The 124412-nt window shown below is 41.4% G+C and overlaps 2 protein-coding genes across 2 annotated transcripts; both read left to right on the plus strand.

Moving 5' to 3' along the window:
• Positions 1–18981: 18981 nt before the first annotated feature.
• Positions 18982–48114, plus strand: Ccdc112 (coiled-coil domain containing 112). Its single transcript, XM_041660165.1, has 10 exons — positions 18982–19212; positions 30971–31092; positions 36240–36361; positions 37597–37686; positions 40203–40278; positions 40645–41035; positions 43181–43594; positions 45240–45335; positions 46465–46583; positions 47016–48114. Exons 1-10 carry the CDS (start codon positions 19096–19098, stop codon positions 47044–47046), a joined length of 1578 nt encoding a protein of 525 aa, XP_041516099.1. The 5' UTR covers positions 18982–19095; the 3' UTR covers positions 47047–48114.
• A 2350-nt stretch (positions 48115–50464) lies between these two features.
• Pggt1b (protein geranylgeranyltransferase type I subunit beta) lies at positions 50465–87191 on the plus strand. The gene is made up of 9 exons (XM_041659991.1): positions 50465–50620; positions 54459–54577; positions 62486–62553; positions 65775–65926; positions 67522–67654; positions 73267–73312; positions 75589–75773; positions 76367–76475; positions 81390–87191. Exons 1-9 carry the CDS (start codon positions 50484–50486, stop codon positions 81569–81571), a joined length of 1131 nt encoding a protein of 376 aa, XP_041515925.1. The 5' UTR covers positions 50465–50483; the 3' UTR covers positions 81572–87191.
• Positions 87192–124412: the final 37221 nt, after the last annotated feature.

A 124412-nucleotide genomic window follows, 5' to 3' on the forward strand; every position in this document is an offset into this window, starting at 1 on the left:
GAAAAGTTAGTAACATACAAAAGCTCAATAAGGAAACTAGCCCTGTACCTGAGAGCCGCTCACCCGCCCACAGCCTCAGAGACATCAGCTGCCCTCAGAATAACCTAGACCAGAAGTCCTTGGGTTGGAGATACAGCTCAGCGAGAAAGTGCTTGCCTGGTATGGGTGAAGTCCTGTGTTTAATTCTCTACAGAGCAATTCATTTTTTAAAAGTTAAATTAAAATTTTCTTTTGCACTAGGGATGAAGTAAATATCCCACAATAAAATAGTCTAAACAGCCCTGAGTTAACTACAGAGGTGAGGGCAACCCCAACAGAAGACCTGTGAGTCTTTAAGAGTCTTGTCTAGGACATAACATGTCTATTTATTGGGTAACCACATATATCTATTATACTTGAAATACAGTTCTCTTTAGACAAAGCATATACACTCTGTACTTGTGAAAGGTGTTAGATTGATGAAAGAGGACTTATTGAGTTTTGAGGAAAGCCGCATTTGATACACAAGGCAGTTCCATGAAAGCCTTGTGTTGCCAACTGCTTGTTGGGCTCTGCCAGGTGCAACTGCCTCATTTAAACCTTGCAAATGACCCAACCAGACAAGTGAGAAAAACAACCTGTTGACACTCCCACATCAGCAACCAAAAAGCAAGTAAAGACACTTACCAAAGGCTCAACCAGTTAGCAGGCCAATGCAGGAGACGTGGGCACTCACCCACTTCACGAAGGTCTCTTCCCGTTGAAAAATGTCTTTTAAGCTTGAATGTGACTCAGGAGGGTGTTATGGTCCATTCGGCTCTTTCCCTAAGTGGGTACACTCCAGAGCACGGGAAGTGTTCATTGTGACCATACACAGCAAAGATACGCAGCCTTCGTGATGTCACTTTCACAGCGAGTCTCGGGGAAATGGAGCCCTGCCACCGAAGAATGCTTTCCTCCCCGGAGTGAAAAGCATCTTTAGGAAATAATTGAATTCAATGATGAATTAAAAATGAAGTTAAAACAGTCAAAACATGATTAAAAATTATTTTATAATTAAAGTTTCCACCAATTACATCCTCACGTCATTTTCTTTTTCCTTTCTTCCTAGTGGTAACCGGTGCTCAAATATCATTCTTATAGATAGTTTGGCAATCTTGCCATGTGGCTATGTGTCTATAAAATATTTTGTTTCAAGTATTTGAATTTTTCAAATCCTGTACACATTCTTTTATGATCCTTTTGTTATACTCTGTTCTAAGGATATGTCCACATTAATACATATAGTTTTCAACTACTGCGTAGTATATCATTACATGAGTAATACATTCCAGTTTTTCCTTAGAATGAACAAAGCGGTAATTGATTTTCTTGTGCATGTTCCTTTATGTTAGATTTTTTTCCTGTGGTAGCTTTCTGCGAGTTAATAGATGCTGATCGATATAACAGAAAACCCCTGAAATTTCAGTAGTTTGATAAAAGCCATTACTTACTTATGTAAAGTCCTAGTAGATGTTGGGTAGGAAAGACACATCTGTCCTGTAGTCATCAGAGAGCCAGGCCGAAGAACAGTCTGCTCCTTCTTAAGATCAGCCCGTGTGCCAGTACCCAGCCAGAAAACCAGCCTTCTAATCTCTCTAGATCAGAGGTTATTTCTCCTCATGTACACTGACAAAACTCAGGACACCAAACTGCAAGCCAAGAAAGAATATTGACCCTCACTCACCTCATATACAGAACCCCTCTACCGGTGGAAGGGGAGCATAATTTTTAATGGACAACTATCCCTGCCACTCCCCTGAAACTGGCATTGCCAGTTCTCTCAAAGAAGAGTTATTTGCTGTTGAGAATTTTGTTCTCAGGGCACTTTCCCCATGCTATGGATGGTGATATGTGTGAGAGGGGCTTGGTAGCAGCAGAAGTATTAGACTCACTCCTAGCTTCTGCTTGTCATCGTATCTGTGCTCCATGAAAGAACCATGATGGGATGTTCACTGCTGGTGAATGGGGCTGAGCTGGGGGGCACCCAGAGACTTCCACTCACTGTCATTTCCCAGACTCTGAGAGAGACCTCAGTGACCACAACTAGGTACCAGATAACCTTGCTAGTGCCAACTTCAAAGAAATGGAACAGAAGAACAGGCTCATTCAGCCATACATTATGCCAACAGAAATGCCAAGAGCAGGTTTTATAAGGCTACCATCTTCCAGATATAAAATGGGCCTCTACTCTATCCTTCTAAAAACTAGACTACTTTCAGACACTTAGGTCACCTGGTTGCTTAACCCTGTCTGAAAATGAGGAAGGATGTAAAATAAAACAAACTGATATGGGATTCCCCTCTGTACGCTGTGAATATGTTTTATTGCCATTGGTTAATAAAGAAGCTGCTTTAGCTTATGGCAGGGCAGAACAGAGGTAGGTGAGAAAACTAAACTGAATTTTGGGAGAAAGAAGGTAGAGTCAGAGAGATACCAGTGCTAGAGTTAAAGGCATGTGTTTCCACATCTGGCTTGGTTGTTTTTAAAATGTTTATTTTGATGTGTTCTATTAGGACAAGATTCTTGGGGTTACCTAGAGTTATGTTGCCAACTAAAGCATTTCACATTAAACTGTTTCTGCTATCTCACTTAAACTCAGTAAATACATAAGGGAAATCTCTCTCTCTCTCAGACACACACCACACACACACACACACACACACACACATGAATATATTCATTCATGGACTCAGCGGTTGCTGTGGGATGATGGTTTTATCCTGTAAAGATTTGTTTCTTTTTTTTATATTTATTTATTTATTTATTATGTATACAGTATTCTATCTGTGTGTATGCCTGCAGCCCAGAAGAGGGCACCAGACCTCATTACAGATGGTTGTAAGCCACCATGTGGTTGCTGGGAATTGAACTCAGGACCTTTGGAAGAGCAGGCAATGCTCTTAACCACTGAGCCATCTTTCCAGCGCCAAGATTTAGTTCTTGTATTTGATTAATAAAATGTTGATTGGCCAGTAGCCAGGCAGGAAGTATAGGTGGGGCAATCTGGCAGGAAGTAGAGGCATGGTGATGAGAACAGGAGAATTCTGGGAAGAGGAAAGAGTCAGTCTGCAGTTGTCACCCAGATGCAGAGAAAGCAACATGAGAACAACATGATAAAGGTACCAAGCCATATGGCTAACATAGACAAGAATTATGAGCTAATTTAAAATGTAAGAATTAATTAATAAGAAGCCTGAGCTAATAGGTCAATCAGTTTATAATTAATATAGACCTCTGTGTATTTTGTTGGGACTGAATGACTGTGGGACCAGGTGGGACAGAAACCTCAGTCAACAAGCGGTTAAGATCAATGGTTGCTCTTCCAGAGGACCTAGGTTCAATTTCCAGCATCCACAAGGTGGCTCACAGCTGTTTGTAACTCCAGTTTCAGGAGATCTGACACCTTTCCTCCAATGCACATAAAATAAATTTAAACAAATTATAACAAAGAATATATTCATCCATGAAGAGGATTACAATTGCCATTTACAAGAAAATGGATGTCATCAAATTAAGCTAGTCTCAAGAGAAAAATATAACAAAACCAAAGAAGCCAAACCAAACCAAAACAAAACAACTCCAGTTTGTCTCATATGAGGAACCTATCAAAAGAAAGAGAGAGAGAGAGAGAGAGAGAGAGAGAGGAAAGAAAGAAAGAAAGAAAGAAAGAAAGAAAGAAAGGACAGTTGAGTGAAAAATAGGGGCCATTTTGGAGGGAAGTACAAGAGATCACGGAAGTGGGAATATGACTGAAATACATCATTTACGTGTATGACAATGTCACAGTGCTATTATTTTGTACAATGCATACATAATAGTAACATTTTTTTTTAAAACTGCAGAGCTCTGTTTTTTTCGCCACCCCCGCCTGGTAGCAGCCTTAGAGACTCTTCCGAAGGGGGAGCAGTATCACTGTCCCTGCTGATCGCAAATGTCACTCACTGTTAGCATTCAGTGACGCACAGGCTGTTCGTTTAGCGTCCCTTAGAGAGTCCGAGATCAAACTGGTGGCTGGGCAGTGGGCCACTGTGACCATCCATCCTAGCAGGAGGGAAATTGTTCCAATTCAAACACTATCTTCATCTCATTCTATTTTTAAAGAATGATAAGGAAAGAAAGAAAACCATTAAATTGTGATCTTAGTAAAATACACCTGGACATGCTAGGCGCGCGTTAAGTGGGCCCTTTCAGAGTGATGCCTTCCAAACAATGCCTCTGCCTTATGACTAAGTTTCTATTTTTTTCTACAGATTCGCCAATCAGCCTTGTCAAAAGGAAATTTGTGACATAGTTTGGGGCTAAGAGATCAGGGAACAAAACAGGGCTAGAAATAGTGACCTGGTTTCCCTGGAAACCAAAGAAAGTACAGGTTTATAGGTCACCGTTGTTTTGTATCCGAAGCCTCTGATTAAAGTAGATTATAGCCTGCAGGTCCTTCACTTGTCTTTCACATAAATAAAATTTCCCAAGAGCGCCCTTTCAGCCCTGCTCACCAAATGAGTAATTGACAGAAGTCATTTCGGCCCATTTTTTTTTTTCTGCTTTCAGTAGGAACTTGGATTTCACAAATGTTGCAATATAAAAATTTGCTCAAAGACAAAAGCAAACAATAAAGGGGCTCTGAGATTCTAGAACTCCAGGATTCTAAAATATAATATAGGAATTAGTGAGCTTGTCTCACATCAACAACTTTAGGCTTATGTTATAATTTGACGATAACTCAAGATTTATTTTTATGTCACATAAATCAGGTTTTGTTTTGTTTTGTTTTTTGTTTTTTGTTTTTTTTTTTAGATTTCAGAAAATAAACCTTCTCTGTCTACTTTAGGAACCCAGTTTCGGGAAAGATTTTGAACAACAGTGCGACTATAGGGAAATCTGGGAGCGGCTGTCCCTGGACACAGGCAGCCCCGCTGCCAGCTGTGTGCACCAGGGACTCCTGCTGGAATCTCTGACCACAATGTCCAGAAGGCTGAGTCTCCATCTACCTGCCATGATGGATGCTGACAAGAGCCTCATTTACCTCCTCCTGAGGCTCTAACTGGATGACAGAGACTGACAGGGCTTGGCCCCTGCATCCTAAAGTCTAAGATGTTAAGAAATTTGGTTACTTTGGACCACAAACTCTGAGAAATTAGAACATTCTCCAAATATGAAATGGACTCGAAGGTGATGAGCGATGGTTTTCATGGCTTTCTGTTGCTGTGATAAAACATGGAGACCAAGAGTAACTTATAGAAGGTTTTATTAGGGCTATGGCTCTAGAAGCAGAGTCCCTAATGTCAGGGGATGGAGTGTTGGCGTAGCAGCAGGAAGCTCAGTCAGGAAGCTGAGAAATTGTATCTTCAACCACATGCAGAAAACAGAGAGTGAACTAGGAATACGATGAAGCTATAAGAACCTCCAAGTCTGTCTGTCTTGATGTATTTCCTCCAGCAAGGCCACACCAACCCCCAAGGTGCTATAAACTTCCCAAAGAGTGGGTTACATATGTGAGCCTGTGGGGTACAGTTCTCATTCAAACCACATACGTTCTAAAAAAAAAAAAAAACAACAACAACAAAAACCAATGACTTCAGGGGAATGACCTCAGTACCACTAGATGCCATGGAAAGTCCGAGTCACATCCATTCAATGGCTTTTATCACGCAGTCATGACATCCCGCCCTTAATGCCAAGGCAAGGACTGTTGAGGAAGCCTCCTGCCATGCCGGAGAAAGCAGGCCAACAGTCCCGACAGCTGGAGGCCAATGCAACTCATGTAAATATGCTGTACAATGTAGTTACAGGAGTATTGGTGGAATAGCTGATTGAACCATTTTTGTCTTGGTCCTTGAGCAATGTGAAGATGATACGTGGAAGAATCCTCTATTCATTGCTTCCCCAGGTGTGTGGTGTGTGATAGAAAAGCCCTAGGATATCCTGTACTTTATAGCAAGACACTGATCTAAGGGAATTGTCATAATGGCTTTCAAAAATAATAATTTACATATTCAACATAGAATTTTGGAAACTGGATTTGTTTTGGAGACTAGACCTAGTCAGCTGGCTCCATTTGAGAGTCTGAATACGAGTGTGTTTGCTTGCCTGCCAGAGCTCTAACTAGAACGCTTCCTCCTCTTGCCACGGACAGATGACAACAAGAACACCTCAGTTTTCATGCATGAAAGATGAAAAATGGTTTCTCATGTGCAAAGAATCAAAGGCAGACTGTTCTTTCAAAAACTGTCTCGCAGCTGACATCTGGTGGTTAAAACCGGAAATGCAGTTTTATAAATGAAAGTTGGGTTCCCCAATGCCACAGACAGAAAACGTTTAAAGACTTACAGCCAAATTGACTGAAGGCTAGCTAATTTTGCTTATATTGCTGGCATGAGTTATTCCTAAACAGACATGATGGAGTGAGACTTAATGGAGAGAACTCTCCAGTGCTGCAATACATCTGGGCAGCTGTAAATCCTGCTCAAACCTGTAACAACGGTTAGAAGACATAGTTAAATTTAATTCTTTAAAGAGCTTCCGAAGTGAAGAGGCACATTAGCTTTTCAGGGTAAAAATGAATTCCTATTGGACTTCTTGGTGGCAATACAATACAGACAAAACAAAGAACACCTCCGGTGTTTCCTATGTGAAATTTTGAGGAGTGGGGTAAGGGTGACTGTGTTTGAAAACGTTTGGGGTTTTGTCATCTTAACACAAACCTGAGTCACGGGAATTTCAATTGAGAAAATGCTTCTGTCGGATTGGCCTACAGAAGAGTCCATGAGGACATTTTCTTGATTGACTGATGTGTGAGCGTCCAGCCCATTGTGGGCAGTGCCATCCCTGGCCAGGTGGTCCTGGGGTATGGAAAAGAGCAAACTGAGGAGCCAGGAAGAGCCAAGAGGAGCCAGTAAGTAGTAAGTAGTGTTCCTTTATGATCTTGGCTTCAGGTTCCACCTCCAGGTTCCTGCCTTGAGTTCCTGCCTTGGCTTCCCTTCATGACCGACTGTGAGCTCTAAGATGTAAAAACCCCTTTCCTCCTCAAGTTGCTTTTGGCCATGGTGTTTATCAAAGCAATTTTAAAAACCTAACTAAATCAGGTGGTTATTAGGGAAGATGAATGGAGTTGTGAGAACATGAGAAGTGAGGGTAATGGGAGGGCGAATATAATCACAGAACATTGTGTGTATGGGTGAAAATGTGTGCGACATAGTGAAACCCACCATGTCATACAATTGATGCAGACTAACAATATGTTCAGTGTTCTGAGCACAGCATTATTTCAGCCTATTTACTCTTTCTACTGAGAAACCTTTCCTTCTAGTCTGAGTAAAGTAAACATATTTTCAGACTTGCGTGTGCATGGATGTTAACCTTGCACTATTCTCTACAGCAGTAGCTAAGTTAAACACCATCTTTATTCAACTCTATTCTATCACATTCCTCTTTAGAGAATGTGTATATATTCCAAAAACTATTTGCTAGAGACACTCAAAATTACTGCATTGTATCCCGGTGTAGTAGTGCATGCCTTTAACCCTAGCACTCTGGAGGGAGAGGCAGGAGGAGCTCTGTGAGTTCCAGGTCAACCTGTTCTGCATAATGAATACCAGGACAGCCAAAGCTAAGTAGAGAGGACCTGTCTCAAAAAGGAAGGAAGGAAGGAAGGAAGGAAGGAAGGAAGGAAAGAAGGAAAGAAGGAAGGAAGAAAAATATCCTTTAATGATACTGCATTATTTTACTGGGAATTGTTGAAGATTTTTGTTTGAATATGTTTTCTTATAAGCTGTAGACCAACTTGTCTATTTCATTTTCATCTCTGTTTGGGGCTGGGACCATAGCTTCGTGGCACAGAACTTGCACAGTATGTGTGAAACCCTGGGTTTGATCCCCAACACTACAAAATATAAATAAATATAAATAAACATATTCTGCTTTTATAGCTTCAATGTATTCTTTTACTACATATTTATTACCAGAAAATATAATGGTGAACACGTAGACACTGTCCTTTCTTGAATGGAGATTCTTACTTCATTTTACTCTTAGGTATCTTCGTCTTAGATATATCAAACCGGATCTTTACTCCAATTATGTCTTATAACTGTGGCAATTGATTTTTTTCTTGTTCTTTCTCTCTCTTTTTTCCTTTGAGATGAAGGTCTCAGCATATTACCCAGGATGGTTTCAAACTCATGATCCTCCTGTCTCAGCCTCCTGAGCAGCTGGAATTGCAGACACATACCTGGCTTCAAGGCAATTGACCTCCACAGGCAAATTTTGTTTCCCTTGATCCCATATGTTCTTGAGCTGTTTCCATAGGTTTACACGGACATTACTGGAATTTCCAGGTATACAACAATTTATAGATAGTGATCACTGTACCGACTTTCAGCGTTCAATGTTTTTTCTTACCTAATTCCATTGCTTGAGTTTTGAGAAGTTTGCTAAATGAAAGTGCATGCTGTAGAAGCAGATGTCTTGCTGTTGATGTTAGAGTTTCTTCACTGAGCAGAACGATGGCCTTTGACAAATACTGGTCTTTCCTACTTTGTCAAGATTGTTATAGAATTGAGTATGACCAAATTTGTTGATTGCCTATTTGTTGGCATATTTGGAGAAAATCACCCCCACCACTCAGTTTTACCAGGCAGGTTCAGTTGCAGAAAACTGAAAGGGATTTACAGACTTAAGGAGTTAAAATTTTAAGCAGGGATTCAATTGCTTCTGAATTAAAAGTGAGCAGAAGTGGGCTGGCTACACTGTAGAATGGGCCCACCAGGGCCATATGTTCCTGTCAGAATAAGAAAGTTGTGTTCCTAACCAATACTGGCTGAGTGTACCATCTTTGTATCATCTAAAAATGAGAACCTGGAAAAAATATTCTTAATACATCATAATCAAAACACTAAAAGTACAGAACAAGGAAAAATATTAAAAACTTCAAGAGAAATGACTAAGTAACATAAAGGTATACCTACTACAATTATACCTGATTTCTCAATGGAGACTCTAGAAACTAGAAGGGCCTGGACCTTTGTTCTGTAGTCTATCAGAGACCACAGATGCCAGCCCAGACTACTATAATCAGAAAAATTTTCAGTCACAATAGATGGAGAAAATAAGACATTTCATGATAAAGCCAAATTTAAGCAGTATATATATCTATCAATCCATCTCTAAAGAAGGTGCTAAAAGAAAAACTCCAACCTGAAGAGATTAACCATACTGAAGAAACCACAAAGAATAAATAATTGCAGACCAGTAAATCAAAAAAGTGGAAACACACACACACCACTACAACAAAACAACAGGAACCAACAAACACCTCATGGATATCTCCCAACATCAATGGTTTCAATTCCCAACCAAAAAAGATGCAGACTAAGAGAATGGATGCAATAATAGGATCCACCCTTGTGCTGCATCCAAGAAATATACCTTAGCATAAACGATAGACATCATCTCAGGATAAAAGGATGAAGAAAGGTATTCCCCAGCAAATGCATTTGCAAATGTAAAGAAGCAAGCTGGTGTGGCCATTTTAATATATGACAAAATAGACTTTAAACCAAAAGTAATTAGAAGAGATAGGGAAGAACATTACATACTCATCAAAGGAAAAAATCCACCAAGAGGACATTACAATTCTTAACATCTATGTACTAAACTTAACAGTAACTGTGTTTGTAAAAGACATACTGCTACAGCTTAAACTACATATTCACCCTCTCATACTGACTGCGAGAGACTTAAATACCCCCACTCTTGCCAATGTGTCATCCAGACAAAAACTAAACAGAGAATGCTGGAACTAACTGACATAAACCAAATTGCCCTAACGTATTTACAGAACACTTCACCCAAACACAAAAGACCTTCACAGAACTTGGTCCTAAACTGACTACATTCTCAGAAACAAAGCAAGTCTCAATAGATACAGGAAAATTGAAATAACACCCTACACCCTACTTGACTATCATGGATTAAAGTTATATAGCATCAACAATAGGAACAACAGAAAACTTATAAGCCCATGGACACTCAACAACTCACTACTGAATGAAAAAAGGGTCAAGACAGAAATTAATAAAGAAACTAAAAACTTTGTAGAGTTGAATGAAAATGAAAACACAACATACCCAAACTTATGGGACACAATGAAGGCCAAAGCACTAGTGCCTACATAAAAAAATTTGGAAAGATCTCATACTAGTGACTTAGCAGGACATGGGAAATCTCTAGAACAGAAAGAAGAGATCACAACCAAAAGGAGTAGATGGCAAGAAATAATCTAATTCACAGCTGAAATCAATAAAAAAAGAAAAAGAATAATAAAAATAATACAAAGAATCAATGAAACAAAGAGTTGGTTCTTTGAGGAAAATGAATAAAAATTGACAAATCCTTATCCAAACTAACTGAAAGGTAGAGGGAGACTCTCCAAATTAGCAGAATTGAGCATGAAAAGGGGGTAGGTATATATGACAATGGATACTGAGGAAATCCAGAGAATCGTAAGGACATACTTTAAAAACCTGTATTCCACCAAATTGGAATATCTAAAAGAAACATAATTTTCTTGATATAAACCACTTATCAAACTTAAATCAAGATCAGATAGGCAATTTAAACAGATATAAACGTTAGTGAAACAGAAGCAGTCATTAAAGGTCTCACCAAAAAAGTCAAGCCAGATGGTTTTAGCACAGAATTCTACCAGACTTTCAAAGAAGTTAATGCTAACTCCTCCAATTATTTCACAAAATAGAAACCAAGGGAACATTTCCCACTGTATTTTATGAGGCCACATTACCCTGATATCCAAGTCACATAAAGACCCAAAGAAAGAAAATTACAGACTACTTTCCCTTATAAACATAGATGCAAAAATTATCAATAAAAATACTTGCAAACTGAATCCAAGAACACATCAAAAAGATCATCCTTCATGACCAAGTAGATATTTATCCCAGAGATGCAGGGATGGTTCAGCATTCATAAATTTGTAAATGTAATCTACCATATACTAACTGAGAGACAAAAACCACGTGTTAAATTAAATGCAGAAAAGGCCTTTGACAAAATTCAACACCCTGATACTTTCAGGTCCTAGAGAGATTAGGGATACAAGGGACATTTATCGGCATAATAAAGACAGTTTACAGCAAGCTAGCACACAGAATCAATTTAAATAGAGAGAAACTCAAAGCAATTCCATTAAAATCAGGAACAAGACAAGGTTGTCCACTCTCTCTATACCTATTCAATATAATATCTGAAGACTTAGCTAGAAAAATAAGAAAACAGAATGATATCAAGGGGATACAAATTGGAAAGGAAGAAGTCAAAGTATCTTTATTTGCAGATGATATGATAGGATATATAAGTGGCTAGAAAAATTCCACGGAAAACTCCTACAGCTGATAAACACTTTCAGCAAAATAGCTGGACACAAAATTAACTCATATAAATAAGTAGCTCTTCTATATACAAATGGCAAAGGGACCAGGGAAATTCTAATCAAGCAAATGAAAGACTTGCATAATAAAAACTTTCAGATATCAAAGAAAGAAATTAAAGAATATATCAGAAGATGGAAAGCTCTTCTGTGCTTTTGGATCAGTAGAACTAATAAAGTAAAAATGACCACCCTACCAAAAACAATCTACGGATTCAATGCCAATCCCAATCAAAATTCCAACACATTTTTTTTTCACAGATCTTGAAAGGACAGTTCTCAACTTCATCTGGAAATACAAGAAATACAGGACACATTAAACAATCCTGGATGATAAAAGAACTGTAGGTGTTGGGGAATATTATTTTAAGGTGTGTTGCTGTTGTTTATGCTGCATTTGTTTAACTCTGTGAAGCTGTGATTCTTTGCCTGTCTAAAACACCTGGTGGTCTGATAAATAGCTGAATGGCCAGTAGTGAGATGGAAGCAAGGATAGGCTGGGCTTACAGGCAGAGAGGACAAAGAGAAGGAGAGATCTGAGAGAGAGAGAGAGAGAGAGAGAGAGAGAGAGAGAGAGAGGGGAAGGAGGAGCAATGAGAGAACAAGGGGAGGAGGACATAGGGGCCAGCCACCCAGTCACGCAGCCATAGAGTAAGAGTGGAAGAAAAGGAAAAAAGCCCAGAGACAAAAGGGATAATTTAGGAAAAGCTGGCAAGAACCAAGCGAAGCGAAGGTCAGGCATTCCTAAGAATAAGGCTCCATGTGTCATTTATTTGGGAACTGGGTGGTAGGTCCCCCAAAAGAGCCAAAAAAGTAAAACATAGTACAATAGTTTGGCAAACCATTGTGGGCCCATATTTCCATGTAGGGCCTGAGAAAGTTGGAAAAAAAAAAAAGGTTGATAGCTCCTTTAAGAATTTATGCCTGCTGGTGAGCCCTTGAGTAGTGGAGGAAGGGAAGGGAGCAGAGAAAAATGTGTAACTCAATAAAAACCACACACACACAAAAGAATTTATGCCTGCTGGTGGACCCTTGAGCGGCCAGTACATTAACAAAAAATAAAGTAAAAATTCCAGCCACAGCACAAGCACTGGCATTCTACAGCTCTTGGAAGGTTGCATGCTGTCCCTAATGCCGTACCTCCGACTTGGCTGTAAGCTTTAGGCCTGACTTTCACCACCCGACCCAAGAATGGATAGAGTTAGCCTATCGAGCACGTGGAGGCGGTCCAGACAGAAAACCTCTAAATAGGTTCCAGTGTGCTTTTCAATGTGGGGAGGCTTACGAAAGAAAGAAAATGGCTATAGGAAGTTATATAAAGAGATAAATCATTTTTTTAAAAAATAAAATCTTTAAAGAGACAGTAAGAGTAAAAGAAAAAAAAGCCATATAAAATGGGAAACACACATGGGATCTGTAATATTGTGTTGATTTTGAACTTTTTGATTGCTAAAAAGCAAAGTGTAGGAGCCAGCCATGATAAGCTCAATATGAACAGAATACCCAAAGGAAGTTCTTTACTTCCAACCATTATCACCTACCAGTGTAGGACTTAGCCATCTATAAGTTTAACAGAGGCCTGAGTCTCAGTAGTTTACCCTGAAGCAATATTTGGTTGCAGGAAGGATGATAAACTAAGATTACCTGAGCACCACCCAAGAACAGACTATCCAAAGGAAATGACTAACATTCCAACCTCTGTAGATAGGATCCTCTGCCAGCACACACTCACCAGGACACCCCAAACAAATGTCAGCCAATTAGGGGTCCTGAACCTCAGAAATCCCTCACCCCCACCTTTACTACTATAAAAACCCAACTCTGAGCTCGGGGTTCTCCATTTATTTCAATATGTTGGACATGCGGAGAGACGGTGTTTGCAAACTTGCATAAAATAAAGGCTCTTGCTTTGACATACGAGACTCGGTCTCCTTGTTGGCCTTTGGGGGACTTTGTGCATTTGGGCATAACACAAAGGGCAGCTGCTAAGAAACCTGGAATTGGAAGAGGGACTTTAAATAAACCAACATATATACTTTAGGAATGCCTTAACTTTAAAAATGTCAAAAAATGTATTTGTCAAGTGGAAATCAAAAATGCTTTGGAGAAGCAGTTCTACTTTGGTTTCCATAGGAAACAAGAGGCTGTTGTTTTGTTCTAGGTTGATTTGGATCTGGTTTGATCCCGGGAGATGTGGGAGGAACCCCACCTGGTCTGGCTCCAGATTCCCGATCCATCTTTTGTTTAGCTGATACCTTCTAATTTCTCTTGGTACCCTATGAGAATCTTGTCTGAGTTTCCCAAGGATACAAAGACTATGAAAAACTGCTTTCTAGAAGAAACTGCCAGACATTCTGCAGGACACAGAAGAAAGTGACTGACAAACTGCCAGTACAGGCAGGACAGACTTTCTAATATCCTGCTTCATTGAAAAGTCTGCCAGATACTATGGGCCCATAGACTGAAGATGGATGCTTCAATGTTGCAAAGGAACTTCGGGGAACTGTCCAGGCAGTCAGATGTCTCTGTCATTTCTAGAGATTTTGGAAGTCGTTTGCAATGCACATTTGTTTACTTCAATAATATATCCTTCTAGTACCTTTGGTGGAGTTGAAGACTAGATAGTTATAGTTGCAGTTTTCCTTAGATATGATAAAAAGTAAGTTAGGTATAAAATTTGGATTTACTAAGATAAGATAGATTATAGAGTATTTTCTTTAAATTTACCAAACACAAATGAATTGGAATTCAGTACATCGTGAATGTAATCTTTACTGGATATTTAATGTATTTTATATTTATTTTATTTTATTGTATTGTATATTTATAGTCTTGCTATGTTAAAGTTAAAACTTTTCAGTTTTGTTTAGAAATTAAAAAAAAGAAAATGCTGGGGAGCGTTATTTTAAGATGTGTTACTTTTGTTTGTTTAACTCTGTGAAGCTGTGATTCTTTGCCTATCTCAAACACCTAATAATGGTCTAATAAAGAGTTGAATGGCCAATAGCAAGGTGGAAGCGAGGGTAGGCTGGGCTGGCAGGCAGAGAGCATAAATAGGAGAGATCTGGGAGAGAGAAGAAGGAGGTGCAATGAGAGAACCAAGGGAGGAGGATGTTAGGGGCCAGCCGCCCAGCTGCCCAGCCGCCCAGCCGCCCAGCTATGAAGTAAGAGTGAAAGTAAGATACACAGAAGTAAGAGAAGGAAAAAGCCCAGAGGCAAAAGGTAGTTGGAATAATTTAAGTTAAAAAAGCTGGCCAGAAAAAAGCCAAGCTAAGGCCGAGCATTTCTAACGAAGAATAAAGCTCCTTGTGTGATTTATTTGGGAGCTGGGTGGTGGGCCCTCCAAAAGAGCAACATATCACAGAACATGTAGGAAGCTCCTCTGCTGATGGCTGTCTAAGGCACTGCTCTAGGAATATAGCCGCATGCTGTGGAAGATTAGTTGAAGATGTGTTACATTTGTTTCTACTGTGGAACATGTGTTTAATGATGCAAAGATGTGTTGCACTCTTTCATGCTGCATTTCTTTAACTCTGTGAAGCTGTGTTACTGTGCCTCATTGATCTGATAAAGAGTTGAAAGGCTAATAGCTAAGGCAGGAGAGTGATTGGCGGGGCTGCCAGGCAGAGAGAATAAATAGAATGAAAGAACAAAAAGGAGGAGGAGTGAAAAAAGAAGGAGAGGAGGATGCCAGGGCCAGCTACTTAGCCACACAGCCAGACACAGAATAAGAAGGAAAAAAAAGATAAACAGAAATAGAGAACGGTAAAAACCCAGAGGAGCTTCCTCCTGCAGGAGATGGAAACAAATACAGAGACCACAACCAGACATTATGCAGAGAATGAGAGACCTTGGAACACTCCGCCCTAAAGGGGATTTCTCCATCAAATCTCTCTCTTCAGAGCTCAGGGAACCCTGTGGATGAGGAGGCAGAAAGAGTGTAAGAGCCAGAGGGAATAAAAGACACCAAGAAAGCAAGGCCTTCTAAGCCAACCTGATCAAAGCACATATGAACTCACAGAGACTGAGGCAGCACACACAGGGTCTGCATGGGTCTGCACCGGGTCCTTTGCACATACATTATGGCTTCCAGTTTGGTGTTTTTATGGGGTTTCTGAGTATGCAATTAAGTGGGTCTCTGTCTCTTCTGCCTTCTCTTGGGCTCTTTTCCTTTTGTTTGTTTTGTTCAATTCCAATGTGTAAGTTTTTGTTTTATCTTATTATATTTTATTACCATCCCTAAGAAGCCTATTTGTTTTCTAGTGAGAATGGACATGGGTGAGAGGGGAGGTGGGGAGGAACTGAGAGCTGAGGAGGGAAGAGAAATTGTAATCAGGACATATTATGTGAGGGGAAATCTATTTTCAATAAAAGGAACAAAAAATGAGAACCTGCTGCCACACCTTTCAGAAGGAACACACCTTCTTATCTGTTACCTCTGGATCAGTAAGACGTTACAGCACCTGTCAGTCCCAGAGTCTCGCTCTGCATAACTAGAATGGATGCTTCAGGTATTACCTCTTACCTTACTTAGGTGTTCTGAAATCACAGTTTGCACAGTTTACATTTATCCAATCTGAAAACAATCTATTTTAAGAACCCCAGCTGCAAAGAATCCTTGGAGGTAAACATTCTAAACATTCTACCTCTGTGGTAATATTTGGCACACTAAGAAAGACTAAAATAGGCACTGAGTGAGGAGCTATCTCTACCTTCTGTTCATCGACATAGTGAATACTACTAGATTCATATCCAAAGAAAACAGTCTTTTTTTAACAACAGATACTTGCACCCGCGGCAGCATCCACATTAGCCAGAACCAATCTAGATGCCCTTCAGTGGATGGATGGAGAAACAAAGGAAGGTATATTTATAGAATGGGATTATTACTCCTCATCATATAAAAGAATGAAATCCTGTAATTTGGACCAACATGGATGGAACTGGGAAACAATATGCTGAGTGAAACATGCCAGACACAGAAAGACAAATGACGTATGTTCTCACTTATGTAATAGAAACCCGTGAGTCAATCTTGTAGAAGTAGGAGATGGAACAACAGACACAGGAAACAAGGAAAGGAGAGAAAGGGAGTAGAGAAAGAAATTAAGATGACTTTCAGAAAGAGGAAGGGAAGGAGAAAGGAGAGGAGGGGAGATAAGCCATAGCTGCTCAGAGGATAGCCTGTCCAGTTTTTTACATTACTATATTACACTTGAAAACTTTCCAACATTGCTGGTCTTTCCTAACACCTTGCCCTTTCTGTTTTTGCTTTTTCTTTAAACAAGTCTTGGTATATTAGCCCAAGTTGTCTTGGAATTCATAATCCATCTGCCTCAGTATGTTAACTAGAGTGATTACTGGCTTCCACCACCAAACATGGATATCATTTTCTCAGTGTGCAAATTCTTGTGCATTTATAAAGAGGATGTGGCTTCGATTTAAAATTCTCAGACAAGAATATTTTAGTGGAAAGGAGTTTTCTTTTGTTTTACCTAGGAGCTGACATCTCTGAGCAGTTTTCTGTATATTTAATTATGTAGATGGTATTTGGGCTTATTGTTCTAGCTAACTGTAAAATCAATAACTCTCAGATTACTGTCCGAAACTCCTTTGGAAGCAATGGACTCATGTTTATAATCTAGGATGGAATTATTAAGTGGTATGGTCACAGAATTACAATACATGCCAAAGATGTGTCCTTGGTAGCTTTGTCAACTTGATACAGCCTAGGGTCATCTGAGAGAGGAAGTGTCCACATCAGACTGGTCTGTGGGCACGTCTGAGGGGAATTCTTGACTTTTAATTAATGTAGGAGACCCCAGTTACTGTGGGCAGTACTATTCCCTGGGCAGGTGGTCCTGGGTTATACGTAGAAACTAGCCAAGCATGGGTCTATGAGCAAACCTTGCGTGTTCCTGGGCTCCATTCTTTCCCATGGTGTGGGTTGCTGTTCTTTTCTGCAGCATCAAATTTCTGCTCTTTATTGGGTCATTTACAGCAGTATGTAAATGCTCTCTACTAGTTCTGACTAAAACAAACAAACAACAAAGTCTCTCTTATGGCTACCACCTCAACACTGAGATCACCTGTCCTCCTAAATCTTCAACTGACTCAAGCAGGCTTTGTTCTCCACCACCCATTGGCTCTGCTTTCATCATGATGGCCCACAACCTCCTTTTTGACAAACTGAACTGTTATGTCCCTCTCGTTACTAGACTGCCAGGCAGCAGCTCTAAGGGCTGATATACACCTCCTTCTATAAACGCCCCAAACGAAACAATTTCCTTTGTCCCTAGGCTTAGTTTTCTGTCTGCAGCTGCTGACTTAGAAGGTTCTAGACCCAGTCATCAGCAATGTCCTTCGCAGAAATTTTGTCAAACCTTATTCAAAATAATCTTTGTATGTAATAATCTTCTTTGCAATATAGATGAAGGCCAAATCCACACCTTTGGAGATGCACAGGCGTCTTACCTGTTATAGGTTCCTCCTATATTTTCTGGAGTCAGGAGCCCGAGTTTGTATCCTGGTCTCTTCCTAGGCTGACTAATCTTCCTTAACTTCATCCTTGAAATGGAGACGAAACTTGCACTCTATAGCTAAACCTAGCTATTTGTGGCGATGAAACAGAAATGCATAGGAAAGCACCCCCACTAGGGTTGCCAAGGTGCTTATACTTAAATGCAGCGCTTGTTTACTTGTTTATATTCCCTCCGAGAAAGACGTGAGAGGAAGACTCTTGCCAGTGGAACTCAACGAAGAATTCCCCAGATCTAGAATTTCTCCTGGGAGGAGCTACAGCAGGAGCTAGAACGGCGAATGCATTCACTTAAATGAGGAGCAGAAGAATGTATAGACATTAGGTCCATTGCCACTGGTTGCTTCTGAGAAGATCCATTTTTCTCAACTTTCTACACAAAGTCTTAGGAATCTTTTATCTTAGAAATAAGTCCTAGGAAGCAGTTATGGTGTTCCTGGCTCTGATACCTGCTTCTGCGCAGAATGGTCTTTCTATGAAAATATAGAATAACATGTATCCCTAGAATTCAAAGATATGCTTTATCCTTCAGTAAGTTTCACCGGCACTTACGGACATAGAAAACAGTACTATCGTATGAAAAACACATATGTTCGTATAACACGAATACAATTTAAAGGAAGATGATACATTTCTCAACAGCTATGGGTGTGGGCGAACAGAATAGGCACCAGTGCTAATAAAGCTCATATAATACAAAACTGAATAGAGGCGCTCTGCGCCACACCATGCCAAGTCCACCATGCCCCCCTAAATCGGGTCCAGCATCCTCATCTTCAACCCACGACCGGCGTTGGCCCCGCCCCTTCCGAGCTCCGCCTTTAAGCCTGTCCTGCCCGCCCCATACACAGCCACGCCCCGCTAAGCTACGCCCTCGTTGCCCGCCCCACAAAGCCACGCCCTAACAAGCCACGCCCTCGAGCTGCCCTCCCCGTCAAGCCACGCCCCCGACAAGCCACACCCCTCCGGCTAGGCGGGGTCGGCTCCGCGCTCCGCCCTAGTGGTCCAGCGGTTCGGAGCCGTCCGCGGAGCGTGGGTGAGCGCCCACTGGAGCCGAACCCGCGCACAGGCGCGGGAGTCTCGGCGAGCAAACATGGCGGCCCTGACGACCGTGGTGGTGGCGGCGGCGGCCACGGCGGTTGCCGGGGCGGTGGCGGGGGCGGGCGCGCCTGCGGGGACCGGCGTGGGAGCGGCGCCGACGCCGCAACAGGTAACGGCGGAGGCTCGGGCCTTGCTCGGGCGAGCCTGGCGTTTGATGGCACTTAGAGCCCGGACCGTGCGGCGCTGGGGTCGGGCCTCAGTGGAAGCTCGGGCCGCCGCTTCCTCGCGCCGTGTGATAGGACTCCCTTTCTTCAAAAATGGGAGCTGGTGATGGGAGCTCTGGGTATTTAAGTCGGCAGTGACCCAGGGCTCCAAGCTAGCTTGGAGAGAGTCTGAGCACCAAGAAATTGGATCCGTTGACTGCATCGGTGCAAGAAAGGTGTTTACCAAGATGGGGGGTCCTAAGGATCCCATCTCTGCTGGGTGGAATGGGAGTCTTTCGTTCAGACGATCAGACCCCTTTTTCTGCTTCAGTTTTTCTCTGTATATAGCACTTAACACCACAGGCTCTGTTCCATATTTTATACCTGTTTTTATATTATATTTCTGCCTCCATGAAAATGTAAGTGCCAGGAGGGTAGACATTTTCAGAAGCTTTAGTCACTGTTGTATTCCTAGCACCAAGGACTGCGCCTGTTGTGTGTCCAAGACGGTGCCTTCGAGATAGTAGGCACTTACTAATAACGTGGTTCAGTCCAGACGTGAAGGAAAGCTACTGTGTGCCGAGGTCTGGCTCCACCTTCCTTTTCTGTGGGAATACGGTGTTCTTTCTAGCATCAAGTTAAGGAAATTCCATTTAGGAAAGATTTTCTCACACATCCTTTGCTTTTCTCCCCGTTCTCTCTATCTATATAGCTCCCAAAATAACTTATATTTTAAGGGGAATAGAAAATAAAAATTTAAAATAGATTATGTAAAATTTTCTTAAGTATATTTTTTAAATGCCTGACCATTTGATTGTGGTGCATTCCTGTAATTTCAGCATTCAGGAGGCAGAGGTGAGAATGTCAAGAGTTAGAGGGCAGTATGGGCTGCACAATGAGAACTTTTCTTAAAAACAAAACAAACAAAATACCAAAAATAAAAAAAAATGGTCTGATTCCAGTGGTTTAATCATGTTGAACGTCTTTTCCATGAAAACTTTCTGCCATATTGTAGTTGAGTATGATTTCCTCACCTACATCTGTATGCCATGTTTTACATGCTGGTGTACCCAGCTTCCTTATACTCCTACTGGCGTGCACTATCCTGATTCCGCCCTGGTCATTTGCAGTGGTTGTATTTGCTTTACAGGGCTTGGAGCAGAAAGTCCTGTGCGACTATTTCACTCTATGATGTTTAGCAATCCCTGGAGACATCTTTGGTTGTCACAACGGGCAGGATGTGGTACTACTACAAACCCCTATTACTGCTAGCACCTAGTAGAGAGTAGAGACCGGAAGACAGTTCCCCACTGAAAAATGACCTGTTCGACAATGTCAGTGTACTGAGATTGAAAAACTCTAAAATATATGCCTCACAGCAATGATGAAGTAGAATTTCTCAAGAATAGTAAGTTTTTTTTTTTTTTCTTAAGTTAAAGTAGGGACTGGGAAGATGGCTCCCTTGGTGAAGTGCTGGCTACATAACTTTGAAGACCTGAGTTCATGGTTGGGTGCTACAACATGCACCTGCAATCGTGGTGCTGGAGACCTGGGGCTTTTTGGCCAGCCAGCCTAGCCAAACCAGTGAGCTCCGTTATCCATCAAAATAAATAAATCAATATAATAAGGTGAAGAGCAATTAAGAAAGGCAGCTGATGTCAACCACCAACTTCCTCATGTATGTGTACCAACACATCCAGCATACACATGTGAAAAAGTTATGTTGTGATATTTCGGACAAGTTCATGTGTTGTCAGTTCTTCATACCCCTCCTAATATCTACACACACACACACACACACACACACACACACATACACACACACACACACACACACACACACACAGAGACACGCTGGCACATACAAACCCCGCCCCCCTAACGCTGAGCTTCAATATTTGTCAGATGATTGACGAGTATCCGTCCTAACCCTAAAACCACACATGTTTTCTGGAGAAGAGATCATTTTTATCATAGTCTCATGATATTAGAAATCTCTACCTAAAGACCTAAAGTTCCTGTCGGCCGAGTTCCCCTAGCAAAAACCACAGATGGGGTGACTTAAACAACAGGAATGAAGGTCCTCACTCTGACAGAGGCTTGATGTCCAAATCTAGCTGCTGTGAGGTTCCTCTTCTCGCTGGTTCATATGGTCTCTGTCCTGTGTTCATGCAGGGAGAGTGTGATCTCTGGTGTCACATAGAGTACTGTGTGCACAGTCGTTAGGCTAGGGAATGTTACTCATTTCTCACCTATTATGAAAAGTAAAATTATCTGTGCTTTTTAGTATTTCTGTATTATATGTTCCTATTTCCTCAATAGCTTTTTAAGTGTATTGTAGTTTCCTCTAAAATACAACACTCCCTCCTTGAGGGAAACTCATTAAGCCTCACAATATTCTAAAGGAAGGTAAAACATTGCATCCTGCTTGGAAGATTTTTAAAATTCCAGAGATGGGCTGCAAAGATAGTTCAAAGGTTAAGAGCACTTGTTTTTCAAGAGGACATGGGTTTGATTTTCAGCACCCCTATGCTGACACAACCATCTGTGCCTCCAGTACCATGAGATCCATGATCTCTCCCTCTCCCCCCCCCACATAATTTTAAAAATGTTTAAAAATTAAAGCAGAATGTACATTTCAGAATTCTCTGACCTCTGCAGACAGCAGAGGCAGTCATATACGTGGTGCACAGACATATATGCAATCAGAATACCCATACATGTAAAATAAAAGTAAATCTTAAAAAAAAAAAAAAGAGAGACCCCAGATGTTCTAAAGAAAGGCTACTTAAGAAGCAGGAAGTAGACAACCCAAAAGCTTCAAGAAGTACCTGAAGTTGACGAAATGCACTAGGGCCCTCCCTCCCTAAGCTTATATAAGCAGGAAGGGCTGCTGAGAGACACTCTGAGGCTAGCCCAGGTTCCTAGAGGAGGTAGGTGGGAGAAGTACCCTGGAAGAAGCAGAGACCAGCTGCACTGCCTGGAAAAGTCACTGTCCCACTGAGCTGCCTGCCTGCATGTTGTGCAGTGGGCTTCAGGTCTCCAACTTTGGTGAACTGTCACCCGTGCTGGGTGGTCTTTGGTGATGCAGCGGTCCTTGAGTCATTTCTTATGTAAGTCACCCCTCACCCATACTTTTCTAAGTAACCCCAGTAAACCCATCAGTTCACCAAGGTGGACGTCAGCAGTTGTCCTTGCTTTGGGCTATTAGACTTACCAGGCTTCTGCTCACATCTCTTTAGGAATAGCGTCCCCAGCACCTTTCAAGGCTTGCTACTTTTCTCAGATTTCCTGTTTGTTCCTAGCAACTGTTCTTTTAGCCATTTAAATTACTGAATTATGCCTTTAAAATATTGCAGAACTTTATTATTGTGTGTGTGTGTGTGTGTGTGTGTGTGAGAGAGAGAGAGAGAGAGAGAGAGAGAGAGAGAGAGAGAGAGAAAGCGCGTGAGTACCACAAGGAGCGCATGCAGCATAGCAAGAACTTCACCTGCTGACTGCCACCTTGACAGTCCCCCCTTTTGAAGAATCTAACAGTGTCATACTAGTGGTTTTGAACCAAGTGTTACCCAGAGACAGGGCTCTAGGCCTTTTGTTTTGGTTCCAGTGGACTTCTCTCTAACGACCTGAATTTTACGTCTTTCAACTGACTGAGATAGTCCCTCAATAATAACTTCACTCTATGGGACCTAGGCAATGGCTCAGTGGGGCAGAGCTAGTTTTCTGGAGGACCAGAATTTGGCTCCTGGCACCTATGTTGGTGGTATGCAACCACCTCTAACTCCAACTCCAGGGGAACTGATGCCCTCTTCTGGCCTCTGAGGGCACCTACATACAAATTCATTCATTCATTCATTCATTCATTCTCTCTCCCTCCCTCCCTCTCTCCCTCTCCCCCCACACACATAATTTTAAAAATGTTTAAAAATTAAAACAGAATGTACATTTCAGAATTCTCTGATTTTAAATGATTTTCAAAATGAATTTCCCATAAAAAGTCCTGCACATGTACAGAGCTATGTGTGTGGCCAGCTATGTAAAGCTGAATAATGTTCTTCAAGGCTCTGCGCATCTTAATTTCCAGTACCTGTGAGTGTATAACTGCATCATAGGAGACTTGGCAGATGTGATATAATACCATAAAACGGGAAGATTATCCTGGGTTCTCTGAGTGGACCCAGTGTGACCCCAAGGGTCCCTTTACAATAGGCAGGGAAACCAGAGCTAGTGGCAGGAAGTGTGATGACGTAAGCAAGAGAGCAGTTGTGTGAGGAAAGGGTCATGAACTGAGGAGGGAAGGCAACCTCTCAAAGCTGCAAAATGGAAGTGGGCTCTCCCCGGAAGCTTCCAGAAGGAACAAACCCTGCAGATACCTTCAGTTCATACAATAGTGAACAAATTACATACTTATGTGGCTCAACTGATAAATGAATATAGTATAGAATTATTAAATCATGTAGCCATTCCATCATTTTGTTTTGGTAGTCAGATATTTGGAAATTTTCTTTTAACTTGAATCAACTTATTGAACAAAACTCAAAGTTTCCTCATGTAGTAGGTGGCTCTCATTGCTTTGACAAAACACCTGGCCAGAAGTGGAGGGGATGTTTATTTGGGTTTCATAATTGAAGGGAGAAGATTTACTGAGGAGGGGAAATGCCAGTGGGGATGTGAGGCAGCTAGTCACATTGTGTCCCTGGTCAGGAAGCAGGGAAGGAGGAATTCTGGGATTTGGCCCCAGACACCAGCCCGTAGAATGATGCTGCTGCCCACATATGGAGCAGTACAGCTGACCAGCAGCTACTCATTCCCTTCCTCTCCTTCCTCCAGTCTCTGTCACCATTGTTCTATTATCTTTTTCTATGAAATCAACTTTGCTGAAGAATCTCCATTTAATAAGACCATGTGGTATTTGTCCCTCTGTTTGGTGTGTTATACTTAGTGTGATATTCTCTAGGTTCACAGCTTGGCTGAGACCTGATTTACAGAACTGTAAGAGATGAAGTTTGTTGTGTTTTAGTCACTAGTGTGTGCGTTTCTGATTTGTTTGTTGTAGTAGTGACAGGAAGCAGAAAGAAGGACCCGAGAAGGTTTTCATCTTCATCTGACTGGAGTTCCATGCTGGCAGAGGGAAAGGCTGAGACGGAGTGCAAACTGCTGGTTGAGTGTTGATCACATGCTGCTGCAGGAGACTGATCCTCCTTTTCCCAAAAGGACAAAAGAACTCCTTGGCTCTCAGTATCCCCGAGAGTCTCTACTCAGCTGTTCGCTGACGGCTAAGCTAGCTGAGCAGAGGTTATGGTGCCACATGAGACAAAGATAAAAGCTTCACAAAATTAGTTCATAATTGGCTAAACACAAAACAAACCACAGAAGCCTCAATTTTGGATTTGCCACATTATATTGTGTCCATTTCTTAACATAAAATTATGAACTGTAAAGAAATAAATTCACATGTGATAAAATAATAAAATAAAGAAAGAAATTTACATCTAGGAAGGAATAAAGCATTAAACAGGAAGACCAGATATAGAGTGTGCTGTACAGGCTTTATAGAAATTATGCCGGGTCTTTGTTTGTTTGTTTACTTTGAGATGGAGATGTGCTGTATTGCCCAAGCTGATTTAAAACTGAATTCAAGTATCCTGCTCTGGCCTCCAGAGCAGCTAGGAGCTGGGACTACAGATGTACTGCATGCACAGCCTTAATCACTTCTACTCAAAGAACTAAAGAAAAACATGCCTAAAGAAGTAAAAAGAAAAAAGTATGAGATTGATATCTCACTAAATGGAGCACACACATACACACACACACACACACACACAGAAAGAGAGAGAGTGAGAGAGAGAGATATTTAAAAAATTAAACCAAATTTGGGGATTTAAAAAGTGCAAGAACTAAAAGCTTCACCAGCACCAGAGAGGCCCACCCCACCCCAGGTTTAGTTGGAAGAAAAAAAAATTAGTAAACTTGAATCTAGGTCAACACAGATTACACTGTCTGGAAAACACAGAGATGATGATGACAATAAATACAACACCATTGAGTGGGTCAGTTCATAATGATGAAACTATGATAGAAATCATTCCCACTATGAAAGACCAAGAAGCCCAGTGTGAAGTAGCAGCTAGAGTCCAGGCCATGATCTTCAGATACCTGCCCTAGTGACCCACTTCACCAGCTCCTGCCTCCTAAATACGCCACAGCTTCTCCAAATAGTGTCACCGTCTAGTGAACAAGCATTCAAAACATGAGCCTATTGGAGCCATTTCAGATTCAAACTGTCCCATTCCTCTTCTCCTGGCCCTCAAAATGCTCATCCATCTTATAATGCAAAATGCGTTTAGTCCAGCCTCAGGAGTTTCAATATTGTTCAAAAGTTGAACTCCATGGTCTGTTGAGACTTGGGACAATCTGTTAGCTGTGAGCCTATTTAGTAAAAAAAAATTGCTTTAACCATACAGTGGAACAGAATGGCCATTCCCATTCCAAAGGGGAATAATGGGGGAATGGAGTGAGGAACAGGACCGAAGCTAGACTGAAAGCCAGAAGGCTAAACATTAACTGTCATCTGTGCAGCATCCTTGAGTCTTTCTTATAGCCTAGGCTTCAACATCAAAGCTTCATACCTTCCTCTCCATGGACTCAAGGAAGGGAATCAGTCTCTGTTACATCTTGCCTGTCCTCCTAGGCTTTTCCCTGTAATCTCATTGACCCTGTAACTCTTGTAGTCTCTATGCCTGCCGACAGCATTGTGTGGCTGATGCCAGGTTCTGCTTCTAATTCAAGCATTAGGCAGATCCCACTGGACATCTGACACAAACCTCGACATATCCCAGAAGATGGAAGCTCAGTCAAAGAATTGCTTTCATCAGATTGGCCTTTGGGCTTGTCTGTGAGGGCATTTTCTTGATTGTTAATTGATGAAGAAGGGTCCAGACCACTGTTGGCAGTGCCATACTTAGGCAAATACAAGAAAGATAACTGACCCTGAGTCTTGAGTAAGCCAGTAAGCAGCGTTCCTCCATGGTCTCTACTTCAGTTTCTGGTTTGGCTTTCCACCAGAAAAACATGAGAACTCCTGAGCATGTTTCAGTCTTCTTGCTGCTGCTGGAACTAGGGCCTTGAGGCTAAGAAGAGATGGCTGCATCTGTTCAACATTTCATGAAGGCTAGAGCTTTATAACAACTTGATTAATGGTGGCGTGTGTGGGAGGAGAGCATTTAGTCACATGGCAGATAACTATATAATGATGAATGATAAACATTAATTCTGGGAAAGCTCTACGGTGGCTGGGGAGATGGCTCAGTTGGTCAGAGTGTTGCTGCACAAGCATGAGGATCTGAGTTCAAGTCTCCAGCACTCCTATAAAAAGCTGGGTGTGTGAGACAAACACTCCGTTACACATACACAGCCCCCCTCAGAGCGGCGTTGATTAGTCTGAGATGACCAGCGATGTATACTTATAACCTAGCACTATGGAGGACAGAGACAGAGCTTCTGGGGTTTGCTAGTCACCAATCTAGATCCAGACTCAGTGAGAGATCCGGTCACACACCAGATAAACAGACAACCCTAGTTAACTAAAAACAACATTGAAAATTCATGTGGAAGAATGCAAGGTATCTAAAATAGTAAAAAAAAAAATTAAGAATACTGTTCAATTGCTCATAAGTCTCAATTTCAAATTGCTTCAGGCTACTGTAAACATACCATTACCATAACCAAAGGTGATACTGGCTTCAGGCTGAACAGAAGGTTCACTGAGAGCTGAAAACCAGATCTGTTTGTGGGCAGTGGAGTCTCAGCAGAAGCACTATAAGGAAAGGTCTTTCAACTGTTGGATGATCACACAGCAGTTCAGTTTCTACCCGTGCTGTGTACGTGAATTAACGAAGACTAGATCAGAGACTTTGGTGTTAGAAGCTCGACCAGGCGCAAGTCTTTCTGACCTTCAATTGGGTGACCGTTCGTTCTGTGTGACACACGAAGGAAAAGCAGCTGGAGCGCTAGGAAGAGCAGATGGACTCCATCAGAGTTAACTCTTGTTCCTCTTTTCAAGAAAGTGAAGGGGCTGAGGGCTAGCTCAGTGGTTAAGAATGTGCTTAGCGTGTTAGCACCAGAAGTGTGTGTGTTTTGTGTGTGAAAAGAATGACAAGTCAGAGAATGGGAGGAAAATACTGGAAATGATGTGTTGATCAAGGTTCTATGTCTAAAATATATGTTAAAGAGCAAAAATTTAGCTTAGCTGTTGAATTGGCTTTTATTTACAATTCATGAATGGAGTGTGCATCCTGTCAAATAAAAGTAGAACAGTAGGAAAACACATTGTTTAACAGGTTACTTTTCTTATATGGCCTCTTCCATTGCTTACAACTTAATTAGAAAATCCTGCATTTTCTGCCAAAAACTAAAACAAAGAGAATAGTGGTGAATAGACTTCCCTTAAAAGGTGACGAAGAGATGCCCAACATCCCCGGTCATCACAGACTAATCAAAGTCGCTCCGAGGGGGGCTGTGTATGTGTAACTCTGTCCTGGAGTGTTTGTCCCTCACACACAAGGCCCTGAGTTTGATCCCCAGGACCCCAGATAAAAAGCATTGTGAGGTACTGCTATATGCCAATTAAGATGGCTGCAGTGGAAAGGACAAGCAACAGTAAGTGTTGGTGAGGATGCAGAGAAATTAGAAGCAACACATATTGCTGGTGGGAATGTAAAATGAAGCAGTTACTGTGAAAATACCTCACAATGTTTTGAATCATTGGCATTATAAAGGAAGCGAATAGAGGACTCGGAGTGGAGACAGCTGTCAGTCACATATGAATATGAAGTAAGGGAAGAATGCATAAAGAATGATTCCAAATCAACAATAAAGAGGCAATTTGTTTTAAAATGAGAAGGGTAAAAAATTACCTTATGACACCAAAATTCTATAGCTAAATGTGTAACAAAATTTAAAATGTTTTTACATTAAAGCTTACATAGAGCTGGGCAGTGGTGGTGCATGTCTTTAATCCCAACACTTGGGAGGCAGAGGCAGGAGGATCTCTGTGAGTTCAAGGCCAGCCTAGTCCACAAGAGCTAGTTTCAGGACAGGCTCCAAAGCTACAGAGAAACCCTGTCTAGAAAAACAAAAACAAAACAAAACAACAACAACAAAAACCCCCAACCAAACAAAAAAAAAACCCAACTTGTATAGAATATCTATAGTAACGATTCATATTGGCAAGAGAGTAGTAATAACCCAGTTGTTCATCAGGTGATGGGTGATGAGTAGGAAAATGGAAGATAAGTCCATATAATACAAAATTAATTCAGCTGTTAAAGTATAAGGTGGGCTAGGCAGATGGCTCAGTAGGAAAGTGCTTCTAGCATAAGCATGAGAACCTGAGTTTGGATTCTCCAGCTCCCGTGTGGAAGCCAGGCATGGCAGTGCATGACTAGCTGTAGGGCTGCTAGAGCAAAGCCAGGAGGATCCCGGGGGCCAGGCGGCCAGTGAGCTAAATTCAACGAGTGACCTTGTCTCAGAAATTAACATGGAGACCAGTAGAAAACACCAGTCACTGACCTCTGACCTCCACACACATATGAATGCATTCAGACATGAGACCATGTATATACTGCACACATACCCACGCAAAACAGATGAGATATAGATCCATAGAATAATTTGAGCAAATCTTAAAGCATTATGCTAAGTGAAAGAAGCCTTACAACAAAGACTATATGTTATATAAGCCCATTGATGGAAATAATCAAACTCCTAGAGTTAGAAGACCAGGAGCTGAGAGAAGCCATGAGGGAGAGACTGCTATAGCTCTGCATTTATTTTGACATGACAAAAATATTCTAGAGCAAGACAGTGGTGGCGTTGCATAACTTCATAAATATCTAGAAAGATTACTGAATTGTCAACACTTAATAAGTAATGTCTTATGGTATATGAACTCTGATTTTAAATCTCCGTTCTTGCTCCTAGAAATGTCAAGCCTTGTTTGCTTCCCCTCTTCTCTCACCCCGTTTCTCGGCAGCTCCTCTTGGTCATAACTACCTTCCAGATACACTTTACCTTTCCTGTGTCCTTCTCCTGGCCCAGGCTGTTGTTACCCTCTCACACCCGGCCTGCACGCCTTCACCAGCTTCCTCATGACTCTCCCTGCTTCTTGTGCCTCGCTCCATCAACACACTCCCTGCCAGTTCATTATGTCCAAAAAACAGCCCGACACAGGCTCTTTAAGAACTACGCACGGCAGGACTCCCCAGGCATTTTCTTCGCATCTATCCCACTACCTGAGAAGTTTCTTGTCAAGATTTATTTTATTTTTAAGTATGTGTATGTGGAGGTGGGGTAGGGATGTGGGCACATACACATGAGGCCAGAGGCCTGGGACCTCCTCGAGCTGGAGTTACAGGCTGTTGTGAGCCTCCCTTTGTGGATGCTGGGAACTGAATTTAGGTCTTCTGCCTGAGCAGCATGCGCTCTTAAAATCTCCCTCATCCCTGAGTGAGAAGGTGGGTAGGTTTATAAAACAGGCCGGCAAATCATTTACTGATAAATCATTAAGAAATTTGTTTTTAAACAATTATTTGGTCTACACATAATTTTACCATTTATTAATGATGAAAGCACATTTGCATTCTAATAAGGCTGAAAAAAGCTGGATTTCTCCTTTGTTTTGGAGATAGGGTTCTCTCCCTTTGAGACCCTGTCTGTGTAATCTCCCTATGTGTCAGCTTCCTTTCCTGACTGATGCCCTGCAGTTGCCATCTCTTACATTGAACAGCACAGATACACTTCAGTAACAGCCCCCGTGACTAAAACATCTATGTATCTGGTGCATGCTTGCCTGTCTACTCTCATCTCTAACCACCTTTACTAATCTTTTGCCTAAATTGTCTTTTCTCTGCTAGCCAGTCTTTCTGGCCCTCAGAATTTGCATAGCTAATCCCTTGACCTAACACCCTCCCATCTGATTGTGCAATGGCTGTCTCCCTTTTTCCTTTGATGTGAGTCTTTCAAATAGACCCTTGGGGGTGTTCTAACAGAAAATACAAGCCTCTCCACCTCAGCCCCTTTATTTCTTTTCTATTTATCCCAGTTTCTGGGTTTTTATTTTTTGTTGTTGTTGTTGTTTGTTTTTTGGTTTTGCCTGCTTTTTATGGTTTATTCTTTTCTCTTTAAATCTGTTTTCCTCAAGATTTGACGATGCTGTGCCATGCTAGTAGAGCGTCATCCTTCCCTGCTGCCACCTGTCAATCACAGTGTTCAGTTTATAGATGAGAAGTGACTTGTGAATAGATTACATCCTTTTTGTAAATAATCCCTTAATACACTATTTCACACTCAATTTAGCATTTTAGGATAGAATTTCTTTTGTCTCTAGAGTATATTTTTATTTTATCTGTATGAATATTTGCCTGCAAGTCTGGATGTAAACCATGTGTATGTCTGGTCCCTGCAGAGGCCAGAAGAGGGTATCGGAACTGGAATTAGAGTTACAGACAGTTACAAGATGTCAAGTGGGTGCTGGGAACTGAACCTAGGTACTCCGTAAGAGCGCTAAGTGCTCTTAGCCACTGAGCCATCTCTCCAGCTCACAAAGTATGTTTGTAAAGAATCTAGATTGACCATACGATTAGCCCCAGAAAACTGTTGATGCTTTATTTCTCTCGACATCTCTTGACACTTTTATCACTGGTGATTCTTTTCTTCTTTATGCAGAATGATGGCAGCTTTAGTACTTCCGGTGGAATTCGTCCTTCTCAGCTTCCGAACTGGAAGCAGAAAGTTAGTCGGATGAAGAAAGCAGAATTCATACGCACAGCAGAAAAATTAAAGAATCAGTGAGTATGAGAATATTGTCTTCAAATAATATCACTAGCCATTTTATTATGAACAATGTAAAATCAATATAACTCCACAGTCCCCAGCCTCACATTGTTAGGAAACTTCTTGACAAACAACAAAAAGAAGGAGGGAGGTGTGAGATGCACAGGCAGTCTATGTAACAGAAATTAATTATAACTGAAAGTTTTCACTTATAATTAATTGTTTTATTTTTATCATTTATATTAGTGTATTTTAAGAAAACAAAATAATGTCTATATTTTATATATCAAATAACAGATTGAATATATTTTATTCTATAGTTTAGGTAGGTACTTTATGAACTTTTTTTTTTTTTTTTTTTGGTTTTTCGAGACAGTGTTTCTCTGTGGTTTTGGAGCCTGTCCTGGAACTAACTCTTGTAGACCAGGTTTGGTCTCCAACTCACAGAGATCCGCCTGCCTCTGCCTCCCGAGTGCTGGGATTAAAGGTGTGCGCCACCGCCGCCCGGCCTTTATGAACATTTTTAAGTGAAGATTATAGAGAATAAGTCTCTAAGTATCTTCTCACAGGTTATGAAGTTGGTAAATGATTGATGTAGGGCTAACCCTTCCCTTTAGTTCCTGCCTCCCCACTATTTTCCCCGCCCTACAACATGTGATTTCTTGCGCTCTCTCTTTTTCAACATACTGAGTTCACATAGTGTTGCTCTGTATGCATGGGTATAGGATCATCTATTGAAGCATGGGTAACTTTCCAGGACCTACATCCTGGGAAAAACTTCACCCGCCTCCTCCAGGAGCCACAAGTTGCCAATGGTTTTTCAGCTAGAGGTGGGACATCATTCATGACAGGCGGGGATGTTGAGTGGCTTGATATTATACATGTGTCGTATAAGCAGTCAGTGTTCTGAGTTCATATGTGCAATGTCCATGTCATGTCAGCAGTTAATGTTTCACTGAAGACATCTTCTACTTCTAGCATTTATAATATCTCCCCTACTTCTTCCTCAGAGATCCCCAAGCCTTGGGGGGAAAGGTTGATGTTCCATTTACATCTGAGCACTTGTGGGTCTCTGTATCAGTATCTCCTTACTGAAAATAAAAAAAGCTTCTTGGTCAGGGTTGATAGACTGACTTATGAGTAGGAAGGTAAGAACTTGGCCTGGGCAGTGCAATACTATGTCCATTTAGAATAATAGCATCAGGTTCTCCTATAGGGCCTGTGATATAGCCAATCACGGGCTTTGGCCTAGTGAGCAGTACCAGGCATGAGTTCTGTCTTATGGAGAGGGCTTTAAGTACAATCATAAAGTAGTCGGTTACTACTTTATGATCCCACTACTGTATCAGTGGTCATGTCTCCCAGGCTAATTCTTACTGCAGATCACAGGGTCCATAGCTGGGTTAGATTACTGAATCCTTTGTTTCTCTCCGAGTAAATAGTATGTTGTCTGTCCTAGTTAGGGTTAGTATTGCTGTAATGAAACACCATGACCAAAGTAACTTGGGGAGGAGAGGTTTTATCTGGCTTATACTTCCACATCACTGTTCACCATCAAATGGAGAAGAAACTCAAGCAGCTAGAACCTGGAGGTGGGAACTGCTACAGAGACCAAAGAGGAGCGCTGCTTCCTGGTTTGTTCCCTCTGACTTGTTTATCCTGCTTTCTTATCAAATCCAGGACCACTAGCTCAGGCCACGATGGATTGGGCCTTCTCACACTAATTACTTAGAAAATGTCCTGCAGCACAGTCTCATGGAGGCATTTTCTCAATTGAGATTCCCTTTTCTCAGATGATTAGCTTGTGTCAAATTGACCTAAAACTAGTCAGCACAGTGTCTTAGTTAGTTTTATTGCTTTGATAAGACACCATGACCAAGGCTACTTACGGTTTGAGAGGGTCATAGGCTGTGATCATCATCGCAAGGAAGATAGCAACAGCAAGGCAGGCAGAGAACTCATATCTTGTAGGAAGCAGAGAGAGAGAGAGAGAGAGAGAGAGAGAGAGAGAGAGAGAGCACTCTTAGAAAGGCACAAATTCTATGAAGCCACAAAGCCTTCCCCTAGTGACACACCACTTCCAATGACATTACACCTCCTGATCCTTCTCAGATTGTTCCACTAACTGAATCGAATATCCAAATACATGAGCTTGGGTCCATTCTTATTCAGATCACTACTTTTACTCCATGGTCCCCATGGGCTTGTGGTCATATAATGCAAAATACATTTAGTCTAATTTCAAAAGTCTCAGGGTCTTTCACAGTATCAATACTGTTTAAAAGTCCAAAGTCTCTTCTGAAACTCAAAACAATTTCTTTTTTTTTTTTTTTTTTTTTTTTTTTTTTTTTTTTTTTTTTTTTTTTTTTTTTTGGTTTTTCGAGACAGGGTTTCTCTGTGGTTTTGGAGCCTGTCCTGGAACTAGCTCTTGTAGACCAGGCTGGTCTCGAACTCACAGAGATCCGCCTGCCTCTGCCTCCCGAGTGCTGGGATTAAAGGCGTGCGCCACCACCGCCCGGCACAAAACAATTTCTTAATTGTAACAACCTGGCTTTGAAGTTTCTGTTAAAGATCAGCTATTATTCTAATAGGTCTACCTTTATAAGTGACTTGACCTTTTCATGTTGCAGCTTTTATACCTTTTAATTGTTTTGTGATTTTTAATTATAATATGAACAAGGAATTTTTTTTCTAGTTTCTTCTGAGTTTTTATAGTCTCTTGTATATAGATGGGCTTCTCTTTCTCCAGGTTTGGGAAATTTTCTCCTATAAATTTATTGAAAATATTCTCTATGCCTTCTTCTTTTTCTATGCCCATGATCCAAAGGTTGGGTATTTTGATGGTGTCTCAGAGCGCCCCCCCCCCATTTTATTCATTTTTTTTTAATTGATCATTCACCTTCATTGAGTAATCCAATTTCTGCATGTTATCTTCTAGCCCCAATTTTCTGTTTTCTCCATGATCTATTCTGGCTGGGATTTCCACTGAGTTGTTTTTTTTTTTTTATATAAGATTGTTATTTAAAGCATTTTTATTTTCAGTTTGTGTTTTCTTCAGCAATTCTCTTTGTTGAATTACATTTTCATGTCTTGGAATGACGTTCAGCTCTGTTTTTGCCCTTTTAGAGCACAGTCGTGTCTTCTCTGAGTTGTTTGAGCATCCTCATTCTTTAGGATACTTTGTCTGAATGTTCTTTCAGGATATTTGCAGTAGGTGCCATTCTTAGGAGACCAGTGATTTCTGGAGGGACTCACAGTTTTTGTGTTGTTTCTCTACTGGGACCTGTGCATCTGGTGTTAGTTTGTTGGTTGATTCTTTCCTTGTCTCTCTCTTCTTCTTTCCTTCCTTCCTTCCTTCCTTCCTTCCTTCCTTCGTTTCTTCCTTTTAGAACTTTTTTCTTTTTAAAATTCCACTCCCCTTTTTTCTTTCAATGGTGGCATTTGCATTGTTCAGTGGAGAGAAACTAAGCCATAAAAGGGTTGAAGTGTCATTTCCCTCTGTGGGACTGGTATTTGGGGCTGGTGGCTCTATCTCAAGTCCTTTTCTGAGAGTCAGGTATTGTCCTGTGTCTGCATGTGCCTCTTGCCTGAGAGTCAGGTATTGTCCTGTGTCTGCATGTGCCTCTTGCCTGAGAGTCAGGTATTGTCCTGTGTCTGCATGTGCCTCTTGCCTGAGAGTCAGGTATTGTCCTGTGTCTGCATGTGCCTCTTGCCTGAGAGTCAGGTATTGTCCTGTGTCTGCATGTGACTCTTGCCTGGACCTGTAGCTTTTGCTATGGGGTGTGCAACTCTACATGCCTGTGTCTGGTCCTGACCTCTACATGCCTGTGTCTGGTCCTGACCTCTACATGCCTGTGTCTGGTCCTGACCCTGGTCCGTAGCTTCTGCTAGGAGATGTGGAGCTTCCTGAGTGAGCGCCTGTGGGTCTAACCTGGAGTCAGATCAGTTTTCCACACCAAATCCACAGTTTGCGCTGAAGCTGCTGGGAAATATGCAGGGCTCTTCTCTGCTGTCTTCAGCACCTGGAAGCTGTGTTTCTCCTGAGCAGTGATGTTCTGGAGTAGAGCCCACTGCATCACATGATTGGTCCCACTGAAGACAGGGAATGGTTTGCAATACTGTGTCCTTGAGCTGTTTTTTTCAATGATCTTTTAATTAATTGTCTCCTGGTTTGTGTTCCTCTCAGATCCATTCTGTATATTATAAGATTTCCACTTATTTCAATTTTTTATATCATACAGTCCATGTTTTTTCTCTTAAACAGTGTTTACTGAACATTCACTGTTGTCTACAGTATCACAATATTAGTACATTTGAAAATCTTTGTTAATGTTTCTAGTCCATGAGTAGCAAAATGTAACTAACTATCATCACATATCCTGTATCCACAGCAGACATTTCTGTTTGGGTCACAGTGATGTCTCTGGTACCCAATAAGACCTTGCTAGGATTCTCAGCCTTAACAGGGCTTTGGTAGCCATTCTCTGTCTGTTAGAGTTGTTATGTAGATGAAATCCTTGCAATTCTCCGTTACCTTACGTCTTCTCACACATGCACGGAGACAGCCTGCAGCCCGCAGGGCCTGCTCCATCTCACCCATTTCTCCCAATGTGGCTGTCAGTATAAACCTTTCTCTGTGCTGCAAGGCGGAACGCACTGGGAAACTATGGAGAGCATTGCCTCTCAGGTTCTGTGCGATGACGCCATGGGCTAGAGACAATCCTGCTGCTTTAGATTCAAGATTAGAGGGTAACTATTAAATACTTAGGTGTTCTTAATATTTAGGGTAAATAACTTGTGGGAGAAGGAAAACAAACATTGAGAAAATTGATTTCTCTGCCAACTTAAAAAAAAAAGCCTCCTTAGTAGGATATTTGGATTTTTCTTGAGGACAGTAACTAACAACCTCATAGCCAAAGGTTTCTGTATTTTCAAAGGAAATATGTAATAGTTTAAATTATAATTGGTTAAAATTGGACTTAAGGCCAATTTTAGCTAAAGTTAGATAATGTTTTGACCCCTTAACCTTATTAGTCTAAGTAATTATATTCCTTTTTAAATGAATTGAATATAAAATACTAATTATTTTGAATATCTTCATTTTTTAAACAACTAAAATATACTGAATTCATATTTCTACCATCTGTTTCTTTTTTCAAAGAGTTATTGTTATAGAAAAAGATAAACACAGTCATTTCTACAACCAAAGAGGGGACTTCAGAACTGAGCAGAGCATGCTGGAAGAATTGGAGAACAAACTGATAAACAGCAGGAAGATAGAGAGTAAGTTGGGTTCGCGGTGAATTACAAACTTTTGAGTGACCTGAAGACTAGTGGTGATCTGTGTTGTACTTGTGCATTGACTGTTGTTCAGTGGAGATACATGACTGATGATAAGTTTGTCTCTTAAGGACATGTATTTATTTTATTTTGAAGTTCATTCTAACTGAATTGTTTTCTTCCATATTGATAGGTTAGACTTGATTCTGAATTAATTAAGTCAGCAAAAGCTGTTAATATTTAAAAAATTAAAATACTTCATTCCCTGTGCTATCTGGGTCTAACTCATCAATAACCCTGGCATTGCTGACTGCTAGTACTAGACCCAGTAAACAACAGTAGAGTCAGAGCTAACACCACTGGCCATACAAAGGGGTAAGAACAGGCCATGCCCAAGCCCAAGTTTCCTTGTCAACCTTCTAAAGCCTACATACAGTTGCTACCTCCCTCCAGAGAACTGCATCTGATACTGAGATGAAATACAGGAGAATTCCTTACAGCTTGTACAGTGAAGGTGCTGTTGTTTGTTATGTAGATTAATCATTATCATAGGGGCTGAGAATACCTTGTAGAGTAGAGTCTGTACTTTGCAAAAATCCTTATAATACAAAAGCTACTTATTGCTTATGGAAAAAAATAATGGCCGTTACTAAGCTTTAAAATATTGATTTGCAAAAAGAAAGAAAAACATTGATTTGCTAGGTAGAGATTAAACTGCTCCTGATACTGTCTTATCACACTTAAAATAATTCTAGTGATTTTTTCTTTCTAAATATAGGGTCACACCTCTAATCCCAGCACTCAGGAGGCAGAGGCAGGAGGATCTCTGTGAGTTTGAGGCCAGCCTGGTCTACAGAACTAGTTCCAGGACAGCCAGGAATCCACAGATAAACCCTGTATAAAAAACCAAAACCAAACAAACAAACAAACAAAAAGTACCCCAACCAAACAAAACCAAAACAGAGAATAAAACGTGTTAAGCTAAGTTACTTGGCATGCTTTTAAAATGATCGTCCCTAAGTCCGTCTCCATAGAAGGAAAGACAGATGCATCTCCATGACACGGGTTTACAGTGTCATGCTTTATTGAGAGCAGCAACACCTGACGTCCAGATGTTCTGACATAAATGGCTGCTGTTTAGTTGGCTGTCTTTCACTAAGGACTGTATGGGTTCATCTGCAGAAGCCTAAGTGTAGCTACACTTGTCACAGAATTAAAGTATGGACTTTTCCTTACAGGAGCAAAGATCCAGCAACAGTTGGCCAAAATACATAACAATGTGAAGAAACTTCAGCACCAGCTGAAAGACGTGAAGCCCACGCCTGATTGTAAGAAAAGTTAATATAAGATTCTCTTTTCTATATTGCTGTTTCCTGCTGGTGCATGAGAACATGCATGCTTTTCTCTAAGTGTGTCTTTCATTTGGCAATCGTGGAGCCAGCCCTACTTCATTAGTTAGGAATTAGTAAGTGTAGAGTGGAAAAGTGGATTTTCAGCCTTTAAACTGCCATTCAGTCCTTAACGTTATAAATTAGGGAAGAGACACCATGAGGTGGGAACACTGGCATAGGAAGGTTCAGATTTAGGCATCTAAGTAGAAAAAAGACTTCTCAATTCATAGCCCTTACCCTGCTTATCCTGTCATTGGCTTTTTTAAAAAATATCTTTCAAAAGTATTTAAAATATGTAAAGAATGGCTTGACTGTACTGGGACAAATGCTAATTTGTGAGAGGGGAAAATTCACACCCTCACCTTCTGTTTCAAAATTCACTCCTGACTGGTACTCAGAATATACTGGATCAAAGTCGTGGCCTGCCATTTATTGGTTAGGACATTTTAGGGAAATGACTAGATCTCCGAGCTTTCGTTCTGCGCAGTGGCGCTCACAGACCTTCTGGTGGGTCTGGGGCAGGATGGAATGAACAGTGCTCTAGAGGACAGGTGCAGTGCTTGGAGTACGGCAAGTATAAAACTGGAAAGGGGGAAAGAACGGGTAGTATTCATTACATTCAGTGAGGCCATAACGTGCTGGAGGGAACATGTAACAACTATTTGGTAATATTCAGTTGTATAAGAAAAGAACAAGGGTGCTGGAGAGATGGCTCAGTCAGTGGTTAAGAGCACTGCCTGCTCTTCTGAAGGTCCTGAGTTCAATTCCCAGCAATCACATGGTGGTTTGCCACCACTTGTAATGAGAAATGGCGCCCTCTTCTGGCCTGCAAGCATGCATGCAGATAGAGCACTGTGTACTTAACAAATAAATAAATCTTTAAAAAAAAGAACAAAATCTAAATAAATAAATAAAATCTTAATACATAAATAAATCTTTAAAAAAAGAACAAAATCTAAAGAAAAAAGGACCATAATTGACTACTTTAAAAACACTCAAACCTATAAGTATTGGTGAAAGACATTAGAAAAGTATATCTACTTATGTAATTTAATAATTGAATATTTATAAGCTATATAAAATGTCTACAAATTAGGGCAACCAAGAGAAACAGTGATAGGAAAATGGACAGAGATTATAAGGCACAAGGGTATCAAAAGAAATACAAAACTCAGGTGAAACAAATGTCCATGCTTGTTAATAACCACAAAAATATCAGCTAGAGTGACAGTTCTTGCCTTCCTTTGGAAGTGATCTAAAGTATACAGAGGAAGGCAGTGAGAACGGGTCAGCAGCTATGCAGAGAATGAGTCTGCACTGCAGAGGGGTGAGCCTAACATACTGTACAGAGACTTTCCTTAGTCAGAAATTACTTCAAGTTTTATTAGTCATATTTTCAAAATACTTACTTGGACATGCTTAAATACATACATACATGCATAAATACATACATACATACATACATACACACATGTTGATGAACTCTGCAGTAGTGGGAGCGGTGGGCTACGTTCCTGGCACCCGGCCGCCCACACGGCTAGTTTGTAGGAGCAGCGGGGCTGTGTCCTGCCACCCGGCTAGCTTTACACCCGAAACAATTACACGGAAACTGTATTCTTTTAAACACTGGTTGGCCCATTAGTTCCAGCCTCTTATTGGCTAGCTCTTATATATTGATCTAACCCATTTCTAATAATCTGTGTAGCCCACGAGGTGGCTTACCAGGAAAGATCTTAACCTGCGTCTGTCTGGAGTGGGAGAATCATGGAGACTCCTGACTCGACTTCTTTCTCCCAGCATTCTGTTCTGTTTACTCCGCCTACCTAAATTCTACCCTATCAGAGGGCCAAGCAGTTTCTTTATTAATTAACCAATGAAAGCAACAGATAGATGACCCACCTCCATCACACACACGCAAGGACTTTACTATTGTGCATATTTAAAGGCTCATCAACAGGAAAATTAAACAAATCAGATGGTTTTAGATAATCAAATACCACATATGGCCACAGAAAAAGAGCAGCAATAGTACATATATGCAAAGTTAAGCATAACTGGTTTTTGGGTTTTTGTTTTTTTGGGTCTCAATATGTAGCTCTGACTGCCTTCCAACTCAGAGATTGATCTGCTTCCATGTCCCAAGTGCTGGGATTAAAGGTGTGCACCGCTGTGCCTGGCTGTCCACATTTTTGTAACCAAAACATTGCAAAAAATTTGCAAGTCAAACAATAGTATGTGTAGTATGAAATAATTCTTATAAAAGTAATACTGATTATAGGGTTTAATAATGGGTGTATAGGATAATACCTTTAATAAGAAATTGTAATCACAAAAATATACTTGTGAGCAGTTTTCTTAATTTCTTAGGTTAAGAAATGATTTTATATTAGGGACAGTCTGTATTTTCTCCTAATTATTAACCAGCTATATTGAAGTATGACTTTTTTTTGCAGTTGTTGAAAAGCTCAGAGAAATGATGGAAGAAATTGAAAATGCAATCAACACTTTTAAAGAAGAACAGAGACTGATGTATGTTTTAAACTCATTTAATCTAAAGTTTTGACCTTGGTTTTCTAATAACTCACTTTTAGGTTGTCACCTATTAATGTACTACAAGTCTTACAGTCTATCTTCTGTCCTAGAGTTTAGACAGCCTTCCATTCTTAAAACAAATTTTCATTCATGTTGTGCACTAGAAGATCTCGAAAGTTTGAAAGACTGTTCATGTTTGAGGAAACACTTCTTTTAAGACTCAGATATGAATATTATTATTAATATTGGAAATGTCAACAGGGGAGAGGAAGCAGAGTCAGGGATAATTAAATTTTTAGGGGAGTGAAGGGCTAATATGGATTGGTTGCTATGTTATTCACACTTCATTTTTCTTAATTTTAGATATGAAGAGCTTATTCAAGAAGAGAAAACAACTAATAATGAGCTGAATGCCATCTCCAGGAGAATTGACTCCTGGGCTTTGGGAAATTCAGAAACAGAGAAAGCTTTCAGAGCGCTCTCGAGCAAAGTCCCCGTAGACAGAGTGGCACCAAGTACTCTGCCAGAAGAAGTTGTGGAGTTTGAAAAATTCCTTCAGCAAACAGGAGGGCGACAGGGGGGCTGGGACGACTTTGACCACCAGAACTTTGTGAAAGTGAGGAGCAAACATAAGGGGAAGCCGGCGTTCATCAAGGAGGCTGTGGAGCACCTTCCGGGAAGAACGCTGCGTGAAGTGGAGCAGCACGAGAAGTGGTATCAGAAGTTCCTGGCTCTAGAGGAGAGGAAAAAAGAGGTAATAGTAGCTACAACAGCTCTTGTGCACCGTGGGTGTGCCAGGCACTGCAGAACTCTCAACTGAGTCATCAGTGTTCCACAACAGCATACAGTCAGCCCAGGAGCTGGTAGAGCAGATGAAGACAAGATGTTGAATAGATAGGGACTTGTACTCAATGGTAGAACCGCAGCTGCAGCACCACAAACAATCACAGTGTCCCATCAGACTGTGTCTGCACTCCCAGGATGGCACGGATTCAGAGCTATGCAGACAGCAGGAAGAGGCTTCCTCAGTTTCTAGGGGAAAACACTTTTACTGTAGCCCGTCTTTTGGATAAATAATGATAATCAGACATGCTCTGGAGTACTGTAACACCCGATTTTGTGTTACACCCTTGGTACAGTTCCCGCGCCACTGTACCGAATGCTAGTCAAGCAAGGGCCTGGAGATTGAAAGAACACACAGAGAGACCAGGGTCATTGGAAAGGAGACTAGCCGAATGCCCTTTATTCAGACTTGGGGAAATCCTTCTGTACCTAACTGCTGCATAAGGATCTCCGCCCATACAGGTGGAAAATTACCATATTAACAATGGAGTAAATGCCCTGCAGCTAACCACCAGGCGGGGCAGGGAGAGCACAGAAACAGACAGGAAGCTTAGTTAGCTGATCATAAACTGTCCCCGTGATGCACCCCAGAAATAAGCGAGACCAGGGCCCTACAGAGTACCTTTGAATACCTTCTCTTTTTATGTATATCTCCTTTTCCCATCCCTTTTGTGACTTACAGAATATTCCTAGATTAAAGGCTACCTCTTCTTGCCAACCCCCAAATAAGTGGTCCCCTGGGGCCTTCACTAACAACATTCCTAGGATGCCCTGTATAGTGTCTATGCTGCATCTCACCCAGAACTGTGCCACTCAAAGCTGACCCATGGACTGGATTCCAGTCTGTAAACCCTGACCACCCTAGCATGAGATAAGGTGATCGTCTGACAGTCAGTTGCCCTGTAAGGAAGAAGTTCATTCTGTCACAAATTCCTGCGATGTTTGAGGTCTGGCATATTGATGGCACTGTCTAGATGGTACTGCTAATCATCTCTTAATCCTATAGCTTTGCTTTTCATATTATTTCTCTGTGTAGGATGTATTGAATGGATGAATGAATGAATGATACACTGTAAGGAAAGATGAGGAAATAGTTTCCTGACCAGGATGGGGACTGAAAAATTAGTAGGTACCATATTATATGTAAAGGTTGCTAGAATTTTAAATAGTCTTTACATATTCATATTGGAGATAGAACTTTTAAATTTTTTTCCTGAAATCTTGAAGCATCATATATCAGGCACCAACCCATTTAATTGTCACAATAACCCTGTATAAGAATTACTTCCTACCATTTTATGGATGTCTTAGTTACTTTTTTATTGCCATGGCAAAATACCATGACTAAGGCAACTTATGAAAGAAAGCATTTGATTTGTAGCTTATGGTTCCAGGAGTTAGAGTCCATGCATCAGGGCAAGGAGCATGGCAGGAGACAGGCATGGTGCTGGAACAGTAGCTGAGAGTTTACATCTTTTTTTTTCACACGCATTAGGTGGACAGAGAGAGCTAAGCTAGGAATGGTGTGTGCACTTGAAACCTCAGCCCATGATCAGTAATGCATGTTTTATAACAAGATTACACCTTCCAATCCTTCCCAAACAGTTCACCAACTGACGACTAAGCATTCAAATATATGAGCCTCTGGGGGGCAGTCTCATTCAGACACCACAGGAGATGAGCAGAGCTTACACTAGAGACTCATCCAGACTCACGCCTGATAAATGGCAAGGCCAGGATCGATTCCCAAATAGTACAGCTTCAAGTGAGGTGATTAGAGGCAAGTGGCAGTACCCAAGAATGATGGCAGAGATGGAGGAGGGTTCCTGCTTGAAGGGGAAGGCCAAGGAATAGCCCAGGGTCCGGAGATTTACAGGATACAGTAATATTTTAAAATGTGAGTAGAAAAAAGTTGCACAGATTTAAAACAAAACCAAAAACCTAAACATCAGGATATACAAATCAACATGTTTTCTGGAAGCTAGAACTGAGGCTGTATTAAATGTCATGGACTAATCAAAAGCATGCTTGTTTTTTTGTTTTGGTTTAACTTTAGTCTATTCAAAACTGGAAAACCAAAAAGCAGCAAAAGAAAGAGGAAATACTCAAGCTAAAAGAAAAGGCAGACAGCACACCTATGCCTTCTCATAGCAAACCAGAAGATAACCAAAAGCAGAAAGAGGAACAGAGAAAGAAGCAGAAACTGGCAATTGAAGCTTGGAAAAAGCAGAAAAGTATAGAGATGTCAATGAAGCATGCTTCCCAGCTCAGAGAAGAAGAGGAGAAAGAGAGGAAGCAGCAGAAAGAGCGCCAGCGGCAGTTTAAGTTAAAACTGCTCCTAGAAAGTTACACCCAGCAAAAGAAAGAGCAGGAGGAGTTCCTGAGACTTGAGAAGGAGATAAAGGAAAAGGCAGAAAAGGCAGAAAAAAGGAAAACTGCTGCTGATGAGATTTCCAGGTTCCAAGAAAGAGTGAGTAAAGATCCTGCCTGAGTAATCTACAGGTGTGGGTCATGAAAGCATCATTTCCGGGCTTGGTTACACAGACACTGAGTTCATCGTATCATCTTATACACACACCTGCGCTGACCTCTTATAACTGAGCACACTTCACTCCCAATTTCTAGTAAATTATACTTAAGAGGAAAGATATATGCCAGTAAAGTGATAGTGTCCTAGTTAGATTTCTTGTCAAGTTGACACAAGCAGGGGAAGAGGGAACTTCACTTGAAAACATGCTTCTATTAGATTGGCCTATAGGCATATCTGTGGGGCATCTTCTTTTTCTTAACTAAACCCTGCCTACCGTGAACTGTGCTGCCTCTGCACAGGTGGCCCTGGGTTGTGTAAGAAGCTGAGCAAACCAGGGGGAAGCACCCAGTAAGCAGAGGTCTTCCATGGCCTCTGCTTCAGTTCCTGCTCTAGGATCCTACACTAATTCTCCTCAGTGATAAACTACAACTGTGAGCTGAAATAAACCTTTTCCCCCTAAAGTTTCTTTGGGCTATGGTGTTAATCACACCACTAATTAGAACAAATGCTGTTGTAATTAAGGTATAGACAGGAAATACAGAGGAACTCACCAGAGATAGCTCTGGTACCTATGACTGTTAGAGAGAAGACTGTTAGAGTCTTGAAGGAGCAGGGAAGGAGAGCTGTTCTCCAACAGAAGGGAAAGCAATGACTAGGGGCATGGAGGAGTGTCAACTGTGTGTCTGCGGGGAAGCTATGAACACTTCAGTGTACTGCGGGGCATGCAGTTCAGTGGAAGATCGCTTGCCTAACATGTTGGAGGCTCTAGGTTCAATTCCTACACACACACAGAGTATTATACTTGAATATCTTTAAAACACATGCGAACCAAGAGGCGAGGAGGCTATGAGCCAGGTTGAATGTGTTGTCTAAGCAAGACAGGGAAGGTTATTCTAAGATACACAACACATAAACAGAGTAACTGTCATTGAGTAAAATGTTATGAATTGCTAATGTGCATCGTAATGCATAGCAGCAACATTCATAAAGGGAAGCACGGAGGAAAACATAAAAATAGATGAGTGGTGTGAACTTCAGTTCATTTCTCTTAGTTTCTACATAAAAATGTTACTGAGTAACAAAAGATCTCCTGCTTACTCATCCCCCAACACACATAGTAAGCAGGCTCCATTAAAAAAAGAAAAGAAACTTGAAAATATGAAATTATATGAGAGACCCCAGCCGAGACCTCCCTTTATGGATACGTAAATGGGTTTAGTTTGCTTATTAAGAGGTTTAGGCTGAACCTGTGAGTAAAGCAAATGAGATCCGAAATGAAGGTAATGCAGAAAGTGTCTGCATGGCTGCACTCAGGGAAATGCAGCCTTTGTTTGGAAACAGCACCTTCAGTTGACTTCCCAAGGGAGGCCTTACCCTCTCTGAGGAGCTGATGGGGGTCGGGGTGGGGGAGAGCAGGAGGAGAGGAGGGAGGGGGAACTGGGATTGGTATGTAGGAAGGAAGGAAAGAAAACACCTTTGAAGGAGTGTTGGCAGCTGAGGTAATTTAAATTGCAAACACTTAAGAACAAAAGTTTTAGTTAATTTTGTTTTCTTAATGTCATCTTTTTTGTTGGTACTTTTTTAGGATTTGCATAAACTTGAATTGAAAATTCTAGATAGACAATCAAAAGAAGAGGAAAAGGTAGAAAAGCAAAGGCGACTGGCCAAATTAAAAGAAAAGGTACTCCGTCTATTTTGTTTTTTTCTAAGACAGATGTTGCTATGCAGCCCAGGCTAGCTTTGAATGCACAAGTGTGTGCCGTTGTGCCCTGCTTTAATTTACCTTTACTTTTTTTAAAAAAATATTTATTATATATACAATATTCTGTCTGTGTGTATGCCTGCAGGCCAGAAGAGGGCACCAGACCTCATTATAGATGGTTGTGAGCCTCCATGTGGTTGCTGGGAATTGAACTCAGGACCTTTGGAAGAGCAGGCAATGCTCTTACCCTCTGAGCCATCTCTCCAGCCCTTACCTTTACTTTTTAAACTTACTTTCTCAAGCAATATATAAGCATAATTTTTTCACATTAATAAAGTACATATTTCCTCACTTATATAACGTGTAATTATGTGATATTCAGGCATAGTCATCTCTTCAGATATTTATCATTTCTTTATGACAAAAGCAGTCCAAATGGTTTCTCGTAGCTCTTTGCAGTCTACAGTCGAGAATCTCTAATCACACCAGCAGCATAGCACACTTTTCCCGGGCTCCTTCCTTACTGTCCTGATCCCTTGACTTTATGGAGACGGGCAGATCTACTCCACTTATATCTCATTATCTCTCTGCTTTATATTTCATACTTACATACCACAGAGCACAACTTAATACATTGTTAGCAATTATTATTCGAGCTCTGCCATTTACTTTAGAAGCACTCTTTTCTGTCACCCTGAATTTTCTGTCTTGTCCCCGTCTTTCTTTCTGAACCTCCATTCTGCATCTGTGTAGCTGTGGGCGCTGCTTAGTTTCATAGGTAACAGCTCGGGATCAATGAAGTATCTCACTGACTTAACTGATGTTATCTAGTCTACATTTATTTATTGCTCTCACACTAAGCTGTAGTCTATTTCTTTAATTAACACAGAAATGAAATAATAGAGAACTAGGGAAGGATAAATTAGCAGTTTATTAATTGATGTTAGGGGTATAAGCACAATTGGAGCTCATTTGGGCACATTAGTTAGTTCACGTTTGGGTAATAGCCAAGTATAGTTTTTAACACTGCTTTGCATCACTAAAGATTTCTCTTAGCATGAATGTAGGTCATATAAGTTAACTGATATTATTTTACTTCTGATCACAGGTTGAAAATAATGTCAGTAGAGATCCCTCTAGGCTTTATAAACCTACCAAAGGCTGGGAAGAACGAACCAAAAAGATAGGCCCATCAGGCTCCGGGCCACTTCTCCATATCCCACACAGGTGAGAAGACAGTAGAAAGGGGTCATTTCTAAAAATTTATAAATGATTTATCTTATGCAGTTTTATGCATATTTATATTTTATGCAGTTTCTGAATATATATTTTCATTAACAGATTGATAAAGCATATCTATATTTTTAACTTATTATATATATATTGTATGTTGTGTTGTATGGTCATGTGAGTGCTGTGGTTACTGTGGTGTACATGTGACTGTCAGGGCATAACTGGGGTTTGTGTCCCTTTTTCCACCATGTGGGTCTCAGGAATCCATCCACCTTGGGTTGTCAGGTTTGGTTGGAAGTGCCTTTATCCACAGAGCCATCTCACCAACTCTGTGTATATGTTAAGTTGTCATTTAATGAGTAGTTTTGTTGTTGTTGTTTTGATCTTCCTGCATATTTATAATGGCTTTCCTCATTTTCTCTTTAGGGCCATTCCAAGCTGGCGACAAGGAATCTAGAGGGACTATGGGATAATGCAATTGCTGTTCACTTGATGAGAATGCTAGTATTGCTGTTTCTGGAGATGGTGATTCACTTTGCTGTTTAAATGTTAGTAGCGTAGTCAGGTTGGTTACTGTGCTGTGTATGAACTTAGAGGTTTGAAGTGTCACGTAGCACTGGCAGTATTTCGTTTCTACAGAGAGGGTATGTTGGCCTAGTGTTAATATGAATGTTATTTAAATAGGTTTATGTTACAAACATTATTCTATTTAAATACGTTTTCTCATGGCTTAGGAAATAATTTGGGAGACTCAGTCTTTTTTAAGCCAAAATTTTGTAACTTTTATAACTTGGAAGTAACTAAGCTTGAGTAACAAAAACATAAAGTGTCTTTTTTTAAAGAGTTGTTCAATAACTTAGTACTTTTTCTAAGTTTAACAAAATGGTAATTTGTCAGTTGTTTCGTTTTTGTGTAATGAATATTTTGTATTTGATTAAAGCATGCTTTGTTTTATATGGAGACTATTTTAAATAACCTCCCTTGCTACATGGACCTTACTCATATAGTATGGTGTCATCCTCCAGGTTTCCTACAACTGTGTCAAATTTCCTTTCAGGCTTTCTGGATCCACAGATTTATAAATTTTGTGTCTCTGTATCCTACTGGCTGGTACAGTTTTCTTCTGCTTGCCCCACAGTAGGACCCCTCTTTCTTCTCAAATAAGCTAGTTTAAACAGTACACTGAAATTCTAGAAAATTCTGTAACATAATTCACTTCAATTTTCCATATTAAAACATTTTATGTTATCCTAACTTTGTAGGAGGGCCTGGGGCTGCTTGTTTGTCCCTACCACCCAGAACCGAAATAACCACACAGAAACTATATTGAGTAAAACACTGCTTGTCCCATTAGCTCTAGCTTGTTACTGGCTAACTCTTATATTAATTTAACCCATTTCTATTAGTTTGTATATCGCCATGTGTCAGTGGTTTATCAGCAAAGATTCTAACGGTGTCTGTCTCAGGCAGAGGATCCATGGTGTCTCTCCGACTCTGTCCTTCTTTCTCCTAGCACTCAATTCTGTCTTTCCTGCCTACCTAAGTACTGCCCTATCAACAGTCCAAGGCAGTTTCTTTATTCATTAACTAAGAAAAGCAACACACAGAAGGACCTCCCACACCATAACTTTAATTAGGTTTCAACTTACAACTTTATTTATACATAAAATATAGGAAATTTACTTCTTATAAATTTTATCTTCAAATGGCTCTAATTATAATTTGAGACATAAAGACTGAATGACCCAGAAATTACTAGGATTAATGATCTAAATCTTTCCTTACGTAAAGTTAATAGTTATATAAGTATATGGATTCAAAGTATTTGGATTCCAAATTTTAGAAAGAGATTCTAATTGTAGAGTTATTGGTGCACAATAAGTATCCTTAACTGGAAGTGCCCATTTTATTTCCTTGTTTTCCATACTCTTTTAAATAATCTGGAACAACTGAGGAATATACACGACGAGGGAATTCAAGAGAAATGAACTGCTACCTAAGATAGAGGAAAGCAAACCTTTCTTCTGTCGCCCTGTACTGCACACAAACGCACCTTTCAGCTGCCTGCATCAAAGCCAAGCACACTCACTGGTGGATGCAATTCTTACTGTTCCAGTCTTCAGTATCTTTGGTGTCGGTGTTTTGGATCAAACCTATGGCCCCAAGCATGTCAACTCCAGGCTCCACGGGCTTTACTTCCAGCCTTGGTTTTTTTTTTTTTTTTTTTTTTTTTTTTGGTTTTTCGAGACAGGGTTTCTCTGTGGCTTGTTTTTAATTGTGTGTGTGTGTAAGCATGATGTGTTTGGGGGCAGACCCACATGTGCCACAATTCGCTGGGCTATATCAAAGGACAACTTGGTGGAGTTGGTTTTCTCTTCCCACTTTTCTGTTGATCCCTAGGTTTGAACTCAGGTTTCTAAGCTTGTGCAACTGCTGAGTACCAAAAATTACCCAGGGTGCTTTGGGGTTGAGTGTTAAATAAGTATATGTAACACTAACCCACAGATCACGTTTTCAAGGAAATTCATTTTCTACAATTAAAAGTACACCCAAATTTCTCCTTACTTTATTGGTTCTTAAAGGATCTTGTTTGGGCCTAATCTTTTGTGGACTTCTTCGTCATGAATGCCTTCCAAGGCAACTTTAATTCTACTTTTTATGAATAAGGTTTTACTGAACCAGCCTTGCCCATTGGTTATACATTGTCTGTGGCTAATTATGAATTATAGTGAAATTGCAACTGAAGGCCTGAATAGTTGTGACAGACTAGCTGATCCATAAAGCCTAAAATTCTTATGGTCTTGTCCTCTGGGAAAAAACAACCCATGAATAAATGTCTGTGCAAGCAAAAATCAACTTCACTATTTTGTTATACTTCATTTTTAAGAGGAAACCTATATCAGTATTTCTAAATTATCAACAATGTGGAAATAAAGCATAAACAGAAATAACTATTACATTGTTGAGTTCCCTTTTATATAATCAATGTTTAATATTTAAGCAAAGCTCAAACCTTATTAAGCAAATACTTTTTTATATACTGCCTCCTTATCTTTGTATCTTCTGTTGTTCTTGTTTGATTTTCATAAATTCTGCTTGGATAGCTTTATCTTCTGTCCCTTTATTGCCTTAGCTCTCTTAAAATGAGCCAATGCTTTATCATATTCTTTTAATCGTAACTGTTTTTGAGTTCTGCCAGTGTCCATTGGTGGGTCCATTTCAGGGACCTTCAATTAAGTGAACTGCTCTCTGCCAATTTGATATCTTCACTGTCAAAGCACCCGTACTCAATACACAGCATAGGTCCAAACGTTGTAAGATGAGAACCATGTGTGCATGCATTTTAAAATAATTCCAGATACTATAAGGAGGATTAGAAAAAGTGTCTGAATTTTCATAGTGTTGATAATTCTCTGGTAAAACGTCTGTCTCTAGTTCCCACCTGTAAATTTAGTTTGCCAATTCGTTCAGCTTAAAACTGTGGCCCTCCAAAAATGAGTCTTTGCAAAATTAAACTTTCAGATCTCAAACCCTTATGTTGTGTAGGGCCAGGATTTAAATTGGTTTGGTTAGCATACGAAGAAATATGGATTTCAGTCTGTCATATTCTCTCTCTCTCTCTCACAAACACACACACACACACTCACACTCTCTCTCTTATGAAGGTATTTACGAACTGATTTTACGAGACGCGAGAAGGGTTTCTAAAACTTTGAGACTGAGTAGAAAAGACTGCCCAACCTAGGGAGAAGAGCTTTTCGGTAGTGGACAGTATGCGGCTATCGCCATCGCCTCGGTCCCCGGCAGCCTCCTGGTGGGAAGCCGGTTAGTGTTGACGTCGCACTTCCCGCCAACTGCTTCCGGGTCGCGGTGAGTGTCGCTTCACGGAGCAGCATGGCGGCCACAGAGGATGAGAGGCTGGCGAGCGGAGAGGGAGAGCGGCTGGATTTCCTGCGGGACCGGCACGTGCGGTTCTTCCAGCGCTGCCTCCAAGTCTTGCCAGAGCGCTATTCTTCCCTGGAGACCAGCAGGTAACTCGAGGCTGCCGCGGCGGGGCTGGCGATGGCGGCCCTCCGGATGCGCGCTGCGGACCGGCCACACAACCGGGACCCGCGGGGCTGGGCGGCTCTAACTCTGCTGCTGGTCTTGTCCTTTCTGCTCTGGAGCCCGGGGTCCCTGCCACTCTGCACTTCCTAGGCCCCCTCCTGCTATCGCCGCTGGCTGCCCGCACCTACTCTCTGCGCCCTTTGAGATGAGTGGAGCTCCAAGCTCAGGACTTTTGGAATCTCTTGGTTCCGCCTCTTTTCACTTCCCAACCATTTTCTGTGAGCTTTCTTTCCCACTTCCTTAACGTCCTGTGAGTCACTTTTGTTTCTTGACGTTTTCAAAAGCAGAATACAGAGCGTTTGCCCATCATCGTTCCTGTACTGCCCTTCCCCCCTCAATTCTCAATTGACAGGCAGGGCAAACCTCTACTGAGATGTGTTTAGAGTACTATCTCAAGGGATAGGCATGTGGCTCAGTGGTTGAGCAACTTTCTAGCATGCTGCAGTCCATGGGTTAATCCCAGTATAAAAAAGTCCAAAACTTGTTCCCTGACCCGTGGGTAAGTCAACAGAGACCCTAGACGGGGAGTGAGCATGGAAAGGGACAAGAGACACAAGAGATGGAGACAAGACAGAATTCTGATGAAGTCTCGTTTATTCAAGGGAATAAGCAAGCTAAATATAGGGTAAGGGAAAGGAGGAAGTTCTTGTGTAAATGGGTAACTAACTAGGCAACTTACTAGGCAACCTAACCATGGTCTAATGGTCAGGTGGAAAGTCCCTAACTGCAACATGCAGAAGTCAGAGTGTTCAAAGCACAGGAATAATGGAGCAGTGACTCCTTGCAGAGTTAGTATTTGACATATCAGAGCAGCAGAAGAAGCCAAGCGCAACAGGGTGGGCGAAGCTGATCCAGGGAGCTGTAAGTCTCCCACAAACTTGCATCATTGATAAAGAGAAGAGATGTTTGACTTGGCTACCAGTAATGATTTATGATTGCATTTTCAAAATCCCATTGTGTATGATGTGTAACATTAGAGTAGTGCATGCTGGCCCTACACAGTATAATTTCTGCTCATACCCTAACAGCAAAAATTGTCTGAACTCATAATCCACTAAATACCTCTCATATAATCGTAGCATTCCACATCGACCATTATATATTAGAGCATATGTAATGTCTAAGTGTATTTATTGGCTGAGAGATACTGTCTCCACCTCTCTGTCTAGTACATTGCACTTGCACAGAATTTTTGAAGATTTATTACTTATGTGTATATATTTGTGTGTCTATGCTTGTGTTTTCAAGTGCCTGTGGAGGCCAGGAGAGGGTTAGGTCCCCTGGAGGAGAATCGCAGGTGGTTGTGAGCTGCCCAGTGTGAGTACTGGGAACTGAACTCAGGCTCAGTGCAAGAGCAGCAAGTGTGCTTAACTGCTGAGCCATCTCTCCAGCCCTTCCTATAGAACTTTGAAAATAATTTTTAGTTTTCTTGTGGTTCATTAATAACCTTTTTAAAAAGGAAAGATGGCAATGTATTGGGGTGTTTTGTGTCCCCCCCCCCATCTTTATTTCACTTTGGTTTTGAGGTTTTTTTTTTGTGTGTGTGTGTGGTTCATGTTGATTTTAAGTTGCTCATGTTCTTCTTGCTGACAGATACAAAGCAGCCAAGTTTACTTCTTTATTTACAGAAGCAAAGTCTTACTACGTAGTCCATGATGGCCTCAAGCTCGCAGGCTGCTTCTTCCTCTTGAGTACTGGGATTATAGGTGTGTGTAACCACACTGGCCAGAGTACCCACCTCTTGGGCTAATGGTGGATGGTATATTTAGATTAGATACCTATAATGTACTTCATTTCTGTTTCTTATACTGTGATCATTAGGGATTGTGTGGAAACAATCACCCTTCCACTGAAGCTTCTCCAGGGTGGCTAACTTCTGTGCTTGTGCGGAGGCTGGACTGTTGCAGGTCTTGACAATTGGACTATATCTTGGCCTGTCTTCAGTCCCTTAATGGCCATTACATACCACCCCCATATCTGACCTAATGTCCTCATTACCAATAGATAAAAAACATTGGAAATATGTTAGCAGACTTCATCCAACCAAAAGTCTAAAAATGTTGGAAAATAAATGAGAGACCTAAAGGGAGATTTTCCTTAATGTTTAATATTTATCTAATATTTCCACCATATATTGAAAAGGGATTTAATCTATGACTTTCTTTGTTCTGTTGCTTTAAAAACTTCAAACTCTAACTACATTGGAATATGGAATTTAGGGTAACCTGCCTAAATCTGTATTCCTGGGCCATGATTACTCATACTTGGCTCCAGAATAAACTGTCTTAGCCCCTTTAAGGTGAGAGTCATGGTTTTCACGTTCACAGAATAAATGATTTTTCCTTTTTAAAAGCACTGGCATCGTGAAAATAAGTATATTATTTACTGTTTTACCAAAGAGCTGTGTTTTTACTAACAAAAACAGAATTTTCAAAACCTGTTTTTGGCAGTGATCACGAGAATTTGGTTACAGTGAACTGAGACAGGTGTGTATTGCACTTTGAGGGAAGCAGAAACAGTCTGACAGTATTTTGGAACCCCTGCTTTGTGTGAGCCAACCAGGCTCCCAGGCTTTGAAACCCTTGCTTTGCACCTTTCTAGAATAAACCCTTCTGACCTGGACTTCCGAGTGTCTTCAGCAGTGAAGACGTCTGTGTAGATCTTCGGTAGGGCTCTGTATGGAGCAAGTGCCTTCTTAAAAGGGCAGTTCTAGGAAGAAACTAGAGGGCACTGGAGAGATGGACCCACAGTGAAGAGTGTGCTGTGCAGTTTCCAGCATCCACAGTGGTTCACTTAGAGGCTGCCTGCAACCCCACCTTCATGGCATCTGACAAGTTTGGCCTCCCTCCCCAGGCACCTACACTCCTGTGCACAAACCCACATATATGGGTACACACATACCCCTTGTTTACCACTCTAGCTAGTGGTGGTACCTGGGAGAATGGAGCCCATAAAGGAAGTGGACTAAAGTTTCATGCAATAACCAACTTTATTCAGAGCCTCAAACAATTTATACACTGAAGGTTAAGAGGAGTAAAGTGTCCAGTCACAAGAGAAAGCTTCATGTGATGGGCAAGCAGCAACTGGCAGAACTTGGTTTTCCATACAGGCATATAAACAGAAAAAAATAGCCAGTTGTAATGGGTAATCTGAACACTCCTTCCACTACACCTGGGAAGGGCATGAAAACATAATCCAAGAGCAGTTCTGTGTTTTCAAAGAAACTGACAGTCTTGTTTTCTTGGAGTTTTCTCACAAGCATTCAGAATTTTCCTCACATGACTCCATTCTTGGACCCTTAATTAAACATACCCCCCATAATTAAACATCCTTAATTAAGAAAAAGGAAACTAACAGTGAGCATGCACACATGGAGAGACATGAACACACAACAAATACATACATGCTTTTAGCCTTCAAATGGCTCATATACAAGCTTCAGTGCATTTCTGTACCCCATAGTTGAGTAGGGGTCATGATTCCAAAAGTCCCTTTCTTAAAAATTAAAACAAGGGTTTGACTAGTCTATTCAGTTACTAAGAATAAATCGTGGGGTTTTTGTTTTGCTTTGTTTTCCTACCAGACAAGGAGGGATGCCATTTAAGTTATTTTAAAAAGTAGAATGAGAGTTTTGTTGTTGGTGGTGGTTTTTGATATTGTTTTCCATTTGGTATTTTGTTTTATTTTGTTTTGGGTTTAAGCCATAAATAGTTCACTGGTTTGATAGTTAAAGGATATTTTACTTTTTTTCCCCCCTTTTAGGTTGACAATTGCGTTCTTTGCCCTCTCAGGCCTGGACATGTTGGATTCCTTAGATGTGGTGAACAAAGATGATATAATAGAATGGATTTATTCCTTGCAGGTTCTTCCCACAGAAGACAGTGAGTGAGTTTTTAGCATTTTATTTTTAGTATAATTAGCTGTTCTTGGTATGACATGCATGAGATTAGCAAATGATAGAATTTATTTGTATTCTTGGAGTACTTTATATGTCTTTATTTTTCTTGTAATTCAGCACCCCTTTCTGTCCAGATATAACACATAACTGGTGTCTTGGGAATTACAAATCTAGCAGCACACTATACTGTATATGCCTGCACTAGTGACTCGCTGTCTGTATTGATTGTATAACCAGTCCTTTAGCATTTGCTCTGTTTTTTTATTCTCAGCCATTGTTTATCTATCTTCAGAAAATTTCTCTTGGTCAACTACTGTATTTCTTAACACTTAAAGTTTTTTTTAATTAAATCTCCAAAATTCATAACTTCATGATTGACATGTTTTGAGAGAGAGAAGTACACAGTGTGTCTTCAGTTTATAGAAAATATAAATTTAGTTCAGATGACCTGTAGTCGTGGTGCGTTACTCGATAGGTAAAAAGTACTTGCTACAAGCCCAGTGACCTGAGCTTGATCCCTAGGACTCAACATGATAGAAGGAAAGAACCAGTTTTGCCAAACTGTCTTCTGACCTTAACACGTTGTGGCATGCATGTGGCCCTGCACACACGTACACACAAGTACAAAAATGTGAAATACCACAGTTGTGGTAATTTGTAACTAACTTAGAAAATTAACTAAAATGCTTTGTTATAGTAACAAATTAGAAACAAAATAGGTGCTCATCAAAAATAAAATATTTAAGTAAACTATGACCCAGGAAAATATGCTGTGTCATAGTGAAATGATAAAGGGAGACCTGTGTATGTATTGACTAAGAGTCTGCTTGTCGCATATGATTAAATGATAAATCGCAAACATGTAGACTCAGCATGGTGATGTGTACCTATAGTTCCAGCTACTTAGAAGCTTGAGGCAGGAGAATTGCTAGAGGACAGGAGTTCTGGACCAGCTTGGGAAATTCATGAGACCCTTTCATCTGGTCTCAAAAACAAGCAAATAAAACACAGGTGTTTTAACATTTAAGTCTGTAAATATTCATGTATAGAGAAAGCCCTTAGTAGGTCATATAGGATATCATTGTGAAAGGGGAAGTAGACGAAGCAGAGGTAGGAGATAGCAGGATAAGGTAATTTTCTAGGTATGTTTTCTGTTTGAATCATCTAATAAAAAAAAGTTTCTGTTTTTAAATTAAAAAAACCTCTCTTCAAACAATGAAAATAAATAATTTGAAACTGATGTCTATATATAAATATTTATTTGCTAATAGAATAAATAGTATGCATTATTTAATATTTTATAATTTTTCAAAGCATGGCCAAATTGTTATCAGATTTATTCTTCATCAGACCCATAAGAAACTGAGAGACAGAGTGGGGGTAACCAACTGCTTTCTGATTGAATTTTGAATTTCAGGCCCACTTCATAGGAGGAAACACGTGCTTGGCACAGTAAATCTGGGCAGAGCCCATGGTTGAAGAGCTCAAAGGCCCCAGAGATGAACCTGTTGCTGTTCTGCTAAATTGATAATACCAGACTGCCCTGTAAATCTGTAATTCTCTCCCCATTTATTGGTACAGCTCTCAGACTTCATCAAAGAAGCTTGTTTATACAGTAGAGAGTGATAAAGTAAAACTCAAAACATACACACACACACACACACACACACACACGATAGGAACCCAGGGATTCCTGGGCATAACGGACCTCTGTACTGACAAACTCACTCACAGTGGCTCTGGTTGCCTGAACAAGACCAGCACAAGATCAAGCCAGGTAATGCTCTAGCATGAGAGAGGAGGGGCTCATAAGCTCTCACCCCTAACTGAGGAGCTGTGAACAGCTGGTAACTTCTGGGAGAGGGACAGGACAGTGTTCTTTATAAAACTTTTTTCTGTAGATGGCCCTACACGTAGGACTGTATGGGCAGCACAAATTGGAGTTCAGGGGTTATTTTAAAAAATGCTTAGTATCCTTAGCCGTCAGAGAAATGCAAATCAAAACAACTGAGATTCCATCTTACCCCTGTAAGAATAGCCAATATCAAAAACACTGATGACAGCTTATGCTGGAGAGGTTGTCAGGTAAAGGGAACACTCCTGCCTTGCTGGTGGGAGTGGAAACCGGTATAGCCCCTTTGGATATCAGTATGGCGATTTCTCAGAAAATTAGGAAACTACCTTCCTCAAGACCCAGCAATACCACTTTTGGGTATATACCCAAAGGATGCTCAATTGTACCACAAGGACATGTGCTCAACTGTATTCATAGCAGCATTGTTTGTCATAGCCAGGACATGGAAACAACCTAAATGTCCCTTGACTGAAGAATGGATAAGGAAAATGTGGCACATTTAGACAATGGAGTACTACACAGCAATAAATAAATAAATAAATAAATAAATAAACAAACAAACAAATAAATAAAGACATCTTGAAATTTTCAGGCAAATGGATGGAACTAGAAAACATCATATTGAGTGAGGTAACCCAGACCCAGAAAGGCAGTTATTATATGTACTCACTCATAAGTGTTTTTTAAAAATGAAGAAAGCCAGCCTACAATTTATTTATTTATTTATTTATTTATTTATTTATTTATTTATTTAGTTTTTCGAGACAGGGTTTCTCTGTAGCTTTGGAGCCTGTCCTGGCACTAGCTCTTGTAGACCAGGCTGGCCTAGAACTCACAGAGATCCGCCTGCCTCTGCCTCCCGAGTGCTGGGATTAAAGGCGTGCGCCACCACCGCCCGGCAGCCTACAATTTATAATCCCAGAGAACCTAGACAACAATGAAGACCCTAAGAGAGACATGCATAGATCTAATCTACATGGGAAGTAGAAAACAACAAGATCTCCTGAGTAAATTGGGAGCATGAGAACCATGGGAGAGGGTTGAAGGGGAAGGAAGAGGAAAGAAGGGGAACAGAGAAAAATGTATAGCTCAATAAAATCAATTTTAAAAAAGCAAACAAAGGAATAAAGGAAAAATATGCATAGAAAAAAAGACCCCCCCCCCCCAAAAAAAAGCTAGTTGTTGGTTGTTGGTGGTGCACACCTTTAATCCCAGCACTTGGGAGGTAGAGGTAGGTGGAGTTTGAGGCCGGCCTGGTCTACAGAGCAAGTTCCAGGACAGTCAGGGCTATACAGAAACCCTATGGGGTTGGGGTGTGTGGATCAGAGTTGGTGGAGGAGGTAGGAGGAGGAGGATCTGAGAACGGTCAGACAGAAGAGCAAGTCATAAATATGGCCAAAATACATTGTAAAATTATCAAAGAGTGAAAAAAACTGTGTCTGAGTCCTTGCACAGATGTTAAAAATACAGAGTTGGACTGACATGACATACTTTTGGGTCTCAGTGCTGCCTCAGTGCTCAGGTGCCATGTATACCATTTAAGGAAGTTATAAATATTTAGTCAGCAACTTCACTCTGGGATTGTAAATGCTCTGCTGCCATCTTACTATTGTGCAGTTAGACACTGGGAGTGTTGGGTCCTTCTTCAGAGGAAGGATTTAGATAGCAAGGGTCAGGTTGGGAATTATATCCTGCCTTCCCTGATCACAGTGAGAGGTTACATTCCGTCATTCTGTAGATAAAGGTAATGAGGTCCAGAGGCTTCATAGTTTGTTCATCATAACTCACAGTAATGATGCTAGAGGAACCACTAGAGTTGAGTTTTCTGTTCTCTATTGATTCAGTGCAGTATATGCAGTAACTCCGAGGCTATCAAGACAGTAAGTGTGTTGATGTTTTTCTTAGTAGAACCATGTGTGAAACATCAGTAAGAAGGCTGACTACTGAGAGGGGAAAAACCTACTGGCTCGCTCCTTCCTTTCTTCCTTCCTTCCTCCCTCCCTCCCTCCCTCCCTCCCTCCCTCCCTCCCTTCCTTTCTTTGTAGATTTTTTTCAAATTGTTCTTCCCTCTTTGCTGTCTCTGTCTCTTTTTCCTTTGAGACAACTCTCACTGTAACCTAGGCTATTAGAAGTTGCCATTTAGCCTGAGCTAGTCTCAAACTTGTCTTTCTGCCTCAACTTTATAGAATTTTCAGGCCACCACCACACTTCATTTGCTACTTGAAAAGCAAAAAAGTAAAACAGCAATAACAAGACCATTCTTCCAATTGTAGTAAGTGTAAGGTTTCATGTGGGCTAAGTTAGGCATATTTTATATTTGGGAAGTGACAGTTTGAAAAACATACTGGTCCAGCTCTTCATCCCACCCTGGTCTTGAGTCTGGAGGACTGCCAGTCTTCAGTGGCCCAGATCATTTCTAATCTCCAGTCTCTTAAGGAAGTCCTCCTTCTGCCATTTTTTAATCGGTTTCTGTCTTGTTCTAAAACTAATCTTTGAAATCTAGAAAATAGACATGAAAGCACCTAGCTGTTGATTTGTTTCATGTGAGTTATTTGTTTGTTTTGCGGAGCTATGGATTGAACTGCGGCCTGGTGCGTGCTATCAAATGCTCTCCCATGATCTCCATCCCTAGTCTAGCTATTCAAGTTCCAGTTTCTTTGGGTCTTTCTTGACATCTTTAACAAGGAATTGGGAACAATGTGTCCTCCTAATAAGAAATCCTTGTGATTCTTCAGACCTGATAAGAATTATTTCTATATTTATAAAGGTGCACATTTCAAAATAAAATGACTACATTCCTCACTGGAATTTTATCTGCTCAGTGCAGAGACCTAGCTTTTAAAGTGGAATTCAAAACACAAACTCTCAATTCTCTATTCTTAGTCTTCTAAGAGCTAGGATTATAGCTGTTTTTTAAATTCTAAAATGTTTCTTAAAGTCCACTTAAACTTTGTGACTGTCTCCAAAGACTAATAGATTTTCATGGTGACAGTGTACTCCTATTTGGAAAAGAAGAAAGGACACTTTTTACTCTGATGATATTTTCCTTCAAAAAAAAAAAAAACAGTGAAAGTGGGGGAGGGGCTCTTCATTTCTTCTTGTTTCACTTTTGATAATATTTAATTGATCAGTTTTAAATAGTTACTCTTTATTAAGCCATGGTCACTACTATAACCTGCACATATCCCTTAGCACTTGTAAGACCCCTGCAGCATACTGCTTGTGGTGTGTTGCTGTTTCAGTTAGGAAATAGAAGAGATTTCTGGAGTGTGCTTGTGGTCTCATCACCTGGGGGCACAGACAGGAGAATCTGGAGCTCAAGGCCTTGGCTATGTAACACTTTGAAGGACATCTTGAGCTACGTGAGACGTCTCAGACAGACAGACAGAAAAAGAAACCAACTTAGGTTGTTACTTGCATGTAGAGCACAAGTACTAGGAAGAAAAGGTCATGAATTTGAGTCTGGTTCCTTGTGCCTGTGCTAAGGCCCCTAATGATAGTACGTTTGAGCATTAGTTTCCTTGTTGCTACTTCTCAGAAGTTATGGATTTAACCCAACTCAAACTAAGAAGTAGATGTGTATTCATTTGTCTCTAAGGAAATGATATTTTACTCAGAAGCATTTTCTTTTAACCCAGACTATGTGTATGTAAAACACCTAACTGGATTGCCCTAAGTTGTCGGGGGCTCTAGAACTGCCTAATAAGTGTATAGACCTACACTCAAAATATACATAGAGCAGAAGTGGAAGTGGAATCAGATTTTTCTAGCAAAGTATCAACAAGTTGGTAGCTTGGAAGGAGATCTTTAAGTGGGGGTAGAGGAATTGAGATTCAGATTATCTAGAGAAAGACACATTGACACTGTATACCCACCTTGAAAGTGCTTAAAACAAAGTCGTGATGAAAGGATAAAGGTGTTGTAGGGGCATGTGGAATTGCACGGAACTATCCCAAAGATTCTTGCTGCTTGATTTTTCAGTCAGATATTAGGTACTGCTGTAGGACTTTGTGGATGATAGTTACACTAATGACCTGATCTTAAAATGCAGCAAATCCATAGACCTCTCCCAAATACACATCATCTCTCTGTGTGTCTGTGTGTATATATACATCCATATACATGCGTGTGTGTGTGTGTGTGTGTGTGTGTGTGTGTGTTTAGTACTGTTACATGAACAGCAGGTCAGTCAGAAAATGTCTTGAAAAGTGGAAGAGAAAGCTAGAGGGACTCTAATCTTGACAAGAAATTGAGTGCCAGCTGCTCTCTGTAAGAGTTTCGTGTGTAAGAAACTGTAAGCGAGGCCTTAGGAGTCAAGGAGAGCGCCTAGCTAATAGACAGCAGTGACACTGAGACTTGAGTCGCACAGTGACAGGAAACTCATCTGCCAACAATGTGACAGGCTGGGAGGCAGACTGTCTCAGAGCCTCCAGCAAGTGAGGTGCTGTGTGAAGGCTTTGATTGGACTTGTGATCACCTGACACAGTAAGATGACATTTAAATATGTGTCTTAAGGTCCTACAGTTGTGGTGACAGTGACTCACAGGCCGGAGCTCGCCCTGCTCCTGTCATCCCACACAGCTGCTGTTTTCTTATTCCCTCCAGGCTGTTAAGGGTGTATCATTTGCCTGATTATAAACTTCATACATATGCTTTATGTCCTTTGTTTTCTCGAGCTCCATTTTGTTATTTAGCTTTACTAATAATTACTTTCAAAATTAGCATAATGTGCCCTTTAGTAGACTCAGCATGCTATCTTAAATATTTTAAACATCTCTGTCACTTGTAAACTTCAAGTGTGCTACACTGGCTACTTGTGTGCACATGATCTTACTCATGAAGGTCCTGAAGTACATTCTGGAATGGATTGTCACTTAGACATAGGGTATGGTTTAGTTACTCTTTAATGAAGCTTAGATGGCTTACTGGCTTTAATCTTACCAAAAATAAGGCACAGTCACTGAATTTTCTGCCACCATTAGTACTGCCAATAGAGAGAAATGATTGGTGGGAAGTTTTAAATTTAGTAGTTTTTCATTTCTGCAAAGATTTATAAGCTACCACTAACTGTTCCAAAGAATCAAAGGCTAAGCAAGGTGATTTCCTGTTTGGAAGGAGCAGAATGTGGATGTTAGGATTTGGCCGTCCACCTGTCATAAGAGATTAAAAGTTCATCTTTCTTAAACTTTTTAAAACCATCTTGCGTTTTCATTAGCCGGCAGTTCTGATGCTAATACATTCCTGCCTTTTACATCTGTCATACTGGTTTTCTAACAGCCATTAAGCCCATAATTATGGATGTTTTTCAGTTCTTACCTTGTATCTTATGTATATCTGGAAAATAGAAAACTTGGTAGAAAAAAGACAAAAAAACAAAATGATAAGTATACTTTGGGTAGAGACCAAGTGTGAACTTAAGTATTGTACATTAGAACACAGATTTAAGACTGAAATATGAATAAGCATTTTCTCTAGGGTGATAGAACAGTTTCTACCTTTAGCTTACTCATGTATCAAGAAGCAGTGAGTCACAGTGGATTCTAGAGCCTGTTGTGTGAGCTGTCACGTCCAGCGTGTCACCTAACCTCTTGGCTTGCTTTCTGATGAGCCGTCAACATTATCTCACATAGAAATGGAGACAGTGGGCCTTAATATGTAAGAGGACTTGATGTGCAAACAAGAGTTCAACCTCTAGCACCCACACAAAAGCCACCTATGGCTTTGCACGTCTGTGACCCAGCTGTGGAGGTTAGAGGCAAGCTAGCCTAGTGGAAACAATGAGCTTCTGGGTCAGTGAGACCCTGTCTTAAATAGACGGTGAGGAGCAGTGGAGGAAGACTCCTAGTGTCCTCTTCTGGTTTCTGCATGTGCACACAGCCATGGACACCCTCACCTGCGTGCACCATATGTTCATACAGAGAAAGTGGAGCTTTGGTACTGAAGTACTGTTACTGAATAATTGATTGTGTGGTTAAACTGCTTTGTGCTCTATACAGAAACAGTGTGTTTTAAATAAGCACATACTTTGTTTTCTAGGGTCAAATCTAAATCGCTGTGGTTTCCGAGGCTCTTCATACCTGGGTATTCCATTCAATCCATCAAAGGTTAGTTCTCTATGGGTTGGAACGGAGGGGCGGGGGAGGGACATAAAGAGAGTTTAGTGAGAAAGCAGATGAAGACGTTTAGAAAGAACCAAGCTTCTAGGTTCAATATGTTAAATATAAACAAAAATGTCTTTAAGTGAAGCCTCTAGCCCCCTTTCTAGAGGTGGGGTTTTTTTTGATACAAATATATGCAAAAATTTATGTTATTACCGAAAATTATCTTTTTTTTTTTTTTTTTTTGGTTTTTCGAGACAGAAAATTATCTTTTGATGCGTGTGTAGAACGTATTAGTGAATTCCTGGAGAAACTGGAACTGCGGTGCTCAGGTGTTTTCTGCGAAGCCAGTGATCTTCCCTGTGTTGCAGGACTTAAAGCTGGGTTGTTGTTTCTCAGGAGAGTGGGAGCTGTTCTCCAGGAAGTGACTGGGACCCAGCTAATGACTTTTATAGCAGGAAGCTAAGCTTCCCAAGCATTTTGGGCAGAGGCTTTCTAACCAGCCCATGTCAGTTACAAAGAAGGGCTAATGAAGCGGAGAAGAACTTCAAAGAAGCAGCAGGCCCAGAGCAAGGACTGGGCGTTCTATTTGTGCCCAAAATTACCAAGGTTTTTTTTTTTTTTTTTTTTTAATGTGAAAAGTGGAGAAATTTTTTTCCCCTTCCCTTTCTTTCGCCATGATGTATGGTATAGAACTCAGGACCTCAAGTATATCAGGCTCTACCAACTGATCCATATCCCTACTCCTTTTCACCTTTTTCCAAAAGCAGGTCTCACAAGCTAGGTGCCTGAAAGCTTATACCTGTGATCCCCCAGCACCTGAGAACCTGAGACAGGAGGCCCTATAATGAGTTTGAGCTAACCTGGATTCTATACTCAGTTCTATGCCAGCCTGGGCTGCAAAGTGAAAAACGTGCCTAAGAAATGAAGAACAAACAAAAAAGAGGCTTTTCCTCGATGGGTTTGTCTGCTTATAGGATGGTTGTCAGTCAGTATGGGATTACTTTTGAGAATTTCAAGGATCATGTACAGTTGCATGCGGGATGAAAAACTCCCAGCTATTCATATGTTGATTCAAGATTTTGGAATAAGTAGCAGTGATTGTAGCGATGACAAGATTTAATTGAGACTGCTTCAGCTTATTCCTCTCACTTATACTGTAGACAAGCTTCTCTGAATTAGGGTCAGGTAACATCAGCAAGATCTCTCCAATTGAGTGCCTTGGTAGCAGGGGTATGATAACAAAAGATTTATAAAATGTATTTTTTCTTTTTATACATATATTTTCCAATTTAAGCCAACCTTGAATAAAGGAAGGCTCTCTAGTTAGTCATAATGAGAAGAATTATCATCTTCATGTAGGCAGTGATATTTATTGTGTAGTACAAGTCCATGAGCAGATAGATGTAAGCTGTACTCATTGGTGTAAAACAGTGATTTAATTACAGCTTTACAAGATAAATCTCTACCTCCAGGGAATTTCTTATCATATTTTTAAAATTTATTTTGAGATGGAATCTTGCAGTATTGCCCAAGTTGACCCTAAAATCCTGGGCTTAAGCCTCCCAAGTAGCTGGCCCTGTGGGTGTGCACCATTGCACCTGACCTCTGCACAGTCTAGAAATAATCTCCCCTAATGAAATGCTTGTTGTTGGCTCACAAGTTCTTGTGAAACCCAGTTTTGGCCTTCAGTGTACCTGGCCTGTCCCCTCCGAGGGGCCAGGTCTCACTGTGGATGGTTTTCTCTGAATCTCCGTGGTAGCAGGAGTTAGAGACTCAAATGTAATCACATAGGCCTACGAAAGCTGTCATAGTGCATGGAAGCGTAGGGTCTGTGAGACACACAGACCTGAGGAAACATATATAAATCAAACAGCTTTATCACTTTTTTTTTCTTTCAGAAACTATTGAATTACCTGTGCATCTTTGACATCCTAATATATGTAGAATTTGACAGGCCATAGACTCTCATGGATCTACCCAACTTACCCTTTCCACTTATTTTGCATCATAAATCCTATACTCTGTTAAATTATGTATTGCCTTAATGTCCCAGGGTTTTCCTTTTCTGCTTCATTTTTATTTTCTTGTCCCTGTCTGTACCATCCCAGGCCTCTGCTGTGCGGGAAGGAGGCCCTGTTTAAATCTCTGTAGCACCGTATCTCCTTCCTGACCACTCAGCTGAGCGACTCTGATTGTCGTTGTGTGCTCAGATATCTCTTCATCTCTTAAAGGTCAAGGTTTACCTTTAATTCATGTTTGGGTTCCCTAATATTCTTTTAAAATAGCAGGTGTTTGGTTTAAATACTGAAAAATGAGACCTGCTGTGGGTATTCCGAGAAGCCCATTATAAATGTGAGTGAAATAGAATCGTTAGAGAATTGGAGCTTGAGCTCTGAGGAGGCCTTCAAAGGTGTTAAGAGAAAAGCTGGTTTGGTGTTAGTGAGACTGTATGAAGGAGTTATATGTGAGGCGGCTCCGTGGGAGGCTTCAGAGTTAAAAGGTATTGAGTGTCATTTGCTCTGTGAAGCAGCACAGGTCATTGTGCAAGAAAATTGTGGGATCAAGTTGCTAACCCTTTCATCACACATAGAAACCTTTGGCCAGATTCCTTAAGCTTAAATGTGGTTTATTTCTGGGATTGTGTGACCTTGTTTCATATTATACAGTCGAAGTCTTTACATTTCCTTATATTTTACATTCTGAATACAAATGTTTATTTGAGGTTGAAATAATTAAACTTGATAACAGTAGACAGATAAGATTATATGGTGAATATTACTGTGGTATTTAATTTAGGTTTGTATTTTTTTTTTTAAAGTTCTGGGATTAAACCCACAGACTCAATACACATTTCATCACAGAGTGGTATTCCCAGGCCAAATTTTACTTCTTCTTATACATTTTGGTTTAAAATATTGAATGAGTTTCTAACCTTATAAGACATAATTTTTATAAATGGTAGTCTTGAACTAAGAAAGTTTCAAATATGTGGTTTATTCAAATGTCCTAACTACTTTCATAAAGTTGGATAATCATAAGATGTTGAAAATTATGTAGCATGTAAGAAGACATATTAAGACGTGTAAAAACTGAGGCTTTATTCCTTAGATATCTGTTCACATTGGTGTTAGGAAGTAACGCCATGCCAAACCTCATTTGTGAAATAAAATTTAAAATTTCTGTTAACATATTAATATATTAATTAACACTAATTTTGAATTTAGAGCCCTGGAACAGCTCATCCTTATGACAGTGGACACATAGCAATGACCTACACTGGCCTTTCATGTCTAATTATTCTTGGAGATGACTTAAGCCGAGTAGATAAAGAAGCTTGTTTAGCAGGCTTGCGAGCACTTCAGCTTGAAGACGGGAGGTATGAACTAGATTTAATTCTATAGTAGACTTTTAGAGGTAATATTCCCCTTTTTCGTTTGTTTGGTTTTTGGTTTTTTGTTTTGTTTTTTTTTTTTCGAGGCAGGGCTTCTCTGTAGCTTTGGAGCCTGTCCTGGAACTAGCTCTTTTAAAAAAAATATATATATATATTTATTTATTATGTATACAATATTCTTTCTGTGTGTACGCCTGCAGGCCAGAAGAGGGCACCAGCCCCCATTACAGATGGTTGTGAGCCACCATGTGGTTGCTGGGAATTGAACTCAGGACCTTTGAAAGAGCAGGCAATGCTCTTAACCTCTGAGCCAGTTCTCCAGCCCCTGGAACTAGCTCTTGTAGACCAGGCTGGCCTAGAACTCACAGAGACTCTCCTGCCTCTGCCTCTGCCTCTGCTGGGATTAAAGGCATGCACACTGCTCAGTTTAGAGGATAATGTTCTCTTAATAGCACCATCCAGGACTAGAAATACAGCTCAAGGGTTACTGCATAGTTAGTGTGTGGAGGCCTCCAGTCACAACGGAAAAGAGCCATGCAACATTTGTATATAGAGTTAAGTGCTTAATGCAAAAAGTTTCTCATTTTATATGAACAAAAACAAAGCTTACTTTCTAGTAGAACTCTTTTCTTTTTTTAATTTACCTTCTGGATGAGACAAATATTTTGAAATAAGCTATTTAGTTGAGTATCCTTGAAAGTCGTGATGGTAGAGAAAGGAGTGCACTTTAAATATTATGTTCAAAGTGAGGTGGCTTGATCTCCAGCTTACTGAGGGATGTATTCAAGCGATAGAGAAGTTAATACTCAGAGATACTAGATGGTTTAAGTCACAAGCTGGTGTACATTGTTAATGTAATGAAGCAGTAGCCTTCATCTTCTTTTTTTTTTTAAATATTTATTTATTTATTATGTATGCAATGTTCTGTCTGTGTGAATTCCTGAAGGCCAGAAGAGGGCACCAGACTTCATTACAGATGGTTGTGAGCCACCATGCGGTTGCTGGGAATTGAACTCAGGACCTTTGGAAGAGCAGGCAATGCTCTTAACCGCTGAGCCATCTCTCCTGCCCTAGCCTTCATCTTCTATCAAGACTTTGCGATCAGTCTGCTGCTGTGATTCTTACTTTCTTGTCTCTATTGTCAGAACACTGCTCTTGATGAAGAAAAAGTTACTGTAGACATAGTAAATGGATATTTGGAATCCAGTGTTGTCCCGGATTACTTCCATAAAGAGGAAAGGAACACAGAATATTACCTCTTTGAAACTAAGTGTATAATGAATCACAGGATAATAGATCAATTACTAGTTATCTCTATGTACCTTTAGGAGAAATTTCACATAATAATACCTGCTACTTTTTCTTCAGCTCTTGTTGGGAGTAAACAGCATAGTCTGAATAATGGTATCTGGCAGTGACATTATGGTGAACATAAATGATTTAGGGTCATTTTATACCTAAATATGTAGAATTTGATGGGAGTAAAGTCAGCAAGAGGGGTTTCTGTGAGTAAGGACACAGGGCATATGTTCCTGCTTGAGGTAAATGGTCTTGATGCAGTTTCATGTCCTTGTTTTCAGTTTTTGTGCTGTCCCTGAAGGCAGTGAGAATGACATGAGGTTTGTGTACTGCGCTTCCTGTATCTGCTACATGCTCAACAACTGGTCAGGCATGGATATGAAGAAAGCGATCAGCTACATTAGAAGGAGTATGGTGAGTTATATTCATACAACTGGACTGGTTCAGGTTATTGCTGGTATAATGTATGCATTTCTTTATCAAGAATTAAAAATAACAGTCATAAGATTAGTTTTTTGGTTTATTGTTTCTCAGAACACCATATGGAAATAATCTCAATACGCATATTGAATTCTTGACCATTAAAATTTGTGCTTATGAGCCAGGCGGTGGTGGCGCACGCCTTTAATCCCAGCACTCGGGAGGCAGAGGCAGGTGGATCTCTGTGAGTTCGAGGCCAGCCTGGTCTACAAGAGCTAGTTCCAGGACAGGAACCAAAAAGCTATGGAGAAACCCTGTCTCAAAAAAAATCAAAAAAAAAAAAAAAATTTGTTCTTACATGTGTTTTCTAATCTAATTTTAAAGACAATAGCCAGAAATGCTCCTCTCACATAGTGTAATTTATTCTAGCAGTGGTAAGGAGAGCTTAACTGAGCCAGCATCGCTCTTTGCTCCCGTGTCTTCTGGATAAACCAGAGGCAGCAGAGTTGCTCTCCAGGTTATCACTTCCCAGCCATGAGGCTTGCAATTTACAGATGAGAGAGATTTCTTAAGCCTATTAAGGCTAATTAATTCAACCTCTAGCTGATCTGTTCCAATCCCACAATGGAATGTCTGAGCTCTTAGAGGAGTGGAATTGATTTAAGTATACGTCATGCAGCCCTGGTTCTTATTGAAGGACATTATTGAGAAACAAGGATATGGGTTCTTATTAGCATTAGATATCATTGCTTCTAGGCCTTTCTCATCAAGCACAGGTAGGAAAGTTGTATATGCATAGATACACATGCAAACATAGTTATATTAAGAACTATGAGTTTGTACAGATAAGCCCAACTTTCAGTTTACTATACAGGATCTATTTATTTTTCCTCTTTGATTTATTCCATCTACAGTTAGATATATTCATTTCTGTTTGAATTTCTCTTGTAGGTATTCATTCCATTTAGACACTCCATTCCTCCAAAAAGTTGTTAATCTTTATTTATTTGCATATGGTATTATTTACTTAATACATGTAGCTTAACCTGTTTCTGAATGTCAGAACTACTAAAGAAAAAATGGAGAGAAGTGTAACTTCTTATCCTCCTTTATCTACCACTCTTTCTTAACCCCCAAACCTACCATCTTGCTCCTGTTAACTCTATAGATAACATTCTTATTATTTTCTCACTTACCTTTCCTGTATTTCTGTTTGATAAGAAGATCCATATGCCTTTTATTTTTCCTTATTAAAACGATAACCCACTTCTGGTACCCTAATCTGTATTAGACAAGTATATCAGATGACAGTATATTACATAGGCTGTGTTCTGGCTGTCCAACACTGGGTGTCTCTTGATGGGGAGGCCATGAATCTGGTAGTTGTTCAGTGCCTTAAGGCTTTGGAATCCCAGAGAAGTAGATTTTCATAACAGCGACTTTAATAACAGTAATGCCTTAACAACAGGATAAACTTGCCAGTGAGAGTGAGGGCAAGCAGGCAGAAAGCAAAAGCGTCTTTCTTTCGTGTCTTTTTATGTGGGCTGCCACCAGAGGTGTGGACCAGATTTAGGGTTGGTCTTCTGACCTCAAACGATCCAGATTTAGGATGGGTCTTCTCACCTCGAATAATCCAATCAAGAAAAAAACCCTCACAGGCGTGCTGAGTTGTGTGCGTTTTATTTATTTATTGATTAGTCAAATTGATAATCAAGATTAGCCATCACAAGTCCACCCCTTCTCAATTTAATACATAATCGTATCTATTTATGAAAACTATAACAAGATCATAATTATGTCTAACATGATATAACTATTCCACTAGATGGAAACACATCATTTGTTTAACTAGGTCATAACTTGAATGAAATACCTGGAAAATCAGAGTTTTCCTCATTCTTTTTCTTACAGTTTTTTATTACTTAAATGTGTGAATATAGCAGTCTCTTCTAAAATTCTTTATTTACAACCATTCTGTGTAGAGAGTATCTATTTTTCCACTTACAAATAGTGCTGTCATTGATAACCTTCTGCATATCTTTTATATATCACAGATATGCCTTTATGTAAATTGTTGGTCAAAAACTTAAGTGCATATGAAATTTCAGGAGCTGTATTTTGTTTTCTATCCCCCAAGAGATGGACCAGATGGATCAGCCTGTTGAGTAGTACTGTGGTTACTGCACAGCTTGCTGCCCTTAAAATGTACTCAGTAAGCCTGTTTTTTCTTTAGGAAAAAAGAAACAAACTTAAAAAGATAGCTGGGTGGTGGTGGTGCATGCCTTTAACCCCAACACTTGGGAGACAGAGGCAAGCTGATCTCAGTGAGTTCAAGGCTAGCCTGGTCTACACATCTAGTTCTAGGACAGCCAGGACTGTTACACAGAGAAACTCTGTGGGGAATGAGCCAAATTGTATTCTAACCCCCATAGGAGGGTGGCTTTTTCCACATAGCCTTGCCAGTAAAACGTTATACTTCTTTAAAAATCCATCCCATCCCCTCTCCTCTTCTCCTCTCCCCTCCCCTCTCCTCCCCTCTGCTTCTTTTCTTTGTCTTTATCTTGTCATATTCCACCTACCCACATCCAGCGTTAGAAACTAGATCTTTGTGCATGGTAGGTAAACATTCCCACCAGTGAACTGTGTCACCAGCCCTGTTCTGCTTTTTGGCTTTCTCTGTTTCAATTTTATTTGTGTTCTTTGCTTGTCTTTCATTACAACCACTTTCTCTCTGACATTTTTACTTCTTTTGATGGTAATCAAAGTAGTGTAAGATCAAGCCCAGGGCCAGATACTCTATCTACCACTGAAGCTCCATCTCTCTTCTCCACTGTTACCTCCATATATCAGTTTTATATATTCTTAATTGTTTTCTGCCTTTATTTTTTTTATTTTTTTTTATTGAGAAAAAAAAATTTCCGCCTCCTCCCAGCCTCCCACTCCTCTCCCCGTCCCCCCACTCCTCTCCCCGACCCCCCACTCCTCTCCTCGTCCCCCCACTCCTCTCCCCGTCCCCCCCACTCCTCTCTCCCTCCCTCTCAAGTCTGAAGAGCAGTCAGGGTTCCCTGCCCTGTTTAAAGTCCAAGGTCCGCCCCCCTCTGTCCTGGTCTAGGAAGGTGAACATCCAAACTGGCTAGGCTCCCACAAAGCCAGAACATGAAGTAGGATCAAAACCCCGTGCCATTGTCCTTGGCTTCTCATCAGCCCTCATTGTCCGCCATATTCAGAGAGTCCGGTTTTATCCCCTGCTTTTTCAGTCACAGTCCAGCTGGCCTTGGTGAGCTCCCAATAGATCCATCCGCCCCACTGTCTCCGTCGGCCTTTATTTGATTTAGATTTATTTGTAATCTTGTGTGTGTCAGGGTGGGGAGCAGGTTATGAGCATAGAAGCACAACGTAGAGGTCAAAGGAGTTGGATCCCCCTGGAGCTGGACTTACGGAAGGTTGAGCCTCCTCAGCGTGGGTGCTAGGGACTGAACTTGGGTCTTGTCTCCAAGAGCAGTCTATGCTCTTAACCACTGAGCCATCTTTCCAGCCTCTCTGTTTCCCTCTTTGTGTTTTCATTTTAAAAATTGCTTTTTAGGAGTCGTATGATTTAGCCCCTTTTTTTGTTTTGTTTTGTTGAGGGTTGTGTTTGTATGTCTTTTTGAGACAGAGTACTCTATAACCCTGACTGTCCTAGAACTTACTGTTTATCCCAGGCTAACTTCAAACTCAAAGAGATCTGCCTGCCTCTCCCACCTCAGTTCTGAGGTTAAAGGGCTGCACCCACCACAACTGGCTAATCTCTAGACACCTGGCTAATCTCTGTGTTACTTTTCTTTTTCTTCAAACCATTTAACACATTATTTCTTCCAACTCTTAGTCCATTTCTTGTGTGTTTACGTGTGTGTGATGTATGTACTTATTAGTTTTGTTGTGTGTATGTGTGGAGGCTGAGGTAGATATTGGGTGTTCTTCCTTGGTAGCTCTCTACCTTCATCTTTTGATATAGTCTGTCACTAAACCTGAAGTTCATTGGTTAGGCTGGGCACTAGCCAAAGGATCCCCTGTCTTTGAAGGCGTAAGTCATAAACAATGCCACACCAGTTTGGAATTATGATTAATAGGGTAGTATTTATTTAAAGGGGAAAAAACTTACAGATCACCATCAGCCCTCTGCGCAACCAGGAAGGGAGTCTAGTCACAGGCGGAGCAGGAAGTGAAGAGAGAGAGCAGAGGGAAGTGGCCGCTTTTTTAAAGAGAGAGAGACCACGCCCCAATGGGCTGGTATCTCAGCAGCTATAGGCTGGAGGAACGGGAGGACCTCCCGCAACATGTCTTGGCATTACCTACTCCAGTGTTGGGGTTACAGGCATCTGCCACTAAGCCTGGCTTTTATGTAGGTTCAGGATCTGGCACACAGGTATTTTACAGACTGAACCATTTCCTCAGCTCTCTGTTTTTAAGGTTGAAAATCATTTTCCTATTCCTACTGTTTGTTTGAGGGTGTGCAGTTGAGTTTTGGGTGCTGGGTTAAATTTTCTAATTTCCCTCTGTCTTTGTGGCTGTTTCTTGTCGGTGCAGGCTGGTTTTCATATACTGAGAAGTAGTGTTTTTATTCCATTTATTCTGTTTTCATGTAACAGTAATTAGATTTAGTGTAATAGAATTTTTTTTCTCTTAAAAGTATATAGAACTCAGTGTTGCCCATTTTTCTTTTTTTTTAATATTTATTTTGTGTGTGTGTGTGTGTGTGTGTGTGTGTGTGTGTGTGTGTGTATGTGTATACTATGTGTGCAGGAACCCACAGAGCTCAGAAGAACCAGCAGATCCCCCAGAACTGGAGTTACAGGTGGTTGTGAACCACTATATGGGTGCTAGGAACCGAACCTAGGTCTTCTCCAAGAGCAGTGAGTGCTGTGAATCACAGAGCTATCTCTCCAGCCCCAGTCTGTGCTTTTTCTCCTTGCAACAAAGCATGATTTCTTTGAGTGATTTGATGGTGAGGAAATGTGGTTTGTTCTGTGATTCTCCTGGCAGAAAGGAAATCTTCCCTTTGTTTCCCAGGCCTCTAAATTCTTGAGTTATTCTTTATTACCTGATGCTCAAATGAGCCATTTGAGCACTGCCAACTTGACTTGCACACTCTTTCTGACTGCTAGTATAGCCATCTTTATCCTAGTACTAACATCCCACAGAGATAATAAATAACCTTGCTAACTAAAGGGAGGCAGTAAATCCTTATTAACAAAGTTTGAAGAAGATGGCATAATTGGTTGTGATCATGATGCACAATATCTATAAATGACTGAAGTTGAGTAGGCATGAAGTCCTTGTGTTTTTATTCGCTGTTGGCTCACATGGAAGAGTGTGAGGGTTAGGATCGGGGATTGTTATTGACAGAAGCCGAATGTGCAGTGGGGCCCTGCACACTTCTCAGGTGTGCCTCTGTGAAAGCACTTGAGGGTTCGGCCTGCTAAGCAAGAGAAGAATGGAGACTGCAAAATGCCCACTTATTTTAGAAGATATAAGAGAGACCAAAATAGTTAGCTTATTGGGAACTTAGTATCTACTATTATCATGATTATTTCTCCACTAAACTAAACGGTGTTTTTCTTTTTCAGTCTTATGACAATGGGCTGGCACAGGGAGCGGGACTTGAATCTCATGGTAAGACTTCTTTTGTTTTTTGTTTTTTTGTTGTTTTGTTTGTTTGTTTTTTGGGGTTTTTTTTGAGACAGGGTTTCTCTGTAGCTTTGAAACTTGTCCTGGAACTAACTCTTGTAGACCAGGCTAGCTTCGAACTCACAGAGATCCACCTGCCTCTGCCTCCCAAGTGCCAGGATTAAAGGCGTGCGCCACTATTTCCCAGCTCATAGTAAGACTTTTTAAATGGTTGTGTAGTTTTCAAATAACATGGTATCTTCAGCACAATGTCTCAGACTGTCTGAACCCTTGCTGTAGAATATCTGCCTTTGTCAGCTGCCTACATCTGTCTTTGACACTGTGGTACTTACCTGTTCAGCGCCTCTTAGATCTCTAATCTTAGGAGAGTATTCAAGACAGAGAGATTTCTAATAAACTATTGAATGTTAGCTGCATGAGTAGATCTTGGTATTGCTTCTTAGGCTATTGTTAGAAAACAGCAGGTTATTTTCTTTGGCATAACAACTGATTGATAAACCAAAGAGATATATTGAACATTAAAATTTTTATTTACCTTCCATAATATAATTATCCTTAGTGATTATCACAAGACATTTTTCTGTTGAACCAGTCTGCTTTCTTACATTTTCCCTCACTTTGGGCAGTGCTGGAATAGTGAGATGGTAGCCATTAAGTTTGTTAGCACATCAAAAATATGTACCCTCTCAAATCAAACTCTATTCAGAAGTAATCAAGTTTCCATTCCTCTGTTTGAAGAGGCCCAGGAGCTGGGAACTCCGGATGAACTTGAGGTTTCTCATCACTGGGTGTGCCGTGCTGTGCTGTGCTCACTTGCTGCCTCTATCCCTCTGCTAGCATGGTTGGAGCAGGGGTCTGCGCTGACACCTCCATCTGTATGACTCTGCCTTCTAGATCTCCCTAAGGGTTTCCCCCTTCGATAACACAGAAGTTTTGTTCTTCTGTATAGAAATTATCTTGACCTTTCCTCTGACCCCCATTACAATATGACACCATAGTTCCGATATATGCCCAAGTTACACAGATAGGTGTAGGGTAGCTGGTGATAGAGATACCAGGAAGACTCACTTCCCATGATGCATTAGAGCCAGTTCTGTGACACTGATTTGCAAAAAGAAAGCTGTTTCACAACTAGTCAGCAAGGAGGTCAGGAACTGTGACCTCTGCCTTCCCAGTCAGTGAGTACTGGACATTATCGGCAGGGGGCAGGCAGAGACTGTTCATTGATGGATGATGGGAAGGGAAAGTTTTCCCAAACCCTGTTTTAGACGTGCACGTCAACATACCCCTTTATAGGTCAAATGCTCCTTTGAAGTAGAGGGTGTTCTCTGCGGAGCGTTTGGATTTGTAAGTTAGCATCAAAGACCAGTGACTGATAGTTGGCTTCTACACATTTCCATTCTTGAAAAGTGACTTTGAAACTATCTGTGCTGAATTTCAGAGACTTACATTGTGAAACAAGAAACAATTATTTGAGAAATTTCCATCCATGTGGTTGTATGAAAGGAGAATTCTACAAGGATAGGCTCTGGTGCTTGCTGCTGTAGCACTCTGAGTAGACACTTCACTGGCACAAAGACATTGCAGTTATATTGCGTGGTATCCACACATGACACTTAATATTTGTGTGTGTGCCTATATGGTATGTATGTGTACTTATGTGTAAGTATGGGCACATACGCATGCCACATATGTGGAGATCTGAAGACAGCCTCAGGTTAGGGTCCTTGTTCCATCTTATTTGAAATAAGGCCTCTTGTTCGCCATCGTGTATACCAGACAGACTAACCTTGATAGCTTGTTGGCCTTACAGACTGTGCTGTTATGTCCAGCCTTGTGCTGATCCCAGGGATCTGAACTCAGGTCCTCCATTTATAGTGCATATGCTTTATGCATTAGGCCATCTTCACAGTTCTGTTTCATTTTCTTGAGACCGGATCTTCTTGCTGTTAAGCCCAGGCAGACCTCAGTCATGCATTATTCCTGCTTTAACCACTGTAGTGCTGAGATTACAGACATCACAACCACACTGAGCCTGCTAACAAGTCACAGTGAGGAGGAGATTCAGTCAGGATCAGTCGGTAAAGTACCTGCCATATCAGCATGGCGACAGGCGACCTGAGTTCAGATCTCCCAGTATAAGCTGGGCCTGATGTCATGCTCCTGTAACCCTGACGCTGGAGGTACACTAACAGATCCCTGAAGCTCCTAGTTTCGTGATAGAACTTGTCTCATAACATTTGTGTTTTGATTATTATCAGGAGGATCAACCTTTTGTGGCATTGCATCACTGTGCCTGATGGGTAAACTGGAAGAAGTTTTTTCAGAAAAAGAACTAAACAGGATAAAGAGGTGGTGTATAATGAGGCAGCAGAATGGATACCATGGAAGACCTAATAAGCCTGTTGACACCTGTTACTCCTTCTGGGTGGGAGCAACTTTAAAGGTAAGAGAAGCCATGGGAGTGAGGCACCCAAGCCCTTGATATTTATACCCACTTAAAACTTGTGTCCCTCACAGACACAGACACGCCCAGAGATTAGCCACAAGTTGACATTGTAAGCCATCACACTCATCTAAGTACAATCATGTGATATTTGTTCTTCTGTTTCTTCCTTATTTTCCTTAGTGTAATGTTAGGACCCATCCATTTATATATATATATATTTTTTTTCCTTTTTATGTCTGAGTAATGTTCCTCTCCCTCTCTCCCTCTCCTTTCTTCCTTCCCTCCCCCCCACTCACTGTGTGTGTGTGTGTGTGTGTGTGTGTGTGTGTGTGTGTGTGATTTTAGTAGGTATTTACTGTATCTGTAGGTATGCCTGGGTAAAAGTCGTATCTTGACAATATTAAGCCTTCTTGCTAATGAGCTAGGTAAGAAAATAAGAAGATACTGTAGTTGGCTAATTTAAGTGTTCAAGTCCCCAGAGATTTGCTCTGAGAATCTAAGCTAGAGAAAAGCCTATCCGAATAATCAGTAGCTGAAATGTGATCAATAAGAAGTTTTTTGCCTGTTAATTTTTGTCATTTTGTTTTTAGCTTCTGAAAATTTTCCAGTATACTAACTTTGAAAAGAACAGGAATTACATCTTATCAACTCAGGATCGCCTGGTGGGAGGATTTGCCAAATGGCCAGACAGTCACCCAGGTAATTGCATTTGGCATGAATGTAAAGCAGTACGTGTTTTACTTTTGAGTAGACCTGGAAGTGTATGTTTTTCAGAAATTGTATATGACAGAAAATATCACCACAGTTGTAACATTACAGTAAATAGTACATTTTGTAAAAGATTATGTCTAAGGCTGGTGAAATGGTTCAGTGGATAGCTGCCTGACCTGGTGACCTGGGTTCAATCCCCAGAGCCAACATGGTAGAAAGGGAGAACCAACCCATGCACTCTTTTGACCTCTGCATGTGCACCTATAAACCTATGATGTCCACACACAAAATATGACCTCTGCATGTGTACCTATAAACCTATGATGTCCACATACAAAATAAAAACTAAAGATATTTAAGATAGACTTAAGGTATGGGTAGTATAAAGGAAGGGCAAATTGTCAAGGTAATAAATAGTATAATATGCATCCTCCAACACTCCTAATACTTACAAATGTTTTATTTCATGTGTGAAACTAAGGGGCCCTACCTGAAGCAAGGAGTTACTTGGCTCATCTAAAAAAATCAGGGTTATTAGCTGTGACATCAGGGTTATTAGCTGTACTTGGGCTGAGCGTGTTCTAGTATGCTTTTCTTTTGCTGTAATAAAACTTTGATCAAAAGCAGCTTGAATCTGTAGATTGCTGTTGGTAAGATTGCATTATATTGATCCTACCTATTCAAGAACATGGGAGGTCTTTCCATTTTCTGATATCTTCTTCAGTTTCTTTCTTCAGAGACTTAAAAGTTCTTGTCATACAGATCTTTCACTTCTTTGGTTAATAATATTGTATGTTATTTGTGGCTATTATAAAGGATGATGTTGCTCTGATTTCTTTCTTGGCCCTTTTATCATTTGTAGGAGGGCTATTGATTTTTTTTTTGAGTTGATATTGTATCCTGACACATTATTTAAGGTGCTCATCGGCTGTAGGTATTCCCTGGTAGAATTTTGGGGGTCACTTATATATACTATCATATCATCTGCAAACAGTGAAAGTTTGACTTTTTTCTTTCCAATTTGTATCCCCTTGATCTCCTTTTGTTGTCTTATTGCTCTAGCTAGAACTTCAAATACTATATTGAATAGATATGAAGAGAGTGGACAGCCTTGTCTTATTCTTGATTTTAGTGGAATCGCTTTGAATTTCTCTTCATTTAATTTGATGTTGGCTGTTGGCTTGCTGTGTATTGCTTTATTATGTTTAGATATGTGCTGTGGGACAATGGTCTGTACCCTGTCACTTGTGTTTTAAATAAACACTGATTGGCCAGTAGCCAGGCAGGAAGTATAGGCAGAGCGACCAGACAGAAAGTAGAGACAGGGCAACAAAAATTCTGGGAAGAGGGAAGTTTCAGTCTGCAGCCGTCACCCATTCACAGAGGACGCCAGGCACAGAGCAAGCGAGAAGTGATTGCCTTGCCAAAAAAGGTACCAAGCCACGTGGCTAACACAGACAAGAATTATGGGCTAATATAAGTTATAATTAGTTAATAAGAATCCTGAGCTAATAGGCTAATCAGTTTATAATTAATGTAGACCTCTGTGTATTTCTTTGGGACTAAACAACTGCAGGGCCAAGTAGGACAGAAAACCTCAGTCAACAGACATGTTCTTTGTAGCCTTGATCTCCCAAGACTTGTATCATGAAGTGGTGTTGCGTTTTTGTCAAATGCTTTTTCAGTATCTAATGAGATGATCAGATGTTTTTTTCTTTCAATTTATTTATATGGTGGATTATATTGACAATTTCATATTTTGAACCACCCTACATCTCTGAGATAAAGTCAACTTGATCATGTTAAATGATTTTTTTTTTCATTTGTTCTTGGATTTGGTTTGCCAGTATTCTGAGTATTTTTGCATCAATGTTCATGAGGGAAATTGGTCTGTAATTCTCTTTCCACTTCAGTCTTTGTGTGGTTTGAGTATCAGGGTAACTGTAGCCTCATAAAATGAGTTTGACAATGTTCCTTCTGTTTCTATTGTGTTGAACAATTTGAGGAATATAGGTGTTAGCTCTTTGAAGTTCTGGTAGAATTCTGCACTGAAACCATCAGGCCCTGGGCTTTTTTTGTTTGGGAGACTTTTGATGACTGCTTCTATTTCTGTAGGGGTCTATTTAAATTGTTCATCTGGTCTTGATGGCCTGGAATTCACTGGTGAAGGATATCCTCCAACACACCTACCTCTGCCTCCCAAGAGCTAGGATGAAAGGCCATACTCTGGGTTTAGTTAATTTCCTTAGATAAGTACCTTAATTTCTGACTTGTCATGCTTCTTACCTAACGTGCGGGAACCAGGTAACTACGGACCATATGACTGGACTCAGAAACTAGCACCCTCTCTGGCCCCTTCTCCAGCCTTTACTCTCCTCACTTATTTACTCCAGCAAAGCGAACCTGTTTGAAGCTTGACTATGAAGCCCTTGCTGAAGTAATTGAGAGCACTGGCGTGTTTGATTTGCATGTTATTGGAAGATTAGCTATAGACATATACACCTATCTCTAAGGCACAGCCATTGAAGTGCTTTAATAGAATCATGATCTTGGTTACCATAGTATTAGCAAGTGCTTTTCTGTTCATCTCTGTAGGGTTTCTGTGCTTGAGTCAAAATGTAAAGAAGAGGCTCATGAAATCGTATGTTTGTGCTTAAAGTAAAAGGAATAATTATGCCTGCCTTTTTAAAATGTAAAACATGCTTTCTTAGAGAAAATACCCCAACATACATTTTCACAAATCAATTTCCAAAGCAAAATAATTAGTTTTGAGATTTTTGTGTGTGTAGCTTTAAATATGTTTGATGTCTTAAGAAATCTAGTGATTATTTTAGTCCTGATGATTTTTTTGTCCTATCAGTCTGGCATTGTTTTAGCAAATAACGGAAATAAATGCAATCTTTTGGGAAGCATCTCATATTTGAAGTACCAATTATTTCTGATATTATGGAATTTTATTTTTGTGGGCTTTTTGTTCAGTTGGCTTGAGATTTTTGAGACAGGATCTTACTATGTGGCCCAGGTTACTCCTGAACCCACTATATAGCCAGAAATGATCTTGAGTCTTGATCTTCCTGCCTTTGCCATCCAAGTGCTGGCTTCAAGGTGTGGACTACCACCAGGCCTGGCTTTCCAGTTCTATGTTTTGAAGAAAATTTCTGAAACTTTTCTAGAGAGATCAGTTGGCAAGTCTTGTGTTTATATCCACATGTGTGCTTGTTGATGACTTAGAGACATGTGTCCCTGGAGCCTGCACACCCTCACACAGACGGTCTGAGGGGCAAGGCCTACCTGCTCAGTGAGCCTTTAGGAGAGCCATCCGAACAACAGTTTTCCAAAAGAGCGCCTTAACTTGGTTTTAGTAAGATTTGTAGCATATTTGGCACCAGGACCTTTATTATTTTTGTGGAGAATACCTTTGCCTTATTAAATGAAGTATATCACTGTCCACAGGTGAGGGGTTTGGTTGTTGGGTTGTTTGGGAAGTTTTTATTTGAAGTTTGAGATTAAGTTCTGGTTTCTGACTTTTACAAAACTTCTTTTGAGGAAGAAATATGGAGAGATTTAGATTTTATACAAGATCCAATTTATATTATTCTCGATTTGTGTCATGCTCCTTTTTCTTTTAACCTTTATCTGTATGGAATATTTGCCTGTATTAATGGCCATGCACCACATGCGTGCAGCACTGCAGTGGAATTGGAGGCACAGGTGACTGAGCCGTGGGTGCTGCGACTCAGTGATCAGCCTGTGCTCTTGAACTGCTGAGCTCTAGCTCTCTAGCTCTTCTTTTTACCTTTTCTTTTTCCTTAAAAATTTTCTAATTTCTAAATAAAGTTTAATATTGCTTTGTTTGACTTGTAATTTTAGAGTAACTATCAGGAATAGGGATATTTTTATTTTTTACTCTGAAAATTAGGGGAAAGTAAGCCATTTAGCTTGTGACAGTTAGACCTGGTAAGGTATTCTGAACTTTAATAGCTCTTAGGATCTCAAATGCTGGCCGTTTCAAAAATAGAAAAGTATTCTTGGTTGCTATGAAACTTTTTTTGTAGTGTTCCTGTAACTGCAGAGTTCTGAGCACTTCTGAAGTCTATATAAGGTTCTCAGGCAGGCAGAGGCCATGTGTTTTTATGACTGCTCGTCAGAGGGTTGTGGCTCCCTGGAAATGGGGGACTAGTGAGCCTAAAGGGAGTCTGTGTATACTGTCAGGGCAGAAACGGCACAGCTCTCCCGTGTGCTGCCTGCTCCATGTACTGCACACAGTGCTGGTGTACACTTAGAGCTCTGTTTACTGCACACAGTGCTGGTGTATGCTTAGAGCTCCGTTTACTGCACACAGTGCTGGTGTATGCTTAGAGCTCCGTTTACTGCACACAGTGCTGGTGTATGCTTAGAGCTCCGTTTACTGCACACAGTGCTGATGTATGCTTCAGATATGTTGGGGCAAAACTTGGGTGAAAGGGCAGGTGTTGCTGCCTCGTTTCAAAGGCTGTTTTGTTTTCATTTTTAGAAAACTTTCTAGGGTTCTGGCTACAGTTTGGTGGTGAAAGGTGTGCTGATCATCACCCAAAAAGCCCTGGGTGCACTTGGCACCATGAAAACCAAATGAAAATGAAAAATTGCTTTTATACTATAATTTTTTCTCTATATTTTAAGACAGCAGGAGGCATTGTTACTCTGATCCTTAGAGAACATAGGCAAGAAAATCATGTGATGTGTTCCTCTAACAGTAATTTCAGTAATCCAATACATGATTTTGATTCACTTTTTAAAATGGTGCTTGAAATTGAGACTAATGCTTTCAAAAACTAGTATTTTTCTAATTTTTTATGTAGTAATTGGCTGTAGATTCTTTGCAGTTTGTTCAGTGAGAATGCTGATCATGAAATGCCTTTTCAGATGCTTTGCATGCATACTTCGGGATCTGCGGCCTGTCACTAATGGAGGAGAGTGGAATCTGTAAGGTTCATCCTGCTCTGAATGTAAGCACACGAACTTCTGAGCGCCTTCAAGATCTCCATCAGAGCTGGAAGACCAAGGACTCTAAAGAGTGCTCAGAGAATGTCCATATTTCTACTTGACTGACCCTGGGTCGTGGGTTTGTAGCATAACTGTAGCTCAAGGTTAAAAGCCATGTGTAACCAAGTGTGCTCTTTTTTAAGGGGTAGTCTTAAGTCAAAGCTTGTACTGCTAACACTGCAGGATTGGTCTTGATCCAGTAACCACTGTACTGGATTTCAAGACCTCCACAGGACTCTGTTGTGGCTCTTAAGTGTTTATACCGTGTTTCTGAGAAGTTTCTTGGGGGAGATCTGCTATATGTATGTATGTGTGTTATCTCCTTAAAACCCTTCAGTACAAGTTCTGGCTTACAATGGACATAATTCTTCAAGTTTACACTTCATATGGCATTGATAATCTTGAGGTGAGCATTTAGTGATCACTTAAAAATGTCTACTGCTGATGGTAAGAAATTTGCTTTATTCAATTAAGTATCTGGATTATTCTTTAAAAATCGATGCTCTTATAATTTTCTTCAAGAATAACATATTTTGTGTTATTCTTAAGATGTGCCAACTAGATTTGTGTAACCTAAACGGATGAAATTAAAAGTTCATAGTAAGGAAAAATGGGCTTACCTAATACTATAGTTTTCTACAGAGAGAGTACTACATAACTGAGGGAGAAGTGATTGAACTGTGAAATTATGAATGAGAAGGTTCTGTGTTGTGTGTCTTTATTAGAGGTTCCTTGGATGAGTACCTGTTCTGTTTTGTTTTAATCTCAAATCACTGGCTACTTTTTGTCTGGGGCAAGGGAGGAGATAATCTTGGCTATTTAGAAACAAAGACATTCGGTGTTCTATTCTTCTGAAGTTCATGATACTGTAAATTATACTTGTACAGTTCTTTTTAGTTGCTTGGCTGTTTTATTTTCTTTTTTTTTTCCTCAGTATTTTATAGCCACTATAGTTAGCTGCTTTATCTCTCATTTACCAGGTTGAGCATCTTTAATCCAAAATTCAATATCTGGCCAGGTATAGTGAGGTATATGCCTTTAACTCAGCACTCAGGAGGTAGAGGCAGGCAGAACTCTGTGAGTTCAAGGGCAGCTAGAACTACACAGTGAGACCTTGTCCGTCCACCCCCCCCCCAAAAAAGAAACCCAGCAGCAACAAAAATAATAAAAATCAATTATCTGAAATGGTCCAGAATCTAAATTATTTACTGTCAGTATGACACAGTTCGAAAATCCCACCACTTCATGCAGCAGGTCTCAGATGAATTTCAGGGACACAGTAAGTAGTGTGTAAAGCTGCTTGAAACTACTGAGTAAAAGGTATGAAATAAATGCATTCCTTGTTCAGGTGTGGGTCCCATCCGCAAGGTTAAAGTGTATATGTAAATGGTCCGAAATCTGAACACAGAATCTAAAATCTGAAACATTACTTTTAGGTCCATGCGTTCTGGATAGTGAGACTCAGCCTGGAAATGATTTTCTAATGTTTTTAAGTTTGATAAATCTTTAACTACAAACAGAACCACGGAAGTATACATAATCATTTCTATTTTTCTATTTTTGACTAAGTGGGAAGAAAATATATCCATCTAGAGGGGATAAACTATGGTTTTACTTATTCATTGTCTTATCTTAATTCTGTGAACTAACAACCAAAAGAAGTTGTTGTAAAATTCTTCGTTAGCAATCAACTCGTCATTAAATCACATCCATGACTTGGTGACAAGAGGAAAATTTCTTCACTAGAGGAAATGGATGTGTTGGTCTTGCTCATAATAAAAGTTATATCATTAATCTACAGACATCATTGTAAAAGCTAAATTATTAGTGTTACTGGGTAGATAATAACATCTTCATTATTAACTAAAGAGACATTTCCTAAATAATATTTCAAAAGGGAAACCTGGCATATGATTAAAAATAATACATCACTTATTGGCATGTTTAGTTTTAGAATTGAGTTTGCAAAGTCCAATAATCAGTTTTGGGAGTCTAGCTCATGGCCCTGACTCCCTGGCTTTGATCCTTGGCCCCAAAACTAACAAACCAACCAAATCCTCTTTATAAATCAGTCTTTCAGTGGTGGAGAGAAAAGCTTTACCAACAAACATTATCATCCCATGAGTTGTTCCAGTTGTTTCTGTTTAAATCCAAGCAAATAACAACAATCCTGTCTCAAACTGACTTATCTCTTAGACATTAAGAACTGAAACAGCGATATGGAAATGCTCTAGGTGTATAGCAGAAGCCAATGTTTTTCCTGAGTTGCTGTCAGTTATAGAAGGTAAAAAAATTGGTTATTAATAAGTAGAAGATTTATAACATAAAAGTAATTTATATTTTCAAACTCCTTGAGTAATTTATTGGCAAAGGAATATTAATGGCAGAATAATTTTACTATACTCTAAGAGGCTATGTTCCACGTGATACTTTATGGACCAGTGAATGTTTGTGTTTCATAGAAACATATCAACCAAAAAATGTTGAATTGTTTTGAAGTACGGAAAAACTATTTCTAGCTTTTCCTAAATAGTTGTATCTAAGAAAATATTTATTAATAAAGTAAATTCTAAGCACTGTTTTACATAGAACCTGTTCTCTAGCAATAGTGACAGTAAGAGGAGAAACATGAAGTGAAGATGTGCAGCACCCTTCCCTCCCAGCCGGTCTCTCTCCATTTCCTTAGTGTACTTTCGAAGAGTAATAGCAAGAAACATTTATTTATCACCTACAGTTTTAGGTTTGACCTGTAATTCTTGTTTTTATAGACTTTTAAATAGGTATTTATAAGTAATAAAGTTCAAATATAAATTTTGCTGACAGTGGTGATAATTTGAAGTGTCAGACCTGATAGTATTTGATAAACAGAGTGATGGAAGTTGTCTGAAGCAGGGTGACTTGAGGTTTATACCACATATCTGCCCGTGAGCGGCATGATCTTAGACCCAATTTTCCCTGTTGGTAAAATGAAGTAAACATTAGAATAATTTCACTAGGCAGATTCAGGATTAAATGAGATAGTATATTAAAAGCACTTTTTCTAATTATAGTTTCATATGACCATAAAAGTGTTTTTAAAAATTTCTTATACAATAGAAATCTTAACAGGGTTTAAACTGAAGGAAGATGCTGCCTAGAGAGTAGCTTTTTAACTTTCCCAATAAGTAACAGAAGGAATATCAAGTATAGCCACAGCAAAACTAGGTGACAGGTGGTACCAGCCTGAGCCTCAGCGTACAAGTGAAAGAACTAATGTGACCTGTGTGGTTTTGGCCAGCGTAGTTTCACCTCTACAGAGGATCGAGGAGGAAAGCAGCCCGGTTCTGAAGCCCTGCAAATCGGAGAACTGTGGTATTGCCATGTTCTCACTGCAGAGGGCAGTGGGCAATCTGAAAATGAAGGCTGAAACCCGACAGAGCTGTGCAGAATCCTGCCAGTGATCTGGTGAGTGCGGGACAGTGGAAGGTATGTTGGTCATAGTAAATAGGACAACGTGGCCTGATCTGTGTACTGTTTGAAGTTAGGGAAAGCACAGCACTGGGAAGAAACTAGTAGAATTAGAATCCAAACTGGACAGGCTAGGCATGAGACATAAAGGAGAGATAGCTAAAATAAGTATTGGGAGGAAACACCCGTAGACACAGATGCATAAATATAGGCATGTTCAATCACTTAAATCACAGGAAAAGGAAGAGTACTGAGAAGATAGAGCCACTTTGGAGCCACTTTCTAGAGCAACTCTTCTTTCTCAACAACAGTTTAACCTAAAGAAAAAAGCAGGTGAGCATTCGGTTCCCAGAATTAGAGTGAACCAGACCAAGGCCCATGAAACCTATCACTAGGCCATGACAGCAGCATATAGTGTTTGCAATGACACACATTGTCTCAGAACTGGAGCAAGGAAGGGAGCGGAGAAATATGTATAGCTCAATAAAAACAATTAAAAAAAGAATTGGAGCACGGAGCAAAACGAAACCAAGTGGAGGAAGGAGGCAAAACAATAATGCAAAAACCAGTTAGTCTTAAGTCAAGAGATGCAAAGGCTCCTTTGGCATGGTCGAAATCCTCAGGGAATTTAAGACACAGAGGAGGAGCAAGCAGGAAAACATAAGTGACAAAGGGAAGGGCCTCTAAACACAACTGATTGCCAGTTGTCTTAGGATTCTCACACAAATTCAAAGGAAGTTTTTAGAGAAAAATGCAAATTGATAAAATTCAATGCAGAGAATAGAGCTACCATAGGAAAATGCAAACAAAAGATCATTGTACAATCTTGTAAGACTGAAGAACCTCAACATTGCTTTAATAATTCCAGAGGCCAGAAGAAGGATCTTGAACCTCAAATTGCTCCATAAAAGGAAAATTTTCTCATGTTTACCTTGTAAAGTTGATAAAATGACATAAATTTTAAAACACAACAAAAATTATGGCAAAAAAGCAAATTCTGGGCCATTCAGGCTTACTAGTATCTCCACAGACTGGGGCGATAGCTCTTTTGGCGGTGTTTGCCACTCAGTCACAAAGACCTGAGCTTGATCCCCAGCACCCAAGGTAAAAGCCAAGCTTGATATTGCGCACTTGTTCCCAGCGCTGAGAAAGCAGAAACAGGCAGATGCTGGAACCTGTCGGCTAGCCAGCCCAGCCTAATCGATGAGCCCCAAATCCCCCAACAACCCTTCCTAGAAATAAGGTGAGGCAGGGGAGCTCCTTCAGTTGGTAGAGGCTCTTGCTACACAAGCCTGGCAACCAAATTAGATTTCCTAGAATCCGTGTAAAGGTGGAAAGAGAAAACCAGCTCCACAGAGTTGTCCTATGGCCTCGTGCACGTCATGACATGTATACCCATACACACTAATAATAATACATCTTAAAACTTTATGTGACAAGCTGAAGAGAACTGAGGTTGACCTCAGGCCTCCACACACCTGCAAACACAAACTTAACTATCAGTACAAATTACTCAGCGATTTGTTAGGCCCACAACCCAGTAGCACTTGAAAGAGGGAATAAAATCATGCCTCAATTGAGTTCGTATTAGAAATGAAGGATAATTCAGCTTTCGAAAAGCTTAATAAGGTGTTAAAAAAAAAAAGAAATTTGATTTAGAAACTGATAAATAATTCCCGAACATTGCACCTCTACCCTGGAGGCAAGCATCCTACTGTTGAATCCAAAGAGCCTTTCTGATGAAGCCAGAACAGGACTCTGCTTGCTGTGTCCTTTACTCCTTAATACACGAGGACTTGTAGCCAAGGAAGATTAGAGCAAAGATGTCAGTCAGGAAGAGATCAGACTTGGCAAACAGGATCATCTACTTGAAAAACCCCAAGGAATTTTTTGAGACACCAAACCGTAAGAGAACCTAAGTAGCAGCGGTCGTTAGCGTGCAGGCAGCGCGAGGACTGCATTTTCACAGTTCCACAAGGTGGAGCCCAGTGTTGTCAGAAATCACCTTCTTCCAGCCAGGTCTGCTGTTGTGAGCTTTCCATAAGTGCGACTGTATGGTGTACACTGTGTCTTACTTGGCTTCTTTGCCCTAGAAGAGAATACAAGGGCTTTCTGGTGCTGATTACATAGGTGCATTCATTTTATGAATATTTACCAAGCTGTACCATCAATCATGCTTTGTGCACTGTTCTGTGTATGTAAATACAACTCAATAAAGATGTTTAGTTAAAAAAAGACTACATAACTATATCTGCATAAACCCAAGCCGTTTGGACGACACACCTCTAGGTCTCAGTCTGTGATTACTGAACCAGAGAGGCTCACGTGTGAACTCAATCAGACTTGTTTAAAACACCTCCATGAGAAAATCCTGCTTTGGAAAAAGAAAACTCTTGGGAGACAACAGACTCGAACAAGTGTGTGCCTTACTGTTAATAGGAAGACAGCATCAAAACAGTTTTCTTGTGTTAGTTTGTAAATTTAATGCCACTGCCATAAATACTATGCTTGTTGAATGAGAGAACGTATTAGACTATCCATTAAAACTGAGAAAGTGAGAAGAAGCCAGCCCTGCCAGACACACTGTAATTGAATATGTGCGCGCTTTGCTCAGGCAGGTCCAGGTCTACACATTTCTATTAAGCGCAGAAATAGATGCTGTGCTTTGAGGATCTTCTGGTGTATTTGTAAGTCATAGGAGAAAAGAGACTGTTTATGATACGTTCATACAGTGTGACACTCATACAGGTGTTAAGACACACAATGATGTTCTTGATATATTGCTAAGTGAACCAAAAGTTTGGTATTAAAAAATAGTTGTGTAAACAAGGAAAATGAAATGTTAGAATAGTCCCAGCGGCACATTAGAATAAAGGCAACGTCTGAAATCAGTGAGAAAGGGAACTTTTAACTAAGTACCTAGTTACCTAAGTAACTGTAATTGTTCACATATTTACACATCTTGAAGAGTGCATAGCTTCGTCTGTCTCAAACCTCTGCATGTGCACTATACACCAAGATACTGTATATTCTGTATTGTAACTTTCAGTCATTCTGTGATACGATGTCTCTCAATATGTGGGTTTTAACCGTTGAGTATCGCCTAAGTTGTGACAAATATAAGGTTCTTGAGAGTGTATTTTCACACTACCTATTTGTGTGTTCCTTTTAGGTGAGTTTGTAATATGGAATTGTTGGGATAAACTTTTGCACATTCTAAATTCTGGTAGCTCTTGGCAAGTTGCTGCCTAAGAAAGCCATGCTTCCACAGCTGCGAAAGGAATCTGCTAGTCAGTTTCTCTGTGGCATTGGGAAAGACTGGTGGTTTATTCCTTGTCCTCATCTTGTAGCTTAATCTGAGAGTCGCTGGCATTAGGTCTGTATTCGCAGCAATGGTTCCAGCACTAGAGCACATGCCTTCCATGTGTGTTCTTTCAGCCTGCAATCTTTCCTTAACTGGGGTCTTTATCCTACACCCTGTGGCCGCTTTCCACATCTTCCCTGCCCTGATGTTCTGCTAACTTTTCATTAAAGCTCTACTTGAATTAAGGGCTGTTGTTAAAAGTGTATATGGGATTTTCTGAAGTAATTGAAGATAATAGTCTGTGCATATATGGTGTCTTCCTTTTGAAAGGTGGTATATGGTTCTGTAGAACTACAGAATACAAAATGTAGGTGTCTGGGTTTTTTTTTTTTTTTTTTTTTTTAAGTGTGTGAAAAGGCTAGGGATGTAGGTCTGCAGTAAAGCATGTGCTTAGCATTGCCAGGCTCTGGGTCCCATCCTCAGCACCGTCATCAAACAGAAATACTATGTGGAAACATGGAAGGCACAGGAAAGGTGTTTTGATGGCTAAGATTCATAGCTGGTCTTCCTCCTCATTTCATCCTTTTTGGTTGTGAGCCTAGCCTTTAACGGCTGAGCCATCTCTCCAGCCCTCATTTCATCCTTTTTGAACATGTCAGGGGAATTTCGTAGACTATATTCTCTAAGGAAACAGTGTCGGAGATAATCAGTTTGATAAGTGCACTAGAGTAGCTTCCTAGAACATTAAAAGAAGTTTATCTTGTAGTTTAAATTTCAGCAGTTGAGTACCACAGTAGACTATCCACAGAGGCCGTTTTGATGCAGGGTTTTAACTGAGCGTGTTATGAAAGCTACCCAGTAGTCAGACTGCAGAAATACTTATGTAATCCTTCAGTGTCTTTTGTGACTCATTTTATTCTCTTTCCCCTCGTGTATTCCTGGCTGTTCTCAGACCCTCCTATTCCTGAAGATGACCTTGAACTTCTGATCTTCCTGCTGCTAGGGATTGTGTTTAGGGCTGCTTGCGTGCCAGGTCGGCATTCTACTGCTAGATACTCAGTTCACTTCTAATTTAAGAATGCTCCTATAAACACTGATTGATTTCTGCAGGGTTCCCACAAAATGCATTTCTGGGCCAAAGGATGTGTATTTAAAAAATATTAGTACTTATTTTTAAATTGTCCTATGCAGACAGTGCATATTAACTCACCAGCCAGACTCTATGTCTCTCCTCAGCCTCAGCGGCATTGGAATCTGTCAGTTTGAAGAGGTTTTTCTGGTGGGGGAAATGTTAATCCCTTGTTACAAATACGCAGGAACATATTCTGATAAGTTTGTGTGATGTTGAGTGCTGAGTTTATATGCCTGTAAGTGAGATCAGAAAATCATCTTTTTGTTAGCAATTTCTAACATGGGGTTTTCCAGACAGAATCATTAACATCACCTGGAACAGAAATAACAACTAAACTTCTCCTCCTCCCCCTCCTTCTGAATAAATAAATGTATAAAAATTTATAAAGTTAGCTTATATTGAAATAGCAACAGTAAATGTTTCACACCTAAGGGGCTGAGACTCAGTAGTTGCTCAGTTTAAGAGGCTGCTGCCTCAGTCGTCCCAATCTGGGACCAGAAGCCTGGAAGGTTCCTGGGGAGCCGATGGTTCTAAGTCTGCAACTGACACCTAGGAACACTGGTTCTAACACCAGTGAGGCAATCAACAGCCACAGCGGTGAGTCAGCTGGGGTCAAGAGGGAAGGCCAAGTGAGCAAGTGGTGACTCCTCCTGGAACATCTCGTAAAATCAGGTTTCCTGCTTCTGGTGAACAGGAGACTGCACAGGGTGCCAGATGGCTGTTTGCACAGGCCTCTGAGTGGTTCTGATGCACGTCGAAGTTCAAGATTTGGGAAAACTAGCTTGAGTAGGACAAGTAGTAATGATCTGTAAGCTTTCTATTTAAGAAATAGGGTTGTACTAGACAGTAAATTCAAATTTAATAATGTGATAGTTTTTTTACTTCCATCCCCGAAAAGCTAGTGTGATGAGTCTGGTGGTACATAGAAATGTAGTGAACATGCAAATGTGTAAACAAACGAGGTATTTATTTCTCCAATATACCCATCTTTGTAGGACGTTAGAGACCGTTTAAATGTGGTGGCTAACAATTTTAGTTTCTTTTCTCCTTGCTGTGTAATGTGTTATTGTCCGTGGTAGGGCAGGGGGCACTCTGCACAGGTCACTGTTGTGGCCCTCTCCCTCATGCCTCCTGAACTGCCTGCCTGCTGCTGGTTTATCATGACCTTTCAAGGTTCCTTTCTGGCTGCTAATTTTGCAGTCCCAACACTCTAGTATCTTTGCTCCAAATTAGGCCTCTTTCCCGCTGATGTCAGTGACCCCTCTGTCCTGACCCCTCCCTGATGTGGGAGTGTCATATATCAATCTGTTGATTTCATTAGTTAAGCAATAAAGAAACTGCGAGGCCCATTTAATAGGCCCACCCTTAGGTGGGTGGAGTAAACAGAACAGAAGGCTGGGAGAAAAAAGCTGAGTCAGTGAGTCGCCATGATTCTCCCACTCCAGACAGACACAGGTTAAGATCATTCCTGGTAAGCCAGCTCGTGGGCTACAGCAGATTATTAGAAATGGGCTAGTCCAGGTGCGAGAGCTAGCCTAGAAGAGGCTAGATAGAAATGGGCCAAGTGGTGTTTAAAAGAATACAGTTTCCATGTAATTATTTCGGGTAAAGCTAGCCTTGGGGGCGGCCGGGGACGCAGCCGCCGCTCCTTATTTCACCACCTCCCAACAAACACATTTACTGATCTGTCTTGTGCCAGAACTCCTAATGTTCTTAATGCCCTAAGCTCTGTCCCTTTATATATACCTAGCAACCTTTCCATTCTTAGCGCCACTGGACAGTAACAGAACATCAACCAAAAAGTCTGCTTCACCTAGACCTTAAGGTCTCTGCTGTACCTCCAGAAGCAGCTCACAGGAACATGCTACATACTACTTGTCTAAATGTTGAAAACCTCATATAACATATCAGCAAATCGTGTTCCATTTTCCTTGACTAACAAACATCTTCATGATGGCAGAATTGAAAACATAAAGACTAGCCGGTCATACTAAAGAACACACACCCACAGTAAGGTTGCACCTTCTACCCTAGGCTATACTCTGAAAAGGATTTCCCCATGACTTGGTTTCTTGCCAGTACTACAGATAACCACTTAGTTCTAGGGAGGGGTGAATGTCTAACACCTGCCCAGTCCTCTGCCCACATGTGTGCACCTGTGTGTATATCCCTGCTTAGTCCTCTGCCCACATGTGTGCACCTGTGTGTATATCCCTGTCCAGTCTTTGCTATGGGGTGGGTCTCTTCCTGTGTGAATATCCCTGCCCAGTCTTTGCTATGGGGTAGGTCTCTCCCTGTGTGTATATCCCTGCCCAGTCTTTGCTATGGGGTGGGTCTCTCCCTGTGTGTATATCCCTGCCCAGTCTTTGCTATGGGGTGGGTCTCTCCCTGTGTGTATATCCCTGTCCAGTCTTTACTATGGGCTGAGCCTCCTACACCCACCTATTTCACCCTCTAATTTTCTCAAAGAACAAGGCTGGAAAGCCAGGTTTCAAATTTTTAGAAATATCTGTGTTGGGGTTCCCAGTGAATATCAGCTGTCCTCTTCCCACACCTTGTGTAGCCCCGGCTGTCCTAACGCTCTGTAGACCAGGCTAGCCTCAAACTCAGAGATCTACGTCTCAGAAGAACTTCACTTTTTAAAACAGTACAGCAGAATCTCCACTTCTACCCAAGACAGAGTAGTGAAGATGATTTGTTGTCTTTAAAACTTTGGGGAAATATACGGGCCAGTGGCAATCAAGACCTTAAATATCAGGCAGTTGGAAGTTGCCCCTGTGGGACAATGAAACAATTGAGATGAGCAGTTGACCTACCTTGCTCCTCTTGAGACATCCTAGATAGATCACCATACAGAGAGGAGATGCAGGCTGAGAAACCTCCTGGAAAGAGGTTTCTAGGAGAACAAGATGGATTGACTTCCTTGGTCCAAGTGTCAGGAGACAAGGCGATAAACAGTTATTTTCTTATATTGTATATGCTCAAAATAGGCCAGCCTGGTCTGCATAGTTCAAGAATAGTCAGAGCTACATAGTGAGACCCTGTCTCAAAACAAACACAAACAAATGAACAACAAAACAATGATTTGGATGTTTCAAACTGCACGCTCTCATTGTTCCCGGTTTCCCACTTCCCTGCCTGTTTACAAGGCCTGGCTCATGCTCTAACACCTGGCAGACCCTGAAGGCTTCTAAGCTTGTGTTCTAGTCAATACACTTATGCACCAGCCAGACGTGGACATCCAAGGCCCTGCCCTCACTACTCAACCATTTCAGCTGGATCAATCAGGGAGAGAGGGAGTTGTTGCCATCAGTTGTGTTCCCATTAGTTACCCTACTGGTTACTTCAACTCCAACACAGGTATCCCTGGTTAAATCAAATGGTCCACCAAACAAAGCCTAAAGTCATGAATCCGGAAAACAGACAGTTAAGGAGGGAGAGGGGTGGTGGGATTGGGAAGAAGATGTGAGAGTAGAGGTGGCCAAAATGTATTGTCCACATGTATGAAATTGCCAACTAAATATTTTTTTTAAGGTTTTTCGAGACAGGGTTTCTCTGTGGCTTTGGAGCCTGTCCTGGAACTAGCTCTGTAGACCATGCTGGTCTCGAACTCACAGAGATCCGCCTGCCTCTGCCTCCCGAGTGCTGGGATTAAAGGCATGCGCCACCATCGCCTGGCCCAACTAAATATTTTTAAATATTTGTTTAACTTTATTTTATGTATATTTGGTATGGAGGTGTCAGATTCCCTGGAACTGAAGTTATAAGCAGCTGTGAGCTGCCATGTGGGTGCTGGGAACTGAACCTGGGTCCTCTGGGAGAGCAGTCAGTTTTCTTAACTATTGATGCATCTCTCCAGCCCTGCAAACTAAATATTTTTAAAATATTTAGTCAGGTGTAGTAGATGCAAGGAAGCAAGTGACTTTCTGGAAGCACTGCTGTGTGTTTCCAAGCATGTTTAGAGAGGTGCAAACACCATTGAATTAGGTACAGTCTGATCCAAATCCCTACAGCTCTCCCTTGCACATAGGGATATACTAACAACTCTAGAGCCCCTGTTACTTGGAAAGCTCATGCTGGTTTATTAAAATGAGGTTTTATGTGAGGCAGGGGATTGAAGACTGAATTCTCGCTTTTGAATGTTTAATACAGTATATATGGGAGACAATAATGCTTCTTCCGTGTTTATAAATATATAATAGTGTCCTGGAAGGACTCCATTAACTGTTACTTGCCTGTAGGGCACATAGCTGGAATGTGCTTCCCCAGAGTCCTGGGAGATAGTTGGGGTGAGGGATGGCAGAAAGATGGGCATCGAGAACAAATGTCTTTTCCTCTCTTTTGTAATCTCGTCACCTATTTCACTATTATCTGAACATAGGGCAGAGATTGCCAACTGAAGGGCTCTATGTGTCCAAGGCTGACCTTGCTGTGCTCTGAGGACGATCTTGATTTTCTGATCCTCTTGCTCACACATCTCAAGTAATGGAAGTCCAAGTGTGAATGACCACACCCAGTTTGTGTGATGCTGCGAGCTGAACCCAGCTGGGTCTTCATACACGCTAGGCAAATATTCTGTCAACTTCCCTATGCCTCCAGCCCTGAGGAAACGTTTTTTAAAACATGACTGTTTAGTTACTGTTCTATTTCTGTAAATAGACACTGTGCCATGACCAAAGTAACTTATAAAAGCCTTTAGCTGGGGGGCTCGCTTACAGATTTAGAGAGTTAGTTCTTGGCCATCATGGCAGGGAGCATGTCAGCAGGCAGGCAGGCATGGTGCTAGCTACATCCTGATCTGAGGACAACGGGTAGAGAGACAGAGGGGAAGGAGTACTGGCCTTGACTTGAGCTGCCACACCTAATACCCACCTCCCTAGTTCTCTCTTCTCTCTTAAAAAAAAAAAGGCACAAAAATGAAAATCAAGCCGGGCGGTGGTGGCGCACGCCTTTAATCCCAGCACTCGGGAGGCAGAGGCAGGCGGATCTCTGTGAGTTCGAGGCCAGCCTGGTCTACAAGAGCTAGTTCCAGGACAGGCACCAAAAACTACAGAGAAACCCTGTCTTGAAAAAATCCAAAAAAAAAAAAAAAATGAAAATCAAGACAGACAAAAAGCTGGGCGATCAGTGGTGGTGCATACTTTTAATCCCAACACTTGGGAGGCAGAGGCAGGCAGATCTTTGTCAGTTTGAGACCAGCCTGGTCTACAAGAGCTAGTTCCAGGATAGGCTCCAAAACTACAGATAATTCCTGTCTTGGTCTTCAAAAAGAAAAAAAAAATAAACCATTAAGACCAAAAAAACAAAACAAAACAAAACAAAAAACCTCAAGACAAAACAAAACTACAGAGTTTATTTTGTTCTACCCAACTTCTTGAGCACGGAATCTACCATCGATAAAAATTGACTTTCCCTTTGCTAAGTGATATCAGTTGTGGATAGCTTCTTGGTTAGGACTGAGACTGACCCTATGTCTACTTCCTCTCTTAGTGTTGAGATACTATCTGGCTTAAATCTATGCTTGTTGATGGAAGGTTCTGTCCTGCCCAATCCCACAGCCATTCAGTCCCAAATAAACACACAGGGCCTTATATTAATTATAAACTATTTGGCTTATTTCTCAGGCTTATTTCTAACTAGCTCTTACAACTTAAATTAACCCATAATTATCGATGTTTAGCCACATGACTTTGTACCTTTTCTTAGGTACATTCTCATCTTGCATCCTTTGTGTCTGACTGGTGACTGCATCTTACTGCCATTCCTCTTCCCAGAATGCTCTTAGTCTGGTTTCTCTGCCTATACTTCCTGCCTGACTACTGGCCAATCAGCGTTTTATTAAACTAATATGAGTGACAAATCTTTACAGTGGACGAGAGCATTATCCCACAGCATGCGTTTGTCTTGTGGGTGTTGCCACACTGTCTATGAGTTCATATGTGTGTCAGTCCTGTTGTGGCTGAAAGATATTGTTTCCTTGGACTCATCCATCATTTCTGGCACTTACAATCTTTCCACCGCCTCTTCCACATAGATCCCTAAGCTTTGAGGGGAGGAGTTTGATAAAGATGTTCCATTTAGGACTGAGTGCTCCAAAGTCCCCCTCCAACCCCCAATGTTGTCCAGTGGGGGTCTCTGTGTTAATTCCCATCTACTTACAAGAAAAAGCATTTCTGTTGAGGGTTGAGTGATACTGTGCTCTATGGGTATAGCAATGTTATTGGGGGTCATTTTAATACTAAGTTTCTTTAGTAAAATAATAGTATTAGGTTTTCTTTAGGGCCTAGAGTCTAGCTGGTGACCTATCCACTCACAGGTTCTTGGCTACTGTAGGAGTGTCAGGTATGGGTTCCATCTCATACATTGGGCCTTAAATCCAATATTTTTTTAAAAAGAGCTTTGGTTATTCCCATAATATTTGTGCCACTATTGGACAAGTATATCTTGCAAGTAGGTCACTGTTGTAGGTCATATGGTTTGTAACCGGGTGACATTGATGATTACCTTTCTCCTTCAGTAATATGTAGAGTACCTTCCAACATGAACACTAGTCAGTAGGAATGAGACTTCTAGTTAGGCACCAGATCAACCTCTCCTTGTTTGATGACATAACTAAGTCTTGTCCTTAGCAACAGGGTCTTACCATCAGGTTGTGGAGCAGAACCAATAGCCTCAGCAATAGCCTGTGGTATTTGGGGGAACCCCATGGGACCCCTTTGGCCAATAACTCAACAACTCTTGGCTACAGTTTTAGAGTTAGTTCTTGGCTATGATGGAGGGAGTGTTTCAGCAGTCAGACAGTAGCTGAGAGCTTACATCCTAATCTCTACAACAGACGGAGAGATAGATACGTAGAGAGAGTGTGAATACAAGAGTTATGAGGAGAGCAACAGTCAACATGGATGAGCAAGTATCTCTGTAGTAAGATGTAGTCTTTTAGGTATATACCTGTGATGACTATTCTTGGTTGTCAGCTTGACTACATCTGGAATAAACTATAACCAAAAATGGAGGTTACACCCATGAGAAAGTTTTTGCTTGGTTTGAAGTGGTGAATCCACTTCTAATCTGGACTTTTGAGGTAGGAAGACACACCTTTGATCTGGGTCTTGAGGTGGGAGGACATAGCTTTTATCTGGACAAAACCTTCTGCTAGATGCCTTATAAGGACATGGAATAAGGAAACTTTCGTTTTTTTGTTTGCCTTACTAGCAAGTCCATTCCTTCATTGGCATTAGAGCCTAATTCTTGATGATTCCAGCATCTTCTGAAGAGCAACTGTGACATCCAGCTTCATGGACTCAGCAATTTCTGGATTCTTGGACTTTCCATAGGCTGTCATTGTTGAATTAGCTGGATCACAGCCTGTCAATTATTCTAATTAATTCCCATATCCGTCCACCTATCCACTGAGGGAAAGGGAGGGGGGGGAGAGACAGAGAGAGAGAGAGAGAGAGAGAGAGAGAGAGAGAGATTCACTCTATAAATTCTTTCTCTAGAGAATGCTGACTAATACAATGCCCAGGAGTAGTACAGCTGGATCTTGAGGTAGATCAGTTTCCAACTTCCTGAAGAACTGCCAGACTGATATCTACAGTGGCTGTACCAGTCTGCAGTCTTTCCAGCAACGAATAAGTCTTCCACTTTCCCAGAATTCTCACCAGCATGTTCTATCATTTGTTTTATTTATCTTTGCTATTCCGACTAGGGTAAGATGAAAACAAAGCATTTTGATTTGCATTTCCCTGATGTATATCCAATTATTAGCCACTTATCCTTCTCAAAGATACAAAGAAATCCTCCTTAATGCTTGTCAGCCACTTTAAAAGTTGTGGTTTGATATCTTATCCTGTTTCTAGATCATCAATTATTAACACAGTCCCACACATTATCTTTTAAATCTTCATTTGTTTGCTGGGATTGTCCATCATGTAGGGGAGTCTCAGAAAAATATTAAAAACCGATTTCCCTGGGTTGGAGAGGTGGCTCAGCAGTTAAGAGCACTGACTGCTCTTTTAGAGGACCTTGGTCTACTCCCAGCACCCACATGGTGACCGACACTGGTCCCTAACTCCAGTGCTAGGGGGTCCAATGCCCTCTTCTGGACTCCGAAGGCACCACACATTTAATGTGCAGACATACATGCAGTTTGGAAAACACACATGTAAATTTTAGGTTGAATGTAGTGCACACCTTTAATCCTAGCACTTGAGAGGCTGAGACAGGGGAATCTCTATGAATGCAAGGTCGGTCTGGTCCTACACAGATGCAGGCTAGCCAAAGCTACATATCAAGACTTTGTTTCAAAAGAACAACAGCAAAATTTGCCCCTGACAGCTCAAGGCAATCATAGTTTCTAGTGCTTAGGAAAGTGTCTGTGAAGGGAAGGGGATCAGTTCTCTCAGGCTATGTGAGAGAAGAAGGAGAGAAGGGGAGAAACAGAAAGAGGCTGGGCTAATAGCTGCCTGTTCTCCATTCCTCAGAAAATGACACAGAAAGTGAAAGATTAATTCTGATCTGTGTAGAATGGACTTACAAGGAGCAGACAACTGACTTCATGTTGGAAATTTGCTTTTCTAATGTGATGATCTAATATCGAAGAAAGACTCCTTGTTGGCAAAATGGGCATTACCTTGAGCTAAGAGCTAAAGAGAATATGACTTACTAAGTTTCACAGAGAGTAAAGGAACCCAGAGAAAGAAGGAGTCTCCCAGACCAGGCTCATATATAAAGGGGGGGAAAAAAAAAACCCTTGTCTTACAATCAAAGGCTGTAAGAAAGAGCATTTCTCTCCTTTGGCTCCATTTGCTAATCAGCCTTAGGTCATAGGCAGAAAATGCAGGCTTGTGTCCACTCCTCTAGGGGTGCCAGCATGTTTTACAGCCTGGAAAATCCTGCACAAACTTTCCCCACCATTCATACCTCAGAGGCACAAGAGTGAGCCAAGTTACGTGGGCTCTGCTTTTGCTACTCATGTATATCAAAGCCCTTTCATGTTCTCACACAAACTGGACCACTGAATGTAAGATGAATGCCCTGCCAAGAAAACTGGCCTGAGTGTAGTCCCCCTACTGGTACCAAGGAGCTTCACAAAAGCCTTGAGGCTCTGAAAACCCAGCCAGCAGCTGCAGGGCCCCATATAGATCAAAGACACTTTTGCCCCTAGTCAGAATTGTCTAGTACTTCAGACTCAGACTTTACCCTGGGGCTGAGTAACTTCCTCCACTCTGGGGAAGTGTCCCCCACCACACTCCACACCTGTGACACCTGTGGTGGTGTTTAGTTTCTTGAACTCCATTCGGCTCATAATTGTCGTTCTCCAAGGGCACCAGGTGGACTTGAATAGGAAACTTCGTCCCTCCGTTTCTGTTTCAGAGTCCCAGCTCTCACGATGCATAGTTAAGTGCAAGTTAACCTGTTGGATTGAGTGGGATTGAATTCATCTAAGTGGCCTTCCCACTCAACCTCTAAGGGCACTGGGAATGGTAAACAACCACACCCGGCCACACCCCCATCCTAGTGACCTTTAGCAAGCCAGTCCCCGTCTCCAGTTCACAAGACTGTGTAACACAGGAATCATAAACTCATTACCGCCTGGATCGGCAGGAACAATAAAAGCCAGTGTGCGCCTGTCTATAAAGTGCAGTGGCAGAGCTGAAGGTGGCACTTTAAGGTCTCCATAAAGCCAGAGCACCACAGCAGCCAGCGCAGGAGAGGCACTGACTTCACACTGTCCCTGCTTCCAAAAACATCCAGAAGCTTCTTCTTTAGGACCCTTTTGGATTTACAGAAAAGCTGCAAATGCAACAGAGCCCTAAACACTCCACCCAGCTTCCTGTTCCGAGCATTTTGCTGAATTAATCATGGCTACTGATTAAGTAAATACTGGGGCATCATGCTTAACTATACTTGATCTCCTTAGGCTTTAGTCAATGGCCTTCTGGTTCTGACATCTTCCGGATGCCTTGGTACACTTTCATGATCGTATCTCCTCTTGGCTATGACAGTTCTGAGACTTTCCTTGTTCTTGATGACTGGCAGTTTTAAGGATGGTCATGTACTTTGTGGAAGTTCCCCAGCTAGGATTTGCCTGATGTTTCTGTCATAATTAGACAGGAATTAAAAGTTTGAGGAAGTAAATGACAAAAGGAAATGGATCTATCAATGATCTATGTATCAATGATCTATCTGTCTATCCATCTATCATCTATCTATCTATCTATCTATCTATCTATCTATCTTCTATACATATCTTATCTATCTATCTTCTATCTATCTACCTATCTCACTGGCTTTTTTAGAAATCTTATTTCTGATCCTCATCTCCACAAGAGTTGTAATTGCATGGATAGTGCCTGTTGGGATCAAGGAAAGACACCATTTATGTACATTACAGGAGGTTTGTCTCACTCAACTGGGTAGCAGCAAAAGAAACCTCAGAACTAGTCCCCCTGAGGGCTGACCTTGGACTCCCACAGCAGAGACTCCCAAGGACTTGAAAGTGCATAGAAATGAAAGAAGGTCCCATTAAAGCAACACACCTCCCTCTGCATAGAAGCCAAAACAGTGCGGGAACTGACTGACAGAGGCTAATCCTGTGAGACAGTTGAAAGGGAGGTGGAGTCACAGTGATAAGAGTCTGACCACAGTCAAAGGCACCTGAGCTCTGCAATACACCCAGAACCAGGTGAGTAGCTGCAGCTGGAAAGACGAAGGCGGAAAAGTGGGGTGTTTACAGATACAGGCCAAGGCGGCAGGAGCTGTCTGAGGCTGCTCTGTCAGGAGACTGCCACTGTTTCATCTGCCAACTCTCGCTCCAAACACCATTGCTTGGCCTTCTGATTCTCTTAGAAGGGCAGGTTCTATAGATCCTGCCTAAGGAAATTTGTGGGATTAAACTAGGTGTTATAAGGAAGCGTTGGCACGGGTGCTCTGCCCAGAGTGTCAGCACTTACTCGTCTCTGTCATTGTGCCTATGGAAGATGGCTGTAGAGTTTACCCAGAGGCCCCTACGGCCTCTAAAGAAACTCTCTGGGGAACCCTTTCAGATTTCAACCGGATGGATCAGTGCATGTCTATAAGCCAGACACTTGGAGGGCTGAGGCAGGAAAATTGAAAGGTCAAGATCAGCCTGGGCAACTTAGTGAGTCTCTCAAGAGAGGAATTTAAAAAAATCAGAATAAACTTGGGGCTATAGCTCAGTCAGTGGTAGAGTGCCCGCCAGCATGTATAAGGACCTTGGTTCAGTCCCTAGCACTTTGGAAAGTAAGAGTCCTGTTCCTACTACATGTGTAAAATTTACAACCATCAGTTTCCTTTCCCACGTGTTTGAAAACTGGACTCACAGTCCAACAGCAGTTAACCAGTCTAGGGTCATGAAGCAAGTCTAAGGCAGATTGGCCTTGATTGGCCCAGTAAACCTGGACTTCAGCTAATTGAGCTACAGAGTCAGTCATTATGACCTGTCACTCAAACCAACACCAGCATTTCCTCCTCAGAACTTCTGGTAGGGACTAGAGCAATCTGCACTGAGCTCTTTGTTGAGAAAGATCATGTGTCCTGCTACACTCTGTGCCCAGGTCTGTGACTCTCGTGAAGGCGATAAGAAATCCCAGCAGAGGTTTTTTCCTCTTCACGCACCAATCACATTCACTCCAAGTATGCCAAGGGTGATCCACGCAGGTGAATAGCAGCCACAGAGAGGATTCTTAGAGCTCTCGGTCCATGTTCGCTAGCTTTCTGAATTCTTCACACGGCATAGCTCAGTCCTTGTAATGATCTTTGGGTCAATACTATGCCCATTTAACAAGAGCGAAGTGAGGTGTGGAGAAGTTTCACATGGTATTAAAAGGCAAATGAGGATCTGTAGGTAGCTCAGCAAGTAAAGAGGCTCTTCCTTCTTAAGCTGGACAACCTGATCCCCAGAATCTTCATGGTAGAGGTAGAGTACTGACACCCACAGATTCCTCTGACCGCCTCCAAATCTGCTCTCTCTCTCTCTCTCTCTCTCTCTCTCTCTCTCTCTCACACACACACACACACACACACACACACGTTTTAAAAACTTTAGATTATTTTATTTTATGTGTCTGAGTGTTTTGCCTGCATGTGTGTATGAATACCATATATGTGACTGGTGTCTGAAGGGGTCAAAGGAAGGAATCTGGTCCCCTGGAGCTGGAGATGTAGATGGTTGTAAACCACCACGTGGGTGCAGGGACTTGAACCCAGGTCCTCTGAGGAAGCCCTAAATGCTCTTGACTGATGAGTCCCAATACATTTTTTTTTAAGGTGAAATGGCTGTAATGTGACCCAAATAGTCGGATTTGTGTTTAGTCATGCACAGCAGAAGACATGGTTTACGCAAATTTTAATCATCATTTGTTCTTAAATGAAAGGAGGAGGTGGGTAATTAACAGTTACAATTACAGCTGCACTGTCTTCCCATTATGGTCCTCTCTTTCATCGCTTCATCTCAAGTGCATGACTTCCAGCCTCAGGGTCTCCTCAGCAGTCCAAGACGGTGACACATTCAGGGCGCTCTTTCTAGAAGCTACCTCACAACTTCTCTTGTCATCCATGGACAAGCTCTTCTGCAAAGAAGCCTACCAAATGTGTATCGATTTTTCTTTCAAGTGGCTCCCATTTCTCAAGGTCCTGTAACAAGGCGGGAAGACCCATGCCCCTTACAAGACAGTTGTGGCTCCGAAACCGCGCTGTTGGTGGCAGATGAAGAGAAGGCAGTATGACTGTCTCTGGTTCCCACTGCAGTAGTCCTCGGCAAAGGCAGATAAGGTGGGCAATTGAAGAATTAGAATTGGACTAATATAGCCGGGTTTGGCTTACACAGAATTTATTTAGAATTAAGGAAATTCTCTACCTTCATAGTATTTAAGCAGTGTTCTGAGACTTACAACCAAGATTGAAAAAAAAAAAAACTGACAAGTTTTGTCTTTTATTTTGAAATTTTAAGTAGAAGTTTTTCCTCCTTTGCCATTATTTAAAGATTTTCTTTTCAAGAAGAAACGTCCAACATTTTAAGCCCTTAGTGTGTCTTTTAGGAAAAGAAAGAGAATATTTGAACTTGCTAATTAGAAATTTTCTTAACTAAAGTAGGACATGGACATGTCAGTTTATGGCTAAAGCTTTTCTCTTGACCTCAGCTCTTGAACAGAACTTGATTGAGACTTAGTAGGTATTGAGTACATTAATTTTAATAGCCATTTTTTTTGTTTCATTATTACCAAAACAATGGGGTAATGTGTAACACATGTTTAAAACCTTGTTGTGGAGCCGGGCAGTGGTGGTGCACACCTTTAATCCCAGAAGTCGGGAAGCAGAGGCAGGTGGATCTCTGTGAGTTTGAACCCAACATGGTCCACAGAGCTAGTTCCAGGACAGAGTCCATAGCTACTGAGAAACCCTGTCTCGAAAAACAAAGAAGCAAACAATTTGTTGCAGAATGAGTAACTCTGTGGCTGAATTTTGTGGTGTGTTCCCTTTAACACACCACAGTCAAATATGTCTTAACAGTGCATTGAGAAAAGGAACTTAAAATCCCTTTAGGGTTATATAAAACACAAATATTTCAAATAAATATAAATTACCCAGAGCAAGACACATTCAATTTTTGCATAAGAGAAATATTAACAATTTTCCTTTTTGAGTGTAAACACCATCCTGCAAAACTGCTTTCTGAAGTACAGAGCTCTCCCAGCAGGCTGATGTGATGCTAAAATAATTTCCTCATTTATAGCAATGTAGCCCTATAGCTTCTCTGAGGAAATACTCATAACTATTGCTACTGTGGTTCAGAGATGCCCGAGGAAGAAAATGGTAGGAGTCATAGCAGAAGAATGGTTTATAGTGTAACGTGTAATAGAATGTTTCCCCTGATAGAATTCAAAGTCATGCACGTGTCAGTCAATGAAGAGCTATAACTTCCAACTCAGGGCCCGAACTGTGTCTAGGGCGCTGTGATCCGGGGCTGTGAGGGTAGGGCGCTGTGATCCGGGACTGTGAGACTGGGCAGCTAGAGGGCTGTGGGTCTGGGCTATGGCTAGGGTGCTGTGATCCGGTGCTGTAGCTAAGGTACTGTGGGCCTGGGCTGTGGCTAGGACGCTGTGATCCGGGGCTGTGAGGTTAGGGTGCTGTGGGCCAGGGCTGTGGCTAGAGGGCTGTGGGTCTGGGCTATGGCTAGGGCGCTGTGGGTCTTGTTTGTGGCTAGGGTGCTGTGATCCGGGGCTGTGGCTAGGGTGTTGTGAATCACGCTCAATGTCTCCTAACCCTGATTATCTTCTGACAACTGGCGGGCCATGCAAATGATTGTGATGGAGGAAGGTCATTGGCCAATAAAGAAACTGCTTGGCCCTGTGGGTAGAGTAAACAGAACAAAATGCTGGGAGGAAGAGGAAGTGAGGTCAGAGTCCCGACAGCTCTCCTCTCGGGAGCAGACGCCTGAGAGAGACGCCATGCCCCACTCCTGGGATGAAGCTCCGACCCAGGATGGACATAGGCTAGAATCTTCCTGGTAAGCGCACCTTGGGGTTCCATACACAGATGATTAGAAATGGGCTAAATTAATATGTGAGAATCAGCCTAGAAGAGAATGGGCCAAGCAGTGTTTAAAAGAATACAGTGTCCGTGTAATTATTTCGGGGCATAAGCTAGCCGAGCAGGCGGCTGGGGTGCTGGGGATGCAGCCCCGCTGCCTTTATTACTACATGATTGCACCGTCTTTTATCTGTAGGGTGCACCCCCCTTATACCTGTGGCTGAAGAAGGTGCTTGGAGTAATTGGGGTTGCAGCAGCCCAGCTGGAGAGCTGTGCAGGCACGGTGGTGTTGTGGACACAGGTCTAATAAATGGTTTGAATCCATAAGAGGCAATATAAATTCAGGTAAAGTGGAATCCATGAGAAGGCCTCAAGAATAGTGAGGCACCAGGACGGGGTGTTCTGTGTCAAAGGAGTAAAGGTAATGTTTTAAAAAATTAATTTTTCTTTTGTGTGGGTAGGTATTTTGTTTACATATATTTCTGGTACTCACAGAGATCAGAAGATCAGAAGAGGGAACCCAGGAACTAATGTTACAGACAATTATGAGCCACCATGTAGATTCTTGGAATGGAACCCAAGTCATTGGGAAGAGCCGTCGGTGCTCATAACCACTAAGTCATCTCTCCAGTCTGAGTAATTATGTTTTTTTTAGAAGGCAGAAAACACATTAATACATACAATTATCACCATGCTTTTCCTTACATGCCCCTTGATATTAATCACAGAAAATAGCTTCAAAAAACATACATACAGATATACATACAAACAGACAGACAGACACACACACAGACACACACAGACACACACACACACACACACACACACACACACACACACACACACATACACACAATCCAGGGTCATCAGAAGGCTCAGAAAGTTAAGGCAGAGCCTAGCCTCCCAAGCTTGTTTCCTGGAACCCATGGGTAAAGGAGGAAACTGATTGCAGTAACCTCCACACATGCATTGTACCACACATGGGACCCCATGAACACATAAACGCACACGAAGTAAGTGTAGTGAAACATCCCAGAGAATCTTAAAATTTAAACTCACCCCCCCCCCACACACACACCATCGTTCCTGCTGTCCCTGAAGTGCTGGGACTTAGGAATGAATACAAATCTGCCTGGGCATAGGTTGCCCTTCCTGCTCTTCAAAGTTAATGTAATTTTTATAATGTGATGAGCACTGAAGCTCCTTCTTGGCGCTAAGTGAATTCCGTCCAGACATTTCCCTCCTCTCGACAGGAACAGCTTAAGGCCATACCAAATACTCAGCTTAATCAATAAGCCCATGTTGATGTTATTAATGTTCTGAATTTCCATGTCATGGAGAGATGAGTGTGTCCTTTATTGGAGATCCCTGATACAATATAAAGGAAATCTTAAAGTGAATCTTACTGGGAAAAACAGAGTAATGACATGATTGATCGTTTTCCATATTCAATAATCAGTAATTAATCTTTCACTAATTCCAACCTCCTACTAAGTCCCTTCTCATCACTCACTGCCCACTAGAAGCAATCCGGATCTAAATCTGAGAGGCTGTGGTTTAACCCTCCTCCAATCCTCTTCCCAGCAAGGGAACAAGCAACCTCCCAAGCAAAGGAGGACCAAGGGGCGGGGTCTAGTGCAGGCTGACCATCTAGTTTATTCTCAGCACTGAGTGGAGGACCAAAGGGAAGAGTCTAGTGCAGGTAACCCTCCTCCAATCCTCTTCCCAGCAAGGGAACAAGCAACCTCCCAAGCAAAGGAGGACCAAGGGGCGGGGTCTAGTGCAGGCTGACCATCTAGTTTATTCTCAGCACTGAGTGGAGGACCAAAGGGAAGAGTCTAGTGCAGGCTGACCATCTAGTTTTTTCTCAGCATTGGAAGGAACTCCCAAAGCAGCAATGCCAAGCTACTTCAGAACAATGCAGACAAACAAAATATACACTCTTAATGACACAGCAGTCAGAGTAAGTCAAGGTGGACCTTTGCCCCTGGAGGATGACTGAGGTACCACTAGAAGGTTCCTCCGCCTTGAAAGGAGCAAACTTTTGTGGCAGTAACCCAACCAGGCCCTGATGAGCGAGGCAGATCAAAGAAACTAAAAACGGAGCTGGCAGTTAAATTATTTATGCCGCTGCTGCAGCTGTATTGATCCGAGGTTGTTTTCTAAGGTCCACCTTTCTGATACCTACAGGAACTGTCATCTCCCAAAGAAACCTGTCCTGGTGTGGGGGTGGGGAGAAGAGCTATCCAGGACTACAGTTATCTGATAGAGTCTTGCCATATCTAATGACAGCTGAGGATGTCTTCGCATAGCTCATCTCCCGGGAACAAAATGGTGTATCATTTCACCCTGTGGCCCGAAGGAGGAAAGGTTTTGCCCTACCTGCCAAGATCATATTACCTCAGCATCAAAAAGCCCATTGCAGAACTACAGCTTTCAAAGCAAGAGCATGCTACTAAAGGGTCGTTTCTATTTTGAGAAGCGTATTCACTTTGGGAGCTACACTGACAGAACACTGCGTATCACACAGTAGGTAGCTGTTTATGTTTAGTGGATAAGTACATGAATGAATATTATCATACTGGTATCCAGGCCCTGGAGGCCATATGCTCAGAAGCACGTGTGAGGCCACCACCAGCTCCCAAGACAGCCTGGTCTTACACTACTGAACTTCCTTCTAGGTGAAATCTTGCCTGTCATAGGAATAGCTTTTCCTTCCTTGAAGCTGGGGGTGAGTTTAGGATATGGGCATACTGTTCCACTTCACTACTGGGGAAAATCTAAGGTAAGGATTGGTCCCTTGACCCTCCACAAAGAATTTCAAGGCATCTGCTACCATCTTGGGGCCAAAGATTGTGCACCATAAACTCTGCAGACAAGCGACTGTGAAAGAAGATTTTTCCCTCAAGGGAAAAATAATGAGAAAAAAAAAATTGTTCTTGGTTCACCTGTGCCTGCCAGCACTTGATTTGCTGGGGTGGTCTAAGACACTGCCATTCTGATGGAGGCGGGAAAGGTGGTTGATTCAACTGGGTTGATCAGAGGAAATAATGAGAACTTATAGCAAACACTGTTGGAAAGCAGCATAAGAAAGGCAGAGAGACAGACCTGCATTGCAGATCTTTGGCTAATGCACGGCTTTCTTTCCAAAATAGCAAGCATTTTTATGCTATTAAAATTTAAAATCCACAGTATTGAAATAGAAGAAAATGCTAAGGGTGCCCACTTTCCTAGGTGAACCAGAGTCCTCTGAAGAAGTCTCATCTGTGCCAAAGACCCTGCAGACAAAATGAGACTCGTGGACGCAATACGGAGAGATGGGATTTAGCAGAGCATGACCAGATTTGTCTCGAGCCCTCGTTAGTCCCCTCAGTAGCAATTTTTTTTTGACCAACCTCTGTATCTGCATCTTTGTGACTACTGGGTGAAGCTTCTGAAATGGCTTGTTAGTTTTAGCAGACCATTCGTTCCTCCTATCTTAAAGCTGAGAACATCGCAGATACTATCTAAATCCTATAGAAGACATTCCCTGCACTACTGTCCCCACTGTCCCCAGCAATGTGCTTGGTAAGTGTATTGACTTACGGTTGTCTTTGGTCTGGGGCTGTAAAATTTCAAGTGATCTTTCCACAGTGGAACATGTGATTGGAGGTATAAGAAACTAAAGAACTGACAATCCCAGCTCTCCTAAGAGTGTGGGGAAATAGATCCCTTCATGAATTTTTAGATTTGAGGGGGTGAAACAACTGTTTTTGAAAGGTAGTTTGGCAACATGGACTCTAATTTTAAATAGCTCAGTATTTTCTCTCTTAGCTAATTGGAGATGCATGCTTCATGGAGACTGTAAATTGAAGACCACAGGAAAACAAAGTCTTCAAAGATGTGTTGATGGCCTATAGGCTGAGTGACCGATGAGGCCTTTATAATTGTGGAGGGTTAGAACATTGCAGATTCATGTAAAAGGAGCAGCGGGCTATGTTCCTGCCACCCCAGCTCCCGGCTGCCTGGCTAGCTTATGCCCCGAAATAATTACATGGAAACTGTATTCTTTTGAACACTGCCTGGCCCATTAGTTCCAGCCTCTTATTGACTAACTCTCACATCTCAATTAACCCGTTTTTAACAATCTGTGTAGCCCCACGAGGTGTGGCTTACCAGGAAAGATCTTAATCTGTGTCTGTGTCAGGTGGGAGAATCATGGCGACTGCCTGACTCAGCTTCTTTCTCCCAGCATTCTATTCTGTTTACTCTGCCTACCTAATTTTCTGTCCTATTAAAGGGCTAAGGCAGTTTCTTTATTTAACCAATGAAATCAACACAAAACAGAAGACTCCCACATCAGATTCAGAGCAACATTATCTGGGGGCTATTTTTGTTTCTCTTAATAGCCATTTGTTGCCCTTCCTTGTGTCTGAAGTAATGTCTTTTTGACTACGAGGTAAAACCTTTGAAATGTACTTTTAGCCAACCACTATCTTCCTACTGTGGGACAATGATCTGGTACCCTGTAAAGATTTGTCTGTTGTATTGGTTTAATAAAACGCTGATTGGCCAGTAGCCAGGCAGGAAGTAGAGGCAGGGCAACCAGAACAGGAGAATTGTGGGTAAAGAAAAGACTCAGTTTGCAGTCGTCACCCATATGCAGAGGAAGCAAGATGCCTCCCTGATAAAAGGTACCAAGTCATGTGGCTAACACAGACAAGAATTATGGGCTAGTATAAGTTATAAGAGTTAATAAGAAGCCAGAGCTAATAGGCCAACCAATTTCTAGTGAATGTAGACCTCTGTGTGTTTCTTTGGGACTGAACGGGCAGGAGAGACACCTCTGTCAACATCTTCCACTGAATCAAAAACTAAGAATGCCATCAGGTAACACTAAAAGCTCAAACAGTGTTTGTCATTATTGTAATCTCCCTTTCTACAGTCCCCATTTCTGTGTTTGGTAAATACATTGGCTTACGACTTTCATTCTGTAACTACTAGAAGTTTGTGTAATTTCTTCCACAGAGGAACATGTCTTTAGGGAGCCTCAATTCCAGTTCCCAGTCGCTCCTATGTGGCTCAGATTAAACTCTCTTTGAAATGAGAGATGTATTTTGTGTGGAAGGCCCCCAGTGCTAGTACCTCCAAAATCCTGGGGTCATCATTGCAACTTTGGCCACACCTTCAAACTTTGCACAAAGACTTACCAAGGCCTCCTTGCAGGGAACGTGACCATGCCACACATTGTGTGGCCTCAGTTTCTTCCTAAAATCTCGATGCAAGTCTCCACAAACCCCTCATTCTTGCATCTTTTATGCCTGCTAAGATAACACCATGTGGCTGATGATACTAAGTTCCATGCCCATAATAGTACAATCCCCCTTCAGGCTGGATCATTTCAGTTAAACCTCACTGGAAACACCTCACAGACACATTCAGAGGTTTGCCTTCTAGGCGATTCTAAATCCAGCCAAACTGAAATTGTGGTTACCCATCATGCCCAGTTTGTATGTTTTTAATTCTATAGCAACATCAAGCTATTTGGCTGCAAATTTAAAGTATTTAATTAATCTCTCACCCTTTCAGAAAAATTGCCAACTTTTATGCTGGATCACAAAATAGCCTTCATATATATATATATATATATATATATATATATATATATATATTTTTTTTTTTTTTTTTTTTTTTTTTTTTCGAGACAGGGTTTCTCTGTAGCTTTTTTGGTTCCTGTCCTGGAACTAGCTCTTGTAGACCAGGCTGGTCTCGAACTCACAGAGATCCGCCTGCTTCTGCCTCCCGAGTGCTGGGATTAAAGGCGTGCGCCACCACCGCCCGGCCTTCATATATTTTAAAACATATAAATTGGATGGAGAGTTGGCTCAGGGTTAAGATCTCTTGTTGCTCTTGCAGAAGACATGAGTTTAATTCCTGGAACCCCCATGGTAATTTACAACTATCCATAACTCCATGCTGTCTTCTGACTTCTGTGGGGGACACACACACACACACACACACACAGAGCACATATACATGTAGGCAAAATATTTATACACAGTAAATAATATAAATAAATCTGAAAATTAAAACAAAAATAAATTATTTAAGAGTAGCTTTTGCTCAAATAGAATTATGAATTATGTTAGAAACCAACACAAATATGGGAAATAAAAAATATTTGGTATAATTTGAAAATTAAGCAATTCATTTATAAGTAAGCTATATATTAAAGATTCCAAGCAGAAATTGGAAACAATTATTATTATTTTTTTTTTTTGGTTTTTCGAGACAGGGTTTCTCTGTGGCTTTGGAGCCTGTCCTCGAACTAGCTCTGTAGACCAGGCTGGTCTCGAACTCACAGAGATTCACCTGCCTCTGCCTCCCGAGTGCTGGGATTAAAGGCGTGCGCCACCAAGGCCCGGCTAACAATTATTAACTGAATGACAAAAGTACAACAAAAATTTTATGGGATGTAGCTTAAGTAATCAATACATAAAGATGAAAGAATGAAAATTTTTGCTCAGCTTTGGGAATAAAAAAAGGCTCTCCACCCTTGCTACATTCATTCATCATTTTACTGAATATTCTAACCATAACAATATGGCAGGAAAAGTAAGGTAAAGGCATAATTGGAAAGGAAAAAAATGAAAATATCTGAATTAAAGGCAATATAAAAATTTACAAACACATTCGTGAATTTTGTACCATTGCAAGATGCAACTTTGTTATACAAAAATGATTTGCTTCTGCCTACTAAAATAATTGTTAAAAAGAAACCAAGAGTTCAACTTGATTCCCAGCAATCCTAAGCAGAATAAAATTCCTAACTATACACAAACAACACACGTGTAAAACGCAAACACCGAAAGCTTTACAAGCACTGAAGAAAATCTGAAGGTATAGAGATTGAGGCCGGGGTTGAAGAATGAAGGGTCACAAAGTTCCATAATTTAAACACACAAAGCCTGTAAGATAGGCATGGTGGTACACCCTTAATGCCAGCACTTGAGAGGTGGCAGAAGGAGATACTGAGTCTACGGGTAACCTGGATCTCATAGCTGGACCCTATCTGAAAATAAACTAATCCTTAATCCAGGAGATCAAAAAATAAATCACCAAAGTGGACTCTTATAAGGGATCATTGAATGTCACGGTAGGTAACTCTTGCCTCAATCGAGCTGTTTTTAAAAGCAAGGTTTTTAGGTTACTTTTTTCAGTTGGGCAAAAAGGTAAACACTAATCACAGATTTTTTTTTTTTACTTATAAGTCTTCACACAATTATTTTGTGGTGTCCATTACCTTTAAAAAGCATGCACTGTAAATTCTTGTTATGTCATTTGTTAAAACTATGACCTGTTGTTTGGTCATAGAAAATGAAGAAAAATGAATGTTATCGATAGAAATAAAGTAAAAAACTGCACATCTCTTTAAGCTGTAATTGTTTCAATGTCTGATATGTCAGGAGAGCTGATCATTTTAAATTTTATCTTATGGGTATGAATGTTTGCCTGCGTGTCTGTTTGTGTGCCACATACTTGTCTGGTGCCCATGGATGCAGGAGAGGTTGTCAGATCCTTTGGGATGAGAATTGTTGAGTGCTGTGAGCCATCTTGTAGGAACCGGGAATTGAACTTGAGTCCTCTAGGAAAAACTAGCCCCAGGAGAGCAGTTTCTATTGAAGATTTTTCTTTATTTGATATAAGATTTCAAGTAGCACATTTTCTACAAGATAGCCTTTAACATGGGGTCTTCTCAGTGTGAGTATTTTGCACAGGTACGTAATCCTCCATTAAGTATTTTCTTTGGTAGCAAAGTTTTCTGAGAATAGCATCTATCATGTTCATTCCATTTTCTTCCTTTTTTGAGAAATGTAGATTAACTTCTGAGAGAATGAAGTTTGACAGTAACCTATGTGGTTTTAATTTACATTTGTTTTTAGTAGAAAGAAGATAAAACATCTTTTCTTGGGTGTCTAGTGACAGTCTCACCATCTGTTTCTGGTGTCAATGCAGAGGGTTTTAGGAGTGCTAAAGTGCTCTTCATTTTGTCTGCCTGCCATCTTTGAAGGGGTTTTAATGCTCTCTATCTTTCTTTACATGTTGGTGATGAGAAACAAATACCATCTGTCTTTGAGACCAAACCCTTCTCTAACTCCTGGACACTGACTCGGTTCTAAAAGCCTTACCCCCTCTCTTTCCACTCCCTTGCTAAAGAATTCCCTGGGAGCAAGGGAGCAGGTGGATAACACTTTTGCAACAGCAGCTTCTTCGGGAAGAAGACTGGCAGCCATTGTGGCCAGGTGGCAAAGAGAGCCTCAGATGGGAGATCCCGGCAGTAAGAAGAGGAAAGAGTTTGAAAACATGTCATTAGAACCAGTCGTTTTACAGAAGTGAAAACTGAAACGCAGGAAGTTGGATGGACTCAAGACCCATGGGGGAGTAGAAACAATTTCTTTCCAGTGTGTCTCCTCCTCTTCCTCACCAACAAAGTTTTGCTTTTGTTTAGAATGCCAGTGTTCCTAGAGTAAAATGACCATGCTTCCAATCTTCTCTCCAGCTTGGGGTAGACCAGTTCTCCCACAGGGGTGTGAGCTGAGGTTTTGAGTAGAGTTGTAGGGAAAGCTTCTGAAGTCCTAAGATTTGGCTTCTGTGCTTCCCCCTCCCCTCATTAAAATGTAGACATATATCAACTGTTTACCTTTTACACAGTGCTTTTTTTTTAATGTGTCAGATTCCATTTTGGGTATAATAACTTTGATTCTAAAGTGAAATCTCAATCTCTCAGGTTTTGCTAATATTGAAAAGGAATCTGTTCGTGGTCACTACAGGCTTTTCTTTTTCTTTCTTTTTTTTTTTTTTTTTTTTTTTTTTTTTTTTGCCATCTACTAGTTTCCTTCATGGAAGCAAAGAGAGACTACAAGATGCTAGACAACCAGGAAGGCTCAAGCTGCCAGGCGGCACTCTAGAAGCCCAGCCATCGTGTTTTGCCAGGCAGAGCCCTGGCTGAACATCCCGCACTGCAGCTGGGTCCGAGGCTATCAGTACCCAGACAACAACACTCAAAGAAGCAGTAAGGATCTAGGAGGACAGAGAACAACAGTTACTCAGCAACTACAGGAGCATTGAGGAGAGCTAACAGGGAAGAGGGCAGAGGGAGGAGGAGATCTGGATACTTCGGATTTCTCTGCCACAGAGGAGAAATTACAAAATAATATCCCGAAAAAAAAAAAAAAAACTCCCAAGGCTTATTGAGACAGGGCATCTCCTAAGGAGCTGCAAAATCAGCCCGTTTCCTCACAATTCCCTGCCTCTGACGGCCAGCCAAGGACTACCGCTGCCAGCCTTCTTCAGAAAAGTGGTCTCTGGCTTGAGCAAATCGTGAAGCTGTGCTCATGTCCAATCTACTTATCGCTGTCAATTGTTAAAAATATAAAAAAAAAATAATGAAAATTTAAGCTCAAGTCCTATGACTTAGAGAACGCCTGCCTAGTGCGGGAAATAGACTGCAAAGCAGAATGGAGTAGGTGTGGCTGCCTCAGAGAAACAGCTTCGCAAATGAAGTGTATGAGCTGAGAAGCTGCACTGTAAGGGAACAATTAGAGAGTGTGAGGTAACTAAAGGTGAGAGTCCAGGAACCTTGCTGGCACAAATTTCTTTTCTTTTGTTCAAAGTTGAGCGTCAGGAGGCTATGGAGATCTTATCGAACCCTACACACTCGGAGTGTTTACAATACAATCTCTGTCTATTCTCATCTCGGAAGCCCCAGCCTTGGTCTTTGTTACCTATTGGATTTCAGGAAGGCTGACTTGAGTTGCGGCGTTACCATTTCCTGGGCCTTCACTTTTTTCCCCCCTGGAAGCCAGACTCTTTGTTGTGTCTTCCCTGCATTCATTTTCCTCTGCCCTCACACCTCCCGACAACACGATGGGGATTTTTTTTTCCTTGTCCTGGAGCTTAGAGCCCGGGAGCGCCAGTCCACCTCCTAACAGATCAAGTCCCTGGTGCTGTCGGGCTTGGGTGCTCGCCTGCTGGGAGCCCGGCTTTGTGTGCTAGTCTGTTTGCCTCGAGTCCGGACCGCTGGGGGCCGCGACCCCCGAGGAGGCGTGGCCTCGTCCCAGCGCCACCCGGGTGGGCTGGACACTAGCTCGCCGCTTGCCGCCGCCCTTATTTGTTCCGTTAGCTGGCGCTGGCCAGCTTGATGCAGCCAGGACCCGGGAGACTGGACAAGGCTGCAGGGGTCCTTCTGGGCCTGCATCCTACTCAGCCCCGCCCCCCGACTTTCCTCTCTTCACTTTTAACGGTACCACTGGAGGAGGACTGGGCAAACTCCAACTGAGCCTAGAGAAAGGCGGGGAAAGGACCACATTCGATGAACCCATCTGGCTGGTCTAGAGTTCCTAAAGGGTCTTGACCATGTCGGAGACGGGGGAGATGAGTGAATTTGGCTACATTATGGAATTGCTAGCCAAAGGCAAGGTAAGCAACTCTACCGGGGGCCGCGTCTGGGGTCCTGGCTGGGCACTCCCAGCCTGAGGGTTAGCTGCGGCATCCGAGCGGTCCGGTAATGGGGCGACACCGGCTGGGATCCGGGTCTGCGCTGCGCACCGGCGCACCGCAGCTGTGCACAATGCACTGTGGCCGCCTTTTCTTTATGTCGAAGAAAGGGTACTCCTAGAGCTAGTTGGAGGCAGCGGTGCCAGAGCCCGGCGGGAGAGAAAGGGGACTTCAGGGCCGCCCGACAGCACGGAGACTTGGAGCCGGTGACAGGAGTGGGATGTAGAAGGAGGGTCCTCAGATCCCTCAGCTCGAGGCCCAGAGGAGGCTCCCGGTCTGCGCACAGCCTGTCGCTGTGTGGGACAGACAGGGACAGCCCTCCGCCCTGGTTCTTAGCTGCTGCCCTGGGCGGGAAACAGGTGGAGCAGCCTTCCTTTGGTGATGGTGGTGGTGGTGGTGGTGGTGGTGTGTGTGTGTGTGGGGGGGGGGGGGGTTCTGGACTAGCCAGATGCCAGTCCCACACCTGTTTTGAAATCTTTGGGACAACGACTGAGAGCGCCTCAGGACGTTGGCTGGGTGACTACGCCTGGGCAGAAAGCTTTGCGAGAACCTGGACCCCGGAAAGCTGCTGAGAAATTGCCCACAGATGCCCTTAAGTGGTTTACGGTGGTGGGATGTATCAGGGAAATACTGAACGCGGCTATCCAGGGCTGGGTTGGGTGGAAAGGCGCTAAACAGCCGCTATGCTGTTCTCTGCACCAGGGTTTGGAGGGGGAAAAAAAAAAAAAAAAAAAAAAAAAAAAGAACCGGACTCTATATGCCGTCATCAGAAAGAAAGATTATGCAGCTCTGATGTAAGCCCCTGAAACTTCGATCCCATGCTCCACGCAAGTATGCATAGTTGGCACGCAGCGTGGAGTAATTTAGCTTCAGATCAGACACTCCAGCAACTCCTAACCTGAGTATCAGGGAGACTAATCCCCTCTGAAGTCTTCTATTCTGTAACTGCTGCATAGAATATAGAACCAAAATAGAATATTTAGTAACATTTCGAAAGCGAGGGGCATACTTTGCGCCACCCCCATTATTCATAGCATGAACCAGAAGAACAAGTGATGGATCCTCATCCAATTTTCTGCTTACCTGGGACTTCATCCTATACCCCAAGTGTCCTCCAAGAATGCATGAAGTCACCCTGGCCAAAATATTCAAACACTTCATGGTCCTTACAATGTGTACGAAGGCCACTCTCTTTTCCAAATGGACCTCCCAGAGAGACGTCCAGAAGGGCAGACTGCCAGGGAAGAGGGCCCTGGGCCAGAGGTGGGACTCTGGAGAGTAGGGACAGTGCCTGAAACAGGGGCATCTGTTTATGAGTTGGTAGTAGGTTGGGGAGAAGACGCCTTTTGAGAATTTCAACATAAATGGACCACTCTTGATGGGCTGGGAATAGGATGATCAACTGGTAAGTTGAGGTTTGTGTGCAGATGTTCTTCAACATAAGTCAAAACTGTGCTTGATGGCTGTGCTTTTCTCCAGGTGAGAAACTGAGAAACTAGTTCTGGGGGTCAGGCACGTTGCCAATTCTCAGATGACTATGAAGAAAACAGATGAACTTCCCATAAACACTGACTGGAGAAGGCAAACCTGGGTGGATCCTTGAGATTTCTTAGAATAGACTCAGGTACCTGAACCCAGGAATCTCTCAGAACAGTGGTGTGTTCATTACAATTTGCTCACTGTAACAGAAACTTCAAACAGATGCGTCTGGCATCCTAGACTTCATCCCCCTGCCTCTCCCTCTCGACTAGTCAGCCCTCCTTCTCCGGGCCTGTGACCACCAGAGAGATCTCTCCAGAACTCCACACCTAGAGGGGCCAAAAGTCATTGGAAATCTTTGAGGTTGAAAAGTAGATGGTTCCTCCCTCTCTTTTGGGGGTGGGGGTGGTAGTAATAGCTTAATCATTCATGTCAACTCATATATTTTTATCCACTCTTGTGATTTTCCAACTCCATGAAAATTCCAGCTATGTGAGTGATTCTAAGTGCTTTAAGTACTTAATGTTAGTCATGGAGTAGCAGATCTTTGAGACTGACTTCTTCCTTTTCCCGTGAGGATTTTAGGGTTCACTTGGCAGCTTGGGTTTACAGTGTAATGAATGATGGGAAACTGGTTTGATCATGAGAGTCCATGCAGAGGGGAGGCCTGTCGTCAGCCAGCCTTGTCCCTGCTTCCTTCAAAGTGGGGTTGAATGGGTTGATCATCATCCAGATTGCTTTCACTTTTCCTCTAGATGTAGATTAATTTAAATGCTAGGGGTGTTATCAGACAACGGATAACATGCATAAGGCCTCAGGTTTGATCTCTGGAACCTACTAAAACAAAAACAATATGTTAATTTAAAATACAGACTTTGGGGCCTGTAGATGTAGCTCAGTATCACAACATTTGGCTCACATACATCAGGCTGTGGATTCAGTTGCCAGCAGCACAAAAACTATGGGACTCCATTCTTACCTCCATTCCACTGTCCAGCAACATCAGGCTATGTGCCTACTTCAAATTAAACCAGCTTAGTGTATTCTCTGCCTGGAGAGGCAAGTGAGCCTTTGAACTTCAGGTAACCTAAAACCCACAAAACTAACTTCAGCAGCTTATAATACTCTCTTGTGGAGCCTGCTTTAATATTTAAAGAACACAGTGATCCTCAGCATTGTGATCTTTCTACTCATCAAACAATACCCTGGAAGCACACGGTGTTAATACATAGGTGAGTTCCCAAAAGCTCTAAAAAAAAAATCACTATAAATGTTTCCCACTTTATTTCACTGTCAGTAGAACTTTTGCCATTTCTGAAAGCTTTTTGTTTTCTTTTGCAACTAAAAGAGAGTTTTTCAAATCTGTGGTCAATGTCTAGAGAAAGTCAAAGCAGTGTTCGCAAATGCTTTGGGTCTCTTGAAAGCTTTTCCTCGTTAATTTTTTATCATCTTTATACACGTCTTCCCTTTAGATCGCCATCCACTTTTCCGGACTGGCAGGATGTAGCTGTAGCATGGAATGGAATCTTTACATTTATGCATCTATCCTGCATTTGACAGAATTATATCTAAATATCAATACCTGGATGGTGATTCTTGTTTAACAGTTGACACTCAGGTACATCTTAAAAGAATGGTAATTTGAGCAAAATAAAAGGTAATTTGGAGAGATTAACATTTCATTTCGATGAATAAGCAACGAGACCATCGCGTGGCCATTATTCGAACTGTGACCATCTGTGAGGTACATAACACTCAAGAACGTTAAGGAAAAACTTTAGTTTTTTTAAATTTTATTTGATTTGTGTGTATTTTACCTGCATTTGGTCCATGCATCCCATGGGTACCTGGTGTCTGAAGAGGCCAGAAGAGGGCATCCAATCCCTTAGATCCAGAGTTGCGGATGGTTATGAGCTCCCACGTAGCTCCGGAAGAGCTCCCTTAATAGTCTTAACCACTGTGACACCTCTCCAGCTCCAACACTCAAGAACTTTTATAAATACAAAATTGACTTTGAAACAAGAGTGCCCTGAAAAGACAAAGAAATCAGGTTTAGAAAACCCACAAACAGAGCAATGTGATGTTTAACGTCTCCTGGGACAAAAATAAGTATCCTATCAAAGGATGTTTCAGACAGCTGAACAGGCAGTTGCTCACATAGCTGAAATCCAAGCTGGGTTTTTTTTTTTTTTTTGGTATGTTGGGGTTGAGTCAAATGTATGTACTATGCAGAGAAGGGAAGAAAACAGAGACTTGCAGTATTATCTGAAAATAACTAGTCTTACAAATACCCTAAATTTCTTTATTACATTGTTGCAGAAGTAATTTGAAGATGGTATCTCCTAAATATCGTTTAGAAGGGTAAGTGAGGTATCTTCATGAAATTGTTAATTACATGTTTTATCCTTATCTGTGGGCAGGGCAGTCAGGATGGTGTGGCATGACATTCAGGTTTGCATTCTGGCTGATGGATAACTGGTACATTAGTTAATCTTGGGGTGGAGGCAGGAAAGAGTAGAGACTGGTTCATATCTCTATAGAGAGTTATACCCATTTCACAGGGTTACTGAAAGAATTAAAAAAGTACTTTATACAGCTTCTTGGTAGTAGACCAAGGCATTCTGACAAAGGACTAGGTCTCGAGACACTTTACATCATAATTGTGAGATCCTTAACCAGTGGATGTAGGATGTTTAGATACAATACATGACATAGGGTTGGTGAAATGGCTCAGTGGGTAAAGGCACTTGCTAATACCTCATGGTATTAGGAGAGAACCGACACCTACAATTTGTGCTGACTTCTGCATGTGCACAGTAGCATGCATGGCCTCCACATAAATAAGTAAAAGCAATGTTTTAAAAAATACATGACATAGGACTGCAGAAATAGCTCAGTCCATAAATTACTTGCAAGAAAAGATCTGAATTAGGTTCTCCAGAACCCCTACTAAAAAAGAAAACTGGTTACAGTGGCATGCACTTGGAGCTCAGTGCTGAGCAGGTGGAGAGGCAGCTAGTTCCCTTGGCTTCACTGTCCATCCAGCCTTGCCTAGCCCAGAAGGAAAATTCTAGACCAGTGGATGAACCTGTCTTAAATTTAAAAATAATAATAAAAACATTAAAAAGGGCTGAGAGATGGCTCAGAAGGCAAAGGTGCTTGCTGCCAAACTGGACAACTTAACTTGGATTTCCAGGTCACTCATGTTAGTAAAGAGAAAACTGACTCCTCAAGTTGTCTTCTGTCCTCCACATGTGTACCATGGTGTGTGTGTGTGTGTGTGTACAATCATGTACATGTGCACCTTATAAAGGTAAAAAAATTAAAAATACTTGAAAAGATAGATGACACCTAAGTATGACAGCCGTGATTGTACTCTGGCCTCTACATGCACACGTGTGCATGTAAACATGCATTTACATACATGAACACACCCATCTACAAATATGGGATACGGAATTAAATTTGAAACTCATAGAAAAACAATTTCAGACAAGTATGTGCCATATTTGAGAAATATACTAAAAATGTTATCTATCTAACATTCAGTTTTAACTGGGTGTTAATGCTAGCAATCCTAAGGAAAACAAAAAGAACTGGTCCAAGGAAAGTAGACAGCTGTTGAGTATTACCAAGATTACTTCCCTCAGTCTGCCCAAGAGCCCCTTGCCCACTGACCATGCAGACTGTGGACTCCTGACATCAACCAGAAATGCCTGCCTTGAAAGCACTGTGCTTCGGTAATCTTCTAATGGGGAACCATTGCCTGGGTGCTACTGGGTTAAGTGCCTACAAGATTTTATCCTAAGCTCATAAAAGCTTAAATCATTTTGGAACAGGGCATCCAAACATCAAACATTACTGCAGAAATGAGAGTATGTAATTTAGTTAATCGGAGCATCATAAACTCTAAGTGCAAATGGGGTCAGAGTTTGGGGGATATGGCCAACGAAAATTAGACTAATGAATCCTTGGCGGGGTTTTGTAATTCACATGTGTTTGTTTGCTTTGAGAGAAGCTTGTAGCCAGGGGTGGCCTCAAACCCATGGCCTTTCTGCCTTATCTTCTTGAATGCTAGGATTACAGGCATGTGCTGCCACGCCTGGCTTTTGTGAGGCTATCATTTGGGTTTCTTCTCTACTCTTGGTTACCCTTCACTTCGCACTGTCTCTTCCTTTCAGGCTCTGCTCTTTCCAATTCTCACGGTTAATAGTCTGAAATGGCAGCTTGAAAGATGAGTAGGACCCGGCAAGGTGATCTCTGGATACCTCTCTCCTGACTTTGTTCCCATAGCAACTGTTTATGACTGGGAAACCTGCCCTGTCCCAAGGCTTGGGTACAACTGGTAGACAGTGCAATTTATCACCTTTTACCTGGGACTTCTGATGCCTGGCAGTATGGATTGCAGTGTGTCAATCTGCTGAAAGCCCTATGGTTTCTGTCATTGTTAAGTCTAGGAGCTGTCTGCATTTTCTTCTAGGGATGCTGAAAGATGTGGGGATTCTTAGTGGGTATGGTTTAGTAGTTTGTAGTCGCATTACCTTGCTTCTACTTTTTGTTTAGGATGTAGCAGAATGCTACTCCAGCGGCTTTAGACCCAGGGAAAAGCCCAGTGCTTCAGGGCACTCAAAAAACAAAGTAAAACAAAGCAAAGTAAAACAAAACAAAGCAACTCTGCCCTCCTCCCCACCCCCACTGCACAAACAAACAAACAACCCAAAACAAAGCCAAACAAAAACCACTGTGGTTACTAGGATCCAACCCAGTCAGGAATTTAATCTCTTTCTGGTAATAAAGAGTCACTGTGGGAAGAGACCTGGTGTGGGGGTTTGAATAAAAATGACTCCCATAGGCCCTTAGGGAGTGGCACTATTAGGAGGTGTGGCCTTGTTGGAAGTAGATGTAATTTTTTTTGGAGAAGTTGCTTCACTAAGGGATGGGTTTTGAGGTCTCAGAAGCTCAAGCCCGGCAAGTATGCCACTATCGCTGCTGCCTACAGGAGTAGAACTCTCAGCTCCTTCTCCAGCACCATGTGGCAGGCATGCCGCCTTGCCTCCTACCGTGGCGATAATGGACTAAGTCTCTGAACTTTAAGCCTGCCCCAATTAAATGCTTTCCCTTTAAGAGTTGACTTGGTCATGGTGTCTCTTCACAGCAACGGAAACCCTAATTGTGACACCAGGCGAGCTGGGTGAGTAGTGCTCAGAGGTTGTTAACCTTTTGAACTTCATGATCTAGGTACACGTGGCATAGCTCATATCTTTGCGGCAGGAGAACAGGTAGGCAGGTTAAAGATTCAGCTCTGACAGAGCACATTCCTAGACACATGCACACACACAGTGAGAGAAAGAAAGAAGAGAGAGAGAGAGAGAGAGAGAGAGAGAGAGAGAGAGAGAGAAAAACCAAGAGAGCTGAAAGTCTATAGGCTTAAAGGAGATAACAGGAATGGACTAAGCTTCCATATCCTGAATTTGGGCTCACATTTTAACGGAAACGATTGGGGATGGGGTGGTGGAATACACTGAATTGGGGAGGAGCAAAGGATAGCTTATGAAATACAAAATGGGATAATGATTTTTAAAAATTCATGACTTTTTTTTGTCTGCATGTATGTCTGTGCACCATGTTGTGCCTGGTGCCCTCAGAAGTGAGAAGAGGTGACCAGATCCCCTGGAACCCTATCCCCTAGAAGGGCAACCAGTGCTCTTAAACACTGGGCCATCTCTCCAGTTCTGCCAAGCCACTTTTGACTGAAAGCCTTCGAAACGCTCCCAGCATGTGTAGAAATCCTGGCAGTCCCAGCCCTCAGAACTTTTACAGACTCTTGGTGTCATGGCAAGCTTACCAGGGTCCTGTAACTCCTGTCTTTCATCAGTCACACCGAAACACACACTTATGCACACCTACCCTTCCCCTGCCTCCACCCCCCTCCCCTCCCCTGTAAGTTCCAAGAACAAGATGCTGTGTTGCAGCACATAGCTTATCTGCTCCCTCTGCAAATGGAGCCACCAGAACAGTGCTCTGTTTGAAGCAAGTCATCCTCAAATGTATCCATTAGACTTCTCGTGTGAGAGAGGCAGGCAGAGGGGCATCCTGAGAGGAAAGAACAGCATCTGAAAGGAAGCAATGTGATCTGGGTAAAGAAGAAATAAAATGGATTTAAAAACCCACACAATAACAAACCCACAAAAGCCAGGCCTGGTAGGGAGCACACACCTGTAATCCCAGCATTCAAGGAACTGAGGCAGAAACACGGGTTTGAGACCAACCTTGGCAGCATGCCTGTCTCAAAGCAAACACAGAAAGCCCCACCCGAGGATTTTAATGGAGGACCCAGGGAAGATCATGGTGTCTTTGGTAAGTGGGGGACTGGGAGTTAATGGAGGAGAACTTGATGGAGCTCAGCAGCTGGAAAGAATGCTGACGCTGACGGAAGTGGAGAATTGGTGGTTTACGGCAGCAGACTTCATACTTGCTGTTAAAACCATTCCCCTCTTGGCTTTAAATAGTTTCTAGATCAATAGGATTCATCATAAAATGTTTTAGAATTAAAACACACACATATTTTTAAAAATGCAAGCAATACAATGTGCGAGGAAAGTAAGCCTTACACGCCCGTGTGCAAATCCTCTTCCAATTGTGTGCTCTATTCCAGAGATATAATCATTTTTACCGTTTACCTATATAAACACACGCCTGCATGCACGCACACACTATAAATGCTCAGACGATTTAACAATTAAAAAAAGACCTCACTGTATCTTAGGCATCTTTAAAATTTAAATGTATTCTTTCATAATTTCATATGCATAAACAATGAATCTTGACATATGCTCCTCCCATCTCCCCCTCCCATTCCCCCAGGGCCCCCAATGTGCCCCCTTACTCCTATTGTGTTCTCAGTTTTTGTTAATAACACAATTAGTTCTGCCTGGTGAACTACTGACTGATCTTGGTGACTTGATCTTGCCAGGTAACCATAGCTACAGTGAGTTCATAGGTGTAGCTGCCATGTCATGTCCCGAGACAGCATTTTATAGTGTTCCAGCTCTCCTATTCCTTGGTCCCCTCTTCTGCAGTGTTCCTTGAATTGGGCATTCTTTCTCACCATATAGATCTACAAAGTATTTTGTGGCATAAATTTACATTATGGAAAATATTTGGTTACTATAAATTTAATTAAGATTTTTGTATTTTTACATATATAAGTATTAAAGTAGGGCCATTTTTAGCTATGAATTACAAGGTTTATTATATTGCATTTTTGTATTGTGATTTGCAAAATAGGAATTGATAAATCTCCTTTCAAATATGTTTGAAAGTGCTTAAAATTCCACATTTTGTCAAGTGTATAGCAGATCTTTTAGACTTTGCTAGCCAGGTGTGAAATATCTCAGTGAAGTTTGCTTTGTATAATGGAAAGCCCTTAAAATTTTATTTTCACCCAGATGCTGTCTTTAAAAGTTTGTCCTTAGTTTATGCTAATGAAACCTCATTGGCTTTTACTCTACCATCTAGTATGCTTTGGCCCAAAGGCCTATTTAGGCACACTAATGTGAATTATTTTTAAAAAGGCCAAGATTAGAAACAAAAGTAGATTTAAAATACTTTTTGAAGGGCTAAACTTTAAAGAAATATATTGGGCATGTGGCGTGGAGTGACTCTTTCCTCCTGCTAAAGATACACTCTCCTGATCCGAGGAAGCTTACAGGGTCTAGCGTATGCAGCTGCCTAACTAGGTAGGAACAGCTCAGTCATCCCCCCCCCCCCCCCACACACACACATAAGACGTGAATCCTCTTCATCTTATCATGTGTAGATTAAGGGTTCCCCATCACAGGGTAGATAGAGTCCCTTGCTGTTCTCAGTTCTATACTGCTATAGTCATTTAACTCCTGGGTTGGTGAAGAGGCTGCCACTGTCATAAGGACTGAAGGTAGATGGCGGAATTTGTCGCAGAAGACAGTCTTCTTCCAAGCAGGAAATTAAAAGTAGGATGCATTTCAAAACCGAATAGAGATGTCGCTCTGCAGCTCTGTGCTCCCTTGATCAAAGAGTTAGGACACAACTTTTAATCTAATATCGACAGATGAAATTAGCCATCGGGAAAGCAGTGGTGTTAATTACCCAGCAAAATAACCTCCGACAGCGGCAGGCTACCTTGTTTTGTGGGTGCGTAGGAAGCGGATTATATGCGCTCATCTAGACTCTTGGCCGGTGCATTCGAGGTGTGGCTGTCAGGCATCTCTGGATCCTGTTCTTGGGTCTTTAGATGTGAAAGCGCAGGGTGGTTGTGAGCTGGGTTAGGGCGGGGGCTTTGCCGCAGTCTCTCGACTTCAGTCTTTGACTAGCATCCAGGGATGGAATCCCTGCTCCTTAGGCTGTCCCCGTGACACTGGGCTCCTTCGTTGCGTGCGGCACCAAGCCCTGGTTGAGTCGAAAACGGAACATA

This window comes from Microtus oregoni, unplaced genomic scaffold (assembly GCF_018167655.1).
Source record: "Microtus oregoni isolate MIOR12 unplaced genomic scaffold, Mior012 000011F_ref0000422, whole genome shotgun sequence".
NCBI lineage: Eukaryota > Metazoa > Chordata > Mammalia > Rodentia > Cricetidae > Microtus > Microtus oregoni.

What these genes read in the sequence shown, in the direction of transcription:
- Pggt1b (XM_041659991.1), top strand. Translation starts at nt 50,484, where the DNA reads ATGGCGGCCACAGAGGATGAGAGGCTGGCGAGCGGAGAGGGAGAGCGG. An exon ending in TCTTCCCTGGAGACCAGCAG is followed by an intron (nt 50,621 to 54,458) that starts GTAACTCGAGGC and finishes CCCCCCTTTTAG; the next exon opens with GTTGACAATTGCGTTCTTTG. An exon ending in ATGGCCAGACAGTCACCCAG is followed by an intron (nt 76,476 to 81,389) that starts GTAATTGCATTT and finishes ATGCCTTTTCAG; the next exon opens with ATGCTTTGCATGCATACTTC.
- Ccdc112 (XM_041660165.1), top strand. Translation starts at nt 19,096, where the DNA reads ATGGCGGCCCTGACGACCGTGGTGGTGGCGGCGGCGGCCACGGCGGTT. An exon ending in AAAGAAGAACAGAGACTGAT is followed by an intron (nt 40,279 to 40,644) that starts GTATGTTTTAAA and finishes TCTTAATTTTAG; the next exon opens with ATATGAAGAGCTTATTCAAG. An exon ending in TGGCCAAATTAAAAGAAAAG is followed by an intron (nt 45,336 to 46,464) that starts GTACTCCGTCTA and finishes TTCTGATCACAG; the next exon opens with GTTGAAAATAATGTCAGTAG.